Raw genomic sequence first — 134,620 nt, forward strand, 5'->3', positions numbered from 1 at the left:
ACTTTAACTCTACTATAACTTTTTGTTTTTTTCTCTGAACAGAACTCTGCATTCCAATGAAACAGAGGACAAGTCCTCCATAATTACATCAGAAAGCCATTGAGGCCAAATCTGCCATTGCAGATCATTACACTTTTGACTTGAAGCATTTTTACTCACTCTATGAGCAACCTTATTACAGGATATTGGAGCCTAACGAAAAACCAATGTCAGGTTCGCTTTTAACATCTTTTGAATATCCTCCAACACAGTCATGGAAAGAGAGTTGACAGGAGAAAAATTAACAAAAGTGAGACAATCAGTTTCCACATCCATCATAAAATAACCCCACTGACTTTATAGAACCAAGCCCTCCCTTCGGCACTACCAACATTCTGGATAAAAATGGAGGCCACTTTAACAGGGAAACCTTGTGATCACGAATAACAAAACCCCCACTGCAACTCCGAGTTGAGCTATTTCAACTTGGGTGAGTTAGTATTGACTTTCACAATTTAATACAGAGTATCATTTTGCTAAGAACTCTACAATTTCAATTGAGTGACTTAGTATCGGTTTTCACGATGAATTCACATAGGAGAAAGTTTTAATATCATTTTGTTAAGAGCTGTGTTATTTAAACATGAGTGATTCAGTAGTTCCGGCATTCACAAAAAATTTACATTGGAAAAAGTTCGTCCCATTTGACTACTTACCATCAAACAAATTCTTTTGTCATTCGGTTAGGTAATTTGATTTATATTGAAATAAAAAAAATATTAACATTGTTAGTATTTTCAAAATATTTTGAAATCGTTATTAAAAAAATATTTAGAACTCTTAACTTAATTTTTCCATGACTGAAGCACAACTTGCTAAAGCCATCAAAATTTGACGTAATTAACTCAAATATAATCAAAGCTTATAAAATGACATATATTGTAACATAGGAGATCATTTTGGTGCAAAAAAATAAAAAATAAAAAATAAATAAAAATGGAGATCATTTGGACTCAGATTTAAATTAAGCATTTTTATACTTTCAGGTGTGAGCTTTGTAGACAAGTTCAGATGGACCCTATTCTTGTGTTATATATATATATTTTTAATGATATGATCAGCATTATTCAAAAATTTCAAAGGAAAATTGTGCAATAAGATAGATTTTTGAAGGGCATTTAAAAAGCAATTTTTTTTTTTTGTTTGAAAGGTGCATTTCAAAAAACACATTGTTGTAAAAAATTTACACAAAATCAAAGTTGCATTTGGCATTTTGTGCAAAATTACCAATCTATCCAAATTAATTCCTACAAAATCAAAATGGTTGGTGAAAAAAGAATTCCCCAATCTAACAAACAGTCTCGCAACTAATTGAATTTGCAATATTAGTGTGACACGTCATCAGTTGCAGGAGACTGTTGTACACTAGATAACAGAGTACCATTTCCCATATAAAAAATGAACCGAGCGCTTGAGAAGAAAAATAGATGGACAGAACTACCTCACCCTTTTCCTCCAAGAATCCATTAATTGCAGAAAAATTGCACTGTTCTTTTATAGAAATGGGAAATGGTATCTCACTTCTTATAGGGGTCTCTTTATTACTCACTCTCTGACCCAAATCTATCTCTAAAAATCAAATCTTGTGTTGTTATATGTAAGTCCTCGAGCCTTCTTCAACTTTTCGATTTGGAAATTTCTTTTATTTTTTATTAATCACTTGGTAGTTTTTAGTTTCTCGAGCCAAGTTTGGGACTTTGAGATTACAGATCTAAGCATAAATCCAATTTCTTGACCAGATATTTTCAGATACCTTTATTTGATCGGTTTGTACTTTGTATCTGTTGTTGTTGTGGTTGTTTTTTTGTTGCTTGAAGAGTTTGACTCTGTGCTTCCATTTTTCCTTGCAGAGTTTCGAAGTTCAAACTACTAAATTATATATTAGATGTTCTAATGGTCCACCCATATCTTAAATTTTTGAAAATTTGTAGTTTCAACTGTGATCTAAGTTTGTGGGTTCTGTTTGTATGAACTACTAATTTCTTTAATTTATAAATTAGGGTTTTGTTTTCTCTATTTTAGTTTCTCCACCTCTTTGTTTCCCTTCTTCCTTCAAAATCTGTAAACTTTGCTGGTGGGTTTTGTGGGTTTTCTTGGTATGAGCTACTGCTAATATAATTCAATCAAATTTAGGGTTTTGTCTTCAGATTTTTTTTTTTTTTTTGGGGTTAATTTAAGCTTCTTGTGTCTTCCTTTGTTTGAAAATAAAATATTGTCTGGTGGGTGCTTGTCATAATGGATTATGGTCGAGAAGCCGGGTTTTCCAGTGGAAATGTTGTTCAGGTGATCACTGGGAACCATGGAAATGATGTTGCTGAGAATTGGATGTCTGGGTCTATGGACCAGGGGGTTTGGGCAACTGAGGATGATTATGGGGTTTGGAATAGAGAGACATCTGTTGACACCACTTCGAATTCGAATTACGACGGAAGGCAATCTCAAACTCGGTCAGGGAGTGAGCCGCCTAATAAGAAATCGAGAAACTCCCAATCAGGCGATTTTCCATCTTCTAATCGATCAAAGGCAATCGGAAAGATGTTCTTTAAAACCAAACTATGCTGTAAATTCCGAGCTGGGACTTGCCCGTATGTAACTAACTGCAATTTTGCACATAGTGTTGAAGAACTTCGAAGACCGCCACCAAATTGGCAAGAAATTGTGGCTGCTCACGAGGAAGATCGGGGAGTGACATCAGAGCCAAGGGAGGAATTTCAGATTCCAGCACTCAGCTCTGCTGGTTTTTCTGGGGATAGTCAGAGGTCTTACAAAGGGCGACATTGCAAGAAGTTTTATACTGAGGAGGGCTGCCCTTATGGAGATAATTGCACTTTTCTTCATGATGAGCAGTCAAAGGCTCGAGAAAGTGTCGCAATAAGTTTGGGTCCTGGGACGGGTGGTGGATATGGGGGTGGAAGTGGGAGTGGGGGTGGGAGTGGGGGTGGTGGGAGTGGGGGCGGGGGTGGATCGACCCTTAAGCCTTCAAATTGGAAAACAAGGATCTGTAATAAGTGGGAGCTAACAGGGTATTGCCCGTTTGGAAACAAGTGTCACTTTGCTCATGGGGTTGGAGGTATGGTTTAATCCAACATTCACATGCCATATTTCATTGAAAAATGATTTGAAATCAAGAAAGAAAAAGTTTATGTTCCATTTATAGTGAATTTATTCTGTTCATAATGACATTGGTTTCCTTAACTGAGATGTATCTAGTTTTGTAACTTGGCCGTCCATAAGTTCCATCATAATGGTTTAGGTCAGGCTTCTATCATGTTGAATGTTACAGTATGCTGATTACAATGACATGGACACATGACGTTAATTTTATCTTGAAAACTGTTCAATATAGACACTTATACCTATCAATTGATAATGACCTAGGCAAGCCTGGCCTGTTTATGTTTTTCCACAATTATTATTATTATTATTTTGATAGCTGATGACCGGAAGTTTCTCATCTTTAATTGCTCTGAATGTGCTGAAGTTTTGTGTAAAGTCCATTACTTTAATTTGAGGAAATGTACAAGACAATATTTTTTTATACTTGATTAATGACAATGATGTATTGGTTTTAACTAGTAGCATCCACACACACACACACACATGTGAATACAACTTATACTGTTGTCCGTCTTTAATTTCCATATATAATTTTGCTTCTCGTTAATCGTGATTCTTTTATATGTGGCTGATGCGACATAAAAACACACACAAAAGTTTACAATACATATCATATACTCAGATACTGACGTGCTTTGCATTTAGAATTAGGAGAATGGCCTAATCTACCTTCTATATTTCTGTTGAAGTTTTGAATTCATGTCCAAGCTCACTAATCGTGTAAGATAAAATTTAGGGTAAATTACTTTGACACCTCATGAGGTTTGACAAAATCACCGTCAGATATATTTTTATATATATATATTTAAAAATCACTGTGTGAGAAAATGTTTGGTTACTGTGAAAGTACGAATAAAAACACTCTTATTATACCTTATTGCTGATGCTAGCGACAAAACAAAGAATGACAATTGACCATCTATGATTTGATGGTCCTCTTCCTAGAGCTGCTGCAACAAGCACCACCAGTTCCACCATAGTCACAGTCATAACCACCACCGCCGCCCCTCATGAGGTTTGATGAAATCACCATCAGATATATGTGTGTGTGTGTGTGTGTATTTTAAAAATCACTGTGAGAAAATGTTTGGTTACTGGGAAAGTACGAAAAAAACACTCTTATTATACCTTATTGCTGATGTTAGCGACAAAACAAGGAATGAAAATTTACAATCTATGATTTGATGGTACTCTTCCTAGAGCTGCTGCAACAAGCCCCACCAGTTCCACCATAGTCACAGTCATAACCACCACCACCACATCACCACCCTCCACTTTCCCACCACCACCGGTTCGTCCTCTGACACCTCACATCTCTGCTCCCTCTCCTCCGCCACTGTCTCCCTCACCTCTCCCTCATCGGTGGCGCCAACTCCCTCACCCGCCACCCCTCCTCCCTCTGCTTCACCTCCTCTAACCTCTGCTTCATACTTTAGTACAAAGCATCTCAAATGGACCGCACTATCAGCATCATCAAAATCTCCATCTGTAAGTGAAAGATCACAAAATATAGGATGCCTCAGCTGCATACATCACTGCACTTCCACTTGACACCTATATCGTAATGATAAACGGCTCGTCTCGCCGTGACCTTCTCTTGAATTCTCAAAACTTCTGTCGCTCCATCCCCGCAGGGGCAGAGAACCTGTCACTGTCCCGGCTGTGCTACCGGAGGCTCTGGGGAAGTCGGAATAGGAGAGCACTCATCTTGGGGTGGGCTTACTACTACTCTCTCTCTCCACCTGTTCACCAAAACTTTGTCCATTGTCGAGAGAAATAGTGCCCACAGCATTTAGTACAAATGATCTTCCTCAATCCCTTAATTCCTTTCATTCACTAAAAACTCTTTAATTTTATCTCAAAATGGGTTACTCTCTCTAAATAGGTCAATCTAAATTTGAGTTGCAATGGTTAATTTAGTCTCACTGATATTGCCACTTAAAGTATCGAGGAAGAGAGAGAGAGAGACCCGGGTAATCAAAAACCGATTTCTTCTCTCGCACTTTCTCTCTTTAAAACTGAATACAGTAAATTCATAAAAACCCATTTGAAGACCCAGTCACCACTGACTGTTCTCATCTTCACCCTTGATTTTTCAAATGAATTTGGTAGAAGTATTTGTTGCAAAATATATATAAATATGTAAATCGAATAAAGACACAACTATATAAGTTGTATACTTTATGTATATATACTGGGATCTATATATAGTGTACAATACATAAGTATACAATTAACAGTTCAGTTTGCATGAATCAATTGGCATGAAGGTAAGGTTGCTTGCGTGCGCACATACACACACAGAGATAGAGAGAAGTAATTATTTATATTGATATTTTATTGGAGAGAATGAATTATTTTTCTATATTTTATTCTAATTCATATATTTATATCACACTGTTACATATTTTTGTCAATGCATTTCGGTTTAAATGGTCATTTTAATGAATTGTAAGGTCACTTTTGCCATTTTGTTTCACATAGGGCATTCTCAGTTACTCCTTTGACTGACTTAACAGTTTGACAGACGGCAGGAATGGGCAGGATAATTTCATACAAACCTCAAGGGAGGTTGACCATAATTTTTTCAAAACTTTAATGTGAGGGTGATTTTGGAAAACCTCAGGGGCTCTCAGAGTAATTTACCCTAAAATTTAACAATTATCGGTACATATGAACGATATGAATGGTCAGAATAATTTCATACAAACCTCAAGGGAGGTTGACCATAATTTTTTCAAAACTTTAATGTGATGGTGATTTTGGAAAACCTCAGGGGCTCTCAGAGTAATTTACCATAAAATTTAACAATTATCAATACCTTTGAACGATATGAGGGATCTACTGCTTCATCTTGTGTGAGAAATTTTGCTAGGTAGGCAACTCTACTTGGACTACCAACCCCTTAGGTTACAGGAAAAAATATAAAAAATGAAAGTATAGTAGGTTTTTCTGCGAGTGTGTCTGTATGTGTGTGTGGGTATTTTTGTGTGTGTGTGTGTGTTTTTTTTGGTAAGTATAGGTATTTGTGTATGTTATGGAGGCATGTGGTTCATAATTTTAATTTTGTACCTTGAAGCAAGATGCTACTGAAAACTTCCAGGCTTTAGCATGCTCATGAAGTATTTGAATTCTGTCTCAAGGAGTAAAAACAACTATACCCAATATAAGGCATGTACCATACTAAAGTAAACGGGGACGGTTGATTTTATATAGGTTAGTAATTTGTTACGTATTAGCTAAATAAAAATTTGAACATGAGTAAGTATTTTACTTTTTTTTGTTAGTATATGTAAAATATGCTATTTGTTTATTTTTTTATAAGACACTTGGGTGCATATCGTGTCAGGTTTTACACAAGTAAAACATTAGCATTAAATTATAAGACTTCCATTCTATTTTTTAATGGGATTTCAGGCTGTTGCACCAGCGAAAAGGTATTTGCCTGATGGATGGTTTGAGTTATGTTATTTCTATGACACTAACGAGATGAATCGTTCGAGTAATGTTGTTTGTATGCTAACGAGTTAGTTGTGTGTTCAAACTTGTTCGCACATTTGATTAGACCAATAGTTATTTATTTATTTGTTGTGATAGCATCGTCTTGATTTTACTAGTCAACAATATTGAAATTTAACACTTATGTCACAGAACTGCACCGTTATGGTGGAGGGCTTATGGAGACTGAAGCTAAAGATTCTTCTTCTGCTCCTCCAGACACGAAGCAGGGGGTAGCGCCATCGAAAACTCCAGCTGATATTGTAGTTGCGTCTGTCACTTCAGTTCCTCATTCCGATGGTTATCATATTGGAGTTCCATCACAGAGGTTGTCCAACGTAATCCAGAGGACAGGACAGAGACCCCATCAAAAGTGGAAGGGTCCAGACAAAATTAGTAGAATATATGGTGACTGGATTGATGACATTGAGTAGGATCTGCAATCTCTTGCCTGTATGTTGAAAAAGATTAGCTAGGACTTAACTATCTTCCTGTGAAAGAGTTTTGACCGCAAGTCGGCAAACAGAATGGTTTGACTTTTTGGGAGATTGTGCAAATCTAGCTTCATCTTTTCAATCAAGAGTAGTTTTTGTTCTTCTTTTCTTTGGAAGTTTTGGACGATGCTAGCTTTGTAGAGTCTCTAGAACAAGTACGAATTTTCAAGCTCCTCATTTTCAGGTTTGGAAATTTTTGTAGCTTCAGTTACTTCTGTGATATTTTTCTTATCAATTTTATAAATTAGATTACCTTTTTTAATCAAATGGATGCGCATTATGAGATATATCATCACTTTTGCCTCTCGTCTGGCCTCCTATTTTTTTTTTTTTTTTTTTTTTTAAGTATCATGTATTTATTAAATTATTTGTCAACCTTATTATTGCTTTAATTCATTCTGGCGCGGTCTCTTTTTCTCTCTCATTGAACAATCTCTCATTTGTCAAGCCACTGAATTGCATATGTAACTTGTAGGTATGGAATGTTCACACATCTCATGCGGAAAATTTTGCACTCCGTGAGATACAGGGGTTCGTCTCTGTTGTGTGGAATGAATGGAACTTCATTAGTAGAATCAAGTCTTCATTAGGTTGATAGATAAAGCTTGGTTGACGATCTTATGGAAATAATTTGTATTTGCAACTTCTGGATGATGAAATGGGGCGTTTTTTCGAACCATTCCGCTTTGGTTAGCCGAGTGATATTCTTCCTCTCCATTTTAGCATTGCCAATCCCTTTGAGAAATATAGCATTTATTCTCTAAATGTCCTGTATTTAGAGCTGTTTTTGGGTCATACCACCAGTCCTCGTTCAGGGTTGCTCTGGACCTTGAGCAGAAATTCCTATACATGGGCAGCAATGAGTCAATGACCCCTCTGTCTCTTCTCTTCCAATTGCTGGAAAGCTTTCATTCTGGCATCTTTCCTTTCCCTTCCTCTTTCCTTCCTTCAGCCTTCCCTCCTTCCAATAGGGTCATTGGTATATCATGTGTGGTAGGAGGGAAGAGAGATCAATGGGACAGAATGTGCTTAACTAATGACATAATGCAGTATTTTTCAAATAAAAAGCTTGGTGATTTATCCTTGAAATACTGCCAAATGTTGCCATTGATCACCTTCTTTTTAGGTTCTATGTGGACAAGCTCACAGCTTGCCAATCTAATTTGGAGTTTGGGCCCTAAAAATGGCAAATTAGTTAAAATATAATTGATTTTTTTTTTTAATAATAATAATAGCATTCCTTTTAGTTCTTATGATACATTAATCTGACATGTGGAGTCACATTATCTTTTGAAGTGTTTTATCTTTGTAAGAAAGTCCCCCTTCCTTCTCACAATGACTCGCTCAATGACTCTGATTCTGACCATAAAAATGAAACAAACTGCAAATAACCATACCATACCAAAACACCCCATCTTTTCTGCTCACAAACACAAATCATAGCTAACCAAAACACCATTTTTTTAGCTCACAAACACACATGCTTGCCCTCCTTGTTTCTGTCATCCAAATGCCAAATACCCAATAACCCAAAACCAAAAATTTCTTTGATTCATCGGTGTTTCTTCATCCATAAAAAGTATGGCCAAGGCTCGACACGACCATCTCCGGCTAACCGACTAATCTCCGGCCTTTTTTTCCGAGCGATGTCGGACTCACCACAGGACGGGTACTCCCTATTCCCAGTGATCATATTCCTCACAGTCATTCTGGTTGCATTCTTCTTTGTGGGATTCTTCTCTATATACTTCTGCAGGTACATAATAGACCATTTACTCCGCGCGTGGCACCTCCATCATGACCCCACCGGCACTCAGGTGGGTCCCGCGTGCGCCGGTGGCCGCCACGGCCTCGACCCTTCAATCATAAAGACTTTTCCAACATTCACATATTCAAGTGTCAAAGATTTCAGGAAGGAAAAATATGGACTAGAATGTGCCATATGCTTGTTGGAGTTTGAAGATGACAGCATCCTTCGCCTTTTAACACTTTGTTGCCATGTATTCCATCAAGAGTGCATTGATCTTTGGCTCGAGTCCCACGACACTTGTCCGGTGTGTCGGAGGAGCCTTGACACGCCGGTGAAATCGCCAGATAAGTCCCCGGCAAGGCCTTCTCATTATGCATCACCTGAAATGGATCATAAAAATGAGTCAGGAGAACATAGTTTTAGCATTACCATTAAGGATGACAATGCAGGTGAGACAGAAGGGAGCAGACAGGGACATGATCAAGCGGCTCAGGCCACGGATGAACAAATCGAAGAACACGATAAGGTAGGAAAGTTTTCGAGGTCACACTCAACCGGGCATTCGATTATTAGGCCTAGGACAGAGGAGGATAGATATACATTGAGATTGCCAGAACATGTGATGACAAAACTTGTAAGGGGACACAACTGGACCAAGAGTTGCACCACATTTGGAGAATACAAAAGCAGAACATCCTCCGGCCACGGCGGCTTTGGCGAGCTAGGGTTTTCCGGCCAAGACATGGACAAAGTATAAGCCATTCTGTGTTTTCCATTGTTTTTGATTGTTTTTGCTTCACAAGGGTGGCTAGCATAATAGATATTGCTCTCATTTTCCAATCTTGTATCTCATGCTGTCATGGACAATACAATTTCTAAGAGATTTTAATCTGTAGTTAGAGTAGTTTTTGTTTTGTTTTTGGAAATGGATATTATTTATTATTTAGTCTGTGTAATTTATGTACATCCAATTATAATTATTAGGGTGAATTGCAAAAAATTTCCCTTGATTATTACCTAAAAAATCCCCTTATGAATATTTTTGGTAAAAAATCCCCCTCATTTATCTCAAGGGGGTGTTTTTAACTATATCCGTTTAAGGAATTTTTTGAAGCAAATTTTTGGACGAAATAAATGTTTAAAAATAAATAAGGAAAATTTTAATTTTTATAAAATTAAATAAGGAATAAGAAAATGTTTAATTTTTATGTCATTTTCTCATTTTCTCGATCATCTTGCACTTTTGAGATTTTAAATTTATTTTATTCTAAATTTGTTTTTCCTTTTCTTTATGTATTTGTAAAGAGAGGCAAAACAATTTTAAGCAACCACCAAAAATCAAGATTTGAATTGATAAGCTATATAGCAAAAAGCAATACTCAATCAATCCCAGAGAAAGTAACTGATGTCCTCACAACCTCACCACATATATATTGACATAAACAACCACCAAAATTAAAACATTAACATAAGATCCATAACAGTTATAATCACCTAAAGAGAGGCATGCACCCCATTTAAATATACATGATCATTTGAATATTAAATTTGGAAGATGCCATATATGTCACACTCTCTGTAACATCCATTTACTTTCTTTGGATCCATAAATGCAATGATAAAGATTTGAATTGATAATCATGTGTGAATATGATAATAATAAATTATTTAAAGAATAATTTGTTAAGGGGTAATTTTGTTAGAAAAATTGCTTCGGAAAATCACTTAAATGGACCTAAGTTAAAAACACCACATTGGGATAATTGAGAGAGGTTTTTTGCCAAAAATATTGAGTTTTTTTGCAACTAGGTGCCAATGGGTTTTTTTTGGCAATTCGCCCTAATTATTATTATTATTTTAATGAGATTTTTGTATTTATGTAGCATTTAAAACAATTGGTGCTCAAATGGGTGATGTAATAACTGCGTTTGGTGTGCAAGAATGGAATGTCCATTCCAATCATTCATTTGTTTGGTGTGCAAGAATGGAATGAAAATCCATTCCATTACTAAACCTATGGATTAGCCATTCTATTCCATTCCATAGTAAAATTAAATATTCCCAACAAGTCCTTTATCACAGACAAAAAAAATCTTTCACATTCCATTTTTCACGTTTATCAGAGTTTCTTTATTAGACGTGGTAAAGGTCTTTCACCATCCCTCTCTTCTGAATATATCCAGGACTGCGACAAAGTTGCAGAACCTTTTTTATATATATTATTGAGATTAATATATCATTAAATATATATATATATATATAAATTTTTTTAGCCTTTACATCACCTTTTTAGGTTAAGTATTCAACCCGTTTTTAGATAAAATTATACTGACAAATTTATTTGTGTGTCTTCAATCATGGTGGATTGGTTTAGTTGTAAAATTTGAATCTGTCTAAGATTTAAAGCCAATTCTAGAACAATATTGTGACCAAGGGGTGGGAAGTGGCTATGGTTTTGTGCTTGCGTCTTTTGGGAATTTAAATGTTTTTCCTTTTGCAGTCATTTATTAAGATTAATATCTTATTAAAAATAATATTTTATTTTATTTTAAGGTTTTTTATTATTATTTTATTTTTTTCTATGGCTGAGAATATTAATTAAATTGGTTTTATTAAAAAGTAATGCAAGCCAATGAAAAAGGTATTTTTGAAAAAAATCATTCTAGTATCATTCAATTTCACAACGATTCATCGTGTCACACCAAACAATGGAATGAGAGTACTCATTTCATTCCATTCTATTCCTGCACACGAAATTATTCCTTGAAATTAAACATGAAAAATAAATGGAGCAATCAATTATATACGAATCTAATTATGAATGGGAAAATATCTGGGTCCTCTCTTAGAAGATTGAAGTTCATCCTCCCAGCTCACGTGTCCCAATACAATTTAGGCACATGTCCAAAATTTTAAATTAATAATGGTCCATATCTAATTTTTTACTGGTTAAATAGAAACCCATTTTTTTTTTCCTTTCCCAATTTAATTTTTTTTAGAATCCCTCTATTAGGGCGACTTTCTTCTCTCTCCCTCTCTCCCTCCAAATCTCCGTATCCAACCTCCATCTAAATACAAACCAACCAAAGCTCATAAGTGACACAAAATTGTACCAATCAAAATTTGTAGTATTCACAAAATTCTAATATTTATTTTCATATTTTCCACCCATGAGAATTGAGAGAAGGAAAAAAAAAAAAATTACCAAATATGGAAAACATAGATCTAACGTTGACAAAAAATAGACCTACTAGAAAAACTCTATTCATACTGGTTAACATCAAATTTCCATATAATATTTTAATATCCTATTCCGTTTTACTAATATGGTAACCTATATGACAGACAATGCTCAAAGTAAGAGAGCAATTGTTGTCGCGGGTTATTTTTGAGTCTGATACTAAACAGGTGGTGGACATAGTTAATGGGACTCAGGTATGTCCAATAGCTTTGATGCAGTTGCTTGAGGATGTCCAGATGTGGTTAAAACATTCAAATGGGTTTGCTATTAAGTTTGTTCCCAGGGACGCCAATACTGCCGCCCGTAATCTAGCAAAGTATGTGATGTCTAGGAAGGTTGATGCTGAATTTTCTAATTTTTTTCCTCCTGTTTTGATGGATGCTGTAGAGCAGCAGTATATTTGACTTGCCTTAAAAAAAAAAAAAAAAAAAAAAAAAACTATATGAATACGAGGTTTTCATACATATACGAATATATGTTTTTTTATTAGGTACATTCTCAATGAATTTATTAATTTTCTAATTTCATATGAAGGTTGGGTATAAAAATAATGGTGATTGTTTTGGAAAGAAAAATATATATATTTATATATTGGGTTTCAATTTAACTATAAGAAAATGGATAATGACTATTTTAAAAAAAATTAAAATATTTGTTCAAATTATATTGGACGACATCATCTGAAAGGATGAACTTGATTCTCTCCTAATAGAGTAACCCAAAATTGTCCCCATGAATAATTCACTTAAATTATAAGAATAATAGATATATTAGATCATCAATTGTTCTTATATTATATTACATATTATTGATCGCTACAATTGCATTAAGTGTTTGGTTTTTATTTTTTATAAGACAAAAACCATAAAGTATATATATATATATATTATTTTTTTTTAAACACGGAAACAGAGACCAAAGCCCCAAAACAAGCATCAGAAAAGAGAGCCTTCCCAACATTTTAGAGGAATAGACACCCACACAGTAACCAAACCTACAGAAAAAGGAGCAACTTTGCTCGCCTCGTGAGCTGCCTTGTTACATGAACGAGGAACCCACTGTAACTGGATCGAAGGCGTCTGGTTGATGAAGACATCAATGTCATCAAGGATTGTGACCAGAGCTTCTTCAGATTTGCAAGACCTTAGAACAGGTTGGCAGTCTCCTTCAATCAACACATGAGAAAGATTCCTGAGAGGCCACCGGAGCCGATCGAAGCACCAAACCCTCAGCCACCAAAGCTGATGATACACCCATAAAAGACACAGAAGCAATTCTCTGAAGCTTGCCTTCATGATCCCTCAGAATCCAAGCTCCTTTGCACGCTCCATATGTCTGGTGGAAAGATGCATCAAAATTTAATTTTACGAAGCCCTCCGCCGGAGGCTGCCAATGATGCCGAGGACACGGATTCGAGATATGAGTCAGCTTTAGGAGACTTTGTTGATGCCGGACTTTAGAAAATTCAAAATAATCTTGGATTTGCTTCGTCCACAATAATGTGGGGAGGCAATCTCTTGGCATTGAATTCCACATCATTTTGGTTCTTCCATAAGTGCCAACAGATAATTGAAGCCAGCCCCGCACACTCCATTTAACAATCATTTTCCTTCCAAAGTTCAACAAGTTGAATCCACCGTTGGGGCCAACTCATATCATCTGACTATGAGAATTCAATCTGAGAGGACAAAGCTTCCACACCATTTGAGAAAAATGAACAAGTGCACAGCAAATGAGAAACTGATTAAGCTGCTAGCCCACAACCTTTACTCAAACCTTGCTCCTTCACCTTCCTCCTCTTTAAATTCACATTTACAGCAATCTACTCATGTAAGCTTTGCCAAAGGAAAAATTGAACTTTCCTCGGGAAATGAATCTTCCACATGTCTTTCCACCGTTGGTGCAATAAATGGGAATAACTGCACTCCGCACTAAGGGAAGAAACAAGCGGAGGTTTGAGCGAGGACAGAACAAGAAAATAAGCACTTTTTTCGCTAAATTTCCCCGAAATAGTCGTACCCCAAAAATTGGAATCCTCCCTTCCAGATAAACTAAGAGGGATTTGCAAAATCCGTTTTTGATCTTGGGCATCAAAAACGCAATTGATTACATCTGCCATCCATAATTTGCTATCCGAATCAATTAAATCACTCACCGGTAAAATGTCATCGGTGCGAGGACGAGTGGAAACTCTAAAATTTGAATTGCTCAAGAGGCACGGATCATCCCAACAAAAAACTCTTTTCCCATTGCCGATTCTCCATTTAAGCCCTTTATCAATAACACTTTTAACATGAGAGAGACTCTTCCATATGAACGAGGACCCCTTCTTATTTATTGAACTGAGGAACGTGTTATGGCCGAAATACCTTTGTTTCAAAATTCTACGTAACATAGAATTTTCTCAGATTTTAAAACGCTAAGCTATCTTAAAAAGAAGGGTCAAATTAAAAGCTTCAAAGATCCCGAAAGCCTAATCCACCATCATGCTTGTGTCCACACATTTGGAAATGGTTAACATAAAGAATGTGTTATGCTCCCAAATTAGACATCGAAATTGATCTTTCCAAACTTAACTATGATGCGTCCATATGATATCCATCACCACACTGTTTTAACACAGGATAAATATATTTATTATATAATATTAATTATAATAAAACATCATAATTATAATTTCCAATTCGCGCCCTCTCTTTAATCTGAACCACTGCTGCCGTCGACGTTACCCATAGCAGACACCGGGAAAGCAAAGCTTGGTCACCGAACAACCATAGTTACTACGCGTGCAGATTAATCATCTCAAACTTCGGCAAGTGGATTAAATCTCAAATCAAGGTTAGTATTAGAAAACTTCTCATTATTAAGCTTGCGATTTTTTTGCTTTTGGGGTTATTTTTACGATATTTGTGTGTTTTATAACTCCAGAATCATTGTTCATTTGTTTTTATATGGTTGATTTCCATTCAACAATCATCTATACATTGTGTGTATATATATTTTCCTATATATGGGTATAGGTCGTCTTCCGGTTTCGAATTTTGGGGCTTCGTTTTACCTAATCTCTGGTTTAATTTTGGTTGCATTAATCACTGTTTGATGGCCAAGCATGATTGTAATTGATTAGAAACAAGTTTGATTCGGATTGATCAGATTGACACACGATTATTACATGAACACAATGGAAGTTAAATTAAACCCACTAACTTTGTCTTGGATACCAATAGAGTGGGTCGTATCCAATTTTGCCAATAGACAATAGACAAAATCAGTCTATTTTCTTGCTCATCTATGCTTCATCGCTGAGTTTCACCTCTCTTTCTCAGGGTAGTTCACATTTAATCTTTCTTACTTTTTCGTCTTTCTAGTTCGATCTTGCAATTTCCTACAAATAATCCAGTTGCTTTTTGATTTTCATTCTACAAGGAAGTAGGAACCATGTTCATGCACCGTTTGGTTGCTGAGAAAATGGACGAATATAATAGAAAATGAAACTCTATTATCTTATTCAAGATATCCATGGGTATGAATTATTTTTACCCAGAATTGTTCGGACACAAATATTCACTTGATGTCATATTTTGCAGTCTCTTCCATCGCTCTGACATTTTGTCAATTGGCGAAGAATTGCGGGCTTAGGCTTTTTTTTCTTTTCTATTCAGCAATGGACTCTACTGGGAATTCATTCAATCCTAACAAGCTTTTGAAAGAACAGTTAAGATTTCTTCGATTTCCCTTCCTCACTTTACATACGTTTTGTCACATATATAATCACTATATCTATCTATCTCATTTTCTTTTTTGATATATCTCGTAGATTTGTGAGCAACTTAACAGGATCTTCCATGCTTGAAATATGTGCGCTTTTGACTGTATTACCTGTGAGTTAGTGCCTTAGTTTTATTTCTTCTTTTTGGAATCTACTGTCTACCAATTGTTTCTTGAAACTCTCACCATTTTGTGCTTCTGAATTTTGGTATTTTTTTAATAGGTTCTGATACTTCTGGGACAATCGTTCAGCTTCAACTGCAGAATTGGTATGACACCTTTATGAACTAATATTTGTTTGGTTCCATGTTAAGGAAGCAAGGGGTGGGTGGTTGTGGGGTGGGCTTGGTTCCATATTTGTTTCTGTTTGATGTGGTGTTTGAGTGAAAATGATGTCGCGTGTAGCTGAAAACCAGTCACTTGGACACTAAATTTCTTGAATTTAGAGTATTATTGCAAGTTAGATGATTCTTTCAAGATCTTTTTGGAGAAATGAATATTTATAACTAGCATGTACATAGGTTGTGCCCCTGTGTTTTAAAGTCTTAAGTGGGTATATATATCCTTACAAAAAAGTTACTCATTATATTAGCTTAAACTTTTAGAGGTGTTGTTTGTTTACAATTGTAAGAAGAAAAAGAAGAAGGGGTTGGTCTATCTATTTGTTGTGGAAATAACTATTCTCAATGATTTTAATTGGCACGAGGTTCAAATGAAACCAATATTCTATTTCTTTGATCTACTTGTTGTCATAGGAATGATATGATTGATTAAAGCTTGCTTGAACTACAAGTTGGAGTCATAAATAGACAAATAGCTACTTTTGCCTTTTGTCATGAAGAGGTGAATCATATTATTTGAGGACGAGCCCTTGTTCAGAGTAGGATAAGAAATTTTGTGTTGATATTGGGATTATGTTTCTTAGAATATAGAGGCTGTTACTACTTTTTACTTCTTCTACACATACTTTGACTAGGTGTCCATTTCAGTCATATAATTTTGTAGATCCATGTTAGAGTTTATTTATTTATTTTTCTGTTGTATTTTCATTACTTACAGATGAATTAGTTTAAATAGTTGAATACCTGAAATTTGACTTCTATTTATCCTACATCAATTGGGGATTTGAAGAGTCAAAGCTAGTAGGGAAGTATTCTCCACGGTCCACACTTATCCTATATAAAATCTCCACAATACTTACAACCAAACTAAGGTACCATTGATAAGTGTGGAGAATACTTTCCTTCTAGCTTTGACTGAATTTATGGTCGGCTTTGCCGCTCTGGTGAAGTAGAATTTGTAGGTGTAGGGCTTCAATGTGTGGTGAGAACTTGTAGTCCTTATGGTTGGAAAGGTGGTGAAGTTTTATAGGTTTTACCGGTATTGCTTTTGAAAAACTAAAAAAAGCACCATCAATTTTCAGAAAGCCCATGGTAGTGAACTTAGAATATAATATGGAGGGTTTAGAATAGAACAGAGTCACAAAGTGTTATATTTACTTGATAAAAGACATGTATGATGGAAGTGTGACCTATAAACGACTGTAGGGTTTAAATGAATATCCAATTACTATAGTTTTGCATCAAGCCCATTTTCTTTTTTGTCTTTGTTTTGGGTGAACTGACTAGACACATTAATGACGAGATTTTATGATGATACTGTATTTTTAATGAAACTAGAGAAGGGTTAAGTGTTTAAGATAGGTAAGAATAAAATTGAAAAAATAAAATTCAACTTTAGTAGATCTAGACATATAAGTAGGGCTGTAGTGAAGATTGAGGGTTAAGAGATACCAAGAAGTGAACATTTCTGGTTTTTATGCTCAATTATTCACAACGAAGGAAACTCCATTTTATGGCTGGTCCAAGCCTAGAAAAAGGAGGATTGCATTAGATAGCTTGATGGTTAGCGTAAAACTTTTGCCAGGACTAATGTGAATATGAATTGTAAGAATATATAAATAAATGATAGGGCATTTTTCTTAAGCAATGCGTTGCATTAGCTTTGGAACGCCAAGGGGTGCCCGGTGCCGCATTGGTCTTGGATGCAGTGTAAAGCAGGTAAGAGTTCCTGTATTTTTTTAGAATGAGTTGCGGGTAAAAAAGTGAGCCCAGGAACCTAGATTTAAGACTTGAAATATAGGAACATTTATGGGTTGGGAAATGAAATTGGTGAACGTTATGGTTAGGAGGGTAATTTAGTTTAATCTTATGAAATATTTGATGAAATTCATAAATTTATGGTTCACTACATACATTATCTGCAAGTAATGCTTGATTCTGATTATATATGTTTAAATATGTAATATTATTACACATACGCCTTACTTTGATCAGGCTCGCTCCTTTTATTGCGCCTTGCGCTTGGGCTCCAGAAGGCCTTTTGTGCTTTGAGCCTTTAACAACTGTGGCCTGGACAGATTAAGCTAGTACAAGTATCATTATATTAATTGTTAGATTCTTGCTTGTACGAGTAAAATTATATGCCAAAATCTAATTCCTTGGTTCTTGGTCAGTCTCAATATTTTTTGTTGAGCTGGTTCTATTTTTTTGTTTTTCTTAAAGTAAGATTTCATTGAAGAGCGCTAAAAATGAGAGCGCAACCCAAATACAACTGCTCAAGCTAAGAATCTGTAACCTCAAGCTATCCATAAAAGACAAAAGACCTTCATGGATTTTCAATTCCTCATAAAGAACTAAGTACAGAGAATTTAAACACCCTGACAGGAGATTCCTCCCCATTACAGGATCTCCTATTTCTATCCCTCCACAAGGCCCACCAAAAGCAAAGGGGAACAACCCTCTAAGAATCCCTAGCTTGGGACCCTGCCAAACATCCTCTCCAAGCTTTGGTCAAGCTCTTTGTGGACTTCGGCATGACTCAATGAACCCCAAAAATAGCACAAGACATGGCCCATTTGTCCCTAGCCATAGAACAATGTAAGAGAAGATGATTCATCTACTTCTCATCCTTCTTACACATATAACACAAATTGATGAGGATCTGGCACCTCTTCCTCGGGTTTTCAGTCGTCAAGAGCCTCGGGTTTTCAGACGGACCCTCTTCCTCTGGAGAGGGTCCGTCTCTGGTGGGAGGGGTATGGTGTGGTTGGCACCCTTAGTCATGTGCTAGCAGGCAGATTGCGTCTCTTAAAGGAAAATCTTAAGACTTGGAATAAAGAGGTTTTTGGGAATCTTGAATGGAGGAAAAATCGGGTTCTTGCTGAAATAACGTCTATTGACCGGATGGAGGGTCAAGGGGATTTGGTGGAATCTTTGAAGGCTAGGAGGGCGGAGTGCAAGGCGGAGTTTATGGAGATTGCTATCATGGAGGAGATCTCGTGGAGGCAAAAACCCCGAGCCTTGTGGCTTAAGGAGGGGGATAGAAACACAAAATTTTTCCATAGATTGGCCAATGCTCATAGAAGAGGCAATCATATAGGGAGGATTCCAGTTGAGGGGGTTATTTTTTGTAAGGAGGAGGAGATTTACAAAGGATTTTCAGAGTTTTTTGAGAATTTGTTCACGGAGTCTGTTGAGTGGAGACCTTTGCTCGAAGGGTTGCAGTTTGACTCCATTTCTGAGAAGGAGTGCTTGGGCTTGGAGTTGCCTTTTTCTGAGGAGGAAGTTCTGATTGCTTTGAAGAGCTACAATGGGGATAAGGCCCCAGGTCCAGATGGTTTTACCATGACATTTCTTCTTGAGTGTTGGGAGGTGGTTAAAGGGGCGGTGATGGGCACTTTCCATGCTTTCCATTCTCGGGGATCTTTTGAGAAAAGCTTGAATGCCACGTTCATTGCTCTCATTCCGAAAAAAGGAGGGGCGTTGGATGTTAGGGATTTTCGCCCTATTAGTTTGGTGGGTTGCATCTACAAGTTGATTGCCAAGGTGCTTGCTTCAAGATCGAGGAAAGTTTTGGATGGCATCATTTCGGACTCTCAAAACGCTTTTATAGCAGGCCGTCAGATTTTGGATTCAGTCCTTATTGCGAGTGAGTGTGTGGACTCCAGATTGTGTAGTGGGGTCCCGGGGACATTGAGAAGGCGTATGACCATGTGAGTTGGAGCTTTCTTCTGTACCTGATGAAGTAGATGGAGGAGATGGATTCATTTTTGTATTTCCAGTGCTTGCTTTTCGATCCTTGTTAATGGTGCTCCTACTGGTTTTTTCTCTAGTTCAAGGGATTTGAGACAGGGAGATCCTCTCTCCCCCTTCTTGTTCTTGTTTGTGATGGAGGCCCTTAGTAGATTGATGAGAAGGGCCACCGAGTTGGGTCTTTTGAGAGGCTTCCGGGTGGGTAGGGATGCTGTTTCTCAGTTGGAAATCTCTCATTTGATGTTTGCTGATGACACCTTAGTTCTTTGTGATGCGAATGTGTCCCAGATTAGATATTTGAGATGTGTTTTGATTTGGTTCCAAGTTGTCTCCGGCCTTAAGGTGAATGTGGGCAAAAGTGTTTTGGTGCCGGTTGGGGAGGTCCCTGAGATTGAGACTTTTGCTGACATTCTTGGTTGTCGTACTGGTTCTTTTCCCATTTCTTACTTAGGCTTGCCTTTGGGTGCTCCTTCGAGGTGTGTGGGGATTTGGGATCCAGTTGTGGGTAGATTTGAGAGAAGGTTGGCGGGTTGGAAGAAGCAGTATCTCTCCAAAGGCGGCAGGGTCACTCTGATTAAGAGCACCCTCTCTTGTCTTCCCACTTATTTTATCTCTCTTTTTCAGATTCCCTCCTCAGTTGCGGAGGGGATTGAGAGGTTGTAGCGTAATTTTCTGTGGGGGGGTAGAGGTGAAGAGTTTAAGTTTCATTTGGTGAGATGGGATCAAGTTTGCAGACCAATTCGGAATGGTAGGTTGGGTCTCAGTAAATTGGTGCCTTTTAATAAGGCCCTCCTTGGGAAATGGTTGTGGAGGTTTGGGGTGGAGAGACATTGGCTGTGGAGGAGGGTTGTGGCATGTCACTTTGGGGAAATGAGAGGAGGGTGGAGTTCATTGGAAGTTAGAGATCCTCGGGGGGTAGGGGCCTGGAAATTTATTCGGAAGGGTTGGGATGACTTTTCCAAGCACATTCGGTTTCGTCTTAGAGATGGGAGGAGGATTTGCTTTTGGGAGGATGTGTGGTGTGGAGATGTTCCTCTTGCTCTCGCCTTTCCTTACAGGATTGCTTCGGATAGGCAGGCCATGGTGGTTAATTGTTATCATCTTGATAATGGGAGACTGGTTTGGGATGTTCGATTCAGGCGTTCCTTTTAGGATTGAGAGATCGAGGAGGCCATCCGTTTCTTGGAGTTGTTGTATCGCTAGAGGATTGTGGAGGAGGATTCGGATTGTGGGTGGTTGCAAATTCTCAAGGGCGTTTCGAGGTGAGGTCTTTCTTCAGGTGCCTCTCTTTAGTTCCTGGAGTTCGTTTTCCTTGGAAGTCTGTTTGGCGTTCCAAGGCTCCTCTCAAGGTGGCTTTCTTTGTGTGGACTTCGGTTCTGGGTAGGATTTTAACCCAAGATAATTTGAGAAGGAGAAGCCAGGTGGTGGTCAATCGTTGTTTTATGTGTCTTAGTGATGAGGAATCGGTGGATCACCTTCTCATTCATTGCTCTTTGGCTAGAGAGTGTTGGGATTTGATGCGTGGCTTATTTGGTTTTTCTTGGGTTATGCCAGGATCTGCTAGAGGGTTGATTGAGGCGTGGAGAGGTTGCCCTATGGGGGCTCTCAGTCAGGATGCGTGGAGGGCTACGCCGCTTTGTGTGTGGTGGTGTATTTGGCTTGAAAGGAATATGAGATTTTTTGAAGGAAAGGCATTGTCGATTTCGGTGCTTAAATTCTCGATTATTTCCACTCTTTTTTGTTGGGTTTCAGGGAGAGATCATAGATCGTTGGAGGAAATTGTTGACTTTTTGGCCTCTTTGAAGGCTTGTGGCCTTTGTGGTCTTTTGTATTTTCTTGGGTTCCGCTCCCCTTCTGAGCATTTTTTATAAAATGTTTTATTTATCAAAAAAAGAAAAGAAAAAAGAGCCCCTGCAAGGTTGTCGGCCAAACAAAAAAAGCCACCTTTAAGGGGGTGAGGTATTGTCCTTCTCAGATTTTGGAGGTTCAGTGGTCATCCTTCCATGGCTAGAACCCGTTCAATACCACTCCTCCATGCACTCCCCAGTCACATTCTAATGATATAGTAGAGCTAGAAACTCGAGTATACCCTCCAACTCCCAATCTTGCAGAAACCTCTCGAACTTTAAGTCTCCCTATTCTTCTTCCTGATGCTTGGAGTATTCATCCCAACCTTTCCGGATGAACTTTCTTGAGCCCACCCCTGTCGGAAGTCTCACCTCTAAAGAGCACCATCCACCTCTAGATTCCCTGAACTTGCAACTGAGAACCCTCCTTCTCAAACTGTGCCCCACCCCCCCACCAAAAAAAAAAAAAAAAAAAAAAAAATCAAAATCTCCACAACCACTTGCTTAACAAAACTACCCTACCCGAAGAGGTCTGTTCCCAGCCCACAAGAAGGTACTTGAACTCATCCCCGATGCCACCCACAAGAAATTCCTTTGCAGCTTTCAAATCCTCTTCGCCACAGAGGAAGGAATCAGGAATAGAGACATAATATAAGTAGGAAGACTTGAGAGGGTGATCTTCAACAGAGTTAGTCATTCTCCTTTTGATAGATATTGTTTCTTCCAACCTGCAAGTCTCTTCTCAAACCATTCCGCCACTGGACACCATGAAGATACTCTCCTCAACGGCTCGCCCAAGGGGAGTCCCAAATAAACCACTGTAAATGCCCCAACAACATAACCAAAATGCCGCGGAAGGATACCATCTTACCGATCTCCCCTACCAGCACAATCTCACTCTTCCCAAGGTTAATTATCAACCATGAGACAACTTGGAAACACGCCAAAACACACCTCAGGTATCTCATCTGGGGCCTCGTCCATATCACAGGAGACAATTGTATCATTGAAGCAAATCTATCGTGTCTTTTTTACCATTTTATTTCACCTAAGCTTGCATTGTAGTTGGTCACAACTAGCATGCAGTGACTTGGCTGTTCTACTTTCTGAATTGGGCAAGCAATTATGGGTGATGTGTTTTTTTTTTTAATGCAGATCCTACTACCACTGAGACCTCGTTGAAGAAAAATGATAATGCAGTTGTTGGTTTAAAGAATTGGAGGCTTTATGCTGCGACAATCACTGTGGATTTTCTCTCCCTTTTGCTTCCTTTCCTTTTATGTATCACTGTAAGTGTTCTCACTTTGCTTTTCTGAACTTTAGCTAAAGGACTGAGGATCTCAGCATACATTGTTTAATTGAAGTTAGTTTTTGATCAAAGATTTGTATATATTGTTATTCACATCCTCCATCATGCTTGTAAGCTTCTTTTAGTTGTTACAGTCAATGCGTTTGATCATATATGGGGAAAGTGTTGACATGAAGCTTCCTTTGAGATGTATCTGGTGCATAATTGGAAAACTTTGGGCGATATTATCATTCTAAGCATTCATATAATTATATAATAATGGCTGAGAGAAGATAGATAATTTATGTCTCTAGTTTTTGGCAGTATAGCTTAACTGGATTCGATATTCTATTTAAATTATCTTCACGGGCAAATGCCTCAAGTTTTCTCTATTTTTTTATTTTGTAATAATAACACTTGCTATTATTGATGAGAATACTTGTTCAATGACAGGTTCTGGCAGAATGGATTTATGCATGTGCAATTTTGTTGATGTTGCTGCTTGGTTTCTTTATTGCATCTAGAAGGTAAGAGTCACTAGTCATGACTCTGCTTTTTTCATACTTAATTCTTTCTATCATTCTATTGCTTAATGCTTTTCTTTTTTGTACGATTTACCGAAAAGGCTATAGGGTATTGCACAAGTAGCTGAACATATGACTGAGTACCTTTTTGTATATTGTCTCAAATTTGTTCATCTATTGTGCAGATATGGATATTCTTCTAATGCGGATGATGGGGTCTGCTCTCTTAGGACAATTATTTCATCGTACAGGGTTGCTGTAGTATGCATCCACGTTACAGATTCAAAGTCCATTTTGGTTGATACTTATTGTTGCTAAACTCTATTTTCATCTATTTGTATCTTTTATCTTACAAGGATGATTGCTGCAGATGACTATCACATGCTTGTGTATATTGGCTGTTGACTTCAAAATATTTCCTAGAAGATATGCTAAAACTGAGACTTATGGTACAAGTTTGGTAAGTTCCCTTAAGCTGAATCAGTCCTTATCCATGTAGCTTATTTTATTTATGCATTTGTTTATCTTGTGCATCTTACATTGCTTCCATAACTGTTTAATTTTTTTTTTTTACCCTAGTTTAATTCAGGGTGCTAATCTAAAATTTAGCACTACAATGGAATGGAAATAATAAGAAATACGTTCAACATTAGCTTTGGATCCTACATTTTGCAGTAGAGGATGGGTGCCAGTGGTTTATGAATTACAAGTCATCTTCCATTTCATTTTACTATTATTTATTATGAGAAATCATCAAGGATCGTATTTAAAATTAAACTCTTTTCATCATCCATTTGTTTGGTAAGTAGGTGGTTCCTAACCAAAGGATTTAGTCTATAAGGAGGAAGCGTTTGTTGCCACTGGCTATTGATGACTTTTTTTTATTGGTGCATTGTTATATTATGTTAGTACAATACAATCTTCTATAATCAGGATTTGGGGACCTATATTGGTAATGGGGATGAGGAACTGGCTTTCTAAACAGCTCATCTATTATTTTCCCAATTTTATTTGGATTTTGATGTTTGGATGGAATAATTTTACTTGTAGAGGTACAGAGTTACCTTCTTAATTCTTATTTGATACTACAAATCAGTGATTTTTCTACGTTTTCTTTGTGCACTCCAAGTGAGATCTTCTTTCACTTGCCAGGAAATTTTCTTCCTCTGTTCTGATCATGGAGTAGATAAAATAAATCATAAAATGGATTTGTTCAAGAATGAAATATTATTGGAACTGTCCATATCACTCCAGATGAGACCTTAATCCCGAATCTAATTTATTTGTGTCTTCGGTGATTTGGAGATACTCCTAAGGGCATCTTTTTTTATGCTTCTGGAGAATTTGTTGGATTCTTTCTCAGAACATGTTGATGATATATACAAAATCATTTCAGTTTAAAGGGTCAATCCTTAGTGTGATTCCTGCTAATCGAGGATGTTAGGAGGGGTGGGCTGGATAGAGACCTAATCTTTGGCATTATTGGGCATAAGTGGCTGCTCTCAGGCTTTTAACTTGCGTTCTCATGCTTGACAGCCCAGAGACTTTACCAGTGCACTAAACAATGACCCCTATCTAATGAAAATAAGCATAGATCCATTTTAATGGACGGGTACTGGATGTTACATGGATATGCGTGTGGGGAACATGTGCGATTCTAGTTATCAAAAAATTTTGATCTAAAATCTAAGGACACAGAATATGGCCAATTTACGATAGTGTATTTCATTTCATTAATAACTTAAAAAAGTTAGAATGGATTTTGAATGTATTTGATGAAAATGTGTTAAATAATATTTGTTCCTTTATTCCTTTGTTGGGTCATCTGGTTGTAGAAGGTATTTTAGGACAGTAGTGAAGAGTTTTTTGAGAACTGATTATATTCAATTAATTATGGGTAAAGGGTGGTAAAATTATTCAGGGTATGTAAAGGTGCTGCAGATGGTTAGGGTTTTGGATTATAATAAAATAATAGTAGGCCGAATGATCTTGGGGCTGTTCAGGACTGTGACAATACTTGGTGGATGCTTGTGTTTTCTTTCTTTTGTGGGCTAGATTGGTTGCTTGGTGAAGAGTAGGGTAAGGGCTTGGTTGATGAGAATTTTAAGTTAGTAACAGGTAAGAAAAAGTGAAGTAGGAAAAGAATATAGGAATCACTTTAAGGTTCCCTTGGGCATCATACGTAGGGTTTGTAGTATGTATTGCAATACACAAAAAGAATAATTGTTGAAAATTCTCAAACGTTACCAACAGGTTAGTGGCCTTGCAGTATCAGGCCCTTACTTCCCAAAGGGAGGGCAGGGGTTCGAGCCTCAGTGGAGGCATGTGTGTGTGAGTGCCAACGAAGAAAAAAAAAAAAAAAAATCTCAAACGTTTGATCTTTTTTTTTTTTTTTTTTTTTTGATAAGTAAAAATATATTAGAAAAACGTTGAAAAGGAGAACAAGTCCGTAATACAAGAAGAAAAAAGACCTAAGGACTAATAGCATCCAAAAGATCAAAGAAATCATCAATCGAGGAGCATGCGCTTCCTCTTACATAATAGAACAGAGAATGCAGAATATGAATTTTCAGATTAGCTAAAGATGATTCTTTTCCTTCAAAGGTTCTGTTATTCCTCTCACGCCATAGACACCACCAAACACAATGTAGAACAATCCTCCAATAATCAGGAGCATGTTCTTTAACAAGACATCTTCTCCAAGCGTTGATCAACGTGCTTAGGCATTACCCAAAAAACGCCAAGCATGCAAAAAATAAAACTCCAACAATCATACGCCACAGGATAATGCAAAAGAATATGATCCACAGATTCACTATATGCTTTACATAAACAACACCAATAGACAATGATGTTGCCTCTCTTTCTCAAGTTGTCCAATGTCAACATCTTTCCCAATGTGGCAGTCTAAACGAAGAATGCGATTCTAAGAGGAGCTTTAGAACACCAAACAGACTTCCATGGGAAATCGTGACCATCGAAGTTGGACAAACACAAGAACATGGATCGGACACCATACCTACCATGAGCTAAAGGAACCCACAAAATATCATCACACCCTCTGCCAACATCCTTCTGCCTATACAACGTATCCAAAAAAAACACAAGCTTCCTCCATTTCCTAGTCCTGAAATGGGCGCCTATAACACACTTCTCACGTAACTTCATTGTTATCAAGTTGATAACAATCAATTACGTAGGCATGCTTATTGTCTGCAATACTGTAAAGTCTAGGAAAGGAGTGAGACAACAGTTGATCTCCGCACCAAAGGTCCTCCCAAAAATGAACATGTCTACCATCACAAACTTTGAATCTAATGTGTGAGGAGAAAACATCCCAGCCTTTCCGAATGAATTTCCACACACCAACTCCTCCCGTAATAGTGACTGGGAGAGAGGTCCAGCCCCCACTTTCCTCACCAAAGCGACACGAGACAACTCTTCTCCTTTGGCGATGGCATTCCTTTCCAATTCTCCATAATCACTTTCCCAAGAGAGCACGATTAAAAGGGACCAGTTTTCGAATGCCTAACCCGCCTAATCTCAGCGGTTGACAGACTTGTTCCCAAGTAACGAGATGATACTTAAACTCCTCTCCCCTTCCACCCCATAGAAAATCCCTCTGAATTTTTTCAATCCTTTCAGCAACAGACCATGGAATTTGAAACAAAGATAAAAAGTAGGTAGGAAGGGACGAGAGAGTACTCTTAATGAGTGTGACTTTCTCCCTCTTAGATAGATACTGTTTTTTTCCATCCTGCTAATCTATTCTCTTATCTATTAATCACTGGTCCCAATTCTCTACTCGCGTAGAAGAAACTCCCAAAGGCAATCCTAAGTAAGGAAGAGGAAAAACACCCACTCCATACCCCAGGACAGCAGTTAAGGAGGAAATATCTGGAACACCCCCCATTGGAACAAGCACACTCTTTCCAACATTAATCTTTAGCCTAGAAACCGCTTGGAAGCAAGCAAGAATGCACCCTAGATATCTGAGTTGAGAGACTTCGGCATCACAAAAAACCAAAGTATCATCCGTGAACAACAAATGAGAGATCTGCATTTGATGTTCAACATCTCTTCCAACTCTGAACCCCCTGATGTAACCCAAATCCTCCGCTTTTCTCATTAATCTGCTCAGCCCTTCCATGACAATAAGGAAAAGAAAAGACAATAATGGGTCTCCTTGTCTCAGACCACGCGAGCTTGAAAAAAAACCCGCAGGGGAACCATTCACGAGCACAAAGAACATAACTGACGAGATACAAGTTTCAATCCATTTTATCCACCTGTCTCCAAACCCCATCCTCCGAAGAAGATATAGAACAAACTTCCAATTAACGTGATCATAGGCTTTCTCAATATCAAGCTTGCATAAAACGCCAGGAACCCCACTTTTAAATCTAGAGTCAACACATTCCCCTGCGATAAGAATAGAATCCAAAATCTGGCATCCACCAACAAAAGCATTCTAAGATTCTGAAATAAGACCATCCAAAACATTACTCATCTTGGAGACAAGAACCTTGGCAATAAGCTTATACAAACTTTTATTAAGCTAATTGGCCGAAAGTCTTTAATATTAGAGGCATCGCACTTCTTGGGAATGAGAGCAATAACCAGTGATTTCTCAAATGTGCCATGAGAATAAAAATCCTGAAAGGTGCCCATCACCTTAGTTCGCTCCACCTCCCAACTCTCCTTAAGAAATTGCATAGTAAACCCATTTGGTCCTGGAGTTTTGTCCCCATTACAACTAGAAAGTGCCTTAAGCACTTCCTCCTCTGTGAATGGAACCTCAATCCTATCACTATCCAACGCAGAAATAAAGTTAAAAGGAAGACCATCAAGAGTAGGTCACCAACCCAAAGTCTCAGTGTAGAGCTGCTGATAAAAATAAACAATTCCCCCGCGCACCTCATCCTCTCTCTACAGCTCAGAACCATTGACCCGGATACGTCCAATGTGATTACATCTTCTGTGAGCATTGGCAAGTCTATGAAAGAATTTTGTATTATGATCCCCTTCTTTTAACCACAATGCCCAACACTTTTGGCGCCACAAAATCTCCTCCATAAGAGCAATCTCAGCAAAATTTGCCTGGCAAAAGGCTCTTTTAGAGCATAATGGCTCCCCATTTTGCCCCACCTCATCAAGACGATCGAGCTCAACAATATCAGCTAGAACTCTATTCTTTTTCCATTCAAGATTCCCAAACATTTCTTTATTACACCTCTTTAACTCAGTTTTAAAAAACTGAAACTTTCTAGCTAACACATAACTAACAGAGCCTGTAAAACTCGCTCCCTCCCACCAAGACTGAACTTTTCCTTGGAAATCCTTGGATTTTAGCCACATATTTTCAAAACGGAAAGGTGTGCGTCTAGAACTCATACCACCACAATCAAGAACTAAAGGCACATGATCAGATGTCACTCTAACCAGAACAAACCTGAGAGACATCCGGGAAATGCTCTTCCTATGCCCCAGAAATCAGAAATCTATCCAATCGGGAAAAAATAACCGGTTCTTTACCATTAGACCAAGTAAAGGCTGCTCTTTCCAATGGTAGGTCAATGAGAAAATGACTATCAATAAATTCTGAAAACATGGTCATTTCAGAGGACTACCTGCCCCCTGTGGACCTCTCAAACGGGGACCTAATAGAATTAAAATCCCTGCCTAAACACCAAGGCAATGACCACAATCCTTTAACATAGCAAAGCTCTTCCCATAGGACTGGTCTGTCACTATCAGTAAGAGGCCCATATACACCTGAAAACACCCATCTGAAATTGTCTTCCTCCATCTGAAACAGACATGACACAGAGAAAATACCCTTCCAACTATTCAAACTTGATAACCACCTTCGATCCCACATGAGAAGAATACCACCTGAAGTACCAGATGCGTTCAGCATTTCCCATTCCACAAACCTTCCTCCCCAAAGACTCTTGACAATCTTAACAGTGATAGAAGCCATCTTAGTTTCCTGTAAACAAACGACATGAGCATTCCACTTCCTCAAAGCTACCTTGACAACCCTTCTTTTGTCCGGATCATTTAGACCACGGACATTTCACGTTATAAGTCGTAGCTTCATGAAGAACTAAAAACGATCAACTCCCCTCCTCCTCCCTATTTACCACTTCTGGTTCTTCCCCTTTCTTTGGTCGTCCCATTCTTCCCGTTATAATTAACACAAGAAATCAAATTCTTCACTTCCTGTTCTCCTTTCCAATGCGAAAAATGTTTTCTGGCTTTGCCTTCTTTTGTGCCAATATTAGGTTCAGTACTATCATTACCTGCAACTATTTCGTGAAGAATAGACAAGGTTCGATCATCATAACCTTCTGAAGAGACACCCAAGGCTTCACTTACTGCTCCAATGTTCTCGATAACCCATTCCATAACTAGATCACTAGTAGTCTCCAAACAATTTGGCCGCACAACTACCAAAGGTTCCATTAAATCCACTTCTGATTGATCCAAATCCGTCCGGGAAAAGGAGTCATTAGAACAGTGCTGCTGAGAAGGAAAATCAACCACTCCTAACTGCATATCCCCCTCTGTTTCCGAATCATCCTGTTCAGTTTACAAATTCACCTCAATCGCAAATGGTTGACAGTTCAGACCTTTAAACGCAGCAAAGAGCTGAAACTCTTTAAGCAGAGCTACAACTGAGTCATTAGTCAGTTTGAAGTGCAGGTCTTTCCCGACAAACACTCTCACTCCATTGAAACAACCTACATTCCGAGTTGTGGCTTTTGAGACATCCAACACTGACCCATCACACCGTGAACCTGAAGATCCAAGATGACCCCTTTGTTGATTCGATACATCCTCCATAACATCCCCAGTTCTCACCACTCCACCCGAAGAAGAAGAAGTAGAAGTAGAAAGAGCACTTTGAGAATGATCAGAACTCAAACCTGAATGTGAAGCGTGAGGTCATGCAAACCATTTCTGCTTTTCAGTCTGAGTTCACCGAGAACCATGGCGACCGACGTTCATCATCCTCCGCTCAGGTTTATCCAATGAAGAAATAAACTTAGGCAAATGAGTCGAAGGCTTAGCATGGGCTTGAACTTCATTATATGGCCTCAAAGGATTAGGGCCTGGTTTGGTGTTTGAGAAAGAGATAGATAAAGAGTTTGGCCCTTTCCGCACCCTTCTATTAGGCCCAGATCCAATAGGCCCAATCTGAATCCGTCTATTTGGCTCGAATCTAAGCGGCCTTGTCTGTACCCGTCGAATAGGCCCAGAACCAAAGATCGCTCTTTTAGGCTGAGTGAGCCCAAAATTAAGACCAGGCCCAATCTGACTCCTGGCCTGCCTTGACATCTTCTGGGCCATCTCACCGCCATCCTCAGCCTAAATAGAATTTTCCTCCCCTACCTTATCATCAAGAGATAAGGATAAGGGGGAATCCGGATGAGCATCCCGTTGACCTCCATGTGCAATCCTTCTCTGTTCATCATCAACGCGTTTGGCCGGCGCGTGAAGATCACTTTGTCTTCTATCTCCAATATACTTCACTGCTCGTTGGATTTCTCGATCCTTCAACCACTGTTGAATCTTGAGAACCCCTTCTTTTCTTTTACTGAGAATCTCATTCCATTTCTTTTCCGTCATAAGGTGTGATCTGTCACTACCTTTGAGACTCTCCGTTAAAGGAACAAGCTCCGGCGAGGTTTCTTCCCAGATCATGACCTTGTAACAGAAGGAGTTGTCGTTAATAAACACAAACTTTGGACAATCAAGGCCGGATCTCACTGTTATCCGAACGCTTTCGGCGTCCCTAGTCTCATTTGCATCATATCTCACGTACCCACCACAAAGCTCTCCCACTTTGCCAAACAGAGCATGACACCAGAGATGCAAAGGGAGGCCAAACAACCTAATCTGTTTGAGACCTTTATCTCTAAGAACGCCACAACACCCAACTTTGAAGGACTACACGTCGATCCTTAGAGTTGCAGAACCCCACTGTCGTCGCCCTTCCTTCAACACACGTTTGGCCTCTGCTTGAGAAGGAAACCAGAAAAGGAGCAGTGAGTCGGATAAGGGTGTTACCCCCACTCCACAAGTCGTATTCTAAGCCCGCGCTACCCATTCTTTCACACGATCACGACCCCCCACTTCCTTATCAAACCTTTTGACCAAACAGGATGAGAGAACTGACTTCCTTCCTCCGACAGACTCCCCGTCGATGTACAACGACGGTCCTCGGCGAGGAACTGCCGTCTTCAATTCCCCTCCAAGCGAGATTCTTGGTAATCTTGCAATTTCCAGAAAGGATTTCATCCCTAACCTAACAAAACCACAGTCACACAAATCGCCCCTAGTGTGGTGAAATCGTAAACGTTTGATCTTATCGAATAGAAAGTGTTCCTTGATTGTATCAAACTGAAAGTGTTCCTTGATTGTATGCATACCTCTACATATTGTAAAGAATCCTAATTTTATTATGACATGAATTACAAACTTAGAAATTAATATACATATGCTTATTAGTTCTCCTTCTGAAGCATAAATTGAGAGCACTGTTTTTGGCATGCAGCCTAGTAAATGCCCTGGCCTGGACTGTATGATTACCTTGTTTTATCAACACTTTTGGCCAATTATCAAAAAAGATGTCATAGATGCAGTGAATAGCTTTTTGCACTCTGGGTATTTATTGAATAGGATGAATCATACTAATCTTGTCCTCATTCCCAAAATTGATGCTCCCATACAGGTATCTCATTTTTGACCAATTGCTCTATATAATATGTCTTGTAAAATTCTGGCCAAAGTCTTGGCAAATCGTTTGAAACCAATTATGAATCAAATTGTCAATGACTTCCAGAGTGCATTTGTTGCAGGGAGACATATCACTGACAATATTTTGGCCACCCATGAAATCTTACACTACCTCAAAAACAACAGAAAAGGCAAAAAGGCTTATCTAGTTTTAAAACTTGACATGAGTAAAGCTTATGATAGAATTGAATGGCCTTTCTTGAAGGCAATACTGCACGAGTTTGGGTTTCATTAGCATTGGATCAATTTAATTATGAGTTGTGTCTCAACTGTATCTTTCTCTTTATTGTTCAATGGTAACTTTGTTGGTTTAAATGGTGGTTTATTTAAACCAACGTGGGGTCTGTGGCAGGGCGACCCACTATCTCCTTACCTTTTTATTTTATGCGCTGAAGCATTGTCTATGGCAATTTGGGTGGCCTGTCAAAACCAAATAATTTCTGGTGATAAGATTTGTCGTCAGTCTCGCGTTATATCTCATTTACTTTTTGCTGATGATTTCATCATCTTTTGTCAAGCGACTCGGACGGAAGTACAATTCATAAAAAATGTTCTTCAAAGGTATGAGTTTGCTTCTGGACAGTGGGTTAATTTTTCTAAATCATCTATCTTTTTTTCAAAAAATATCTCTGCTGATAACAAGAGGATTTTGTGTCAAATATTGGGAATCCGAGAGGAGGGTTTGAGAGAGAGGTATATGGGCATGCCAGCAGTAATAGGGCGCTCAAAATGGGATGTTTTTAATATTGGTTCACAAAGAATTTATGACAGGTTAGCTGGATGGAAATCTCGGCTTTTATCCCCAGCGGGTAAGGCATTCCTTATTAAAGCAGTGCTTAGCGCTCTTCCTTCTTATATTATGACTTGTTTCAAGCTCCCTTGTAAATTATGTGTTAATATTACCTCTGTCATCAGAACGTTTTGGTGGGGTCACGATGTAAATTCTAGGAAAATCAATTGGATTAAGTGGGAGGAGTAGTGTGCGAGCAAATCGGAAGGAGGTTTGGGGTTTCGTGATTTTGAGGCTTTTAATATGGCCTTGCTTGCCAAGCATGGCCGGAATTTTCAGGCGACCAAACAGGGGTTCTAGCATATCAATTATTCAAGGCCAAATATTTTCGAAATTGTCAATTCCTTCAAGCGAATTTGGGTTCAAATCCGTCCTGGGCTTGGAGTAGTATTTGGGGCACTCAAGCGATTATTGCTTCTGGAGCTAAATGGCTTGTAGGTAATGGTCATTCAATATATATTTGGTCTGATTATTGGGTTCCAAATATTTCTTATCCAATTCCTAAACCTCCATCTTGGGAAGTCCCACTTCGTGTTGTAGAGCTTATAGATCAGACCACAAAATTTTGGAATCAAGAGGAGATTAATAAATGGGTTTCGCCAGCAGTTGCTAATTTCATCATGCAATGTCCAGTGAGCCTTTCCAATATGGATGATCAATTGATTTGGGATAAGGAGCCATCTGGAAAATTTTCGGTTAAATCAGCCTATTATCTTGCGTTACCTCAATGTTCTAATAGGCTTGGTTCGTGTTCAGTGCCTTCTTCAAATGCTAATGTTTCTGAAGTATTTTGGAGAGGTGTCTGGCATTGCAAAGCAATTGAAAAGGTGAAGTTTTTCATTTGGAATTGTAGTAAGGATGCTGTTCCTGTTAAAGTCGATCTCAAAAAATGAAGGATGGATGTGGACTTAATTTGTCAACGTTGTGGGCTTGCTGAGGAATCCATTCCTCACCTCTTGTTTTCTTGTCCATTTTCTATCCTTGTTTGGAAGCTGTCCCCCTTCAGATTTAATTTTACTTCATCTTCCCCTCTTTCATTTTTGGATTGGTGGTCGGATCTAATTTCCTTGTGGGGCTCCAATGGTGATGGTCTTAAAAGCTCGAGTCTGGCAGCATTCATGTGTCGGCACATATGGAAAGGGAGGAATGATCTTTGCTTTGATAGGACTTTAAGGAGCCCGACTTTTATTGTTTAAAATGCATGTGCTCAATACTGGGAATTTATGGACGCTATTGGGGTTCCTCCTCGTTTTGGAGAGGATAGTAAGTTGGGTAGGTCGAGTCCTGTTCTCTCTGCATCTCGATGGTTGCCGCCTAAACTAGGGGAAATCAAATGTAACTTTGATGCTTCCTTTCCCCCGTTGGCATCCGTTGGTGGAGGTGGTGTGGTATTTCGTGATTCAGATGGGAACATCCAACACATGATTGTTCTCTCTCCTTTTCACTCTCTAAATGCTACTACAGCTGAAGCTGAATGTTTCCGGAGAGCTATCCTTTGGGATAAGCACTTTCATATAGTTTCCTGTTGGTTTGAGAGTGATTCTATGGTGGTTTGTTAGGCTGTGGCGGTCCTGGAGTCGAGTCATGTAGATATGGAAGCCATCAAGTTTGATATTATTTAAGGGCTTCGAGACTTTTCCGCGGTTCGAGTTAGTCATGTAGATAGGCATGGCAACGAGGTCACTAATGCAGTAGCAAAATTGTCTCAAAGCCATATCATGCAGGACTCTCCATTGATTCATTTTCTGGTGGATATTCTCCTTCCTGCGGATAGAGATGTGTCTAATTATAGGAGTTTATCCTCTGTTTGATGTTGTTTCTTCATTGTTGTTTGTTTGCCAGGAAAAAAAAAACCCCAAACAAAAGGAAAATGGAAAGAGAACAAAAGGAACATTTATTTATTTTTGATTAGTAGTAATGTATTAGAAAGCATTCAAAAGGTTAACGCATCCCAAAGACTGATTACACAAAGACCACAAGGGACCCTAAGTACCCAAGGAGCCCAAAAGATAAACTCTCTTCTATAGATGTACAATGTCTTCCCATAACCCAACAAAAAAGAGAGCAAAAGGAACATTTATTAAAATACTCTAACAGGAGATGGACTAAAGGAAACCCAAAGCTAAGATATTGTACACATAATTAAATATAAAAGCTGTCAAATGGCCCCCAATTGTCTAGGATGTGCCAAATCGAAGTTTTGTTCTTAAGCATCTTTTCCACTCCTTTTAAACACTACATAGAGGTGCTACCACATGTCTCGAAGTCCGTAATAAATGTGTCAGACATATATCTCATACCAATGCCATATTTTTTATTTTTTTATTTTATTATTGTTATTTTTTTCCCGTAAATTTTTTTTCCTAATTAATACTCGACAACCCCCCCCCCCCCCCCCCCCCTCTTCCTCTGTCAAGGAATTGTTTGCACCCAAGAGGATTCATGCCAATGCCATATTCTCTTGTGTCCGGCTAAGCTTCTCCACACACATTGAATAGTGTATGAAACATATATACGTAATAATTTGGGGGAATGAGTCACTGATGGAGACTTTTACCCTACTTGGTCATTCTTAAGGGTTGGGATACAAGATTTTAGGCTGCGAAGTCTGGGAAACATTACATTGGTTGGTCCTAATGGTAAATTTATTCATTTAAAACTCAATTAGATAATTCTCCAAGCGTGTAGTTGATCGTGAAGTTAGAACGACCAATTACATATCATTGCTGTTAGAAATAAAATTATCTTTCACGATGATGGAGTTTCTTATGCATCAGTTGTTTGTGGCATTGTATGAAATATTTCTCATGTTGTAAGCCTAAAGGAATTGTTGTCATTTTATTTTTTGATAAGTAAGAGTGATTGAAATAGAAAGCATTCAAACGGGGAATGCATCCCGCAAAAGCTACACAAAGCCAAATAGGGCCTCTAAACTCTCAAAGAGTCCAAAAAATCAACTATCATTTAATATCTTCTAAAGGTTTTGGGGGTGTAGCAATTTTTGACTGCCAAGTATCATTTATGTTAGGTTCATGAATCATTCATGAGTTTGCTACATATTATAGACAACACGAGATATTAACCTTATGAAGTCTGTAAACTTGTTATTTAAGCTTTCTGTTGGGTAATTGGAGCTATCTGGTTGAGCAAGTCAATGCGAAGTATTATAGTGATAAAAATTGTCCATTAAGGTCCAGTCTTAGATCTACCGAAACATGATAATTGCGGCTTGATTTGTTTCTAACCAGCTTTGAGGTCATTTTATTTTGAAACTGAGAACAGCTTTGAAATTGAAGGTTTTTGCTGGGATACATCAGACTTAGGGTATAGAAAGTTTATACATTCAAAGTTGAATAGAATCATGAATGTTGAAGTGCCTTCTGTTTTACTCATGTTTTCTTTTGACTACTAGTTGCCCTTACTGTGCATTGCTCACCTTCTCTTCTTTTTGTTGGAATCTTTTCATCTTGTTTATTTTTCTTATCTACTTGATATAGGAAGCACATGTATGTTAATCCTGGCTCCATTCATAATCAAAGAAATTGCTGGAGGCTTTCTTTCTACTCATAGTTGATGTGTATGTTATATTTCGTGGTTCATATCATTGAGAAGGCTGGTAAATGTCTCTGAGGTTTATAAACTCTCTGCAGCCTTGTGTAGAACCTTGCCACTGAGTTTCCAAAATCTTGAATTAAACCCAGTGGAGTTGTTAATGTTCTGTAGTGGGGCTAACATTCTAACCGTTCTTTATGGCATTATCCATTACCACCAGGGTGTTTTATTATTATCATTATATTCTTCTATCCGAAGTTGGTTTGAAAATTTTCAAATCTTTCTAAAGTTTCCAGTCTAGATTCAGTCATAATACATAGTCGTGCACCCATGGTAGGTGGCATCACTGCTGTAGGGCTTCCAAAAAGCTGGATCAAGACAAGTATGAGATTGTTCGGGCACAGTGGCTAAGTTAAAGTGCTCCATATTTTGCTTGAGTTTACCTGAATTTTGGGATACCTTTGTTTAACCTTTGGTTGAACTCTACTTGATCGGCTCATGAGCAATGCTCCGCTTGGTTTGAATAGCACGTGTTCACCTTCTTGGGAACATTTAATAAAATTTTCATCGATGGAATGCTTTAAGCACTAAGGCTGCAGTTTGATTTTAGAGTTGTGTAGTGAAAGGAAAAAGATGATTTCACAGATGTGGATGGGGCCTAGGAGTGAAGAGGTTTCCTTTTTTGTTAATGCAAATTGGCAGGTTAATTTATCACCAATTATATTAGTTTCATCAATTCATTCATAACCAAGCATGCATAACCTTCTATCAAACAATCAGAAGTAACATGGAAAACCTCAATGGAGGAAACCACGGGACCTTGCCCAGGTACTAAACATTCCTCAATGAGAAGAAAAGGTATAAATTTAGGTTGCGAACTTTTACACAAAAATACCTCAGTTGATATACTTTGGATTCAGTTTTATGTCTCACAAGTCTAGGAGCTATCCTGTCAACGAATCCATCTCCACGTGATTTTCGTTCTCCAAGTGATCGTCAATATTTAACTCTAGCTTTTCTGTGTCTTCCGCAAGCATCAACAGATCCACTCCCTCTATTATGTCTCCCAGGTAGGCACGAAGTACTAGTTTTCATATCACGATGTGAAGATGAAAGTAAATAACTGCTTCTAGTCTTTCTTTGAAGCAACCACCAAGCAAGGCTACAAGAATAATATGGAATGCACAGCTGCTTGCACAAGTTTTATAAGAATTTCTGCAAAAATAGTCAAACTATGTGTGTTCAAGGCTCTTAAATATATACCATTTGGGTATATGTGTGTTTAAAATAGCTAAAGTATCATCAATAAGGGTGCTGTAGCCTTTCGTGGAGGGAGTCCTATATTTTATGGGGCTCTGTTCTGAACAATCTAGGCATATGGGGATCGACCTCAAGTGCGTTAGACCCTTAAGCTTCTTTTCAAGTGGGGTTCGATCCTTAGCTCTTAAGATCTCAAATTCATTATAATTGATCTCCTATGCTATGGGAATTGGTCGAAAGAATTTAAAAACAATAAAGCACAATTTTACAGTTTAAATAACAAAGTCTACTAAGGTCAACCATATTAATTTTATTTCAATTTAGTATTTACGGTCTGCTCAGTTAAACTTACTGTTACCTAAGTTTGTGTGATTCAAGTAAATGAAGACTGTCCACTCATATTATCTTTACGATCTTCATGATCTTGATGGAATCCTCAATCATCAGTTTTCAATCATGCCTTCTGAGACAAATTAATAGGTAAAAATCAACTTGACTTGGACAGACTGATCAAAACAACATATCACTAGACCAACTACAAGTCTACAACCATCATTTTGATCACTGAATCTGTCAAGCAATAAACACCAAGTCCTAACAAGATTGTTGAGTTTTAAAGGAGAACATTTCTATTTGGGATTGGATTGAGAGATGAGGGATAAGATTAGCTATTTGGGATTAATGAATTTAAAAGGAGGTATTTGATGGTGGTTATTTAATGGATTTGAAATTAACATTTCTGAGAGAATTTCATTTGTGAATTTGGAGCCTAAAAATGCTATTTGAAATCATCTAGAGTGAAATTTGAAAAATTACTTTTGGAAGTCCCTTAATGACCTGAAATCCTTTCCCAGATCCCTTTGCTGAAGTACAGCCAATACATTCACATCCAAGTCCATCATTCTTAAATCCATCAAACCAAACACAAACTAAGAGGCTTAACCCTTTTGCAACACATATTGAGGGCGAAGATTAGAAACGCCAACTAAAAGACTAATCCATTACGATGGGCCATTTGTTTCTCTCTCTCCTCCTTTTATCTGATTTTTCTCTTTGAAGAAGGATATCAGATCATTCATTTTTTTTATTTCTTCTCTTTTTTTTCCAGTAAATTATTTCTTCTCATTTTCCTTGTTAATAGAATTCTAGTTTCTAGAAAGAAACAAGGAATGGGTTGGTAGTTGGATACGAAGACATGTAAGAAGGATTCCTAAATTGATGTGTAGTTTTTCTGATATGGAGTCATAAATTTTTTGTAATCCTTTTTAATGATGTATATATATATATATATGTATGTATGTATATATTTGTATTTTAACCTTTTATTTTCCAGCTGTCTTTTAATATAAAACTATTTTAAAATGATATAAACTAAATTTTTCATTTAGTAATTTGGCGTGTGGTGAAGATGTCTTTTCTCTTTTAATAATCATAATATAAGATATACAAGCTCAAATGAGCCCTATAGCCAGCTTTGCTTGAGTTCTTCAAGAACAACTATGGTTCATTTCAGCTTATTAGCCATTGGATCAAACTGTGTTGTTACACAACCAATGATCATACTTTTTTCAATTAATATATATATATAAATATTTCGTTTTCACATTTTTTTTTTTGATCTGATGTTGTTTCTCTTTATATAAGACATTGAGCTCTTTCATTTGTCGATCATCTTTTGTTGCATTGTCCCATGGCCCGTGACAGTTGGGGTTTACTTTTGGGCTTGTTCGGGGTCACTGGGTCATGCCTCGGTCCTCGAGAGGCTTGATAGAAGCTTAGAGAGGTTGTGCAATGGGCTCCCAAGCTTGTGACTATTGGAGGGTGGCACCGTTATGTGTGTGGTGGTGCCTATGGAGGGAGCAGAATAGGTGATCCTTCGATGGAGAGGAAACTCCTATTGGGGTGCTGAAATTCTCTACTATCAGCTCTCTTTTTTTTTGGGTCCTTGGGAGAAATTGTACATCTTTAGGGGAGTTAGTTGATTTTTCTAGGTACATTGGGTTCTTCAGGCCCTATTTGGTTGTTGTGTAGCTTTCTTTGGGATATGTTCCCGTTTGAACGATTTCTAATACATTCTTACTTGTCAAAACAAAAAAAAAAAATTTCTTCGTTGAATTTCTCTCTTGCATTTTTATGTCATTTTGTTTCCCTTATTGAATGACTAAATATTTGGCAATGAGAATATTAGTAAAAGTTATTTGTTTTTGAGTTGTAGTGCTTGCATATATAGTGTTTGTTTTGTTTTTTTTTTTTTCTAAGAACTGTTTGATTTTGTATGCACCATTTTGATTGATTTGTTTCGAACTTCTTCCTTTTTCTCATGAATAATAAATCAATTGTTTTTTTATAATTATGGTAAACTTTGTTGTACATGCTTTATAAATTTTTTACTTCCTTTGTTTATATGAATTAAAGATTTACCTTTTCTTTTCTTTTTTTTTTTTTTTTTTTTTTTTTTTTTTCTCTTTCTTGGGACTATATAGATGGATATTGGGGTAGGCTTGTTTGTATTGGCAAATTCATTAGTTTCACGACAAGCACGAGGCATCTCAACAATGTGAGTTACTGTTCTTGTCTTTAAAATGTTCTTTTGATGTTATCTTATGAACCAAACAGGAGAAAGCTCTTCCTTTCGTGGGAGTTATGCCAGCTATTTTAGTGCATCCTTTGGTGGTATATATCTTATGAAATGAAGTTTTTCTTTCCCATGGCCATATATGTGAACTTGGTATGTAGATTTTAGATTTCTGCACCACTTGTTTTGCATTGCTTTTTTTTCTCTTCCTCCACACAACACATTGGAAATGAACTTCTTAGTTTCAAACACTATAGTTGCCTTTGAATCCTTGTTATGGGGAGCAATGAGTATAAGGATGTTTTGATGATGGATAACCTGAGAAGGAGGATGTAGGTTATACTGAATTGGTGCTATGTGCAAGAGGGATGAGGAGTCAGCGAATCATCTCCTTCTGTACTGTCCTGTGGCTCGGGATTGCTGGGGCTTGGGTTATGCCTTTTCCCACGTCGTCCATGCTAGAGAGATGCCGTGGTACAGTGTTTTTTTTTTTTTTTTTGGGCCTGGGGGGGGGGGGGGGTGTCAAGTTCGTGATGCTTGGACTGCAACCCCTCTTTGCCTATGTGAAGAGAGAAATAGGAGGTCTTTCGATGGCGAGTAGACTCCTTTTGGGGTGCTTAAGTTCTCTATTGTTAGTTAAGTTCTCTTGGAGAGTATATTGTTCTCGTGGATATGTTGAGAGATTGGGGGACCCATTTGGCCCTTGTGTAGTTGTTTTGGGCTGTGTTCCCTGTTTGAGCATTTTTCAATGTTACTTTACTTATAAAAAGAAGGATGTCCTTGAGGCCTTATAATGTCTACTTTAGAAATAACACCAACAAGGCCGAAAGAAGCTACTATCAGTGGTAACAGAACCTTAGACTTTATTGGTGTTAATCACTAGCTAGTGGGCCCAAAGGCTAAATCCAGTGGTTCGAATTGTACACGCCCGGTTAACAGAGGTCTATTAGGCGTTTCTTCATATATATATATATAGAGAGAGAGAGAAAGAGAGAGAGAGAGAGATTACATGATACAAATCCCTCCCTGAGAGGGACGTTGCATGAGAGACATCCTCATCTTCTTCAAAGTTCTACATTTAACAAAAAGTCCCTCTCAGTGAGACAAGGGCTTGATTATCTCCCCCTCATCTTTCCTAGTGTTGCAACTTGGACGGGCTAGCCCAAACCTAGATCAAACAGAATCCGATTTTTCAGACTTGAACAAGCTTTTTTACAACTAGGGTTAGGTTTGGGTTGAAAAATCAAAAGCTAATTTTAATTTGGGTTTCGGTTGAGGTGTCTCAGCAATCTGAACCCATGTGCTTACTGGACTTTTATATATTTAATTTTTAAATATACTATATGTATAGTCATGATCAACATTTTTCATTTCGGTTTCTTTTTCTTTAAATATTGCTCTATTGTACAATCCTTGTGAAATTAAGAAGAACCAAACCTGAACATAACCTGAGTTCAAACTGATTTTTGGTCTGCCTTTTCTAAACTGAGCTTAACTCGACTTCCAAATTTTTAACGTGCATTGGGCCTGAGTTGAGGAGCTTGGGTTGAAGGTTGGGTTGGGTTGAGCTCCAATTGAAGGTTTTATAACTTGAATTGAGCCTAGGTTGAGCCCTTAACTTGTCCATGAACTCTTTCAAGCATAGGATGTCACATATGTGGATTAGTACGTAGGAAAGGAATATAAGAGGGATTGAAATGAGAATGGTGTAGGATTGGAATTGTAATTGTCATTCTACTGTCAGTTCACAACGCCCATTTGGTTGTACATTCAAGGCATGTGTCGATCCTATGTCCCCCATTCCAATTGGTCTGTCCTTGTTTTTTGGATATCTATCTACTGGAGAAGGAAAAACTTTACCAATTCTTTGGCAAAAATGACACTTTCTGCATACGTTTGCCACATTTGGGAGGATCGAAATGCTTAAATCTTCAAAGGTCGATCAACTTCTCAGAACCATGTTATCAGCATCATAAGGAGTTTCATTAGGGAAAAGCTGTAATCGGGGAGGCTCAATGACCCGGTTAGAAGGAAAGTGGTGAAGTCGGTTATTCGTAAAGGTGGGGGTCATGTGGTGTGTCTCCAAGAGACCAAACTTGCTTCGATGTCTGATAGGATTGTGACGAGTCTTTGGGCTGGGAGATTTGTGGAGTGAATTGCTTTGGATGCTATTGGTTCTTCGGGAGGCATCTTGATCATATGGGATAATAGATGGGTGTCTAAAGTCTCAGGTTGGGTGTTTCTCTGTTTCATGCATTCTTGCTTTGGTAGAGGATGGCGTTCATTGGGTTTTTTCGGGTGTTTATGGCCCTTCGGAGGACGGTGAGCATCACTTGCTTTGGGAGGAGTTGGGGGGGATCAGAACTCGATGGTGTTTGCCTTGGTGTATTGGAGGGGACTTCAATGTTGTTTGCTCTCCGTTTGAGAGGTCAACGGGAGGTAGGTGGATGTCTGATATGGAGGCTTTCTCGGAGTTTATTGATGAGTTTGGGCTGGTCGATTTGCCTTTGGTTGGAGGACCGTTTACTTGGTCTAGTGGTCGCTCTCCCCCTACCGTTTCTCGGATTAACAGATTCCTTGTGTCGGGGGAGTGGGAGGAGAGGTTCTCTGATGTTGTTCAAGTTACTTTGGCTTGTCCTATCTCTGACCATGTTCCGTTGATGTTGGATTGTGGCGGGTTGTGTAGTAGACGTTCTCTTTTCAGATTCGAGAATATGTGGTTGCGGACTGAGGGTTTTCTGGAGAGGGTCCGCCTTTGGTGGGAGGGGTATGGTGTAGTTGGCACCTCTAGTCACGTGCTTGCAGGCAGATTACGTCTCTTAAAGGAGAATCTTAAGACTTGGAATAAAGAGGTCTTTGGGAATCTGGAATGGAGAAAAAATTGGGTTCTTGCTGAGATTGCGGCTATTGACCGGATGGAGGGTCAAGGGGATTTGGTGGAAGCTTTGAAGGTTAGAAGGGCGGAGTGCAAGGCGGAGTTTACTGAGATTGCAATCATGATGGAGATCTCGTGGAGGCAAAAATCTCGAGCCTTGTGGCTTAAGGAGGGGGATAGAAACACAAATTTTTTCCACAGATTGGCCAATGCTCATTGAAGAGGCAATCATATAGGGAGGATTCAGGTTGAGGGGGTTATTTTTTGTAAGGAGGAGGAGATCTGCAAAGGATTTTTAGAGTTTTTTGAGAAGTTGTTCATAGAGACTGTTGAGTGGAGACCTTTGCTTGAAGGGATGCAGTTTGACTCTATTTCTGAAGAGGATTGCTTGGGCTTGGAGTTGCCTTTTTCTGAGGAGGAAGTTCTGATTGCTTTGAAGAGTTGCAATGGGGATAAAGCCCCAGGTCCAGATGGATTTACCATGAGATTTCTTCTGGAATGCTAGGAGGTGGTTAAAGGGGAGGTGATGGGCACTTTTCATGCTTTCCATTCTCGGGGATCTTTTGAGAAAAGCTTGAATGCCACGTTCATTACTCTCATTCCGAAAAAGAGGGGGGGGGGGGGGGGGGTGCTGTTGGATGTTAGGGATTTTCGCCCTATTAGTTTGGTGGGTTGTATCTACAAGTTGATTGCCAAGGTGCTTGCTTCAAGATTGAGGAAAGTTTTGGATGGCATCATTTCGGACTCTTAAAACGCTTTTATTGGAGGCCGTCAGATTTTGGATTTAGTCATTATTGCAAGTGAGTGTGTGGACTCCAGATTGCGTAGTGGGGTCCCGGGTGTTCTTTGTAAGTTGGACATTGAGAAGGCGTATGACCATGTGAGTTGGAGCTTCCTTCTTTACCTGATGGAGAGGATGGGGTTCGGTGATAGGTGGAGGAGATGGATGCACTTTTGTATTTCCAATGCTCGCTTTTCGATCCTTGTTAATGGTGCTGCTACTGGTTTTTTCTCTAGCTTGAGGGGCTTGAGACAGGGGGATCCTCTCTCCCCCTTCTTGTTCTTGTTTGTGATGGAGGCCCTTAGTAGATTGATGAGAAGGGCTACCGAGTTGGGTCTTTTGAGGGGCTTTCGGGTGGGCAGGGATGCTGCTTCTCAGTTGGAGATCTCTCATTTGATGTTTGCCGATGACACTTTAGTTCTTTGTGATGCGAATGTGCCCCATATTAGATATTTGAGATGTGTTTTGATTTGGTTCCAAGTTGTCTCCGGCCTTAAGGTGAATGTGGGTAAGAGTGTTTTGGTGTTGGTTGGGGAGGTCCCTGAGATTGAGGCTTTTGCTGACATTCTTGGTTGTCGTACTGGTTCATTTCCCATTTCTTACTTAGGGTTGCCTCTGGGTGCTCTTTCGAGGTGTGTGGGGATTTGGGACCAGTGGTGGATAGATTTGAGAGAAGGTTAGCGGGTTGGAAGAAGCAGTATCTTTCCAAGGGCGGCAGTCACTCTGATTAAGAGCACCCTCTCTTACTTTCCCACTTATTTTATCTCTCTTTTGCAGATTCCCTCTTCAGTTGCGGAGAGGATTGAGAGGTTGCAGCGTAATTTTCTGTGGGGGGGGGGGGGGGGGGGGGGGGGGGGTAGAGGTGAAGAGTTTAAGTTTCATTTGGTGCAGTGGGAACAGGTTTGCAGGCTAATTCGGAATGGTGGTTTGGGTCTCCGTAGATTGGTGCCTTTTAATAAGGCCCTCCTTGGGAAATGGTTGTGGAGGTTTGGTGTGGAGAGACATTGGCTATAGAGGAGGGTTGTGGCTTGTCGTTTTGGGGAGATGAGAGGAGGGTGGAGTTCTTTGGAAGTGAGGGATCCTCTGGGGGTTGGGGTCTGGAAATTTATTTGGAAGGGTTGGGATGAATTTTCCAAACATATTCGGTTTCGACTTAGAGATGGGAGGAGGATTTGTTTTTGGGAGGCTGTGTGGTGTGGAGATATTCCTCTCGCTCTCGCTTTTCCTCAGCTTTACAGGATTGCTTCGGATAGGCAGGCCATGGTGGTTAACTGTTATCATCTTGATAATGGGAGACTGGTTTGGGATGTTCGATTCAGGCGTTTCTTTGAGGATTGGGAGATCGAGGAGGCCATTCATTTCTTGGAGTTGTTGTATCGCCAGTGAATTGTGGAGGAGGATTTGGATTGTTGGTCTTGGGTTGCAAACTCCCAGGGGCGTTTTGAGGTGAGGTCTTTCTTCAGGTGTCTCTCGTTTGATCCTAGAGTTCGTTTTCCTTGGAAGTCTGTTTGGCGTTTTAATGTGGACTTCGGTTTTGGGTAGGATCTTAACCTAGGATAATTTGAGGAGGAGAAGCCAGGGGGTGGTCAATCATTGTTATATGTGTTTTCGTGATGAGGAATCAGTGGATCACCTTCTCATTCACTGCTCTTTGGCTAGAGAGCGTTGGGATTTGATGATTGGCTTATTTCGGTTTTCTTGGGTTATGCCAGGATCCGCTAGAGGGTTGATTGAGGCGTGGAGAGGTTGCCCTGTGGGGGCTCACAGTCAGGATGATAGGAGGGCTACGCAGCTTTGTGTGTGGTGGTGTATTTGGCTTGAAAGGAATATGAGATATTTTGAAGGAAAGGCGATGTCGATTTCGGTGCTTAAATTCTCGATTCTTTCCACTATTTTTTGTTGGGTTTCAGGGAGCGATCATAGATCGTTGGAGGAGATTGTTGACTTTTTGGCCTCCTTGAAGGCTTGAGGCCTTTGTGGTCTTTTGTATTTTTCTTGGGATCCGCTCCCCTTTTGAGCGTTTTTTAATAATATTTTATTTATAAAAAAAAAAGGATTTATTATTTATTATATATGATTTATAATTATAGGGAAAGCTAACTTCCCCACCTTCAGGGGGGAGGTTAAGACTTGGCCCCACATTTAAAACATCACTTCTCTTCTTTTAACATAGGGGTTATTTGAGTCATTAATCTATATCTATGCATACACGTTCTATATCTATATATCTCCTCCGTTGCCACTGCAGATTGTTGTTGTTGCCACCGTCGCCGCATATTGTCACCGCCGCTGCAAATTGATGCATCTACACAACAGAACCCACCACCAGCCAAATCAGCGTCGCCACCACCATCCCTGCTCTATAACCACCAACAGCAATACTATATTCCAGTGAATTAACCACCACCACAGGTCCATAACTTGTGCAGTCACCACCGCTATCCTCACCCCACAGCCACCACCATCCTCATCCACAACCATCGCTGCAGACTGTCATTGACGCCGCTGCAGGGTGTTTACAGCGAATGAACACCACATCTACACAACAAAACCCCCCACCAGCCAAATTGGCGTCACCTCCACCATCCTCGCTCCACAACCACCAGCACCATACCATATCCCATCGAATTAAGCACCACCACAGCCTGTGCCGTCACCACTGCCATCCTCACCCCCACAACTACGGCCACCACCCCCACCCCCACAACCACTGCCACCAAAACCTCATAGCAGACAATGATTTGTTGGTATATTGGTGAATGAACCCCATAGCCGAAAGTTTGGATCTCATGAAAAAAAAGAAACGTCGGGAGAGATTAAAAGTTGAGAGAGACACGATCGAGTTCTCAGAGAGTAAATGGGGTTAAATTACATCAATACCCATGGTTTTTATGATGTGGCATGATCCAATGTGACTATTTTTGTCCATATATATATATATATACGGGGACAAGTCTTAAACTCCATATGCAGGTGGGGAAGTTACTTTCCCCTATAATTATATATTTGTTTTATTTTATTATAGGTGAAATAAATTTTTTATATATATATATATATATATATATCACATATTATTTTATATACAATGTTATACATAATGTGTGTGTGTGTGTGTGTGTGTGTATACATGTATGGGTTAGGGCATTTTTGTCCTAGTATGTCTGTTTTTTTTTTTCCCCCGATGGATAGTGTATCTTATTTTGACTATCTAATGGAATGGAATGCCCATTTCCTAACTCTTGAAGAGGCCCCGTTCCAATTTTTTGTGGAAATGTTCATTCGAAGGGAATGATTATTCCTACTTTGACGTGATCTACCAAAGAGTAAAACAGGAATGAAGACTAGAATTGGTATTCCATTCCATCGTGCCAAACGTATTCCAAATGCTTTCGTGAACCATTTGGAACAACTCGTTTATGTGATCGTAAGGTTGCCCCTAACATATATTTAATCTCAATCCTTTATTTAAATCCAATTTATGAGCTATTATTCTTTCTTGCCAAAGAAGCTAAGCTAAAGCAACTAAAAATCCATTAAATAGTCGCTTGACTCAATAAAAATCTATTTGATTTTTTAAAGTGGAGGTAGGATGACCTAAGTACCTTTGATCAGAACTTAAATAACCGTCAAATAAAGAAATTTTAAAACAGTATCTTAAAATCAGATTTAGGTTGCCCAGGGACCAAAAATAAAATAAAATCATATTTAGGTTTAAAATAAACAATTCAAAGACTAGGTGGGCAGACTCCTCAATACCTCTTATGTATGCTTGTCTGGTTGGGGAAACTACATCTTTATTATTGGGTTTACATTTTTCCCTGAATTGATTGGTTAAGTATTATAATTTTGAACACGTTGTTACACAATCATGCTTTTATGTGATGAAAAATGCTTGACTCTATCTTCTCGGTATTGAAATATCTCAAGAGATTGTACTACTTCCATTGTCATTTATAAATAATAATGTTGGGATTTCTTGTTTCTCCTTGCTGCTTCAGGAAATTGAAAAGTGCACTTCTATCTACTAGTCCGTTAATTTTTCTTGGGTTTGCACGGTTGGTTACCACGACAAGTGTGGACTATCAGGTAGAATTTTCCTAGTTTGCCTTGGTTCTTTTTTTACGTATGATATATATTGGGTGTGTGTGCGTGTGTATTCCTGCTTATGGAGTAGATAACACGCACAAAATTCGTGTGATCGTCTCTTTTTGTTGAAATTAATTGCATATGGATTATATATTAGTAGAAATTAATTGCTAAACTCTTCACTAGACTAGTACTTCACGTTACACTTACTTTCAGACACCTATATATGTTCTCTGCTCAGTAAGTTTAGCGTTAGTAAATGGTTTGGATTCAGGCTTGAACTTGCAAATCTGATTGCCTTTGGCAGTTTCCAGCCATGGTAAGTGACCACCTCTACTTCAGTTTTGTTTTGTGCTTATCATGGTCATCAATATCCATTATGAGGTAGTTGAACTTTAATAGAAATGCAACTACGGTGAAAAAGAGTTGCTCATTGAGTGAGAACTAGTTTGTTAAAAAAATTGAACTCTGAGAGAGAGAGAGAGAGATGTTCTGCGTCAAATTAGTGATTTTTGACATCTAACTATCAATTTCTCATCTCTGAATGATCTTTGCGATTATGCTATTGTAATAAAATTCAATGCACAGTTCTTTTAGAAAATATATATTCTAATTTTATTGGAAAAAAAAATTTTGTTAAAAAGAATTAGGCAGAAGATAAGTGTCACGACATACAAAAATATGAGGGGATTGTCACTAGTTGGTGTGATGGAGGTTCAACTGGAAGGGGAAAACAAGTCCATAACAAGTACATTCGTCAGTAGTTTAGTACTGGGCTATTTTGATAATTTACTCTATCTTGACCTACCAACATCTAGATGATGAGGCATGGAAATCTTTATTATACAAAAAACTTAACCCCAATTTTTATTATTTATATTTTATCTTCACTGTCCTCCTTCAAGTCCAAGAATAAAGGAAGTTCAGGTTTTCATTCTTAAGTGGTACCAAAGCAAAATAGATCCTACTTTTTTCTGCAAACTAGCTGCCTGGTTTAATTCTTTGGTGGTTATTTGTCTTATGTAGATTGTTTCTGTTCTAAATGGGTCACAACGCCAAATATGGGCCACAACATCACAGGGTCCAACAATGTTTTAAACTACACTGTTGATTAAAGAAGACTTCTATTTTGTTTTATTTTTGTAACTGAGTGTCTCCACCACCTTTGGGAGTGGAACTGATCCCTTTGATACCTCAATCATCCCAAAACCATGGGTATCGAGTAAGTCGGTTTAATGCCCGCTGGAGTAAAACATGAGACCTCTGGATTGTTATTTGATGACTCTCTAATGTTGTTATTTATTTGTTCTCATTTACCAAAGAACCACCTCCCACTACCTCCCTCCCTCCCTCCTCCTCCTGTTGTAGGTCAATAGCCTCTATCTAATGAAAATTTAAAGTTCTTGTCTAACTGCAAAATCCATATCAGTAGAGTTATTTGGTTCAACTCGATGGTTCTACCCAGTGGGGCAAAATGGGTGTGTAAGTTATTTATTATGGAACGAATGCAACTTCTTCAATGCTAAAAAGCTTCTATATAGGGACTCTTTTATTGCATTTGTTGCCAAAGGAACCACTAAAAGCAAAAAAGAGAATAGGGTTAGATCACAACAATGAAGAATGCATGAGCATACTTCTTCACTGTAGATGGGATACTTTTGCTTAATCTTGTCTTTACAGCAGTTTCATGGTTTGACTTTACAGTTTGTTATGTACTTTTATATGAGGCCAGTCTTCACTTTCTCTCCTCATAGGTTCATGTGGGGGAATACGGAGTGCATTGGAATTTCTTTTTTACACTTGCTGCTGTATCAATCCTTACAACAATAATTAACATTCAGACACAATATTGTGGGATTCTAGGTTCATTGATTCTAGTAGGTACACTTTCATTTGTTTTAGTTATTATTACTTCTTAGAAAGAGCTTGGTTCTCTTGGTACATTTTGTTGACTTTTCTTTTTTCTCAGGGTACCAAGTTTGCTTGATGCTTGGCTTAAATAAGTATATGCTTTCTAATGAAAGGGGAACAGACATTATTAGCCTAAACAAGGAGGGAATTTTTAGCATATTTGGTGAGGATGACTTATAATTTATGTCTTAAGTTGTTTCATAACCTTTTTCACTTGGTCTTTCAGTTGGATTTATACTTTTACCAGTGTTATTAACTGTTGAAGGATTTAAATATTAAAGTTACACCCTCTCTAACAGCTTAAGCTTTTGGAGTAGATGGTTGTCAACATGGTATCAAAGCCAAAGGTCTCTGGTTCAAACCTCACCGTCACCCTAATAATTAAAAATTGAAACATATGTTGGACCAAAGAAGGCCACATGTAAGGGGGGCGTGCTGAAGGATTTAAATATTAAAGTTACACCGTCTCTAATAGCTTAAGCTTTTAGAGTGGATGGTTGTCAACATGAACTATTATATGAGTGTTGTTTAACCTTTGGCTCATTTGGGAGCTTATGAGTATATTGATATGTTGTTATTATATTGCTATTTCACCTGCTGTTTTATATTAGATAGAAAAGGTTCATTTTGCATTTACCGGAAATACTCTGCCTAGATGTAATATTTTTGCTAGAACCTGGTTGTTTTCTATATGCTGGATCACGAATCTAAATGTATGCTCATTGGCATGAAATGGGCAGATCCATGTAAATCCATATTTAGAAACTTATTTTATTGTTAAAGTCCATGCCTTGGATCTTAGATTATGTTTGAAGATCAAACTGAGTTCAAATAGGATGGAAATTTGAATAGGTTTTTTATTATTTTAATTGTATGAAACTGAGAAAATGTGCATAGACCCAAATATGTAAGACACACACACACAATATCAGATCTAGTTATCTTTGGATCATATCCATGTGAAAGGGTTGAACTTTTTTCAGAAATTTAAGTGATAAGTTGCATTAATAAATATCCTATCGACAAAGGAAGAAGAAGAAAGGAAGGAAGGAAGGAAGAAAGAAAGAAAGAAAGTTGGATAGATATAAGGAGATGGAAGGACTTAGTAGTTATGATTTAATTAGGGACAAACAGAAGCTTACGTACTAGGAACAAAAAGGGTGATGATGGTTAGAAGGTATAGTACCGTGTTGTTCAGTGCCTTGTTGTTGAGCTTCCCTCTGAAGGTCAAAGAGGGGGGAGGTCGGAGAGGGAAAGTTGGTCAGAGGGCACTTAGATCTGGCTTGTTGGATGGCATCCCACCAATGGTTGCCAGAGGAGGCTTAGGGCTTCCTGGTGATGGGGATTGAGTTGAGCCGAGGTTGATTGTTGGAAGCTGCTGTCCAGGTGGTCACCGAGCAAAGGATGTTGCAGTTGATCTCCTGAAGGCATGCCTCCTCCATTTTTGGGTTTTGTTGTTGTGGAGCGAGAACTTGTATACTTTTGGAGACTATAATATGAAAGAACTAACTTTGAACTTTATAAAAGGGTTTTTACTAATTTTAGTTCATAATTAAATGGGTATTTGGATTCTAATGGGTATTTTTGGTTAACCTGAGTGCAATCCAGATCTAAGACAGATCAGTTGAAGGATGATCTCACTTGACCTACTTCATTATATGAATTTAAAACAGCAGGCCATATTCTATAAAATGGACCTCGGAATGGACCCAATCTTGGGTAAAACCTGATTGTTTTAATTCCCTAGAAGCACTAATACTTCTGTTGTGAGTATGCTCATGTCAGACAGTCGAGCGTGGCACTTCTCAGAAACTTTGGACGTGTATCCTACACACTTTGTATATGTCAAAATTAAAAAATGTTCCCAATTGCAGACATGTAATAGACAGTTTTCAGATACTCAATAACACGCGACTATTGAACCTTGAGTATGTTCCATAGGTGTAATCATGAAACAATCCGTTTCATGAATTTTAATATACATTAGTGATTTTAGGAATAGTACACCCACCGAAATAATAAAATAATTTGTTGAGATGTACGATATAAGAATGCATGACAGCTTCATCACCACCCTGTTTGAGTCTTTTTATGCTTGTTTAAACATTGCCTCAATTTTGTCAGCTCCTTTTTACAAGAGTATGGTCTCATCTCATGCTGGAAAGGGATTATTATGCCTTTCTCGCACTACCAATTAAATTGAATGGCCGATTCCTGTTTCTATACCATCTCTTAAGGTCTTTTTATTTATTAATGTTTCATAATTTTACTTTTCGACCGTAACACAGTTCTCATTACACCAACATTTACAACCCACCTAATCGCCTTTAACTATTCTTTTTCATTTTATTAAAGTTTGTTAGAAAAATAATCTATTGAGTGTGAATAGCGCGGTGCGGAAGCTGTTAGTTGATTAAGTTGTGATTAACACTCTAAATGACCTAGAGGGGGGTGAATAGGTCAACTTGCCCAATTTTTGTGATTGTTTAATTTACCAACAATAATGATCAATTAAACATGCACAACCACACAAATGAATACGTAGTACCATAAAGTAAAACAAGTAATTTGAGAGATGACTTCAGGTTTTTAGTGAGGAAACTCTGATTGGTCGTTTGGAAAAAACTCGAGAACTTTCGCAGTCCCGAGAAAAACGATCCACTATTGTTAAGCAAACTACAGTGGACTCTGATTCAGGCTTACACCCCTTCGCTCTACCAAAAACCAATCACTGACAGTCCCTGGCTTTGCAACTCCCCGTTCAACAGCTCTTAACCTGAGGCTTACTCTTGATCATTGTAGATCGCTCGTAGATCAACCAACACTCCACGAATGTTTTGACCCCTTCAAAGTGTGATCAAAACCTCGTCTTCCTTCAAATTTGAATTTTGTGAAGAGTTGTAGAAAATCTGTTGTTCCGATCAACTTGTAATACGAAGACTCGATGAAGAACATCATCTTAACCACTCTCGTGTTTAAGTGTGTGTGTTCTAAAAAATATACAATCAGATTTCTCTAAAAAATCTCTAAAAAAGAGCTTTTAAAATCGTGCAAGGACTGGCCTACAAGTTTGGGTAAAACCAGGAAACTAAAAAGTTACCAAAAACTAACTTTTTGCACATTGAGGCAAGTGCAACTGGTTGGACTTCATAGTGCAACCAGTTGGACTTTCACTGAGTCCTGTTTTCCGTTAGAAACTGAAACTGGTTGGATTTTCCCTGAGAGCTGTTTTTGATCAGGAAGTGCAACCGGTTCAACTAGAAAATTGGTTGGACTTTGCTGAATGCTATTTCCAACCTAAACTCTCGTACCCAACTTTAAAAAATACTCACAAATGTTCCTCACTCACTTACCTGTTCTAAATGATGTTCTCAACGGATTCAACGGTAAGAGGCACTTGTGCTTCAGCTCCAAAAGACCGAGACTCAAGATAAACAAAATTACAACTCGATCACCAAGTTTTGGCTCCGAAATTTGCCAATATACAAATTTATATCTCACATTGAGTCTGAAACTTGTGCGCGATCATAGCATTTTGGTTAGTTCTGACTAACTGATGTTTCAATCAAATAGGCTATCCAAGTACACACTATCATAATTTTTACCTCTTAGGTGCATTCTTGTTTTACCACCCATATCATCAATTCATCATCTATTACAATAGTCCCATGGGAGGTCATATTACTTTGACTCCATTTTTTCCTAGCAATTTTTTTGTAGTCATAAAAAATGAAAAAAATTCTATAGTACAAAACCTCTTTAATCACCAAAAAATTTGGCTTCAAAATATCCTCTTCGCTGGTATGAACATTTGAGGAAAAAGTTTTTGGTTTGAAGCTTTGTCGAAAGAAAGATATTCTCTTAAAGAGACTCTAGGAATCACCAATAACACGAGGGAAAAAAGAGGCAAATAATGATAAATAAAACATAAAACGATAAGAGATTTTTTATTTTTATTTTTATTTTTATGGTAATTTTTACAGGCTATCGAATTGCATGAACTGTTTTGGACTATCTAGTCATGTGATTTGCTGTTGGTTCTCATTTAATCATATCATAAGATTTTAACAACTATGCTTCATATTAAAAAAATAAAAAATAAAGAAGAAGTTGTTGAAGAAGAATAAGTTGTTTTGGCATTTCAAGCTACTTTATCATATTCAAATTTTTATATTTTTTTGCACCAAGATTTCTTTCTTTCCAGTAAGGTGTCAGATTCTGCAGGCTTGGGCTTTTCGTAACCATGCAACCTGCAGTAGAAAATGTGAACCTCTGCCTTTTCAGCTGACTCTTAAATTATCCAACTTTTATATTTTCCTACTAGAGTCTCCCAGTGTCTAGTGGCTGTCGATTTTCTGGCCATGATGGGCTGCATTAGTAATCCCTCTTATGCGGGCCTTTGCAGCCCCTTTTGGTATCACCTAAGAAGCACGGACACGGATACGGGACACGGATACGACACGACACGGACACAGCGACACGGCAAATCCAAAAAAATTAGGACACGGACACGGCAAATAGTATATATATATATATATATATATATCAGCATTAATAATTTAAAAAAAAAACACTGATATGTTTAGGTTGGAATATATATATATATCACTGATATGTTAGTATATATATATATCAGCATCTTTAGGGTAGTACAAAACAAAAAATAGAACATATCAGCATTAAAAATTAAAAAAAAAAAAAAAAATTAACATATCAGCATTAAAAATTTAAAAAAAAAATCCAGAAAAGTGTGTCCGAGCCGTGTCCGAGCTGTCCGAGCCGTGTCCGAGCTGTCTGAGCCGTGTCTGTGCCGTGTCCGAGCCGTGTCCAAGCCGTGTCCGAAAATAAAAAAAAATAAAAAAATTCCAGACACGTTTTTTGGCTTGTCCGACACGTGTCGGGGCGTGTCCGACGCGTGTCCGTGTCCGACACGTGTCGGACACGGATTCTTCGTCCATTTTGGAGTGTCCGTGCTTCTTAGGTACCGTATCACTCACTTGTTTTGTTTTAATTTCTATTTTTATTTAAACATTTTTTAATGCTTCAGATTTTAGCTTTGAGTGGATGGTCAAGGTCCACTGATTTTTTGGAAGGGTTTGTGTTAGTGTCGTGAAAGCCATCTGGAAGCTGTTGAGTTTTCACTGTCGAAAAAGATTTCTGCTGTTTTTAGAGCAGGTACTTGTCTATGGGTGTGTTGGCTGAGAGATTAAAATTATGAAAATTATTTTCAAATTATGGACAAGTTCAGCAAGTGCCACTTTTTCTTGGATTGTTCAAGAAGAGACTGCTCCATTCTAGGAGTATCTGTCATACCTTGTCTAGACACTTCCTATATTTGCTTCTGGCACTTCTAGAAACATCAGGAACACCCTGGAGCAGCTTACTTTTCTTTTCCTTTACCTAATAAATTTCTCACCTTACGGTTGGTTTTTACAAGCCAAGCATGCAACAAATAGCTTTTTAATATGAAAATTATATAATTTTTAAAAACAATAACTGAGAGTTGTAGTGGGTGTAATATTATTATTTGTCTGATATTTGTTGAACTCCATATTATACATTGTACAAGTGTTAATATGGCATTCAATTAATCAAAGTTAAAAGTTTTTCTTTTATAATATTTTATTCGTCTATACAAAGAAGGTAAACATTAATATATATTTCCATGTCCTTGTTGTATATATATGTATTTTGTTTTTTCAAATTTTCTGCATTCCCATGTCTGTATTAGGCGAGTGGGTTTGGCCTATCATAAGTAAAAAGAAAGTGCACCTTCTTTCTTTATTATGAGTCCTTTCATCTACATCTAACCTGAATTTTCTGGCTATGAGGTCCTTTAACATTTGCTTGTATTATATTCTTAATGTTGCACTGTTTAAGGTATCATCCATGAGATTTCAAGGTTCTAAATGTGATGACTGTGAGATGAAATTTATACTTGACGGTATATTTTTTTCAATAATTTTTCTCAGGATACTGGGGTATGTATCTTGTTGGTGTTCATTTGGGCAGCTATCTTTTCTTTGGAAGCCATTCAAATGCTATGTTGAGATCCTACAAATGGGCAATGATTAGAGTGTGGATTCTTACTCTTTCATTTTGGTATATCTTATTATTGCTTTAATTTTTTGTTATTACAATTTTTTCTGCCTGAATTTTTGATTGACTTCATTGTGAAGTGACTCCATTCCTGTGGCAATGCCGCAGGTTATTGACTATGTTTCTGGACAAGTATGTTGAAAGAGTTTCCCGTAGAATGGTAGGTTAATTATGTTTCGTTTATTAGAGAATGAAAATTTTATGGTAACAATGCTATTATGAAAAAAGAAATTAATTCTTTCTAATAACTATCAGTTGACCAGAACTAATTAAAATTCTTCTGCAGTGCAACCTGGCTTTTGTTACTCTTGTATTGGCTCTAAACCTTCAGGTCATTCTCATTTTCTTTTCTAATTCTATCAATATATGGATGTGATTGGGTATATCTATTTTTCATCCGTTTTAGAATTCATTATACTATTATTTGTGTACTTAATCATCAGTCAGATCTTGGTTTCTCATAACTTTTATTTACTATTATCAATAGTTTTTTAGTTTGTTCAAGTCTTTATAAGAGTTGGTGATTATCGACTGTTTATCGAGTTGTTGGACACTTCATTTATGTATACAGTTATTGCGAATTGTGATCATTTTACTGTTCTGCTGCCTTTTTCTTCTTTTTTTTTTTGTCAGATTCATATCTTTTTCCATTAACATAGCCACTTGACGTTGGGCAGAGTTCAAAAAGTTGTTTGTCTCGTTGTCTTGGTGTTATAAGGCGTGATTGTTTGGAGGTATCGGGGAAAGATGTTCCAAGCAAGTGCATTAATGTTAATAATGAAGTAGTCATTAACAGGGACAATCTAGCTAGTATTGGGATGATGTGTCTGAAGCTGGTACTGCATCACCAACAAAGGCAAGAAGGTGAGTAGTTTACTATTTAGAGAAGTGCAGGTCCATATTGAAGGGAAAGGGAGGTTGATAATTTGCCCTTATTAATTAGAAGAACTGCTCCTTATGGTCATTTTATAAACAAACTACTCCAAAAACTTGAGCTGTAGTGAGGGTGTAACTTAAGTATTTTTATGTCCTTTAACATGCCCCCTCAAGTGTGGCCCAACTCACAAAGCACTTGCATTAAATCTCATGAGGGTGAGTGCGATAATATACCATAATACCATATTTGGTACCAACCACTCAAAAGCTTAAGTTGTTAGAGAGGTCGTAACTCTAGTATTTTCCGAACTTCAGTGGGACTTTTCCTTATTGGGAAAGAGAGTGGGGTGGAACCTCTAGGATTTTATATTCTTTAGCATTCATAATTTGTGTAGCTTAAGTATTTTGAGTGTCGTTGCCTGCTTCAGTGGTTTAATTTAACACTTGAACATCAGCGCCATGGGTGTGAATTCGAGCCTCAGAGTAGTCACTTCGGGAAATATCAAATTTTAGGTTGTCTCGGGTCCTCCCTCCCCAAGACCATGCTGTATCGGGACCAGAATTACGTAAAGTCCCCGTTGTTTTAGCATTCATATCTCAAAGTAGTACTTTAAGAATGTGTTTCAGTTGTCAAGAATTGAGATGCAAAGAAAATGATCCAACCTTTGCAATAAGTTTCTAAGCACATGGAAATGCTCACTTGAGATATTTTATTCACTGCAAAAATTAGGTAACATGTGAGTTTTTAGTTGGATGGGCGAAGAAAGATGAAAAAAAGAAAAAGCAAAAGAAGATGAAAATAGGGTGGAAGGGTTAAAGCACCAAATTCGTAATTTGAAATTCTTTGTTTCAGTTCCTTCTAAATGCATGCCAACGGACGCTCCAATAAATCAATTTTGCTCAAATGTTGAAATTGGTTGGATGAGACAATGCTAGCAATCCAAAGGTTTTGACACAGCTATTAATTTAGTTACTACGAAACAGTCATTAGAGTGCAGATTGTGGGTTATGTGATGGCCTATAGTCTAAGAGTACATAAGATGTGGGTTGGACTCACTGTAGTAATTACTTGTTGGAGAGGTGAATAATCGAGCTAGATTGGAAAAAGGGCAGGGCATTGCATCTGGACTTAAGGCGTTCATGGTCTGGAGCCAACTTTTGCTTGGAGAAGATCTATTTTTGGTTGCTTCCAGATGTTTTCGGGGTGCTTGGAATGGAGAGGGCTGACAGAGGTTAGGGCCTGAATTGAAGAATTCAGAGAAGAGGCTACCTAGCTTGGCATTTCTCACTTCTGTTCTTCTACATATTCATGTATCTGCTGCTCATCATCCCTCTTACTTGGGTGAAAGAAGTAAAAACAGCAATAGAGAGGATAAGGAAAGAGCAGGGTGTCCATTTTGTTCAATGTTATTGTCTTCTTTTCTTTTTTCTTTCTTTCTTTGTTTTTTTTTCTTTTCTTTTCTTTTTCATGTTATTGTCACTGTTACTGCATTTGCTTATTGGAACTGTGTGGTCGTTTTTTCCTGTTTGTGCTCAATTGGAAATGGAGGTTTGTGTGCTAAGGCTAGCAAGCTTCTGTAGCACAAGTAAAAAAGAGCCTTGTTTGATATTGATACAACCCTTCCCATTGTGGATGCATCTAGAGTTTAAACATATATATTATAATTTGATACATAGCTAACACTTTACACTTGAAGATGTGTTCGACAAACTTTTAACTTCCCAATACATTCTTATACGATATATAAATGATTATAAAACAAAAATAGTAAGCATCGTATAAATATTAAAAAAAAAAAAAAAAACTAAAACCATTTATAGAAATTGAATTGGAATATAATGAGAATTTTAGTCAGGGCAGGAAGGTTTGAGGAAGGGGATAAAATGTAATTATATAACATGCCATGTGAATGAAGCAAAGCGATTTAAGAAAAGATTGTGAGACCTTTATCACTTTATTTTTCATCCGAACATAAAATCGAAAAAGATGAACTTGCCTTTAGATAATTTGGTTGTTCGATTGCTTTACGAGAACAGTCTCAAGGCTTTCTCTTCAATTGTGAAGGATACTTGAAGATCAAAGCATCTCTATGATGATCCTCCTTCTATTAGATTGTGGGTGTTGGAGAATGTGATGTTGGGATACTTGAAGATCAAAGTCCATCTCTATGATGATCCTCCTTCTATAAGTGACCTAGATTGTGGGTATTGGAGAATATGATGTTGTGGCCCGAATTAGGTGCCTGGTAGCGTTGCGACCCGACTGCTCGTTTGTTGAGCTTTAACCTATTTTTGCTTATGGGTCGTGGATCCAAATTAGTACTCTTTTGTAGCCTAATATATAAGGGCGTTTAGGGTTTGGAGTGGGTGTGAGAGAGACACTGAAATTCGTACTTGTTAGCATATATGATACCACGATTTATGGTATGACTTACCATAATAGCAGAGATTTGACTATGCATATAATAGCATATATGATACCACGATTTATGGTATGACTTACCATAATAGCAGAGATTTGACTATGCTATAGAATATGCCATAGAATATGCTTTAGAATAAGTTGTGATTTGATTTTGATTTGATTTAGTTTCCTTTCTTGTAATATGAGCATGTGCTCATTTTATCTATAAATACTAGAGCTGTGAATGAGTAATTCATATCATTCAAGCCTTTACGCAATTCTCTCCTTTCTCTTATTTTTATATTTCTACTTAGTATCAGAGCCAACACCTTTCCACACCTTTCAGCAGCCTTGCTACTTGTGCTACCTTAGGCTGTTTGTGACATCGTGTGATTTTGCCTACACATGTTTTTCTGTGTTGCTGTTTTGTGATCAAAAACAGGTATTTTTAAGTTTTACAATTTCTTTTTCACTCTTTTAGGGTTGGGTAAATTGGGATAGTTGGTTTCCAACACCTAGAAGGGCTTGTGTAAAAAAAAATTAGTCTACAAAGAGGTTCCGAATATTAAGAAGGAGGCTGTCTGGCTAAATGTAAGCGGACAGCGCTCCTTAAAAAAAGTATGTATTTGGATTTTTTGGGAATGGTCTGAGGAGACATTGTTTATGGTCCGAGAAGACGCTTTAATTTATTAATAGAATTTTTGGTGTTTTTTATTTTTTATTGTCGTGTGATAGATTATGGCAGATTCTGGGTCCTCGACTGTTAATTCTCTTGGCTCACGTTCTGTGGGTGGTGGTGCCATTTTTCCCACCAACTCATAAGAAAATTTAGGACTTCAAATCACCACAGTGAAGTTGGATGGTTCCAACTATTTGATTTGGACACAGTCTGCCAAGATGTTCATTGGTGGCAAAGGCAAGATTAGCTATATTACTGGTTCTGAGAACGAGCCAGCTGAGTCAGAGAAGGCATATCTACAGTGGTTTGCAGATAACGCTATGGTTATGTCTTGGCTAGTCAATTCGATGCAACCAAACATAGCGGTTGGCTATATGTTTATGAAGACTGCTAAGCAGATTTGTGATTTAGTTCAACACACTTATTCTCAGAGGCAGAATAATGCACGAATTTTCTAACTGGGGTGAGATATCACCAGGATTTCTCAGGTTGACTTGACAGTTTCAGGTTACATCGCCAAGCCTCGTGCTATTTGGGAGGAGATGTCATATTATGATTCCTTCCACTCTTGGAAGGATCCAGATGATGCAGTTTTATATGCAGGAATTGTGGAGAAGAATCGAGTGTTTCAGTTTCTTGCCGGGTTTAACGACGAGTTTGAGTATGCTCGTGTTCATTTATTGGGCTTATCTTCATTCCCTACTCTTGAGGATGCATACTCCTATGTGTTGTCAGATGAGAGCTGCCGGTCTCATCCATTAGGTGTTGCTTCTGTTGATCGTTCTGCTATGGCAGCTCGGGTTCCCAACCTTTCAGGAACTTCACCATCCCAGTGAGTTCAGAGCATTACCACCGGTCCTCCTCTAGGACGACAACGTGGACGGTGTGACCATTACGGAAAAATTGGTCACATCAAATCTCGTTGTTATGCTCTACATGGACGTCCACTGCAACAGAAACAACAACCTCGATCCTCTGCATATTCTGTTACACAACCAGTCTTGTTGTCAACTCCTGATAACCCTGCCTCTACATCTTCTGCCACAGTTACCTTGACTCAAGCTGATTTGGACAAGTTCAAGCAATTCTTCAACCAAATGGAGGCATCATCTCAACCAACCTCCACTTATGCCCACTCAGGTACTATTGTGTCTGCACATAGCGTATCTACATCTTCAACACCATGGATCATTGATTTTGGTGCTTCAGACAATATGACTGGTATGTCCTCACTCTTCCAATCTTATAGTATCTGCTCTGGTCAACGCAAGGTCCGCCTTGCGGATGGCTCTCCATCTTCCATTGCTGGGAAGGGTCACATATCAGTTACTCCTTCATTAACTTTGTCAAATACACTTCATGTTCCAAAGTTGACTATAAATCTTATTTCTGTTAGTAGCGTTACCAAACAATTAAATTGTAGTGTAACGTTCTTTCCCTCTCATTGTATTTTTCAGGATCTGGTGTCGAATCGGACGAGTGGTAATGGGCGTGAAGTGGACGGTTTATACCTGTTGGATGCTCCTTTGTCACCTTAAGCACATTCAGCTTCATTTTCTAATATTGTTTCATCTAATAAAGCCCAGCTTATGTGTTGGCATATACGTTTAGGACATATTTCTTTTGGTTATTTGAAACATTTATTTCCTTCCTTATTTTGTAACGTGGCAGTGTCAGATTTATCCTGTGAAACATGTCATATGGCTAAACATGTTTGTTCCAATTATCCTGCTAGTAGTAATAAATCTGCTTTAACACCTTTTGATCTTGTTCATTCAGATGTGTGGGGTCCTTGCTCGGTTACTTCTAGTCTTGGATATCGATATTTCGTGTTGTTCATTGATGATCACAGTCGTGTTAGTTGGGTTTATCTTATGAAAACCAAAAATGAGGTATACACCATTTTTAAAATTTTTATGACAATGGTTCAGACTCAATATGGTCGTACCATTAAAAAATTCCGATCTGACCAGGGTACTGAGTACACTTATGGGGAGGTACAACGGTTATGTACAAAATTTGGGATTGAGCATCAGATGGCTAATGTTAAAACTCCTCAACAGAATGATCGTTCTGAGAGAAAGAATTGCCACATCCTTGACTTAGCCAGAGCAATCTGCATTGGCATGAATGTTCCCCAGTCTTTTTGGGGAGATGCAGTTCTTACCGCTTTTTACATCATTAATAGGACTCTTTTTAGGATTCTTAACTTTGCAGCCCCACTCTCAATCTTACATCCCAATTCATCTCTTTTTTTTATTCCTCCGCAAGTTTTCGGGTGTATGTGCTTTGTTCAGCAGTTGGGGCAAACTCGTACAAAACTTGACCCCAAGGCTTTAAAGTGTGTGTTTTTAGGCTATTCTCACTCTCAAAAAGGTTATAGGTGTTACCATCCTCCCAGTCGTCGGCGATTTATATCCATGGATGTTTCTTTCTTTGAACATACACCATACTATAGTGGTTTAGTTGGTTCTCAGAGTGAATGGTTCCCATTGAATATAATGGATGATCACCTTCTTCCGTCTTCAACTCCTCTACCATTACCTGTTTCTTCTTCTATGATTCCTCCTCGTGATACCCTTCCAGCAGGGGGAATTGTTCCTTTTTCACAGGTTTATAGTTGGAGACCACAAGTACAAGCTTCTACTCCCATGATCGACTGCCCTGTTCCTTCGGCACCAACTCCGCCTTCTCAAGCTATTGTTTCGCTTGATGATTGTCCCATTGCTCTTCGAAAGGGTAAACGTTCTTTTACGTACCTTATTTCTAATTTTGTTTTTGATTATGCTCTCTCACCCTCCTATTGGAGTTTTCTTGTTTCTATTGCCTAGGTCCCTGTTCCTTCTAGTGTTGCAGATGCACTAGCACAACCTCAATGGCGTGATGCTATGACAGAAGAACTACAAGCACTTGAGAAAAATCAGACTTGGGACATGGAATTGCTTCCTATTGGACGAAAGGCTGTGGGTTGTCGTTGGGTGTTTACAGTTAAGCATAATCCAGATGGGTCAGTTGCTCGTTACAAGGCCCGATTGGTTGCCAAGGGTTATGCTCAGACTTATGGCATAGATTATCAGGAGACTTTTGCCCCTGTTGCCAAGATGAATACCATCTGTGTATTATTTTCCGTTGCTGCAATTCGATCTTGGCCTTTATTTCAGTTAGATGTCAAGAATGCCTTTCTTAATGGTGATTTGTAGGAGGAGGTATACATGGTTCCTCCTCCGGGCTTTCGTTTTCCTGCTCATTCTGGTATGGTATGTCGTCTTCGTCGTTCTCTGTATGGCCTCAAGCAGTCTCCTCAAGCTTGGTCTGATCGCTTTGGCACTGCTATGCTCAAGTTTGGTTTCCATTAAAGTGCAGCTGATCATACCTTGTTTTTACGTCATTCAGGCGGTAAAACAATTGCTCTCATTGTGTATGTCGATGATATTATTCTTATCGGCGATGATACTACCGGAATTCATGAGGTTAAGAGCTATCTTGGCCGTCAGTTTGAGATTAAGGATCTTGGTCCCCTACGGTACTTCTTGGGCATTGAGGTGGCTCGCTCTAAGACTAGCATTTTCATCTCTCAACGCAAGTATGTTCTTGACTTGCTTTCTGCTTTTAGTCAGCTTGGCGCTCGTCCTGCTGATACTTCGATTGAGCAGAATCATCGGTTGGCTGATTCTTAGGGGGAGTTATTCTCAGATATTAGTCAGTATCAACGACTTGTGGGGAAGCTCATCTATTTATCCATGACTCGACCTGACATTGCTTATGCCGTGAGTGTTGTGAGTCAATTCATGCACTCTCCTCGTGCCCCACACCTTGATGCAGCTATTCGGATCCTTCGCTACTTAAAAGGGTGTCTAGGCCGTGGTATTTTGTTTGTCAATCATAGTCACTTACGTGTTGAGGCTTGGACAGATGCTGATTATGCAGGATCAATTTCAGATAGGAGGTCTACTTCAGGTTATTGTACCATTATTGGTGGTAACTTGGTTACTTGGCGCAGTAAGAAGCAGGATGTTGTCTCTCGATCTAGTGCAGAGGCAGAGTATAGGGCTATGGCTCTTGGGGTAGGTGAGTTGCTTTGGTTGAAAACCTTGATGACAGACTTGTGCCTTCCAGTGTCGCTTCCATTCTCTCTCTACTGCGACAACAAGTCTGCCATTAGCATAGCAGCAAATCCCGTTCAGCATGACAGGACTAAGCATATAGAGGTGGACCGTCACTTCATTCGAGAGAAGATCATCTCTGGTCAAATTTGCACTCCATTTGTCACAAGCTCTCAGCAGCTTGCAGACATTCTTACAAAGGGCGTCAGCAAGATTGTGTTTGAGAATGCATTGTCCAAGTTGGGCGTTTCAGATATCCACGCACCAACTTGAGGGAGAGTATCAGTATATATGATACCATGATTTATGGTATGACTTACGGTATGACTTACTATAATAGCAGAGATTTGACTATGCATATAATAGCATATATGATACCACGATTTATGGTATGACTTACCATAATAGCAGAGATTTGACTATGCTATAGAATATGTCATAGAATATGCTTTAGAATAAGTTGTGATTTGATTTTGATTTGATTTAGTTTCCTTTCTTGTAATATGAGCATGTGCTCATTTTATCTATAAATATTAGAGCTGTGAATGAGTAATTCATATCATTCAAGACTTTACGCAATTCTCTCCTTTTTCTCCTTTTTATATTTCTACTGTACTGAATTGAGAGTGGGGGGTTGAAAACTTGGAATATCTGATTTTACATTATAGTGAAGACTTTCGCCGGATCTCCACTATGGACGTAGGCTTTGCCGAACCACGTATAAATCTTTGTGTTGTTTATGTGGTTTGTTTATTTTTCTGTCGTGTTTCGTAATTGTTGCTTGGTTCGCTGCGTTTGTTGTAACAGAGAAAATTATTATAGGAACCCTTAAATTACTCCTTGACAGAATATTGATATGAGAAGAATATCATAGGAGTGATTTTAGCCTATGATAGATTATTGATTGGAGTGATTTTGGGATTAATTTTAAGACTCTATCAATGTATTTTTCATATTTATCACTTGTATTCTTTCACCTATAAATAAAGGTGATCAATGTATACAAAAAAATTAGAGAGAATGTAATGAAACAGATGTAACCCTTTGGGCTTTGTGTGTCATAAATGTAAGCCTTAGTGATTGAACCACGTTATATCCTTTTGTTCTTCATTTTATATTCCTCTCTTCAATTTCTCCATATATCTCTATATATCATCTTATGTTCAAAAAACAAAAATGTTCACAATTATCAAAAAGGAAAAAAAAATGTTCACATTCAGTCTTTTCTTTTGTACCTAAAAATTTGACCTTTAGCAAGTTCTTGAGGATAGAGATAAGATATAGTAACAACAGTTAGGGTGGAGACGGGGATATTAGTGTTTCTTTGTGCTAGCTCCACTTGGATATGGATATTTTGGTTATCTCATAACCCTATTCCAGTCCAATTAATTGCCAACTTTACTGGGTCCCTTGGGATTCAAAAAGAGACTCAGCCAAGACACGGTCGGTTACCCAAGGACTCAAACAAGGATCCGCTGAGTCTCATGTGATTCCAGTTCTCACTGCTATATCATGAATGAGTAGGTATAGACCTTGTTAATTGGACGGTGTATTTCAGGCCAAAGTGTTTGAAGTTCGTGGATGCTCCATCTTTTTATTGATGAAGAGCACGAAGCTCTTTTCTTATGTTATTGATCAGTAAGCTATTTGTCCTTTTTCAGTGAAAACCCCAAAATGGAATTTGTTGGAAGGGATTGCCTTTTCAAGTGACTAATTGGGGGGACATGTTTTTATATGGGCAGAAGACCAGATTGTTATGGGAGAGTTCCTGCAGCTGATTGGTTATTAATTTGAGGAATGTATGAATTATGGTACCATAAAGGGGAAATTTCGTCCCATTTGAAGCTCTCTTATCATTTGTATCCCCTTGTTCGAGTATATTATTTGAGCTTATTGCTATGTGCTTAGGTTGTCCACGTTAATTGGAATAGTTTTGTAATTGTTGTGGATTTCGACAGTCTTGCGAAGATGCCTTCCCATCAAAAAGTTTGCTAATTTTGCAGATATTAGCTATACTAATGCTTTCTGCCTACATTGGTGGACCAAAAATTTCCACGCTGGAAGAAGCTTTTAACAAGAATTTACTAGGATCGTTTTTGCTGGTGAATTCAATATCCTATTAATTTCTTTACTTCGTAAATACGTTGTTCCTCTCATGAGCTCAGGATACTAATTTTATATGTTCCACCTTAAATCCATGCAGGCAAACATGCTCACAGGAATGGTAAACTTGTGTTTTGATACCCTGTCTGCATCCCCCATCTCATCCCTTGCTATCTTGCTTGGCTATGCATTTACTTTATCTGCTATTGTTGGATTAGCAGATTTTTACCGCATTAAGTTAAAATTTTGGTAGAATGGGCCTATAGTCTATTGTATTAAAATTAATGTTGAAGTACAATTTGTTGATGCAATCCAATGATTTTGTTACAATAATTGTTCATGGATCAGAAGTGTCCTTGTCAAATATGCTGTTGAAGGCAATATCTTTTCTTTTTGTTGAATATCTGGTTAACATACCATTGCCAAGATCATTTGCTTTATATTAGACAATATGCATATTGGTATTAGGCACACACATTGACATTCACATGCATTTGTTTGTATCTTGGCCTATGCCCCCATCTGCACATGGATTCATAAAACACTTGAACTGTGGTGTACATGTTTTCTGTACGTTGTGTTTGCCTTTTTAACTCAATAACATAGACAGTACCAGAGACTGAAGGAAGTTGAATCTATTGGCCAATTGGTACTGGGGTGACACCATGACAGAGAAAATGAAGATGAGATTTGTATGTATTGTGCATTTAGTAGATATATGATTGCTAATATGTACTTTCCAAGGGAAGGGAAAGGTAGGGAAAGGGTGGGGAAGCTGAAGATGGTTGTGCATCACATGGATTCCTCAGTTTGGACCACGGTCCAAGGTCGACCTCCCTCATGATCAGTCCTCATCACCAGACAAAGGCGACAGATCTCATTGTTTTAATTTGTTTTCCTCACTCATTGTGTGTAAATGATATATATATATATATATATATATATATATATATATATATATATTTTCTAGTTGGTACTCACACACACGTCTCTACCAAAACTCAAATCCTTGACCTCTCTTTGAGAAGTATGAACTTAATACTGTTAGGCCACTAGCCTGTTGGTAAATGATGATATGTTTACATATCATGGCCAAGTTAAGCTTTGCCCCCATACTTTTTAGACAAATATAACCTTATTAAACGATGCTACCTCATAAAAATGTTGTGTGCATTAATGTAATTTTAAAAAATAAAAAATAACCGTAACCCATATTATCTCTCCCCCTTTGTTGTATGGTGCCGCTGGTGTGGGTGGGAGACGGTGATCGTGGTGGCAGCCAGTGCGGAATTTTCTTTGGGAGTGATTGTTTCACTTGGAAGACCTGATCTAAAATTACAAATTGACTAGAATAACCTTTATGATAGGAGGATTAAAACTCTATTATATATTAAGGGCATATTTTGTCTGGGACAAAGCTTAACATCCGATGAAAGTGGGGATGTTAGTTTTTTCCCTGTAGAGTGAGGAAAACCCCTGTTTAAAATTTGGGCAATTAACACTCCCAACTTTTATTTTGAGTATACAAGTCTGTTAAATTTTAAAAAATGAAGAAATAAGGGATTAATTCATGTAATAGGTCAGAAGACCACATTTAAGTAGTCAAGTGCATTGCACATGCCTATATAAGGTAACAAAATTTCTAAATTGGTCTTTCTAAAATGTCCTTATATATAAATACCATTTTCCTCCCTCTTTTGATTAGGGTACTTTGGTCATTCTATATTTATTTTATTTTTCATCTTTTTCTTTTTAAATATATAAGGACACTTTAGTCTTTTAATCGCTCTACTAATAACATACCCTTGTTCACACCAAAAAAAAGGATTAGGGACTTAGGGGGTTAAATACTCTATTTGTATACCATATGAGTGTTTTAACTCGTGATTCTATATAAAAATGAAAGTAAGGTTATTTTATTTAGACTTATTTGTTGGAGTGTAAACAAGATTTTTATCAATTCGACGGAGTAAATAAGTCTAATTATAGGTTCCATCCCAGACATCAAATGGATGGAAACCTTGGGTTAGACAAATAAGTTTATATATTTATAGTGACCTTTTCTTGTGAAAGAGCTCTAGCTTCCTAAGCTGGTCTGTCCATTTTGGCAATGACAATGAGAGCACAAGCTTACTGAGAGCATTCTTGTAGTAAACTTTCTAGTTGTAAGCTTTGCTCTTGCTAAATTTGTGAGGTGGGTTATTGTCATGGTACTCATCTGATGTAGGCAAAATTGCCCTTATGGAACCATCTTATATGGACTAAAATGCCCTGATGTTCCCTTGCTGCTGTTGGCTCTAGTTAAAACAAAATTGTAATTTTGAAATTTCCAGTTACCTTTCTACTTCTTGACATTTCATATATATTAGATATTTGTGATTTTATGGGGTAGAAGCAAAGATGACCAATCCCTTTACTTGATGTACAAGGTAGGGTTTGCTTGCAGCATTATCAAGTGTATTAGAAAGGAAACTAATTTTTTGGCATTATCGTTCACGTTTATTATGGCCACACTTTCAACACTAATTTAATCCAAGCATCACAATTATTAGTAGGTGGCGATATGTAATCTCTCTTTCATAAGCAACCAAACAAATGAAATAAAGAAAATGGAGATTGTATGTTGACACGATAGTTTTTCCCTTTCATTTTCTTTCAGATCAGTCGTTGTCTTCCAAACTTTACCAATGGTGTGGGCGAATTCCTCGCTTCATCCAAATGTGTAAAAGATCCTAGCCGCACTTAAAAGCCGAGTACTCTACCGTTGAGTTAGCAACCCGAAATGGGTGTGTAGATACAATCAGACTAAAAAAAATAACATTAACCTATGGTGGACTAACAATTTTATGCTTAAACAAAAGTATCTTCATGCTGAAATGGGAATTAGTCGATGCAGGGGACAACCAATTACCCAACTCCAAAAGGCAAGTTATTTATGCATATGAAAACAAAACCCAAGTACCATCAAAAAAAAAAACCAAAACCTAAGTAATTTTTTTTTATTTTAAATAATAATAAATTATGGAATGTTGTAATGCATGAATCTAGCTCAAAGTATATATTGGCATGTTCTTTGTTTTCCTTCAATCCCTTTCCTCACTTTTTTGCTAAATAATATGTTAAAAATAATAAGATTGACGACTTTGTTTGCCGACTTAAAAATGACTTCGATGAAAAATTAACACATAACAATAAACGCTTACATGTGCCAAGGAAAATCTTGGAAGAATTGGTCTAGGTGAGGGATAATTAAACCTGATAATCTCCTCTTAGTGAGGTCCTTCAATTGCTTAGCCTTCAGAACTGAAAAGGCACATCAATGAATACACCAATTATCAATTGTACTTTTCCCTTTCTTTCTCATCTTTCCTTTCTTTCTTTCAATTAATTTCAACCTTTATCCGTTTCCATGAAATCTCATTGTCACCAACAGGTTGACAATTGACATAACATTGGCCTTGTTGTAGCTCATTCTGGTGGTGGCCATGAAAGTGCTACATTGATTAATTTGTGTTTTATTATCCTTATCAGTTATTTTAATCGATATATGAATAGATATTGATCAGTGATAGCCATATTCTGTGACTCATTCAATCTCATGCTTCAACAATCACCCTCTAGGCTTTAGAGCTTTGGCACTCTAGTAGTTTTCAACGCAATTGCATATGTTGTTAATGCATTAATTTTATTTTTTAACACACTTTTAATACAATTAAAACATAATAATATAAAGCCTCCAGGGATATAACGGCGTTAGTAGAAATTCGAGAGAAAAATTCTTGAAGTCTTACTTTTAAACGGTACTCCTAATCTAAATAGTACGTGTGTTTTGGAATCGATTTACGTACTCTAAAAAATAATAATATAAAATAAATATGTTGAAGGCAGATGCAAGTATCAACGTCCATAATACATGTGGGGCCCACGGATTGTAAAAAAGTTGAAACCATCTAGAAAATTAGATCCCTATCAGAATTACAATCCATAAAAATGTGTTGTATAGCACACATTATAGGCTACAGTTTTGAAACACATATAGAGATGAGAATCTCTAAGGTTACATGAAGAGAGAGGTAAGCCAGTAGTCATTTCATTGCAAATCCCAACTCAAAATTTGAACGTGAAGAGTAGCTTTTTTGCACAGCTTGTTCAGTTGTTTTTATGCATATATCTAACATAGCTTTGGGTCCCTCACCCTTCTCCATTTCAGAGGTCTGCCAGTGTTTTTGACTGCATCTATAAAAATTGGGAAGGAAAACAATGTGTGTGTGTGTGTGTGAGAGAGAGAGGAGCCTCTTTCTTTCTTATCTCACTTTTTGAAGCAGAAAGCAAACCTTTGCTGTCCTCTCACGTGCGCCATATATATCCTAATTCATTCTTACCCCTTAACTTCTCTTCATTTTAACCTCTCTCCACACACACACACACACACACAGATATACATATATCTAACTTTAATAAGAGGGTTTGCTGTATAATGATTGTACTCTGCATATTAAAGCAAGTCACACAAGCCCATACACTAGTAGCAAAGTTAGATTCATTAGATAACATAGTACACAAAAGCTAGAGATGACTTTAGAAGCACTTTCTTCAAATGAATTCCTCAATTTCATCATCTATGACACAATCTTTGCAACCCCATATACCTGCAATGACTCTAATTTCTTATTTGAAAGTGGCCAGCAGAAACCTCAAGAACTCAGCGGTGCTGCTTTGGAGGATGGCTGCTCCTCCATAACGCGGCGGAGCCGCTCAGCGGTGCCACCACCGGAAGCCGGCAAGAGGCCACATAATTTGAGTGTTCAAGGCCGGAAGAAGAGCAGGAGAAGAACGAGAACTTGCAAGAACAAGGAGGAAACTGAGACACAGAGAATGACACACATTACGGTGGAGCGAAATCGCCGGAAACAGATGAATGAGCATCTCGCCGTCTTACGCTCCCTCATGCCGGAATCTTACGTCAAAAGGGTTTGTTTTTAATTCTACAACTTATATGCATACATTCATGTATATATTTAAATATACCATTATATATCATCATCTTCTTAATTACTTTTATCCCATGTGAATAGAGTGGGCTATATACATATATGTGTATATATATTTATATATAAGAACATGCATATATTTTTATGCATATAGCCTTTATGTAGTTCTATGATATGGCACCTTACTTTTTTGTGGAATTGGGTTATTTGGGTGTCCCTCATTTTGCCCTTTTCTGAAGAAAACTGTGAAGAGTGTTCATTGCATTGAAGGGCAATTTAGGTTATAAAATTGTCTTTATGTAAAAGGGTGTTTAATTAATCAAAGATCAAGACAATCACTTTTTTTTTTTTTTTGAAAAATTAGTTTTATTAGTTGTGTATTACAATCAGAAATGGATTTAGAAATTCATATGGGAATAAATTTATATAGAGAGGTTTTTTTTTTTTTTTTTTTAAGGACAATTTCAAAATTATATAGGTATATATGCAAAAAAAAATATAAGTTTAAAAATATAAAATGCAATAACAAAAAATTATAGTGGGGGCGGATGCCCCCACTGAACCCACAGTAGATCCGATTACAATCATATGTATACTAGCATTAATCATTGGTTTTGGTTTTGAATATATATATATATATATATATATATATATATATAAAATTTATTTATTTTAATTTTTGCTTCCAAAAATTGGTTTGGTATGAGAGAGATTTAGTGAATTTCGGTGAAATTTATAAGAGTTTTTAATCCCCAAAATTTATCTAAAGTTATGGTTCTAATTGTAAAACCTTTGTTATTAATATGTTCCTTTTAGGCTATTTATATTTGTCTATTTTTTGGAAGTTATTTAATTTATAAAAAAACGAAATGAGTAGATGTTATTATGCTCACCTATCTTTAATTATAAAAGATAAATTTTGAGAATATTGTATGAAATAGTGCTACCTACCTTTTTAATAATTTTTTCTCGAAAATTTAAGCAATTTTCATTATTGAACAAAATGGGGGCTTAGCCCAAAATAAAAGCAAGCCTAAGGCTGCAAAACAGGCCCAATCATCCTTGGCTAGCTTCTTTAGTTTATCATTTTCCATCATTATATATACGAATTCTTATAATTATTAGCTTATTCATAATTTTTGAAGACTTTCACTTTCCTCATGCTAAATCAAATTACTTAAATTAAAAATGAATAAACTTTTGACCCATAGTTAAGTAATTAATACGAAAATTTGTTGTGTATAGGGTGACCAAGCCTCAATAGTTGGTGCTGCTATAGAATACGTGAAGGAGCTTGAGCACCTCCTGCAGACACTTGAAGCTCAAAAACTTGTACTACTACAAGGAGGAAAGACCTCCATTGACACCACCTCCACCACCACCGACACTGCCGCTGCTACCACCACCGCCACCGAAGTTGTGCCACACTCTTTTGCTCAATTTTTTGCACACCCTCAGTATACCTGGTCTCAAAACCCTAATAAGTACACATCAAAATCTAAGGCTGCAGTGGCAGATATTGAGGTCACTCTGATTGAAACCCATGCAAATCTTCGAATTCTCTCTAGAAGAAGCCCTAGGCAGCTCTCAAAGATGGTTGCCGGTTTTCAGACATTTCACCTCACCATCCTCCACCTCAATGTCACCACTTTGGACCCATTTGTCCTCTACTCAATCAGTGCCAAGGTATGTAATTAACTTATGCACTTATTTATTTGCTTCATTTATATTGGTATATGATTTCATGCTGCAACAACCAAATAAATTAAATTCATGCTCATCCCCAAGGGGACAGAATCGTCGGTCAGGGACCAACCTCATGAGATTTTTCTCGAATTAAAATATAATTGGCGCATGCCAATGCGCTGGCATATGTCCGGAGAGAATTAATCTCACCTAAAGGGCGAGAAAACCTACATAGTCAACAAAAAAAAATATTAACTATCATGAATGAATGAGGTTCGTAGTGGGGGTATTTTGGACATTGTATTAGATAGTCTCTTCAATTATTATTATCAGTACTACTAGGGAATGATGATAGATAAGAAAGGGGGTGTTTGTTTCCAATATTTGTGTTGTTTCTAAGTTCAGTTAAAAATGTGTCCTCACTAGTAATTTTTGGAGATATTCCGAATTTTGGGCTAATATTTGAAGGTTTTTGTTTTAGGTGGAAGAAGGATGCCAACTCACTTGTGCAGATGACATTGCAGGTGCAGTTCACCAAATGCTTAGAATAATTGAGGAGGAAGCAGCTACATTATGTTGATCATTTCTAGCTACCTATATGTAGCTGCATGCCCTAGCTAGATCGAATCACCAAAAATCACCCTTCTCTCCTCCTTTTTTTTTTTTTTTTTTCAACAATCAAGTAGGGTTTTCAGCTAGTGAACTAGTAGGATTCCATATGCATGTAATGTAGTACATGATCGAGCCTTTGGGGGCTGTTTGGTAGAGAACTTGTGTGAATAATTGTGGCAGTTATGTTATAAATTGTTTAATAAATCTGCAACGTACGTACCAATGAATCATTACAAAGATACGTGCACCAAGGATGTAACATTTCAAAGCTTCAAAGCTTGCTCATCCGATGCTAGTATATATATCCAATTTAAGAATAAAACTTTTCACTAAATATTGTAGTCTGCAAACTAGAATATATAGATGCACTACATGGTATGCGATTACATGACCAATCACAATTTGGTACGCAAGCAAATGTGTATCGAGTTATGATTGGTCAAAACATGTTATAATTTTTGATGCATTAAGAGGTTATTTGTATTATGATCATTGGAGAGGCGATTGCTATGTTATTAGGTTCCTAACACTAAGACCTAATTTGGTGCCTAGAAATGAAATGGAATAAGAATATAATAAAGGCAATGGACTGAGTTATAAATATAAAATGGAGTATGAATGAAATGACAATCACTATTCTAAGTCGCAGTGGTGAAAGGCGACGATAGAAATTAATGGTGGAAGGCAATGAGAGAAGGAGGTGAAAAGCAGTGGTGGCGTTGATGGCCGGAAGGCGGTGGCTGTGGTGGTGGAGGCATCAACGACCACCGTGGTGATGAAAGGCGGCAATGGCAACTGTGGTTATAATGATATGTTCAAGAATTTCATTCCTTCTGTTTAGATGTGTAATGATTCCTACCAAACAAAGGAATAGTCAGCAAACCAAAGAGCAGTACTAGAAAACATTCATTAACTACTGTTTTGTGGGCTTCATTAACATGTGATGAAACCAAACATGGCCTAAAAATCAGGTGAAAGGACAGGCATGAGTCAGATGACAAAACCCAACTGACCCCTTTTCACATCTAGAAAATGTGAAGGCAACAAAATTGTTACCAATTTTAAATAAGCTACAATGAGGTGCAGTTTATTGTTACTACTATGAGCTCTATTTTACCTTGATCATGCACAAATACCCTTTCGACAACGACATCTAACTGTTTAAAAGAATATCCATTCAAAATTTCATATAAAAATTCACTGTAAATACAAAATTTTATAATTTATGTATTATTTTTGGTGGTTAAAATGTGTTGATTTAAAGTAGATCTAATGATAACAATTACGATTATGGCTTTACTCAAAATAATACATTTCCCTTGTTAAATGGTTACCGATTAGATACATGTACCTTAAAGAATTGTAGCCTTTTGTTACTAAAGCAACAAACAAAATTTAGGTAACCATCTCTCTCTCTCTATATACATATATATATATGTAGGTGCATATATACATATTTTTGTTAAAAGATATAGTATAAAATGGAGGAGGGTAAGGTTGTGATATACATGAAATTCGCCGACAGAGGAGTGCCGTGGATTTAAGGGAAGACAACATGGAATTTTGGTAGTATTTAGAGAAAAGCTGCTAAGGGTTTTGTGGAATCGATGCATTTTCCATTTGCGATGATTCCCATCTTCCATTTTTGTTTCTTTGTGTGGGATTAATCTGTACCCTCATTAAGGTTTATGTCATTTTGCGGAACTAGACTGAGACATTGGAGGACCCCTAGATAGAGAAATTAAGTGTGTGTTGTGTGTGAGAGAGAACGAGAGAGAGATAGGTGATGCATGTGTTGCCAAGCTCAGCTCTCAAAAACTAAATAGAGAAATTGTGTCTGTGTGTTGTGTGTGTGAGAGAGAACGAGAGAGAGAGAGATAGGTACTGATGCATGTGTTGCAAAGTTCAGCTCTCAAAAACCAGATAAAGCTAACATGCATTCTGAAATGTCCAAGTTTCTCAGTTAGGATTGTTGGCCTCGGACATGTGGCTACACATTCATGCATGCATGACCAAGTTTTATTATATATATATTTTTTGTAATCTAACACTTAAAAAGGAGGAGCTTAATTTTGGATGTCTAGTGAAAACAAAGTGACTTCATTGTTTCCACACTATTCAAAAAATTGGGTCATCATGCTTGTTTTGGTAGCATTACAATGACTTCGATCTCTCCACTTCTCAAGACATTCAATTAGTTTGAATGTCACTGTTATGAACTAATTATTTGCATGTATGCTAGTCCATTCATGAATATAATAGTTATTTTGATGGAAATGTTGTCAAATTTACTTGTCTTTCTCCAATAACATCTGTGCGCGCAATATATATATATATATACAAACATAAATAAAAAAATACATAGGTATTATAACAAGGAAAAAAAATACCAAGGCATTATATCTAAATATATATATATATATATATATATATATTATGACACTACTGTACAAATATTAATTAATTTCTAGATTCAAATTGAAATTAATTCAAACTGCGTGGTCAATTAGGAATCCTAGCTAGGATACCAGTGGCTTCAGCATGAAGTTCTTAAAATATTAGTAGTAGGTTTAATTTTAGATTCTACTACTAGTTTCAATTCAGGTAGGGTTCTAATATTTATTTATTATTATTATTCAAGTTAAAAGAAATGCACACACTCATAACGCGTTCCTTGTAAGATTGGAACTCTTAATATCTCCAATGATCGAATTCTAGCATTATTGCGTGAACACAAAAAATAATAATAATAATAATAATAATAATAAAATAATAGAAGGAGAACTTACAAAAATGTCAACACAGGCCATGTATATAAAATAAATAAAAAATTTAAAAATATTATGTACATGTCATACCAATGGCCATTTAATCCAAATGGTATGATCTTTCTTTTTTAAATGGGAGATTGAGTTTTTGAATTTATTAGAAATTTAGGAACAATATTGTGAATGTATATACATTAATTTGGACAAATTAACTATTTTCCCCATAAAAAAAAGAAGAAGAAGAAGAAGACAGAAGTCCAATTCTCCTAAAGCTCACAATATATGTGTAATAGTTTTATATATCTAGTACTTTAGTTTGTTTTAAATTAAGTGCTTAAGTAGTTAAGTATATTATTAAACAACAATTTAGTCATAGGAGAATTCCACATATCCTAAATTATAAGATTTTAATGTTTTTATTTTTTTTGTAAGAGAAAACATAAACCATTTCAAATAATCATGGCCGATAGAATTGGTTGTGCGTGGAATAAGATGTCATATATTCCCTTAGGTAAGATGCACATCTCTTATAATCACAGGGAGTACTAGCTATTCTCCTTAATTGTGAGAGAAATTATTAAATGACTCGAACTATTAACCTCAAGATCGACGATAATTTATAATTTACTTGTCAAATTATGATGGATTGAGTCCCTCTTTGACCTGGTGGTTGCCTATGTCGGGTTTGAGTCCTCCTCTCTCAGTGGAGATTAATTAGGTGTCCACTGCGCACCAATTTTTATTGTTATGGAAGTGAGAGCTCTATACCACCCATTAGACTCAACAATTAGGATATGTAACTAGGTTCAGCATCAACACAGACCACCATCCATTATAAATCCCATACCCAACCACCTTTCACCCCTACTCAAATCCAAAGCCACCTTAGAGAAGCCACAAAAGTGAATGACAAAACAACCTTCACTATATAAACACATCCTACATACCTCTCCCTCCTCTAAACCATCAACCTCAACCCTGCTTACACTTGTTTACCCCCTTCCACTCCCACCATTCTTTAATGGACAATCATTTCCCTCACCCTCTATCAAGCCAGTAAGACTCTAAAATATCACTGACAATAGTACAAACAGTACAAACATCACAAAGAAGAAGCAAACAACACTACAACAAATGAAGCAGCCACCAAGCAAGAGACCAGTCCACAGCTCACCAGTCAAGAGGTAGTTACAATCCTCACCAGCCAAGAAACCATCCTCCACTCCATCAGCACCTGCACCACAATACCCAAAGAATTTCAATCCCCTCTTGTATGATTCTCCCGGCCATCAAATTGAATGTCTCATAGAACAACTTCAATGGAAAGATAAGAATCTATGAAAAGCTCTGGACATGTTCAAAGAAAAGAATATGATCATCTCAGAGCTAAGGAAAGAGCTCGCTCAGCTTAAGTTACTTCTCCCATCCAACAACATTCAAGGCCAACAGACAAGTCTCCCATTCAACTGCAGTCGAGGCCAACAGACACTGTTGGCCACCACAACCACTGCTACTACCACCATCAGTCCAGCTGCTCACACAGATCAGGCGGTATCAAGTTCAAGTTTAAATTTGAATTTAAATAATGTTTCGATGGTCAACCCTACTTTGCAGGTTCTCATTGACACATCAGACACATACAAAAACGAAAAGTCCTCAACCACCTATGACACAAACCAAACCACCACTTATGACACAACCCCTTTATTATCCACCAGTTTCAGCCTAATTCCCCAACCATAGCTAATCCAATGCCCCTATCAAACTTGGTACAACACATCACAAACACACTGCCAAATCCTGCACCACAAACAAGTACACATCAAACAATAAAATGGTCTGAGGTAGTCAACAAAAATAGCAAAACCAAGATAATTTTTAACTTTTTCCCCCCACCTCCAGGGTCTTCGAACCTCATTGACCCCCCAAAGGAAGTAATTGAAGAAGGTGTCCATTTCTGGTCTTTCACTCACCTTGTTGGGATTTCCACTCATAAGAGAATCCCATTTAAGGTTATTCAAACAACAGCAGCAATGCTTTTGAGGAACCTCGGTCTTACAGCTACCATATTGGGGGACAATAACACTTATTACTTCAGATTCAACTCAAGTACAGAAGCTGAAGATGTTCTTTCAAAGAGCCCTTGGTCAATTACATGTCACCTCTTTTCCCTCATAAAATGGAACCAACACAATTAACCTCACTCTAACCAAGCTCGATGCATCCCCATTTGGGTCAAATTCCATAATATTCCCATCATTTTCTGGACTGCTAATGGCCTTAGCCACATTGTAAGCTATGTGGGAGAACGTCTCTATGCTGACCAAGAACAGAAATTGTTACAATGCTGAAATATGCCAGAATATGTGTAAATTTGGATATCTCCAAACCACTACAAAAAGAGGTTATCATTAAAATGGAAGACAACAGCTTTGAATAGATAACAATTAAATATCAGTAGTTGTCAAAGTTCTGTACCAAGTGCAACCAGTTGACACACTGAAGCAACTTGCCCTCTGAAATACATCAACACTCCAAAGCTCAAGGACAAGGGTAAAGGTACCCTAATTCCTGAAAACAGTGATAAAGATGACAACAACCCTCCACCCTACCCAACCAGCACTGAATGGGTCACCATAAGGAAGAAGAAGAAGAAGAAACCTATTACCGCCAAACCAACCTCTTCACCACTACTACAAAACAAGCTGAATGATAACCAATTCTCCACATTATCACTTCTAAACCATGAGTCCACTACACCTAATGACCCTATCAACATTTCTCCAGTCTCCTCCACTCAACAGTGTAGCCACTCATCACCACGTACAAGACCACAAACTCCTATTCATTCCCCACTATGTATCAAAAATCTAAATTTCTCAATGGTTAGCCCTTTATCCCCCAAAATAATATCACTCCCTACAACTACTGTAACAGATGCAAACCTTATAACCAGTTTACCTTAATGCAAGAAACAAGCAAAAAAACCAAGATTGGGCACCCTTATAACTTCAAACCAATATAATGTCCAATCCTCCCTAAGTGATCCAGAAAGCAATGAATCTCCTATAACCAACAACCAAGAAATCATGGAACACAAAAAAAGGGGAAATTATACATCTATAAAGCACTGCAGCAACAACTCAGGCCTTATGAAGAAAGTCACAGAAGGAATGTCTTGCAGCAGCAGACCAGTTTTGGTTTCTGAAGGTCCATCCTCAGACATCTTGGAGGTTCTTCTAGCCTTTTTGTTACATGAAATATAAGAAGGTTAAACCAACCATCTAAACAGTCAGAGATTAAGAAGCTAATCTCTGGGAAAAAACTGAACCTAGTCTCTATTGTGGAGACCAAAGTGTCTCTTACCAATATAAGTTCCATACATAGGACATTGGCACCAAGTTGGTCTATTGTCCATAACTATGATTACTCACAGTTGGGAAGAATTTGGGTTATCTGGAACCCAATTCTCAATGATCTCACAGTAATTGCTACCACTAGGCAGGCAATTCACTGCAATATTTCCATTATTGGGCACAATATCAATTTTTTCACCTCTTTCATATATGGTGCAAATGACATAAATGAAAGAATGTCCCTTTGGAAAGACATTACTTACCATGCAGGTCTCTTCTCAAACTCTTCTGGTTACTTACCGGGGACTTTAATGTCATCCCCAATGCTAGAGAGACTCATGGGGGTTCAAGAAGATGGAACCCGCTATGACTAACTTCAAGGAGTGCTTACAGCAGGCTGAGCTTGAAGACCTCAAATTCAGTGGCATTCTCTACTCCTGGAATAACAAGAGTGAAGGTGCAGCTTGTATTGCCAAGAAGTTAGATAGAACACTGATTAATCACAAGTGGTCCCTATCCTTCCCTCAATTAAATTGTATCTTTCTAGCTCTTGGGATTTCAGATCACAACCCAATACTAGTCAATGTATACTTCAACATGCCAAATAGATGTATCCCCTTCAGATTTTTTAATGCCTGGAATACTCCTCCTCAGTTTCTACCCTCTGTGCATGAAGCTTGGTGCACTTACATCAAGGGTATTGCAATGTATCAAGTTGTTCAGAAGCTCAAACTCTTGAAAAAATCCTTAAAGGTTAACTACAAAAAAGAATTTTCTGATATTGACTCCAAATTGCAAACTGTGAAATTGGAACTGGATTCTATCCAAATGGATCTTGATCTCTCACCATTAGACACTAACCCAAGACAGGTGGGAAAAATAATCACCAAGGAGTATATCAGGTTGGGCAGCATTCAAGAAGATATACTCAAACAGAAATCAATAATGGCCTAGTTGAGATTGGGTGACTACAATTTAGCTTTTTTTCATAAATCATTTTCCTCCAGGAACAACAAGAAGAAGATTACTTCCCTCACCATAGAAGATGGTCAAGTAATTGAGGATATGGAGCTAATCAAACATGAAGTGGTATCCCATTTTCAAAGGTTGCTTGGAAGTCCACCACTTGTTACTCATTCATTAACTGATCTGCAACCCTTCTTCACCAAATAAGTCCCATCACACCTGCACAACTACCTAGATGAAATCCCTTCAAATGTGGAAATACAAAGATGTATGTTCAGACTCAACAGAGACAAAGCTCCAGGGCCAGATGGCTTTAATGCTTTTTTCTTTCAAAAAGCATGGGGGATAGTCGGTAGATCAGTCAGAAATGCCATCTCAGAGTTTTTCAAGAATGGGAAACTACTCTCAGAAGCTAACAACACCTACATTTCCCTTGTTCTTAAATGCCAAAACCCATTATCCATTCCTGATTGTAGGCCAATATCTTGCTGCAACTCAGTCTATAAATGCATTGCTAAGATTCTAGCATCAAAGCTGCAATCTTCCCTCCCTTACATCATCCACTCATCTCAATCATCCCCATTCCTCTAGCTCATTAGTTACTAAGGGGGTATCACAAAGACTCCACTACAGCAAAGTGTGCAATCAAAATTGACTTGAAGAAGGCCTTTGATTCTGTAAAATGGGACTTCATCACCTCATGCATTACTCTACTCAACTTCCCTCTAAAATTCATTTCATTGGTTCAGGCTTGTTTTTCATCACCTTCATTCACCATAGCACTGAATGGGGAATTTCAAGGATTTTTCAAGGGGAAAATGGGGCTGAGACAAGGTGATCCTATCTCTCCATTTCTTTTTGTTATTGTAATGGATGTTTTGTCATTAATTATTAGCAACTTTGTTGGTAGAGCTAAGGCTTTCAAGTACCATTGGAGGTGTGGGGAATGAAAATTACTCACCTCTCTTATGCTGATGATCTCTTACTCTTATGCCATGGAGACATCACATCTGTTTCAGTCTTAAAGTGTGCTCTGAATCACTTCTGCTCAATGTCTAGACTTGAAGTAAATTTATCTAAAAGCAATGTTTTCCTTTCTGGAATTGACCAACACATAGAGCACTGCATCACAAACCTACTTGGTATTAGTGTTGGGCCCTCCCCGTAAAGTATCTTGGAGTACCATTAATCCCCACCAATCTTAAGGCCTCTCATTGCAGCATCTTGATTGAGAAAATCACATAGAATAACCCATTGGTCTTCTAGATCTTTATCCTATGCAGGCAAGTTACAGCTCATCAAAGCAATCCTTATTTCAACCCAAATATACTGGTCCAACATCTTCATCCTTCCAAAAGCTGTTCTTAATGAGCTGAACAAAATCCTAAGGTCCTTTTCTTTGGTCAGGACCTGAGATGAAAACCACAAGAGCTAAGGTTAATTGGGGAAAGGTATGCAGGCCAAAGGAAGTGGGTGGTTTGGGTATTCCTAACTTCGAAATCTCAAACAAAGCTGGGGTTCTAAGGTTCATTTGGGATTTGCACAATAATGAGAACAACAGGCTTTGGATTAGGTGGTGCAAAGCTCATCTTATCAAATTAAGAAATTTTTGGACTCTCAAAATTCCACAACCATGCTCATGGAGCTGGAGGAAGATCCTTCAATTGAGATTCCATGCAAGACAACTAATGAAACACAAAATTGGTAATAGAAGTAGCACACTATTCTGGTGGGACAATTGGGCACCTAGAGGTCCTTTATGCACTAGGTTTCCAAGTCACATTCTCACAGATGGGGGTCTCAACATTGATATCAAAGTTGACAGCTTCATAATTAACTCAGCTTGGTCCTTCCCAGAGCTCCTCAATTTGTCTCCACCAAATCCAACAACAAATGACAAATTGGTATGGACAGCCTCTCCCTCAGGGACATACAGCCTCAAGTTCACATTAGCTTACTTAATGGAACAACAATCTCCAGTTTTTTGGCATAACTTGGTTTGGGAAACTCCAGTTATCCCTCGCATGAAGTTTAATCTTTGGCTTGCAGTTTAGTCTAAGCTCCCCACTTTGGATAGCAAATCAATGGCTCAACATGAGAACATTTGTGTGCTCTGCCATACTCATCTAGAATCTCATGAACATTTATTCTTCAATTGCTATTTTGTTTCCCCATTGTGGAGATTCATCAAACAAAAAGCTCGATTCTACACTCCAATTACAAATTGGGATAACCTAATCCAATGTATCAGTATCCAATGGAAGGTCAAATCTGCTATCAATTTTCTTCGCAAAGTATGTTTCTCCTCAATTGTGTACCACACGTGGGAAGAGCGCAATGATAGAATTTTTAGAGGGAAGAAAGCTTCACAAAGATCTGTACTCACCCTCATTTGCTCCTCCATCACTTCCATTCTAAAATTGGGTTGCTTGAAGGAAAGCCATGCCTCTACCAGGATTCTTTGTGACTAGGATCTCTCGTCCAATTCATGTCGTCCACCCTCGAGGCCACCAGATTGATTCTTGCCTGCAATGGTGCCAGATCACTGCGCTGAACTACCGGATTGGTTCCATTAACGGCTAATCTACCGTTAATGGCAGTTTTATTGTTTGGGTTTTTACCTTATTTGGTTTTTGGGCTGTCCCTCTTTGGGCTTGTTTGCTGCCCTTTTGGGCTTGTTTTTGGCGTAAGGCCCACCTTGTATATCTTTCTCATTTATATTAGTTGCTTAAATTTCTAAAAAAAAAAAAATTAGGATAGGTAACATCATTGTATTATTATTACTCCAAACTTTTTTTTTTACTACTGAACTAGCATAAACGGTACTAATTATGGATAGCCATTTAACATTTGGCATTAAAAAACATGTGGGGCCTATATCACCTCTCGTTTTAAAGTGAATGATAGAGAGGGTTTACTTCTCCGCTCCCCAAAAGGCCAGCTACTGTACTAGGCTCAGCAATTAGGATAGGGAATATCATTATATTTTTGCAACTCTAAACTATTTTTTTGTTAAATTTCAATTTCAAGGCAATGTATTATTATAACTCTAAATTAATTTTATTTTTAATTTTCAATTTAAAGCACTAATTCAATATAACTGAACGTAGCATAAGAGCTATATTATTATTCTATGAAGTTTCTAAGATTATATTGGATAACTAAAATTCGGCATTAAAAAAAAAAAAAAAACAAAAAAAACAAAAAGTTGTCGTGTGTGGACTGGGTTAGCGCCCTGGGTAATGGGCCCTGTCATCTCTGCCAACCAATGGTGAGTGATTTCGCCCCACGATTGCGGGGCCCTTCCGTTTAAGGACCCAAGAGCTGCACATGTTTTTGAGTAGTATTGGGCTACGCAGCCCATAGTGGGCTGGTTTTAAGTGCATCAACATTCTTCACGGAGTGCTGGATCCCAGTCTTAATGCCCCGCTCGGTCACGAGTCCATCAACTGGGCACGGTAATCATGAGCAGCTTGTATAATCTATTATTAATAATAATATTATAAACTATATTTTTCACCAATGTAGGATTTAAAAAGTATTAGAATTTAGAGAAACAATATAAAAAATAAAACAGTCATATTTGAATAGTAAAAGTTTCTTCTAACACCCACATATATAATTCTGTAGGTAATTGCTCTTCAATTCAGATTCTGGTTGTTACCCATTAACCAGAAAAGCTAGCATACTCCTCAGATTATGTCATTATGCGATTATTATACTCCTCATCCTTGGATCCCCCACTTACATGCACGAGAGTGTGAGGTCTTATTCAAATTTGTGATCGAGAAATTAATGATATGGCATAGTTTTGGATCGACTAAATATGTGAATTATGCAAGGACAAAATTTAAGACTACACATTAATCTTGTTTGTTTGGATTAAATTTTTTTTATTATTATTATTTTTTATTTTGATATTTTGTATAAAATATTTATCAAAAATAGGTGAATAAATCATTTTTTAAAAATTTTATTTTACTTTTCATAAGTATTTTGTGATAATTAAATACTAAAAAAATAAAATATATATTTTATATCCAAACCAACAGAACCTAAAAGCAAAACACAACCGACCCATTATTTAGTCTGTACAACAAAATTGTTGGGCTAGAATTGGAAAATGAGCCCTGCAGAGCCAAGCCCAGCTTCATCAATCAATTACTTTGTCCGCTCCACAATTTTCTTCTCTCAAACTCCGTTTTCGTATTACCATATATTTTTGGTGGGCCAAAGTCCAAAACACACCCCGATTGCGCGTTCATTCACGTTAAAATTGCTCTTCAACCATCTCTGCAACTCTCACTCTCTTTCTTCTCTCTTTCTTCCAAGAGAGAGAAAGTTAGAAACAGAGCTTCTCAAGCATGAGCCCACCCAAAAAACCAACATGACACCAATTACGACAATGGACACCAAAAACATTTACGCTAACACCTACCCATCAAAGTTTCATCACTTTCTATCTCTTCACCACCCCCAGAGGAGTAAGAAATCTCTCTTTGCTATTCTGTCTCTTCTTCTGCTTCTCCTCTTAGCTTACAATGGCGTCTCTTTATTCTGTTTAGATGTCACAAAGTTCTCTTCTTCTTTGATGTACGCACCGAAAGTTGAAAACCAACCTTCTATTCCCACAACCCGTTTGTCCCTTTTGAAGAATTCACGAACTTGGGTGCTTTTCAAGAACGGTTCTTCGATTCATAAGCCGAAACAGAGGCAAAAACAGAGACCAACCGTGTTCAAGTTTCTGGGCTCGAAAGCTAGGACAGAGCAGTTTTCGGCAAGAGTGAAGGAGTTTTTCGATGAAAAGTTATCGAATTCTTCGTGCAATGTTAAGTTTTTCATGACTTGGATTTCTTCGTTAGAGTCATTTGGTGAAAGAGAATTGTTTACAATAGAGAGTCTGTTCAAGTCACACCCAAATGGCTGTTTAATCATAGTATCAGATTCAATGGATTCCAGAGGCGGACTACAACTTCTAAGGCCATTTTCGGATAAAGGTTTTCGAGTGACATCAATTTCGCCAGATTTCGATTACTTGCTGAAAAACACGGTGGCTGAATCTTGGTTTGATCGGTTAAAGAAAGGGGATGTCAATCCCGGGTGGGTCTCATTGGGTCAAAACCTCTCCAATCTGCTCAGGCTTGCTCTGCTCTATAAATTTGGAGGTGTATACATAGACACCGATGTTATAATTTTGAAGAGCTTTGCCCCATTGAGAAATTCAATAGGAGCACAGACTGTGGATGTTGAAACCGGGAATTGGAGCAGATTGAACAATGCTGTGATGATATTTGACCAAGGTCATCCACTTGTTTACATGTTCATTGAAGAATTTGCACTCACTTTCAATGGCAACTTGTGGGGTCACAATGGGCCTTACTTGGTTTCAAGGGTTGTGTCCAGGGTGAAAACAAGGCCTGGATGTGACTTCAATGTGTTGCCTCCCACCGCGTTTTATCCGGTTGGTTGGACTGTAATTCGAACTCTGTTCGTTGGCGGGACGGCGAATGATGAGGCTCATTCCAAATGGTTGAATGCTAAGCTGACGCAAATCCGCGGCCAAAGCTTTGCGGTGCACCTTTGGAATAGACAGAGCAGGGAGCTTAAGGTTGAAGAAGGAAGCGTCATTGGTCATATAATGCAAGATTGCTGTGTCTTGTGCAATTCTTCGGCTTCGACTTTTTAAGTATAGAATGAGCTAGGATGAAGGATATGAATCCTCTCTTATACAATGTTAATTTAGTGTTGTTGTTTGGATGTGGTTAGGAAAATGATTAGTGGTCTGAAAATTAAGTCAAGATCAAGTAACTATAATTGATAACGTAACGATGATATTACCTATTATTCTACTATTATCTATTGTGTATGTAAATGCTATCAGATGTGTATCACTTTAGAATAATGTATCATCCTGTCATTCTACTATTCTACTATTTACTCATTAAAAATAATGTAACACACAATATTTTATTTTTACAAGTTTTCAATTATGCATGCTGAAAGAGGATGGTAGGTATAACGACCTGACTACGAGTGTAATAATATTTTATGAGAATATAATTAAATGTGCTAATTAAAAAATAATTAGATGATTCATATTGAGATTAATGCTAGAGAAACGAAGGAAAATACAAAAACCTAAGCATGAAGAGTGGCCACTCTTAAGTAGTTAGGAATTTTATTTTTTACTGAGTTGTGTATTGTTTTTCTTTGGCCTTGAACAATAAATGGAATATGACGTAATTATCAAACATGGCCTACATGGGAATTTGAAAAAGGACACATAAAATGCGTACAAGAGGAAGGGTCATGCAGCCATGCTTTTGGTTCATGGGATGTCCGAGTAACCTTATCAGATGCCAAGGTTCGAAATATTCTTTCAAATAATTCTACAAAAAAAGTGTTCCAAGTTGTACTTGAGAGCACCCAATCATCATAGATAGACAATTAATAACAATACATTACACTGGAGGAGTGGAGGGTGTGTTGGGGTGTGTTGTGTATGACGAGAGAATATGAGACATTTTTTTCTTTTTCCAAACCTAATCACTATCATATATATATATATATATATATTCTTAATCAACCAAACATAATTAGTGATTAATTTGAGACGGAAGGGTTGTTGCACCTGGGTATAAAGTATATACCACGCTAGGCCTGCAAATTTTGTATAATTATATCTTTCAATGGACTTGGATTGTGCTTGTTATCATTTTGTATAATTATATCTTTCAATGGACTTGGATTGTGCTTGTTATCTTCATGATGAATCAAGGGTAAAAAGAGGGGTTAGCAGGATTCATCCTTCTTCTCATAACCACCACTTTGTTATACCTCTGATCCGACTCAAGACTCAAAATGAACCTTAGAATAGGACTCGAAACGATTCATACTCAATCCGAACCTTTAACTTGGATTTAGTATATGGACTCAAGGATTTAGTAGACCATAGTATATAGAGAGAAGAAAGAAGAAAATTCAGATTCTGAAAGTACAGATTGCAAATAAAGCCGGCTGGTTGTTCGTTTGGGTTGAGCCAAACCGTCATTAGACACCCGTTCGCCCCAAAAAACTATTGGGTGCACTGGTACGGCCACATCCCATACGGATGTAACGACCCAACTGCCACCGATTTGAGTTTAAATGCACACAGGACGAGAACCTAAGCCTAAGTCCGACCCAACTAGGCGGGGTGGGCATGTGTGTTTTGATGGGTTTGGACCCAAACTTGGGGGTCCTCACCTCAACAAAAAAATTTTGCGTCCATTACACGGTGTAATGGGCACATCTGAACTATCTATGTAATATACGTGATAATAAATGATTGAATGTGTCCGTTGCACCGTAAAATAAAGTTTTTTTCGTTCCTTAAGGGTCCAAACCGAAAGCAGGCCCGGCTTGTTGGAGGTAACTTACATTACCACTTTTGTCCCCAGTGGATCCAAAGTGTGTCATTTGATCACGGTTTAAAGAGATGAAAAAATATTACTCTGTTATATTAATATTATACAATATTTTTCTTAATAATAAGCATTAACATTGCATTCTAACATTGCCAAGCATTAAAGTGATTGGATGTGTTGCTAAGTCCTCCCAGATCTTCTCTCACTTCCTTGGCAAAATGGTGCAAAAGTTTTTCTTTTTCGTTTTTAAGCATTACTGAAATTGATAATTTTATTTTATTTACCCTGGTTAGGCTAAGGGGCATGTCAAATATCCATGTTAGGTGATTTAAAGGCCATCTAATTACTTAAAATGGCATTTTAGTAGTAGATATGTTAAAGAACATAAAGAAGTTGCTAATTAGTTCCGAACAAATTGGCACTTCCTTTTAAAGCTAAGAAAGACAATAGAAAAAAAATATGATTACTGTAGATACCTGATTCTCGTCGGTTGAATAGTCAAAGAAAAGAGGTCTGGGAATATATCACTAAGCAATGTGAGAAATGCAGAAAGGTGGAAGAAGGGAGAGAAAACCAGTCCAGTCAGAGAATTGGAACAATGGTAGGGAAGAAGCTGCCGTCAGTTCCTACCTCCTTTTTTCGTCATCACCTTCTTTTTATAGCCCTAGGTCATCCAGGTGGTACGTTGTTGGGCCTCCATGTTGAGAATGGGTTAGGGTCATTCCCTTTTTGTGTCATATTGCCCTAATCCCTACATTTTTGGATCCACTGCCAAGTGTAGCTTTCCTGGTGAATAATCCAAAAATGGCAGGCTGTAAAGGCAATTGTACTATTCCAGCTGTCTTTTGCTCATATCCTTAGGCTGGGTCTTACCTTAGTGGGCAAGTGTTACAAGTGAAACTTGTCCCACATCGGATTTGGATGGGGGTTGAAGTGTGTATAAATGGGTGAGTATGCAGCACTACCCAATAGTTTGAGCTTTTGGGTAAATGGGCAAGCGCCCACCCGTTACAGTTGGTATCAGAGCCAGACCCAGTCCTTAATTCGGTGTCACGCCAAGCGCTCGGCCTGGAAGGCGTCCAGGTCTGCCTCCGGGTAGGCAGGGTGGTCCGACTGCAACGAGTGCGTTGCGTGGGTTTGGGTGGGGGAGAATGTTACAAGTGAAACTTGTCCCACATTGGATTTGGATGGGGGTTGAAGTGTGTATAAATGGGTGGGTATGCAGCACTACTCAATAGTTCAAACTTTTGGGTAAATGGGTAAGCGCCCACCCGTTACAGTTGGTATCAGAACCAGACCCAGTCCTTAATTCGGTGTCAGCGTGAGCATGGGCATTTCAAGGGAAGACATGGGCATTTCAAGGCCATGCCATGTCTTGGGAATACTTTGGCTTTGGTTAGACAGCCATGAGGATGCTCAGTGGGTTGTTAGCGTGCACAAGATGCTCAGCGTGCACACAGAATGCTTAAAAGGATGCTCGGCGTGCACTGGGGGTGCCCAGTGGCACTTTCGTAAATATGGTGAAAAATGAAACTTGGAGTTTTGACTCGGGATTTTTATGGGAGGTACCTTGAGTCCATAGAAGTTGGTTGGCGCAGACGGCACTCAATTTGGATGTCGGGAAAGGCCTGAAAGGCCATTATGACTCCTCAAACATGAGTGATGTTTACTCCTGTCAGAGTGCTGGATTTCTTTAGGACTATACTAGGGGGGTCTGTTGAGCACATCGGTTGGGCTATTGCATAGCTTGCTTAGAGGGCTTAGCCAACGTGCATGGGCACGTGTTACACCACTCCAAGATGGTTGCACAAGTAGGGAGCATCCAAGATATTGAAGGGCAAACAAATAGGCACCGACACGCGCGCTGGTGTGCAGCGGCGCGAGTGCGAGCGTGCAGGTGGGCGCGCGGGCAGGCGTCCAACCTAGTGTGAGCGAGCGTCTAGCTCGGCGTGCTCATGGGCGTCCAGGCGGACGTACAGCCACGGGCGCATGAGGGTTCAAACATGGCGCGCGTAGAAGGGCACTAGTGTGTGCGCCGGCGTGCACTTTGGCGTGCACCCAAGCATGCGCATGGGCGTGCATGGCTTGGCACGCCATGCACTCAGAGACATATATATGTGGGTGCAGATTGGTGGACTTGGCTTGGGCTAGGGTCACAAGGTTGACTCAGATGTGGCTAGAGCATAGACAACACAAAGTCATGGCTTGCGGTTACAAGAGGTAGTGGCTTAGTGGGCTCGGTCGGTTGGGGGAAGTTACTAGCACTTCCAACTCATCATGGGAAGTGGGGGAGTGCTAAGTAACCTCCCAAGCATGTGGCACAATTCTGAGAGGACCAACACACAGGCGGTTAAGGGTGGTTTCTTCCACTATGCAGAATGTAACTTCTTGTGGTTATGTGGCATGAGCAGAACATGCCACCAAGTCTAGCAGTTGGGCTTGTCAACTGCATTATAGTGCTGGCACATTTAGAGGGTGCCAGCACGACCCTAGGTGGATGGGGGTGTCATCCATCATCTTAGTGGGCAGTTATGGGCGGTTTTGAGAGTGGCCTATATAATGTTAAGGTGGGCTTTGTAGAGGGAACAGAGAGGAGGGTGTGAGCCTTGGTTGTTCCTTGTACGAACTCGTGTTCCTTTGTAATATGTTTAATATGAGCAAAGGTTGGGGCTTGTCCCTGTAAACTGTGTGTGCCTTCTTTACATTTCTATACTGTGTGTATTGTGTTGTTGTGTTGGCTGAGACTTGGTGGCCCTAAGTGCCATTACAGAGGCAAAAATTTGTGGTGTAATTTAGCCCTGTAACAATTGGTATCAGAGCCCCGTTCTACGATGGCTGGAGGTAATACTTGTGAGAGAGTTTCCCGTTTGGAAGAGTTCGTGGGTTTTCCTACAGAAACAGAGGTACAAGATGGTGCAGAGAGCCTTATTGTTCGAATTGAAAACTTGGCTTCTGAAGTGGAGATCTTGAAGACTGATCCTGATGGGTTTGGTAACTTCATGCAGGCCACCAAAGAGCAATTGACCCGTATCTCTGAAGATGTTGAGTCGCTGACTGACGTCTTCAAGAAGAACCTGAAAGACCTTGAAGATGAAGTGTACTTGGTGAAGAGCGCCATTCATGGGAGTTCCAGAGGCGGTGGTGATCCTCTTTCGCAGAAAATCAAGGTGCCGGATCCCAAGTCTTTCAGTGGTACCCGAAATGCCAAAGAGTTGGAGAATTTCCTATGGGACATGGAGCAGTACTTCAAGGCTGCTCGGATCCCCGATGGCGAGAAGGTGACCATTACAAGCATGTATCTATCTGGTGATGCAAAACTATGGTGGCACACACGGACAGAGGACGATGCTTCTGCGGGTAGGCCTCGGATTGAAGTTTGGGAGACCCTTAAAAAGGAATTGAAGAACCAGTTCTTACCTCAGAACACTGCATGGATTGCAAGGGAATCTCTGAAGAAATTGAAGCACACAGGTACCGTTCGTGACTATGTGAAGGACTTTAGTTCCTTGATGCTGAACATTCAAAATATGTTAGAAGAGGACAAGCTGTTCAATTTCATGTCCGGATTGCAAACATAGGCTCAGGCAGAACTCCGTAGGCAAGGTGTGAGGGACCTTCCTACTGCCATGACAGCGGCAGATTGTCTTGTAGATTTCAAGATGACTGGGTCTACTACACAAGACAAGAAGAAGTCCAAGGAGGGGAAGAAAGACAAAGGCCAGTCCTTCATGTTCAAGGACAAGAAGAAGGACAAGAATCAAAAGAAGGATAAAGGCGGTGGCTTTGTCAAGGCCAAGGCAGATTACAACAACAAAGGGAGTAGTAGTGGGACTAAGCCCAACTACAGTTGTTTCATCTGCAATGGTCCCCATCGTGTTAGGGACTGCCCCAAGAGGGAGAAGCTGAGTGCTATTGTCGCTGATTCAAAAGGAGACTCAGACTCGGAAAGTGGTCCAACCCGAGTCAATCCTGTGCAAATGCTGAATGCTCTTACTGAAGAACAGTCCATGGAGTTGAAAGGGCTCATGTTCATTCAGGTGACGCTGAACGGCAAGGAAGTTTTGGCAATGGTGGACACGGGAGCCACTCATAACTTCATTGCGCAGAGGGAAGTAAGTAACTTTAATTTAAAGTTAATTCCACATGCTAATAAGATGAAAGCTGTGAATTCTGAAGCCAAGCCTGTCTTAGGCATGGCCACCACTTCTATGAAAGTTGGTTGTTGGGAGGGCATAGTTAGTCTTATGGCTGTACCCTTAGATGATTTTGATCTAATTCTTGGAATTGAGTTCCTTATGAAAGCCAGAGTGGTAGTTGTGCCATATTTGGGAGGAGTTTTTATTTGGGACAGGAGTTGTCCATGTTTTATTCCATAAGTGACTCTTTATGGGCACCAAAAGAAGGAAGATCGTAAATATGGCTGCATCGAAATAATCTCTGCATTGCAAGTGAAAACAGGTTTGAAGAGGGGAGACTCTACCTTTCTTGTAGCTATGATAGAGATCAAATCGGACCAGTTTGTTGAAGTTCCTGATTCTGTTACTGAAATTCTAGAGGAATTTGCAGAAGTGATGCCACCAGAACTACCCAAGCAATTTCCCCCTCGATGTGCTGTTGATCACAAGATAGAGTTGGAGCCGGGTGCAAGGGTTCCTGCTCAGGCCCCATACCGGATGACGCCTTCAGAACTGGCTGAACTGCGTAGACAGTTGGATGAGTTGCTCGAGTCTGGCTATATTCAACCATCCAAGGCACCGTATGGCGCACCAGTGTTGTTCCAGAAGAAGCAGGATGGCTCAATGCGGATGTGTGTAGACTATAGGGCTCTGAATAAGGTGACTGTGAAGAACAAGTATCCAGTGCCCAATGCCGCTGATTTATTTGACAAGTTGTCAAGGGCATCCTACTTTACTAAGCTGGATTTACGTGCAGGCTACTAGCAGGTGCGTATAGCAAAATGAGATGAACCCAAAACTACATGTGTAACTCGTTATGGGTCTTATGAATTTCTTGTAATGCCGTTTGGGCTAACTAATGCCCCGGCAACCTTCTGCAACTTAATGAATAATGTGTTTTATGATTACATCGATCGCTTTGTTGTTGTTTATTTGGATGACATTGTAGTCTATAGTGAGTCATTGAAAGATCACTTAAAACACTTGAGATTGGTTTTCTCAAAACTGAAGGAGTTTCAGTTATTTGTCAAAAAGGAGAAGTGTGAGTTTTGTCACCAAGAAGTGATGTTTTTGGGGCATTGGATCAGTAAGGGCCATGTCAGAATGGATGAGAGAAAGGTGAAAGCCATCCTTGATTGGTCTGCACCTACCAAAGTGACAGAGTTGAGATCTTTTCTAGGGTTGGCAAACTACTACAGAAAGTTTATAAAGGGGTATTCCAAGAAGGTTAGTCCTTTAACGGACTTGCTGAAGAAGGACAAACAGTGGGTTTGGTCTGAGGAGTGCCAGAATGCTTTTGAGATGCTTAAGCAGACAGTGTCTACAGAACCGGTCTTGAGACTGCCTGACTTTGGTTTGCCATTTGAAGTGCATACTGATGCCTCTGATAGAGCAATTGGTGGGGTCCTAGTCCAAGAAGGACACCCATGTGCCTTTGAAAGTAGGAAGCTTAAGGATGCTGAATAGAGTTATACAACTCACGAGAAGGAGATGACTGCAGTGATACATTGTCTTGACGCATGGAAGCACTATCTGTTGGGTACCAAATTTGCAGTGGTAACTGATAATGTGGCCAATACCTACTTCAAGACACAGAAAAAGCTTACTCCAAAGCAAGCTCGTTGGCAAGAGTTTCTTGGGGAGTTCAATTTTGTATGGGTTCACAAACCTGGAAAGCAGAATCAAGTTGCTGATGCCTTGAGTAGGAAAGAAGTGCAGGAGTATGTGGCGTCGTTGACAATGGTGTATACTGATTTCCTTGACAGAATCAAAGAGCAATCTCAGTCCGACAATGCCTATCAGAAACTAAAGCAACAGGTTACTGATGGTGAAGTCAGAAAGTACTGGATTGAAGATAATCTACTCTACGCCAGAGGAGGTAGATTATATGTTCCTGTTGGAGGTTTGAGACGGGAACTAATGTGGGAAATGCATGATCCTCAGTGGGCTGGACATCCAGGGGTGGATAGAATGCTGACGTTGATATCCAGATCATATTACTGGCCCAAGATAGAGGATGACATAGAGTTATATGTCAAGACTTGCTTGGTTTGTCAGAAAGACAAACATGAGAGGAAGAAGGAGGTAGGGCTACTGCAACCCTTGCCTATACCAGAGCGTCCATGGCAGTCAGTTTCAATGGACTTCATTTCTGGTTTTCCTAAAGTGGAAGGTATGAGATCTATTTTTGTGGTTGTAGATAGATTCTCTAAGTATGCAATTTTTATTGCTGCACCACATGCATGCCTAGCGGAAGTTGCTGCTGGTTTATTTCATAAGTTTGTGGTGAAATATTTTGGCTTGCCCGAAGATATTGTTAGTGATCGTGACACCAGATTTACGGGAAGGTTCTGGATAGTGATATTTGGCTTGATGGGTTCTGAACTGAAGCTCTCCACAGCAAACCATCCTCAGACTGACGGACAGACTGAAAGGATGAACCAGTTATTGGAAGAATATCTGAGGCACTATGTCACTGCAAGTCAGAAAAATTGGCTGGAGTTGCTAGACACTGCACAATTCTCTTATAATTTACACAGGTCTTCAGCAACAGGAATGAGTCCCTTTGAGTTGGCAACAGGGCAACAACCTTGCACACCACAGGAGGTGGCAGTGCAGAGGACTGGTGGAAGATGCCCTGCAGCATACCGATATGCCCGTTCCATGCAAAAGATGGTGGAGGAGGCACAGGACAGCCTTGCCAAGGCTGCGAGAAGGATGAAAAAGTATGCAGATAAAGGGAGAAGGCCATTAGAGTTCCAAGTGGGAGACAAGGTTCTGTTGAAGTTGACTCCACAAATTTGGAAGAAGATAAGTAACAAGACTGTTCACAGAGGGCTGATTCAGAAGTATGATGGTCCATTTGAAGTTATGAAGAAAGTGGGGAATGTTGCTTACAGATTACAGTTATCTGAGAGACTGAAGGTCCATCCTACTTTTCATGTGAGTTTCCTCAAGCCTTTTCATGAGGACACTGCAGATACATCAAGACAGCAGGCTAAGAGAGCCCCACCTGCTATTCGGTTTCAGTTTAACAAGAAGGTGGAGAAAATTTTGTCTCACCGGACCCAGGGTCAGAGTAAGAAAAATCACAGAACTGATTACTTGGTGCAATGGAAAGGATGCAGTGAAGCAGAGGCGAGTTGGGAAAGGGATGTGACATTATGGCAGTTTGAGAAACAGGTAAAGGAGTACTTGGACAAGTCGACGAGGGCGTCGACTTCTTCTGGTGGGGGTGGTTTGTTAGCCCCTTGACGGTTGTCAAAGGGAAGACATGGGCATTTCAAGGCCATGCCATGTCTTGGGAATACTTTGGCTTTGGTTAGACAGCCATGAGGATGCTCAGTGGGTTGTCAGCGTGCACAAGATGCTCAGCGTGCACACATAATGCTTAAAAGGATGCTCGGCGTGCACTGAGGGTGCCTAGTGGCACTTTCGTAAATATGGTGAAAAATGAAACTTGGAGTTTTGACTCGGGATCTTTATGGGAGGTACCTTGAGTCCATAGAAGCTGGTTGGCGCAGACGGCACTCAATTTGGATGTCGGGAAAGGCCTGAAAAGCCATTATGACTCCTCAAGCATGGGTGATGTTTACTCCTGTCAGAGTGCTGGATTTCCTTAAGACTATACTAGGGGGTTCTGTTGAGCACATCGGTTGGGCTATGGCATGGCTTGCTTAGAGGGCTTAGCCAACGTGCATGGGCACATGTTGCACCATTCTAAGATGGTTGCACAAGTGGGGAGCATCCAAGATATTGAAGGGCAAACAGGCGGGCACGGACACGCGCGCTGGTGTGCAGCGGCGTGCGTGTGGGCGTGTAGGTGGGCGCGCGAGCAGGCATCCAACCTAGTGTGAGCGAACGTCTAGCTCAACGTGCGCATGGGCGTCCAGGCGGGCTTACAGCCACGGGCGCATGAAGGTTCAAACATGGCGCGCGTAGAAGGGCACTAGTGTGTGTGCCGGCGTGCACTTTGGCTTGCACCCGAGCATGCGCATGGGCATGCATGGCTTGGCATGCCATGCACTCAGAGACATATATATGTGGGTGCAGATTGGTAGACTTGGCTTGGGCTAGGTTCACAAGGTTGACTCAGATGTGGCTAGAGCATAGACAACACAAAGTCATGGCTTGCGGTTACAAGAGGTGGTGGCTTAGTGGGCTCGGTCAGTTGGGGGAAGTTACTAGCACTTCCAACTCATCATGGGAAGTGGGGGAGTGCTGAGTAACCTCCCAAGCATGTGGCACAATTCTGAGAGGACCAACACACAGGCGGTTAAGGGTGGTTTCTTCCACTATGCAGAAACTTCTTGTGGTTATGTGGCATGAGCAAAACATGCCAACAAGTCTAGCAGTTGGGCCTGTCAACTGCATTATAGTGCTGGCACATTTAGAGGGTGCCAGCACGACCCTAGGTGGATGGGGGTGTCATCCATCATCTTAGTGGGCAGTTATGGGCGGTTTTAAGAGTGGCCTATATAATGCTAAGGTGGGCTTTGTAGAGGGAACAGAGAGGAGGGTGTGAGCCTTAGTTGTTCCTTGTACGAACTCATGTTCCTTTGTAATATGTTTAATATGAGCAAAGGTTGGGGCTTGTCCCTGTAAACTGTGTGTGTCTTCTTTACATTTCTATACTGTGTGTATTGTGTTGTTGTGTTGGCTGAGACTTGGTGGCCCCAAGTGCCATTACAGAGGCAAAAATTCGTGGTGTAATTTAGCCCTGTAACAGCAAGACATTACTAATTTTCCATCCTCTATTCCAAAATCCCTTCTGCATCCCAATATCGCTTGAAGAGCCCTACCATAACTCTTCATTGCTTGGATCAAGGTTCGATGCCTATCGATCGATGGTTCATAGTAATGTCAAATCAAGGTTCAAGGCCTGTCGATCGACAGATTGTAAAAAAAGGTCAGATCGAGGTTCTAGGCAGGTCGATCGACAGATTGTGAAAGGGTCAGATCGAGGTTCGAGGCCCGTCAATCGACAATTTGTGATTCGAATCAAGGTTCAAGGCCCGTTGATCGATGGTTTGTGATTAACGGATCGAGGTTCAAGGCCCATCGACTGACAGATTGTCAAAAAGGTCATATCGAGGTTCAAGACCCGTCGATCAACGATTTGTGACTCAAATCAAGGTTCAAGGCTCGTTGATCAATGATTTGTGATTAACTGATCGAGGTTCAATGCCCATCGACCGACAGATTGTCAAAAGGTCAGATCGAGGTTCAAGGTCCCAAGATCGACAATTTATGACTCAGACCAAGGTTTTGATCGATGATTTGTGACTCAGATCGAGGTTCAAGGCCCATCGACCGAATGTAGGGCTAAGATTGAGGCCCAGTGATCAACTATCACATGCCTTACTGAGGTGGACTTTGTCAGAGTGTTGACTGTTTGACTTGGCCCTTGGTGACATGGCTGGACCACATCCACATTTAGTCCCCCTGCACGTGGCGTTTTTGATTTTTGAAATAAAAGGATAAAGCGGCGCGTGCATAGAAAACGTAATAATGTCTTGCTTTGGAAACTGATGTCTTTTCGACTGCTGACAGTTACTTATTTAATGGGGAGGTGATGAGACATAACTGTTCGGTGTCGTCGTCTTCTCCAAAGCTTTAATCGTGGTCTAAATATAGAACCAGGTCAGAGAAAAAAGGAAACCATTACAGAAAGAAAAGAAAAAAGGGAAACACAGTGCCAAGCCAAGAAGCAAAGTGGAGTTAGCGTATTGTGTTAAACAAACAAGTGTGTGAGGACAACAAAGCTATCACTATGTGTAAGAGCGGGTAAGATATTTGATAAAATGACAAAGAGAAAGCAGTTGAGCAAACCCGGTGAACCAGTGCCGAAAGTACCGCCGGAGGAGGAATGGAAGAGGACTCTGCTCTTTGGACCCATGGATAGGTTCTGGACAGCTACAAGAGACATAGCCAGTGACGAGATTGACAGTGATGTGGCCCAGTTAATGGAAGGAGAGGTCGCCTTGGAAGCAGGAGCTTAGCCGCCGGCGAACTCTGTACACCGATTCATCATTAAACAAGGGATGTATCCCTTTTGTTTTATAGAGTGCAAAACGTCAGTGGGCCCATGTGCAGGATGGGAGGAATGGTCTGAGCACATCTTCAGCCACGAAATGTATATGCTATGGCTGCGACAAGCACGAGTTGCGCAAGCCATGCGTCTGTCCCGTAAATTGAAAGTGCCTCGCGATACCCCAGGATTGGAATTGCTAGTGTCAAGATGGTGTAGTGCAACCCACATATTTGTGGCAAAGTGGGGAGAATTTACACCCACATTGGAAGACGTGGCGCAATTACTTGGCCTGCATGTCATGGATAGAGGATTTACAGTGCCCCTGACGATGGATGAAGCGGAGAAGGGTATCATGGCTGCATTAGAGGAAAGGTTGGAGAAGACCAAGAATTATGGATCCTTTTTTAATGCGAAGGGTACTAAACGCGAAGAGAGAGCGAAAGGAGCCAAAAAATGTACAACAGGAGCCTGGATATGCTACTGGTTCAAGGACCTGCAGCCTTCCTTCAAGGGGGACAAGTCAGAGAATCCTTTTGTTAATGGAGACAAGATTGGACATCCTGCAGAACTCGCAGCATATGTACTGTACTGGTTGTCCAAGTATATATTCCCAGGGACCCCAGACAATGCACCCTTGAGTCGATGGTGCCTGATAGCGGTGAAGATAGCAAGTGGGATTGTAATCCCACCGGGGCCGTTATTCTTGGGGACATTGTACCATCGATTGGACATGATTGCTGAAAATAGCATGCGCTCAACTGGTCGCTACCCCATGGTGTCTTATATAGGCAGTGGGTTTTTACAAATGTTTTTGTACAAAAGATTCCCCGCGTATAGCCATTTACCCTTGGAGTTGAGCGACCATGGGGCACGAGGAAGACGTTGGTCAGGGCGGATGTGCAAGCGGGCACTTGGGGAAGTGATAGACTCCGAGCGAGAGTTCGTGTTCAGGCCCTATCGAGAGGAGATAGCAGGGGTGGCGGGCATGGGGATCTATTGGGAATATGCGAGAGTGTTCACGCCAAGGCAAGAAACGAGGGATGCAAATAAGCAAACTCTTGCCTTAGTGGTGCTGCCAAGACATCTGCCTGGGCGATTTGAGCTGGGCGATGTAAGCAAAGTGTATAACCCTAGGCGGGTAACCAGGCAATTTGGCGATGATCAAGGGTTCCAAGCGACTGTGGCTTGGAAGAAATATATGATGAATTTGACAAAGTCTTATTCCAGTATAGTGTACTATATGACCTATCCGAGGAAGAAAATGGCAGTATCGTGATTCCTTCGCGAAATCGCCATGGGATATAATAGGAAAATATAGGCAATTTTAGGTAGATTACGTGAGGGCCTTCAGGAGGTTTGGCCTACAGACTCCTGATCCTTTTACTCTTATGCCTATATACAAGGATGATGTGTCCCTGCGCATGCCCAGGCTAGGAGTGCGAGGCCATAGATCGATAATGGCTCCCTTGGTTATAGAAATAGGCGATGTAGCGTATGATGCTGTGCCCGAGGCATATTTATCTATTGCACCTGTCAAGCCAAGAGGTAGAAGGGCATCGACGAAGGCTCAGTCCAAAAAAGTGGACAGTGAAGAGCCGATCGCTAACCGGAGACACAAAAGTGGAAAACCTCGGTAATCCAAGTATCAGAGGATAAAGAGTCGATGTGGGAGACAGAAGAAGTGGTGGAGATCAGTAGTGATGATGCCTCGCCGAGGGTAGAAAAGGTGGAGACGGCGGAGGTATCGAGCGCGGGCGAAAGTTTTAGTGGTGTCGGGGCAGTGTTAACTGCCGGGGACTCTAAAAGAGATATCATCAGACGACTGATGACAGTTGAGAGCTCCTTGCCTCTGATCCGAACAGCGATGGGTAAGTAGTGAAACAATGATGGTTCGATTTACCATGTGTTGAATTACAATTAATATCATTTGTGGGTTGCAGGACGTCGGCTGGAGATTGTAAAGAAGACGCCGATAACCATCTTGCATATGCCACGAGTGGAGAAGCCCTCAATACCAAGATCGCTGATGCCCATACTGCTATTAGAATACCCGGGTGAGGGGGCATCCAATGCGAAGGAGAAAGAGGAGGTAACAGTGGAAGAACAGGCCTCAGGAGACACTGTGAGGTTGGAAGATATGGAAGCGGAGATACAGATAGGCCCTCACGAGTGCTACAATCGCAATCTTCCTTGGAAGGCTCAAACAGTACCTTGAATAGGCGAGTGTCGGACGAGGAAGCTGAAAGTGGCAAAAATAGTGGGATAGGTGGGGTGCCCCCAGTCGAAGAAAGGCAACAGAATGGGGTGGATCGTGCAATGGTTGCGATGGAGGAGACAGTGATGATTGGGCACACTTCATCCCCTTGCTAGAGACGGCGAACCGAGCGCAGCCAACGACAATGGAGGCGATCGGAAGAAGGCATCCGATGTTCCATTGCTTTGGGTACGAAGCCTTGGGGTGAGTACTCGAAATATTTGCGACTGTGGCACGAAGGGAGAGGTCAGACGAAGTAGTGCAGGAGGCCCGCGAGCTAATTGAGCTGCTCAAGGACCGAGTGGAAATAAAATGGCTGAACAGGAGACTTAACGCTTACGAGCGAGTGGTGGGGCAAGCTCTCCTGGCAAAGGAGATGGCAGAGTTAGATGCCCGAATTGAGCGAGACAGACGTATGATGGAGGAGATTTAGGCTCGCCTGGCGATGGCAGAACAACAGCGGGCTCTAGTAGAAGAGACATATAACGAGCTTGGTGGCGATGTAAACATTCTGCTAAGTTATGAGTAGGCTAATGATTGTAGATTAATGACCAGCAGGTCCATTATATATTATCTTTTGTTATTGAATGAAAGTTGAGCAGTTATAGAAATAGTGTGATAACAAACTTTCATATATTATTTCTGATATAGGACTAACACAAAGTACAAAAGAACTAACTGTGGTAAAACTTTAACCAACTGGAATTTATGGGTTCAGCCTTGCGCCCATCACCTTGCAATTTGCAGTAATCACTGGGTTGAACCTCAATGACAATATAAGGCCTTTCCCATTTGGGGGTGAAATTTGGGGCAGAAGTGTTGTGCATAATGTGTTTAGCAGCTTTAAGAACAAAGTCACCTACCTGGAAAGTATGAGGTCATACATGCTTGTTATAAGACTTTGCCAAGGTGTGTTAGTAAACCTTAAGATGTTGGCGTGCTAACTCCCGTCATTCATCTAAGGCCTCAAGATGAGTGAAGTGGTCAACCTCGCTTCGAGCGGCCAAAGCAGCAGCAGGAATAGCAATCTCGACTAGGAGAATAGCTTCTGTGCAGTACAGGAGGGAAAAAGGAGTTTGGCCTGTAGCGCGCTTTTTGGAGGTGCGATGGGCCCAAAGAGCTAAAGGCAACTGATCGACCCAATTAGATTTGTGCTCGATGACCATGCGACTGATGATTTTAAAGAGAGATTTGTTGATTGTTTCAGCTTAGCCGTTGCCTTTGGGATAGTAAGCAGAAGATCGGCGTTGTGTGATATTATATTGCTGAAGAAGCTGAGCAACCCAATAATTAACAAAGGGGGTGCCATTGTCTGAGAGGATGATCGCTGGGATGCCGAACCGGCAAATGATACTTTCACGAAAAAAGGCTGTAACAGCGATGCCTGTGGCATGGCGCAAGGGGAGGGCTTTAAACCACTTGGAAAAGAAATCTGTAACTGTGAGGATCCAATGCATTTGAGTAACTGTAGGATTGATTGGGCCAATGAGGTCCATACCCTAAGTGTGGAAGGGCCAAGGTGTAGCAAGTGGATGAAGTACTGTTGAGGGAGTATGGATCCGATGGTGATGGTATTGACACGGTTGACATTGTTGAACAAGCATCTTAGCATCGTGCTCCATAGTTGGCCAGTAGAGCCCTTTGTGGATCAAGTGTTGAAACAATTTGTAGGCACCCTGATGCTCGAAAGAGTGAGCTTGATGAAGTGCTTCACGGATCTCAGCGCCAGCAAGGCATCGCAGGAGGTGCCCTTCACGAGAAAGGCGGAACAAATGACCATCGCAAACTTGGAAGCGTGACGCTTGGTGCTTGAGCTTGGCGGCTAAGGTTGGATTGTCTGGGCGATGACTATGTTGGAGGTAACGAATGAAGGGGGTTTGCCAATCAGCTAACTCAAGCTTGAGGACCTCAGTTTCATCAGGGCATTTCTGGCAAGCAACACATGCGCGTTGCAACGCAGTAGCCTGACTGGACATTTGAGGCCAGTAATAGCCTTGGCGCTAGAGCCGCCGGTAAAGAGCGATATTAGTAGTAGCACAATGTTGCTGATGAACACAGTGAAGAACTTTGCGAGCCTCGGCGTCCCCGAGACAGCGACTGAGGATGCCGGAGGGGGATCGATGATAAAGGACTCCTTGGATCAGATGAAAGAGTTTGAGCTAAGCAAGGGGTAATGAACCGGTGAAGGTCTGCATTTGATCGATAATTGGGCGACGCCAATCAGTGATATCTTCAAGAGGGAGCAAACTAGCGATGGCAGGCTACGTTTGTTTTTGAACAGTGATCTGTTGAGTGGGGCCAAAGATGTCAAGTTTGGATACGAGCGTAACAAGAGCATCGGGATATCGATTGACAGATCGAGAGACATGAGCCAAGCGAACGGTAGTGAATCGAGAAAGAAGCTTTTGAATGATTGTGCGATACGAGACTAAAGAAGGCTCTCGAATTGTAAACTCACCTGAAGTCTGCTTGACAATCAACTTTGAATCGTCATCGATGCATAACCGGGAGATTTGCTTATCAAGTGCTGTTAATAGCCCCAGGATGAGTGCTTCATATTCAGGTTCGTTGTTAGTGCACTTGAAGTCAAGTTTGACAACTGCGGTGGAGGTGAGGGTCGAGTAGGAGAGTACAATGCCCGCGCCTCCGCCCTTTGCGATGGAAGAACCGTCAAAAGACAAGTGCCATTCTTGAGCTTGCTTGAGAGAGGCGACCTGTAGGTCATCGAGAGGTAACTGTTCATCCACCGGCTCGTGAGTTGCGTTGGGGAATTGAGTGAGCAAATCCGCGAGAGCTTGACTTTTAATGGCCTTCAGCGGTTGGCAGATGATGTCAAATTCTGCTAAGGAGAAAAGCCATTGTGTGGCCTTGCCTGTAAGCATAGGTTTGGAGAGAAGGTGCCTGTAGGGATCGCATTTAGTGATGAGAATGATGCGATGAGCGAGGAAGTAGTGCCAGAATTTATGCGCGGCAAAGACCAAAACGAGACAATGTTTTCAATAAGGGAATACCATTCTTCAGCGTCACAGATCAGACGACTAATGTAATAGACCGGGCGTTCTTGATTATCAATCTTCTGTGCGAGCAGTGCCCCAATGGATCGAGGTGTAGAAGTAACATTCAGGAAGAGGGGTTGGTCTTTTTGGGGAGCATGCATGATCTGCGGGGACAATAGCACGTGTTTGATCCGCTCGAAGGCTGCCTGATGAATATCCGTCCATGAGAACTTCGTTTTTCCCTTAACAAGGGTACTAAAGGCGTGTGTTGCCTCCGCGAGGGCTGGCAGGAATCGACGAAGATAAGAAACTTTGCCCAGAAAGCTTTTTAGCTGCTTAGAAGTCGTTGGAGATGGCATGTCAAGAATTACTTTGGCTTTCGCTGGATCGACTTCAATACCCTGGCGAGTGACCATAAAACCTAAGAACTTGCCATGGTTGACGCCAAAAGCACATTTGAGGGGATTCATTTTGAGATTATACTGGCGGCAACGCTCGAACACTTGGCGTAAGTCATGGAAATGATTAGCTTTTTGTTTAGACTTGACCACCAAATCGTCCATATAATCTTCGAGATTGTGATGGAGTACATCATGGAAGATAGCAGTTATGGCTCGTTGGTATATGGCACCTGCATTTTTCAAACCGAAAGGTATGACAGTAAAGTGAAAATTACCAAGAGGCATTCGAAAGGCTGTCTTTTCTGCATCACCCTCGGCCATTCGGATCTAATTGTAACCACTAAAACCATTCATAAAAGAGAACATTTCATGGCTTACAGTGCCATCGACCAGAGTATCAATAATGGGCAAAGGGAAGTCATCCTTTGGGTAGGCCTTGTTAAGATCCCTGAAATCAACACACACCCTGAGTTGGCCATTCTTCTTCTGCACAGGAACGATGTTGGCTAACCACGTGGGATGAATGATAGGCTTGATGAAGCCGGCTACTAACAACTTTTGGACCTCATCTTTAATTTGCAACTCAAGCTCTGGCCGGAAGGTTCGCGAGCCTTGTTTAACTGGGTGAACGTTGGGCAAAACATTGAGATGATGGGAGACCAGTGAAGGGTGAAGTCCTGGCATCTCGCTATATATCCATGCAAATACATCGCGAAATTCCTGCAAGAGAGAGACAAGGTGAGATCTATCTTAAGAGCTGAGTGTACCCGAGAGGAACGTGATGTGAGGTGGCTCATTGGGATGGGCAAGATTAACTTCAACAAGATCTGGCAGTGGTGCTTTCTCGAGAATTCGAGGCTGATACACTGGGGAGTTAGTAAAGTGAACCTCTGCTGACCCCGGGCACCGTCATAAACGGTAGATGACACGACCGTTGGGGAGGCGAACGCGTTTGCATTCACATAGGGCATTGCCTATCTGAATGAAATAGGGTGGGTGAAAAATGCCCTTTTGGGCATCAACCCAGTTAAGTAGAGGAGTGCTGATAATGGTTGCATCACAGTCTTGCGCGTAGTCATCAAGGTCATTGAAGAATAATGCGTCCGTGTAATGAGCCTCAAAAGTGGCAAAGGGGCGATCTGAACAGGGGACGGTGACAACTTTGTTATTCCAAATGCCTTTGAAACATTGATGGTAAGTGGAAGGGACAATGCCAAAGCGGTGCATCCATGCGCGTCCCAGAAGGATGTGATAAGAAGTGTCGCTGTCAATAACATGGAACTTCGTGGAGGCTTGGAATTTGTTAACAGCTAGATCAACATTAACATAGCCCATCATGCGATGAAGATCATTGCCAAATCCTGTAACTTCAATTGGCTCTTTGATCAGACGATCCTCGGAGATGCCGGCTTTATGAAAGGTGGAGAGGGGCATGACATTGATGGAAGAACCATTGTCAAGAAAAGCGCGCTTGAATTCTACTCCCTTGATAGAAGCCAGCACATACAATGGTCGATTTTGGGCACTTGGGCTCTGTTTGTCAGCGTCTGAAAAGGATAAAGTTTTCTTTAGTGCAGGAGAGTTGGGTTTAACAGAGGCGACCAAAGGATATATATCCGCTTCTGAAAAAGGCTCTGCCTTATGGCCTGAATTTGTTTCTGCAAGTTCATCATAGCAGGTGATAACAGCCACACGTTGATCGGGGTACTGGAACCTACGAACATCCTTAGGAGGGGTGACATCAAGATCACCAGTTGCCATTCGCAGTTGAAAGAGGCGGCGCAAGCCCTAACAATTAATAGTGGGATGAGTAACACTTTGATGGTAAACACAGAAATTAGAATTAGCTCGATCTGCCGGGGTGGGCTCGCGACGTGTGGTAGGTAAAACAACATTGCCATTCTTAACCCATTGGGCGGGTGTATTCTTAACTTCCTCAATACGGATGGGGAAAGATGGTGGTTCCTCGCCTTGTGACTTGAATTGGGATTTGTCAAACCGCTTTCGGGGGCGTTCCTCAATGGTTGCTACAGGTGCAAGCTTGCGATTGGAAGGTTTTAGAGCTTCAAACTTAGGGGCATCATATTTTGGAGGCTCATACTTAGCAGTAATTGACTTGAGATCCTTGAGATTCCGAGCTGCAATCTTGAGCTCGCCAAAGCTAGTTATCCTTAGGTTGATAGGGTGGAGCTTGTAAATTTGCAGCATGCCCTGGATGCAAATATCAACCAAGTCCATTTCATTACTACTTTCAAAGCATTCACCTGCACGGTCTCTGAACCGATTGATAAAGGCGAAGATGTCCTCATTGTCTTCTTGAGCCTCCTTTGTGAGAGACAATGTGGTGACACGTTCTCCAGCTTGGAAAAACTTAGTAAGGAAGCGATCTTTCAGTTGCTCGCAGGTACTGATGGAGTCTGGTTCGAGATTGAAATACCAACGGTAAGTTCAATCAGTTAAAGATTTAGAGAACTCGCGTAGACGAACCACATTATTATCACCAAAATGACCCAAAGCCTCAACAAAGCGCATGACATGCTCCCTAGGATCACCGGTTTTGCCATTAAACTGGGGGAATTTGGGGACCAAGTATCCCTGCGGATATGGAGTCTGTGAAATAGCAAGAGGGTAAAGAGGCCCGCTGCCAAAGTCTAAGGCGCGAGAAGTTGGGGTGCCTTTCTTGAAAAGATCATGCACTTCAGAACATGTGAACACTTCTTTTGGGGCAGAGTAGGAATAGGAGGGGAGAGGACGGTGCGCCTTAGGGTTCGCCTAAGCATAACTGGGTGGGGAGCAAAACATGGGTTCTTTGCCTTAAGACAGGAATACTCGAGGAGCCATAGGGGTTACCTGTAATTCAAGGTTGTAAAGTTCTGGAATGGGCTGTGATAGGTCTGTACTACGATCTTAACCTTTTGGGGACTTCGTGAGTTGTTGCTCATGTAATGGAGGTAAAGTCACACCAGTTGGGGTACTGGTACTGAACACCATCTGAGTAGCTGAAGGGAGCTCCGTTGGAACTATGGTTGGCGTCGCTGAGACCCTCCTATCAAGAACACGGAAAGCTTCCTCAAACTTCTCCATTCGGGTCATCAGTTGGTGATTCATGTTCTGCATAGCCTCCAAAATAGCATCGGTACTAGATCTGTGCCTGGATTTTGAAGTGTGAGACCTGGTGCTAGTAGCCCTAGTGCTAGTGTCTCTGGCGCTGGTGGCTTTGGCACTTATGGCTTGGTGGCTAGCAGATTTAGTAGTGACAACCTTGACGCCGGTGGCTCCAACTGCGGACACCTCTGCCTGTGTCGGAAGAGAAACCTCATCTGGATTCATCGTTTTGCCCAGATAATCCCCAGTGAAGTTGCCAAATGTCGATACCTGATTCTCGTCGGTTAAATAGTCAAAGAAAAGAGGTTTGGGAATATATCACTAAGCAATGTGAGGAATGCAGAAAGGTGGAAGAAGGGAGAGAAAACCAGTCCAGTCAAAGAATTGGAGCAATGGTAGGGAAGAAGCTGCCGTCAGTTCCTACCTCCCTTTTTCGTCATCACCTTCTTTTTATAGCCCTGGGTCATCCAGGTGGTACATTGTTGGGCCTCCATGTTGAGAATGGGTCAGGGTCATTCCCTTTTTGGGTCATGTTGCTCTAATCCCTACATTTTTGGATCCACTGCCAAGTGTACCTTTCCTGGTGAATAATCCAAAAATGGTAAGCTGTAAAGGCAATTGTACTATTCCAGTTGTCTTTTGCTCTTATCCTTAGACTGGGTCTTGCCTTAGTGGGCAAGACATTACTAATTTTCCATTCTCCATTCCAAAATCCCTTCTGCATCCCAATGTCACTTAAAGAGCCCTACCATAACTCTTCGTTGCTTGGATCGAGGTTTGACGCCCACCGATCGATGGTTCATGGCAGTGTCAGATCAAGGTTCAAGGCCTGTCGATCAACAGATTGTAAAAAAGGGTCAGATCGAGGTTCTAGGCCCGTCGATCAACAGATTGTGAAAGGGTCGGATCGAGGTTCGAGGCCCATCAATCAACAATTTGTGATTCAGATCAAGGTTCAAGGCTCGTTGATCGATGGTTTGTGATAAACAGATCGAGGTTCAAGGCCTATCGACCGACAGATTGTCAAAAAGGTCAGATCGAGGTTCAAGGCCCGTCGATCGACGATTTGTGACTCGGATCAAGGTTCAAGGCCCGTTGATCAATGATTTGTGATTAACAGATCGAGGTTCAAGGCCCATCAACCGACAGATTGTCAAAAAGTCAAATCGAAGTTCAAGGCCCGATGATAGACAATTTGTGACTCGGACCAAGGTTTTGATCGATGATTTGTGACTCAGATCGAGGTTCAAGGCCCATCGACCGAATGTAGGGCTAAGATTGAGGCCTAGTGATCGACTATCACATGCCTTGCTGAGGTGGACTTTGTCATAGTGTTGACTGTTTGACTTGGCCCTTGGTGACGTGGCTGGACCACATCCACAATTACAAAATAGTGAGGGAGAAGAAATGACTGCAAAAGATAAAATAGCAAAGAGGATGAAAAGCAAAATTAGATAGCAGTCACCAAGAATTCCTTATAATTAGCCTAAATGTCTTGGGCATAAACATCTAATCTTTAAACAAGCCATCAAACTCTCATATGAGAAATCAAACTAGAACCAAAAATGAACTTTGCATTGCATTGAAAAGTCCCACATTCTTACCTATGACAAGTTCTCACACACAAATTACAAATAACCACGTAAGAATACCAATACCAACTAACCAATGCAAGTTTTTCATAAGCATGTCACATGGAAGGCATGACTACATTTCGGTAAGAGCCTTAGTGTCACGCCCCGCCTATGGAGGTTGTGCCACGCAGGCGACACGCAGACGCTGAGGAGGACGCTGCATGGCAACTGCATGGCAAGTGGAGTTTCTAGAGTCTTCCGGAATAGTCTAGAGTTATGTGGAAGATTCTAGATATGTGTAGAAATGTGTAGAAGTGTGTGGAAGGTTCTAGAGTTCTCCAGAGTTGTGTGGAGTAGTATGGAGAATTCTAGAATGTTGTAGATACTAGTAGATAAGTATGGAAGTGTGAAGAAGGTGGGAGAAGATTCTAGATAATCAATCTCCACCGTTGGTTAGAATGCATCCTAGCCGTCCATTAGGGATGGGGATGCCTATAAATAGAGGTAGGACTTCATTTTGCAGGCAACAAGTCCTAGAGTGAGTCTTGAGAGCCTTGTAGAGAGCTTGAGTGCTAGCCTTGTACAAAGCATTCTTTGAAGTAATAGAAGTGTTCTTTCCTTGCCAACTTAAGTGCCTTAGTGTGTGTGAGTGTGCAAGCCAGGTGAGGAGAGGGCGAGGGCAACTACAACACTAGTAAGCGCACGAAGGGAGTGTGTTGGCTAAGGTGTGTACGGGAGTTAGGCTGACCAAGTACTTGCGAGAGTGAAAGCAACGTCTTGGTGCCGCACGGGAGCAGCTAGAGTGGTACTGAAACTCTAAGCCCGTGACAGTTGGTATCAGAGCAGGACTTGGGGTAAAGCACGGTGGGGTGCCCCCTTGTCGGCCCGGGAGGGGTCAGAGAATGAAGACGGTGCATTGAAGTTGCGTCGATGTGGAGGAATCAATGCAGTTGGGGGGGAGAGCCTCCATCTCCCCAGGAAGAAGCGTCCGTTGAAGTTGCGCATTGAAGGGCCGGAGGGCCGCGCGCACCAAAGTTCGTGCTTAGTCCTTGGGTGATGCAAACCATGGTGAAGGGCGAGCATCAAGTCGGCAGAAGGCCATTGCTTGCTCGGGATGTCGCGGAGGCGGCATGACGGAGAAGAGTCACGTCCTTGAGGAGTGGACGTCCCCTTGGTCCGAGGCCTATCATTGGGCGAGTGCAGTGCAGGGAGCTGCACAAGGAAGCGATGGTGGGAAGGCGAGCATACCGCATGGAGGCAGACTTTGGAAGGGAGTGGACGCAGTAGTGAAGCGCCGCACTGCGACGAGGACGTCGCAGGATTTGGGTGGGGGAGAATGTCACGAAGTGATTCCTAAGACGCTTGGAGGATGGAAGACACGCATGCTGGTTGGCAAAGAGCAGAGTTTGACTGGGAATGGTTCCAGGGAAGGGGCGTGCAGGACCACAGGATGGTACCTTTTCAGAGTTCAGGCAGGTCGACTCGGTTCAGTTCGAGGTGCTTGTCGCTAGTCTTGGACTTGACTATGAAGAAGGGAGTTGGCCATCCCTGCACAAACTGGTCGGGAGCTGGAGCCGTTCCCCTGACGAGGCCATGGCAGGCCGAAACCAGTCAGCATGTATCCTTGGGAGGGCAGGTCGTGGTGGCTGACCAGGGCGCTTGCGCGAGCCGAAGCAACGCCTTGGTGCCGCACGGGCCGTGCCGCTGCGCCAAATCTCTAGGCCCGTGACAAATGGTATCAGAGCAGGACTTGGGGTAAAGCACGGTGGGGTGCCCCCTTGTCGGTCCGGGAGGGGTCAGAGAATGAAGACGGTGCATTGAAGTTGCGTTGATGTGGAGGAATCAATGCAGTTGGGGGGGAGAGCCTCCATCTCCCCAGGAAGAAGCGTCCGTTGAAGTTGCGCATTGAAGGGCCGGAGGGCCGCGCGCACCAAAGTTCGTGCTTAGTCCTTGGGTGATGCAAACCATGGTGAAGGGCGAGCATCAAGTCGGCAGAAGGCCATTGCTTGCTCGGGATGTCGCGGAGGCGGCATGACGGAGAAGAGTCACGTCCTTGAGGAGTGGACGTCCCCTTGGTCCGAGGCCTATCATTGGGCGAGTGCAGTGCAGGGAGCTGCACAAGGAAGCGATGGTGGGAAGGCGAGCATACCGCATGGAGGCAGACTTTGGAAGGGAGTGGACGCAGTAGTGAAGCGCCGCACTGCGACGAGGACGTCGCAGGATTTGGGTGGGGGAGAATGTCACGAAGTGATTCCTAAGACGCTTGGAGGATGGAAGACACGCATGCTGGTTGGCAAAGAGCAGAGTTTGACTGGGAATGGTTCCAGGGAAGGGGCGTGCAGGACCACAGGATGGTACCTTTTCAGAGTTCAGGCAGGTCGACTCGGTTCAGTTCGAGGTGCTTGTCGCTAGTCTTGGACTTGACTATGAAGAAGGGAGTTGGCCATCCCTGCACAAACTGGTCGGGAGCTGGAGCCGTTTCCCTGACGAGGCCATGGCAGGCCGAAACCAGTCAGCATGTATCCTTGGGAGGGCAGGTCGTGGTGGCTGACCAGGGCGCTTGCGCGAGCCGAAGCAACGCCTTGGTGCCGCACGGGCCGTGCCGCTGCGCCAAATCTCTAGGCCCGTGACATTAGGCTCTCATCTTTTTGAAACTCACTAAAGCAAACTGAGAAACCAGTCCCTCAATCAACCCATTTCCCTTATTGTACTTACAAACTGTAATCAACTTTATTAGATTCTCATCCAAACTAGTTGTGGGAATATGCCAGGGCTCATGGTTTGCAGAGGGAAGACAAGCTTCATGAGCTGAAATTGTCGAATTTCCTCCCTCTACGAACATGAACTTTATCAACTCTATAGCAATCGCAGCCCAATTAACAAGTGATCTATCGTATGGTTGATTTGACATCCAGTCAAAGCTCCTCGCGAGATTGATGCTAGTCCCGATGTTCTTTGTTGTAAATAATTGTAGCACCAAAGCTCCTCGCAGGATTGATGCTAGTTCCAGTGGCCAAATGAACAAAAAACACAAGGCTTTCATTGTCTGGAACACCATATTCAACATCCATAACTTCGTTGGTCACTTTCACAGCTCATTCGACTCCCTGAAAAGAAGCTGAGTACAATGTACTTGATCACTTGAGCAAACTCCCCAGTCAAATATCTTCTCCTCACTTCATTAACACATAGGCAAATAAGAAATCTCAAACAAAAAAGATTGAGCTAAATAACTACGGTGAAGTACTAAATTTACTAACTTTTCATGACAATTTTCACTATTGCAAAACAAAAACAAATGAAGGTGTAAATGGTGAAGAACGGATGCCAAAATCTTGCAATGGGCATGGATGCATATCATGCAATATTTTACAACTTAGTCTTTATTTTTTTTTTGGAATACTTCAATCAATGTCTAAAGATATATTCTTTAAACTCTCTACCAAAATATTTACATATTTTATAAACCTCTCTACTTTTGTAGAATTCTGTCTAATTTACAAAGCCTCCAACATTCAAGAGAAGGGTGGAGGAATCTATGACGAGTGAGCAACCTTCTTTTCTCTCTTTTTATTTTTTTTATTCTCTTATTCTTTAAATTTAGTATTGAAATTTTATACACTTGCTGCATCCATTTTATACTTTACTGAAATTCTATACACTTGGGGCCTAAATTTTATTCAATTGTTTATCACCGAAAAAAGTTATATATGACAAACAAAATAGAAAATGAATTCATAGAACAAGAGAGCACAAAAAATACACGGCACAGTCTAATTCAATGCATCAAATATATATGCGTCTACATATATATACATATGTACATATATAATTATATATAGAGACTTTTACAAAGAATAAAAGTACAAAACAATTCAAGGTTAAAACAATTTGGAACACGACCCCATAATTTTTAGAATATAAGAGTATATGTCTATCACGTAAATTTATAAAGGTTTTCTTTAAATGATAGTGAAATAAAACTATGTGACCCAAGGGATACGATATTTGGTTGCTAAGTTAGAGAAGGAGAACATTGTTCGTTTGATTTTTCTTTTCAGGTCTGTCTCACAACTTTACCATATACCAATATTGGTTCAAAGAAATGTGGGTCTTATTCTTCCAATATTCCAAAGGAGGCATGTCACATCAATATGATGATATATCAACAGTGAGAAAAAACAAATAAAAAAAAATTTATATATATATATATATATATTCTTTCTGACTTGGTATTAGACTTAACATTGACTTGATATCGTCGTATTATACGCATACATACGAGCTTTTAAAAAATACACTCATTCTTTCTGAGCTTGGTATTAGACTTAACAATGACAATGAAGGATCAAAGATGTCAACCTTATCCACTTGAGTTCGACATTAGGAATGCTATAGAAAGCCAAAAATACCAACTTTCCAACTCCAAATGAAATAAAAAATACAAAAACATCAAAAGAAAACCCTAATTTTTCATGTATAGAGTTTTATCACCAAGGAAAGATCAACTTACCTACTATTTCAAAAGGATGAGCCCCTCATCTCTTCGGACAAATGGTTACAGATGATCTTGAAGAAGAGGTACAGAGATTGAGATGAGAAAGGGAAAATGCTTGCTGCAGCAATGAAAAATAAGGAAGGAAATACCGAAATAAGGTTAGCTTTGGGTATTATCACATTGTGGATTGGGTCTTTGTTTGGGATGGACCATGCTATGTTTTAATGGGCCATATTATGTGGGCTAATCAATATATATATACGTACTTTTTCTTTTCTTTTCTTTTTTTATTTTATAGTTACTTTTCTTGACAATTAACTCACATTCCTAGTTTTGTTTCTACCTTGGTAGTTTATGAATGCATTATTAATTTTATGTCTAAAACAATGCCAGGTAGAAGATGGAGAGAAATCTAAAGCACCAATCATTTTATATGGAACTCAATAATTGAAAATAAACTGCCTTTTAATAATATTTCTTTAGGTTTCGATTGGATATACAGGAGAGAAAATAAATAAAAAGTCCCCAAAAGTGACACTTTTTATGGGACGGAAGAAGTATTAGTTACTAGGGAAAGGAAACAAAAGAATAATAATAATTTATCTTCATATTTGGATAAATAGGAGAGAAAAGAAAAGAAATATTAGTATTTTTTTTAAGATAAGATAAAGGAAAAAAATAAAAAAATAAAAAAATAAAATAAAAGATAGCAATCGAATTACTATCATACCCTCTATCTATAATTTTTGAGATGATTCAATGTTATAATTTTGGAAAGAAATTATCACTGTCCCACTTTCCTTTCCTTCCAAATCTTCACATATTTTTTAAGGGATGCAATATGAAGGATCCCTCCAAATCCTTCCCGATCATTTCATTCTCCTCAAATCCTCCCATCCAAACACAACATTTCATGTCCTTTCTTTCTTTTCTTTCCTTATCCCCAAATCCTCTCTATCCAATCGAGACCTTAGTTATCACAAAGCAAACACTTCGTAATGTATTTCATCAGAGTTACAATAAATTCATTTTAATTATTCGATTACATTGTGTCCTTTTCTTACTTAAAAATCACATTATTTATTATCATTTGCAGACGGCAACTGAAATATCATGCAATTGAAATTAACTGATTGAAAAGGCAATTAAATGTTTGATGTTGGTCAGCTTAGCTACCAAAACAATGAACTTAACATGTTTGGAATTTCATTTCGACAGCTTTTTTAAAGAATATTTAGTTATGGTAAGCTTTTTGAAAGTCTACCATGTGCATTGATCCTTGGAATGGAGGATTTTTTTTATTTTTATTTTATTTCATTTCATTTTATTTTATTTTATTTTGTTTGCTAATTCTTAACCCGTTAGCCCATTACTTCCAGAAGTTTAAATCAGGTAGTATTTCATTGTTCAAGTAAATCAGGTAGTACAGTTATTTTTTTTAGCATGTAAAATGTTTCACAAGATGGATTGTGATTTTTAAGGGGAACATTTTACCAGATGGCTTGAAATAAGGCTTTCTGAATGTTCTATAAGGAAACTACTCTATACATCAGCATAATATCTGAGTTAGCACGGTGTGTTGAGTCATGACCATACAAAATAGTAGTGTTTGAGGCTACTTTCATTAGATTACCCTGCATATTGTAAACATGTAAGTCAGAAATTAATTCGACTTACTTTATCTAAATTGAACTATGGATAAAAAAATAATACTAATCTAAAATTTAAGATTCAAATTGGTTGAAACATTTGATTTGGTATATATATATCAAACATAAATTAATAAATAATGTCTTTATTACATACGGAAGTTCTTTCAAAGTTTGATGTGAATCGTATCCTTATACTTTTTTTAAAGTATGATGTGAATCGTACCTACAACATAGTTTTGTTAAATATGTATGAGATAAACCAATCCCGCTATAATATTTTATTCTCATTTGAAACTCTAAATAATAAAATTTTATAGTTAGTTCAGAAGTATTTATAGACATCCCTTATTAACTATGTAACTAACAAGTAGCAATTTCGATTTTAATAGCCGGCCTCTTATGTCTAAATTTACGTAATGGATGACTATAAATAAAATCTCCAACTCTTATATAGATATTATCCAATAGAAGAAGATCTATTCTTTAGAACTTCCACAACAAAATATCTATTCATTTACAGACTATGGTTCTTTAGAATTCTTCTATTCTTCAAATTTCTTTTAAAACTTTCCAATATTTTAGAATCTTTCATTTACTCTATAATATTCCACAGTTTTTTACTCAAGACTGCATAATTCAGCTGCATAAAAATATCCTTTATAATATTAACATGTGTCAAATTAATACGATATCAACGGTAAGAAAAACATTATTACTTAGTATATAAAAAGACAAACATTATTCATCACGACAAAATAATAGAAATAAAAAGTGAGGCCAATACATATTGGAATTGACATCTTATTCTATGAATATGTGGGAGCTTTTTCACAAGTACACACATTTGCTGTCAGTCCGGAAAAATAAGGTAAAAAACATGTATCAAACTCTTCAATTCAGCCCGGATTGAGAAACAGAGTCCAATAAATGGCGCCTTCATTGTGGATCACCTTTACATAAACCTTGAGTGAGGAAGTGAGAGAAGGTGCACCCTGAAAAATTCCAGCAACAACTTACCGCTTTAATGTCCCGTTGGTCAGGGACGGATCTATGTTGTGGATCTATGTTGTGGCCAGTAGGGCGGGCGCGGGGCGCGCCCATTAAAGGAGGTACGTGAAAAATTATTTTCACCAATATTAAATATAATTCTTTATAAATTACTGACTTAATTGTCCGAGCATCCTCGGCTGGCACCACAACAGTGTTATACGAAGTGACGTTATCTATTTGTTTTGCAGGAAACGTCCCCGTTCCAAGTTGCGCTGATTTTTGCTTCAACAAAATTTATAATAGATGAAGCTAGATTTGTGGTAGCAACTTTAACATGAGTTGGAACACAGTCTTCATTCCTTGCATTGTAATTTGTTGCACATATCATCGGCAGGAGCTCATGAACTCAAGCCCCTCCAAGTTTTTTTTGTGATATATAAAGAAAATTATACAACAAAGGTACTGGGAAAAATAATGAAGAGGAAAAATAATAGTGAAATCCATGTTTACACCAGCAAGAAAAAGAAAGATGCTAAGAGAAAATTATTGAGGATATTTAACTCAAAATCAATAATGATTAATAAATGAAGCATCTAAAAACATATGGGCGGTCTGAAAAAAAGTGCACCATTGTAATACATATAAATAAAAAAACGTGCACATTTGTAATATAAAAGTTACAGAACTGCTAGCTCACCAGCAGCAGGGGAACCTGACCTCTCCCACAACCATTTTCGGTTCGTGTCTGGACACACTCTCTCTCTCTCTCTCTCTCTCTCTCATGCTAAATTAGACAGTAAGTCACCAAAAAAACATCCTTAAAATCAGCCTTACATGGTCATCGGCAAAAACATCTAAACTTTTACCAAACCAACAAACTCTCATATAAAATCAAACCAGAATCATTTTACTTTGCATTACATTGAAAAATCCCGCATTCTTATATAAGAGAAATTCTCACACACAAATAACCACATAACAATACTAACTAATCGATGCAAGTCATTCATATGGAAGAGCCTTCTCACTCTTGTTCATCATGGTAATTTTCATATAACATTCTAAAAGTTATTTTCACAATGGAATAATAATGTTTCTCCCTCTCCCTTGTTTGGGAAACAAGAATCTCCCGCTAGAAAATGATCTCTTCATTGCAACAGGACTTGTAACACAATGCAACACCCTGTTTCTATGGCCTGACTTGCTGATTTCCCCTACTGGTCTTTTTGATGAACCTGCATCTACCTGCAACTGGCACTCTTCCACTTCAAAATCGTCATCTTGATTGATTCTCAACATATCAGCAACCGAAACACGGCTTTGACACAAATAACCCATGGACACTGACCTTCTAATTTGTTGATCTTCTTCATTTCTAATCTCAATTATGGTGTCTCCTTCTGAATCCCCTAAATTGTTGAGATCTTGTAATGGGGTCCGGGGCACATCACTTCGCCAAATTTCTTCTCCTCTAACACTCATCTCTATATCTCCTGCAACAACTACATTATCATTATCATTCTCACAATGATTCTCCGATAAAGATTCATTGTTCAATGAAGTTTCTGTCAACGGAGGAGGCAATTGACCTGGTGAAGCGTTCGCCAAAACTATGTTGGCTCGACAAAGAGGGCAATTCGAGTGAGATTTAAGCCATGTATCAATGCATGTGACATGGAAAGCATGACTGCATTTCGGTAAGAGCCTTAGGCTCTCATCTTCTTGAAACTCACTGAGACAAACCGAGCAATCAGTCCCTTCAATCAACCCATCTCCCTTATTGTACTTACAAACAGTAATCAACTTGATTAGAGCCTCGTCCAAACCGGTTGTGGGAACATGCCAGGGCTCGTGGTTTGACGGATCATGAATTTCTTCCAATTCCTCATTAGGGTCATGAATCTCTCCTCTTCTTGCTGAATCCATGTTCCCACAATACTTGGAAATTATAGCATAGTAACTAACTAGAAGGAAACCACTTGCCAGAATGCCAATGATGGCGATGACAAGAGGGGAAAATTTTGGGCCAGAATCATTGTCGGGAAAGCTGTAGGGAGGTGGAGGGGGGAAGATCATGTAGCACCATTGTGGGCAGTACAAGCTACAAAAGCCTTGAGAACAGTCCTTAGTGTTCATATATGGTACCCATGTCTTTGGGTTGCCTATAGACCCCATGGACAAAATGGAAAACTTCTGGGATTTAATCTAATTTCTCTTCTAACATAATACAACTTCCTTTCTTCCTACTATGTAAATAATGATCAACATGAAAATTTAACAAGATTGAATATATCATTCAGATGCATTGGACTATCAAATAAGTAAACCAGAAACTCACAAAAATAAAATAAAATAAAATTAGAGAACAGCTTAGTTGCTGCCTCTGTGAATCTATAAAATAATGCAAGAAACTTTTATACAATAAAATTACCTGACTTAATTCTATATGGAATTGGAGACCTCTGTTTTGGGAGGTGGATTATAATAACAATGATTAGCAGTGGAATAAACACAAAACAAATTATGGGTTTTGAAAGATTTTGGAACTTGGGAAGGCTTGAGGATCAAGTACAGGGAAAAGAAGTGAGAGCTGCTATGGTGGGCATTTCTTGAAGAAAATAACTTAGGGTGGAACAGGAGCCAGAGAGGCTTTAGATGAAAAAGCAAACCAAAGACAGGAACTCATGATGTGCAAATGGGGTATTCCTCCTTTTTCTTTTCTTGTTCTTTTCTTTATCTTTCTTTCTTGAAGATAATGGTTTGTTGACTAAGGTTGCAATGTTGATTGGGGATTTATCAAAGTAATCAATGCTTTTATTGTTGTTGAAGCCAGCAGCAGGTGGAGTGAATATTTTGCTTGGGACAGTCTCTTCTTTTAATTAAGTGGGAGCATATATATATATATATATATATATATATATTGGTTGGCCTTTATATATGCTCCCACTTAATATATATATATAAAGAAAACTGATATGATTATTTTTGGGAGGGGAATAAGGAACACAATAATACAATTTGTAAGGCTTTCAGTATTTCATTCTCCAAAAGCATCAAAAGAGCTGTCAGTGGGCTTCTTGTAAAAGGTCAGTAGATGCTACATGAGATGGGGCACATATGCCCACACCATTCAAGATTCCAATTGCATGCTTTAAAGTTTTGGACTAACAAAATCTTGATAAAGTAAAGGTGTGGCTTAACAATATCCAGATGATCATAGGGCCAACTCCTAATTATCAAATAACAACATAATATATATATATATATACCCTTCTATATGAAAATAAATAAAAAATATAAAAAATCAACCATTCTCTAGAGTCTAGAGGAATCTAGGAGATTACTTTTTTGCAGGGTAAATGAGGTCAAAAGATGAAGATATCTTACAAAATAACTTCCTTTAGTCATCTTAGTGTATGATCCAAGAACAGTCAATAGAGATTCTTTTTTGAGTCACTGTGTAAGAATCTCTCTCTCAAAGTCACTCCAATCCTGTACCAGTTAGGGCTGTAACTTGGGCGAGTTAACCCAGCCCAACCCAAGCCTAACCCAGAAATTTGAAATTGGGGCTTATATTCACAAGTCGGGTTCATGTTCGGATTGGGTTTTGTCAAAATCTAGACAAAATCGGGTTGGGCTGGGCTCAACCCGAACCCAACCCAAAACCTTTTTTTTTTTTTTTTTTTTTTTTTTTTCATCCTTTCTCTCTTCTCTCTCTTTCTCTATCTGCCACCGTCCATGGGCGAAGCTTGAGAGTTGAGAAGGGGGTTTTTTTTCCTCTTCCTTCTTTTTCTTTCTCTTTCTCTTTCTCTGTCTTCTTTTTCTTTATCTTTCTCTCTCTGCCGTCATCCATGGGCGAAACTTGAACAATCTGGGTTTTGATTTTTGGAACAAATCTGAAATGATATGGCGAAGCTTGAACCAATCTGGCAAAGCTTGATCAAACTAGACAGCGGGCGATGGAAACTGAAAGATATGGGTTTTGATTTTTTAAACAATCTAAAATGATATGCCGATGTTTTGATTTTTTGAATAATCTGAAATGATATGCCGATATGGGTTTTGAACTTTTGATTCTAGCACACAGATAGATAAAATTGAAATATGTGGGTTTTGAACTTCTGATTCTTGTAGATTTTGTAACTTACAGTTGGAGAGAGAGAGAGAGAGAAAGAATGGAGCTGGAGGCCATAGGGGGGCTGAAATGATTTGCCCTAAAAATATTTTGTTTTTTTTATTTATAATAATATAATCAAATATATATAATATATAATATAATATAATATATATAAATTTTTAAAAAAAAATTAAAAAAAAAAAAAACCTTAACCCGTCAACCCAACCCAACTCGTCCGAAAATATTCGGTTCGGGTTATGATCATAACCAATGGTCAGTACAATTCGGGTTGGCCCAACCCAACCCGCTTCGGGTTGAGGTTGGGTTAGGACTGGGCTGAGTTGGGCCAACCCAAGTTGCAGCCCTAGTACCCGTTATTGCCTACAGTAATTTATTTTTTCAGAACAAGTTCCTTATAATATAATTTATTACCACTTTGCTAACAAATACTTAAACCTCCTTTAACAACTTTGTCGCAAATTTTAAATTCCTTAAATACCCTTACAGCATCTTCCATCAATACCTTCTGCATATCAGGGGCAATTATGGCAACTAGAAGAAAGAGGCTTGACCCTATTTTTCTTTTGCCCTTATCTCATGTCCAATGGCTATAAAGATGAAAATGAAAAGGCCATGTCTGCATCTCTTCCTAACCGTATTTAAGGTCAGGTACAAGTGACAGAATAAATATATGGAATATAATGTCTGCAGAGAAAGAAAGGAATGCTAATTGAATTGTGTCATGATTCTTATAGTGCACATAATTTCATGTAATCACCACCTATCTCATAAAGTTACCAAACAAAATATAAAATGTTGACTAAACAATGATCGATAATAGTGGGTTTAAAAGTTGAAGTAATGATTCTATACTTTTCACAATAACAGAAAAAGAATGATATGAAACAGATGCCAATACATTCTTGCTCCTGAATCCAACAATTTTACCAAACACACATAAAGAGACCCCAATTAACTCGATTTTACCACTCTAGAATCACAAGATTTTTAATAGCAACAATAAACAGTAACTTAATTCCGCGGGCCAGGGCTGGGGGAGGACCAATAAACAGTAACCGTTATTTACAGTTATTTCTGTTACAATTTTGTTCATAGGTTCTAGAGAAATTAATATTCTAAAATTTACTAGCCAACAGAATGGATGGGACTCACTGAGGAACAGAGGTACTGCTAAGATATAACTATATGTTAAACCTATTTATTGCTGTTCAGTAAGCACACAAATTGTAAAGTCCCCACCAAACAAACAGTGTCTCTATAAACTTCAGTTATGGTATAATGAGATGGGGAACTTCTGGTCACTGAGTCTCTCTCTCTCTCTCTTTCTCTCAAATCTTTTTTTGAATTCAAAAACTCCGAAAACCATTAATCTCAACTGGTCTTAGCTACATAAATCCTTGTTTTAAGCTTTAACAATAGCCAGTTAGCCACATCCAAGTCACATCCTTGGCAGTTCACACATATATTTTCTTTAACCACCTTGAGAACTTTATAAGAAGGTAGCAATAGAAATGAATTGTATAACATTATCGAATTTGTGATGATGCCAAAAGATCAAATTTTATGACCGCACAAAGAATTGAAGAAAATAATAACAATACAATATGCTGAAAAGGATCTCTCCTGAAGCAATCATACTATGTGGAATCAATTATATTTCTACAATTTCACATAAAACATTTTCAGGCAATTTAACAAGGTAAATGAGACATAATAGCTCTAGTTTTCAGTAAGTACAAATAAAGCATTATAAGTAAACGCAAATATGTGCAAACCACACTGCCTTTCATCACTGTTATGTGCAAGAGCGTTGAAAATGCCAGATTGGGACACATTTTGGAAGTTATCTGCAAACCACAGATCAAGAGGACTAAAGAATGTGTCGTTCTATGATTGTTCAGGTTGCCCCTAGGCTTTGTCTTCTTCAACCTTTTCATTTCCAGATTCATCAACATTCTTTTCACTGAATTTCAAACGAATTGGTCGGTCACACAATTCCTGCATTAGGAACAATCAAGCATCTCATGAACCTGACAGAATAGTACATACATGTACAGAAAGAAATGCACGCAGGATATTCATGTATTTTGATAAAATCATATCCTATTCAGAACCTGTAGCATTTCAATATGCAATATGCACCATACATATTATAATACAACTACATACGTCTATGAGTCCTACTAATGCAATTCCAGAAAGCATCATCATTCATCAAGTAAAACAGAAATAGCTTAGGAGAAAAAGATATCTTAGATTGATTTAACATTGAATACCTTCCCATCCAAAGCAGAAATTGCAGTCTCTGCTTCCTCTTTCGTGGCAAATGAGACAAAGCCATACCCAGCAGATCTTCCTGACGGACTATCAAAAACAACCCTAGCTGAAATTGGATTAAAATCGGCACCGAAAAATTCTTTGAGATGGCTAGACCTCACTTTCCATGCAAGATTGGACACATATAGCTTATGGCGTGTCTCTCCAGGTGGGGGACCTACAGGAGGAGGACGTGAAGGTTTCTTGAATTTCTTTGCAAACTCAACCCTGATAATCCTACCCAACAATTCCTGCAACAAGACAAGCATAAATTTGTGTTGCCGTAAAAATGGGAAAAAGAAATAAAGAAAAAAAAAAAAAACTACTAGATGCAGCATAAAATATTTTAAGTGAAGCAGCTATAAGAGTTGAAATGAAAATGAAGAAAGAATCTACAGATTTGATAAAAAGTGACTACCTCTTCCTTCCATCCAACATCAGCTATTCAGCAGATACAATTTTTCCAGAGCCAAAAATAACGAAAATAGAAGGATATGTTTTGAGAAAGGAAGGAAATCAATACTACAAAGATATTCAAAAGTCTTCCACTCAACGGTTGGGGGAGTGCTCTATTTGTACCCAAGTCTTCTGTTCAGTCATGGGGGTTGGGGAACAAAAACAATTGAGAGAATTGATTCAAGTATCAGCCTTTTCCTATTCCACTAAAGATCCTACCAGAGTTTGTGGCATTCTTGAATAGAGAGATCAAGAGGTGTGGTCTAATCAGATCCAAATTTAGAAAACACTCCTCAGGAAAACTCAGAACCTTCCTCATACAAGTCCATGAAAAATTGATATCAATTTGATTATCTTACTCATTTGAGGGACCAAGATCGATACAAAGCCCCTAATCAACTCCAAACTATTCAAAATATTTTAGTTTATAATATTTATCATAACATTTGCAAGAACAACTATTAGCTTCAATGGTTAAAATTAACAAGACATCCTCGACCCAACAGAAGAAAAGCTATTTTCACAATTATTTGTGGTCAAACACAAGATCCAGAATATTGATCTTCATGGACTTATATTCTGTTAATTATGCCCCCAAAACACTTCTCTTATATCTTAAAGCCCTGTCCCAAAATTTCATGTTTCATTTCATGGCAGAGCCTTTGTTCAATCCCTCTTAAGTTTTATACATGTGTGTGTCTGTGCTTCTGTTTGTGTGTGTGTGTGTGTGTGTGTAATTATGAATTTGGAAAGAGTAATTCGTGCAACATTCTGTATCTTCTTTGTTCTTATCCATGAGAAGTATGATACACAGTTGTTACTTATCTACCATGTTTTCAATGCTAAACATCATATTGAACTGCTTTATCAATCTGGATATGCCTATCACCCATGTATCTCCATGCCTCGATTTAAATACCATCTAATCCAAAAAAATTTGCAGTCTTTGTCTTTCTCAAAATATGTCCAACCTCGTTTACAGAGTTTCTCCTTTAACTATTAGAATTACTAAGGGTTGAGTGCAGAAAACACCTCTCTATTATGCTTACAGTGCATATCAACCCCCTTGTGCACAAAACACTCTTAAAGTATCAAAATGTGTAAATAAGTCCTACCCGACACATTAAAGTTAGAGTTTTACAAAACTACCCTTACACGTTTTACACATTAATTTTAAAAAGGTGATTTTGTGATATGACAAGAGGACCTCGAATTGATTGTATCACAAAGTGCAAATTCAATCTCTAATTGATTTATTCAATCTGTCATCCAAAGGTTGGGTAGCAATATACATATATGTATGTTAGTCATACTCCCTCCGTCCCAAAAAAAGAAACTTGTGGGCATCAAGAAACTACAGTAATCGGTTAAGGGAAGCTGTTAATCAGATTAAACTGAAGATTCCACTGGTGAAAGAAGAGGAACAAATGTTTGAAATCTCTCTTCAAGAACAAATGTTTGAAGTCTCTCTTCAAGAACAAATGTTTGAAAGCTCTCTTCAAGAACAAATCTTATTTTGGGACGGAGGCAGTAGTACTTTATGTAAAAAACCCACAAAAAGTAATCTGAGGGGTGTTTTAGCACATTTTTAAAAGAATAAGGGAGATAACAGCACACTTTTTAAAATAGGGTGTGAAAGTGCTATGCGGAGTATACTTTAGGTTTAGGGGTATTTTCCGCACTTAACCCAATTATTAAACCATTTTACAGCTAAGCTCACATATATTTCATCAAAGAATCAGTAATAATGGCTATGGCACATCTAGTCTCGTGATGTCAATAATTGTATCTCATACTTCAATGATTCTTTGTTTTCTCTCCTACCCCAATTAATTCAAAGAAGATTACTGACTGGCTGATTGCAACATGTCAAAAAGGAGCCACTCAATACAAATCGAAGGCACTACAAAAGAAGAGGAAAGCAGAAAATAATTGCTCGATGTAGCAAGAAAAAAGACCCAATAGCCTATTGATTAACACTGAAAGGCCTGCAAAATGAGTTCTAGCATCTAAAATAATATTTAATTAGATACTGCAAACTCAACTCAACAAAGCCTTTCCCAAAAATTAGTACCACATACTGTTGAAAAATTAAGGTTCTTTTTGTATGGAAAATTTTAAATGAATGGATTTATGTTTAATTGTTTAAGGAGGATAGTCTAAATTTAGGTTTCATAATTTAGCAATAACAAGGTACAGAAACTTATTTGAAATCCATGCAAATTCTAGTTGCACAAGATTGTAATAGAACATTTCTTGCAGGCATACATCTAATAACATTGCCTTGGACTTCCAATCTAACTTCAATAGCCAATCTTTTATTTAAAGCCAAATCCATTGATTTGAAATCTATCATTTCTTCAAAACTTCAAATGAACCACAACATTTCACATTTAAGATATACATGGGCGAACTCAAATGCAAGTGAAAATTTTCATCATTTTTTCATTTTCAAAACACAAACCTATTCCAATCAATAAACCAAAGAAAGAAGTTAAACAACCAAAAAAATAAATTCCAAAAACAACTTACATGAGAGTCAAATTTATCAATAACAGCCTGCGCTTCTTCCCCAGAAGCCATCGTGACAAATGCAAAGCCTCTGTTCTTCCCATCTTTTTGTTTTATAATCTAAATGTTCCACACATCCAAATAAAAACCCAATACCCAAAATCAATAAATGAATACAATCCTACAAAACCATATACATATATAGATATAGATATGTAGAAAGAGATAAAAAAAAACCTCAACATCTGTGACAGTTCCACATTCGCCAAAAAGGTTCTTGATATCAGCAACAGTGTAAGACCATGGCAAATTGAGCACGAAAAGCTTCTTCCTTTGATTTGATTGTTGGGTTTCCTCTGTTTTTTCTTCTACTGCTACATCCTGAACTGCTGAGCTTATTTCGAAGCTCAATTTTCTGGTTTTGTTGATAGAGAGAAGTGGGTGGGGACAAAGATGAAAATTGAGAGAGAGGGTTGGGGTAGAAGTGGAACTGTGGTGCTTTACAGAGAATGAACGTCTAGGGCATAAAAGCAATTTCGGAGAAGTTGAAGGGTAGGAACGTAGGGTGGAGAATGCTGCTTCGAGTGCCGCCATTGATATCCACTGAAAAGGAGAAGTTGAAGAAGACGAATGAAGTTTTAGAAGAGGTTTCAGGGGTATAATAGTCATTTTACGACCTTTGTGGATAATGTACGTGATGGAAATTATACTTGAATGATGTGAAATTGTGGATCAGTGGGCTGTATGGGCTTTCACTTGAGCCCTTATCTATAAATTATTCATTTGTTATCTAAAGATTCTAGCCTCTTATTTGGTTGGAGAGCAGGCCCAATGAATTCTAGGGCCTGAAGTGTAAGACCTTTGGCCCTTTGACCAGTCGATTGTCTTTAATGAAAAATACCTCTCTCTATCTCGGCCCGGTTATGGGCTTCCAAAACTTTTTAATTTGTTTTAAAAGAGTCTAGTGCAATTATTTAGTTGGGAACTTTTAGGCAATGAATTTGAAGCCCAAGCCTAGCAGGCCTTTGACCAGTTGATGGTCTCTCTCCATTAACCCCTCCAATCCCATGTCCACATTAGACTAAGAAATTTTTATATAATTAGGATTATTATCAATCAAAACTCAACAAGCAAGTAAATGCATTAATTTTATTTCGCCATTTATTTGCATGTTGGGTTGTAATTGATCAGATCACGTAGTCCCGATCACTCACAACTTGACATACAAATAAAACACTGTATAATACTGACACATTTACTTGCTTGTCGAATTTTTATTGACAAGAATCATATAATTCCAGATCATTATAGTAGTTCCAAATCATTATATTTGTCTTAATTGATAACCAAGTTAACCCTAACCTTAACCAAAAACCAAGCTCCACACGTCATTTCTTTTACTACAAAGTGCCAATGGGTCGAGGTGACTAAAATTATAGTGAAAAAATTGCTTTTATTGTAATTGGTATGTGTAATTGCCCCAAATTTTAAAACATTTAACTAGTCCATTGAGCTACACTTCTTTTCTTTTCTTTTTTTTTTCTTTGATTCTCCAAGGCAGAGGCAAGGAAGAGACAAAGTAATGAAGGCAATTCATTCAATGAAACAACGGTGGACTTTTAGACATGGTCCAACTTCTTCCAGCAAGGTAACGTCAGTCTGGAAGTGGCCAAAAATCTCAATCAGGGAGGAATTGGACAATTTAACTTTCTCATTCCATTGTCAACTTCAATTCCACAAATGAATTAAAACTCCCAAATGTTCTAGAATTGAGATATTTTTCTTATAATGTGGCCGTACCTTGTAGGGTCTTGACTTGAAAAGATACGGAGATGAAAGATCTAACAAAAACCTGAAATGTTGAATGACTCAAAATTGAAAATTTCTTAGTATCAAAATTACCAATTCAAGCCTTCATTGTAACACTTTTAAGGCTATGTTTGGTAGGCATAGAATTAGAAAAAAGCAACTGAAAAAATTGAATTAAAATTTTCATTAATTCCATCAATTCCAAAACTTCAATTCCAATTCTAAAACTTCAATTCTATGTCACCAAACACAACCTAAGTAAATTTCTTTTATTTATTTTCTAGAAAATATACTAATTTTTTAGGATGTATTTATTTTTATGAGTAAGTCATACAAACGATAAACCCTTGCAACTCCAAGTCATCCCATTGAATTCCAACTTGTGTGTTTCTTCCATGCTGAAAAGCAGTATGGTTCCATGCAGGAGTGCCATGATTGGAGATGGGTCTGCTAAAAGTGGCATATGAAGGGACGGACCCAGCAGGGGACTAGGGGGCGCAGATGCCCCCCTGAATTTTTAATATTTTTATTTTATACCCTAATGTTTTTAAAATTTATGAAAATGCCCCCCCTAAAATTATAATTCGCCCTCACTGGATTCTTTTGTTTTTAGCATTTTATACTTCAAATTTTGATAATTTATGAAGATGCCCCCACTATAATTATAATTTGTCCCACTGATTTTTTTTTTTTTTTCATTTTATACTTAAATTTTTTTTAAAATTTATGAAAAAAACCCTATTAAAATTACAAAAATGAACTCATCATATAATTTTGTACCCACAAATTAAAATTTTGCCCCCCCTCACCAAATTTTCTGGGTCCGTATGATCAACCATTCTTCTACTTATCCCCAAGCTCCTCTTCATGGTCCCACCTAGAAAGCTGATTAGCCCATGATTATAAAAAATTTAGACTTCAAGTAACATACACGACTAAAAATATAATATGGAGTATTTTTGTTTCTAAAATCCTAGAAATCGGTTTTCATAATTAGAGAGAGAGAACATGGTCTTGTGACGTAAGGGCTTAGGCACATCGAGTTGGATATTTTAGGGTAGGGTCAACCTATCCTAATTGAGGATGATTCAAAAATACTCTGTCATTTGTTTAACTTTATTAAGTATGGAGAAGTGAGTGAAAGAGATAGGACAGAGACATTTCTAAGAAAGAAATATAACGAGTCTTCTTCTCTTTTTATTTCATTGAGTGAAAGAAATAGTAAAAAGTATGGACGGAAAAGAAGAGCAATTTAGTGGGCTAGGGAAATTTTCATTTCCTCACAATTTAGTGGGCTGTATGGGCTTTCACATGAGACCTTATCTATAAATTATTCATTTGTTATCTAAGGAGTCTAGCCTCTTATTTGGTTGGAGAGCAGGCCCAAAGAATTCTAGGGCCTGAAGTCTAAGACCTTTGGGACCAGTTGATTGTCTTTAATGAAAAGTACCTCTCTCTATCTAGGCCCGGTTATGGGTTTCCAATACTTTTTAATTTGTTTCCTAAAAGAGTCTAGTGCAATTATTTAGTTGGGAACTTTTAGGCAATGAATTTGAAGCCCAAGCCTAGCAGGCCTTTGACCAGTTGATGGTCTCTCTCCATTAACCCCTCCAATCCCATGTCCACATTAGACTAAGAAATTTTTGTACAATTAGGATTATTATCAATCAAAACTCAACAAGTAAGGAAATGCATCAATTTTCTTCAGTCATTTATTTGCGTGTTGGGTTGTAATTGATCAGACCACATAGTCTCGATCACTCACAACTTGACACACAAATAAAACACTGAATAATGCTGACACATTTACTTGCGTGTCGAATCTTAATTGACAGGAATCATATAATCCCAAATCATCATGGTAGTCTCAAATCATTATATTTGTCTTAATTGATAACCAAATTAACCCTAACCTTAACCAAAAACCTTTCTTTAACTACTAAGTGCCAATGGGTCGAGTTGACTAGAATTATAGTGAAAAAGATTGCTTTTATTGTAATTGGCATATGTGTATTTGCCACAAATTTTAAAACATTTAACAAGTCGATTGAGCTACACTTCTTTTCTTTTCTTTTTTTTTTTTTCTTTGATTCTTCAAGGCAGAGGCAAGGAAGAGACAAAGTAATGAAGACGGTGGACTTTTAGACATGGTCCAACTTCTTCCAGCGAGGTAATGACAGTTAGGAAGTGGCCAAAAATCTCCATCGTGGAGGAATTGGACAATTTAACTTTCTCATTCCATTGTCAACTTCAATTCCACAAAGGAATTAAAACTCCCAAATGTTCTAGAATTGAGATATTTTTCTTATAATTTTCTTATAATGTGGCCGTACCTTGTAGGGTCTTCACTTGAAAAGATTTGGAGATTAAAGATCTAACAAAAATCTTAAATGTTGAATGACTCAAAATTGAAAATTTCTTAGCACCAAAATTACCAATTCATGCCTCCATTATAAGACTTTTAAGGCTATGTTTGGTAGCTATGGAATTAGAGAAAAGCAAATCAAAAAATTGAATTAAAATTTTTTTCAATTTTATTAATTTTAATTCCAATACTTCTATTTCATGTCACCTAACACAACCTAAGTAATTTTTTTTATTTATTTTCTGAAAAATATACTAATTTTTTAGGATGTATTTATTTTTATGAGTAAGTCATACAAACGATAAACCCTTGCAAATCCAAGTCATGCCATTGAATTCCAACTTGTGTGTTTCTTCCATGCTGAAAAGCAGTACGGTTTCATGCAGGAGTGCCATGATTAGAGATGGCTCTGCTAAAAGTGGCATATGATCAACCATTCTTCTACTTATCCCCAAGCTCCTCTTCATGGTCCCACCTAGAAAGCTGATTAGCCCATGATTATAAAAAATTTAGACATCAAGTAACATACACGACCAAAAATATAATACGGAGTATTTTTGTTTCTAAAATCTAGAAATCCGTTTTCATAATTAGAGGCAGAGAACATGGTCTTGTGACGTAAGGGCTTAGGCACATCGAGTTGGATATTTTAGGATGGGGTCAACCTATCCTAATTAAGGATGATTCAAAAATACTTTGTCATTTGTTTAACTTTATCAAGTATGGAGGGGGTGAGTGAAAGAGATAAGACAGAGACATTTCTAAAAAAGGGATATACGAGTCTTCTTCTCTTTTTATTTCATGAGGGAAAGAAATAGTAAAAAGTATGGACGGGAAAGAAGAGCAATGAGAGAGATTTTATATTTTTTTAGTACCATATACCTCGTCGAATAATTTGACCAAAATTTTTTGGAGGACAATAATATCATTTCTACTAAATTGTGAGGAATGAAAATTTTCCTACCGCGAAAGATGACTCTTCGTAATCTGTCATTTCCTTCCTTTCCACCAAACAATAGAAATTTCTTCCCTCCCTACTAACAAACAGAGCTTAAACATATGGTACCATCTGAATTAGGTTTGAGGAGACAGGTATGTATAATGTAAACCAATAAATGCCTTTTGGGGTATCCAGTCCAAGTGTTACCAAATTCAAAAATACGCATTAAATTGTACCACTTCATGTTAGTAAATGCATTTTGATGAATTCACTAGAAGATGTCAATTTTCAAAATATCATTATCATTATCTTAATGATTATGTCATTAAGTCCAATGAGTTATTGATTTTTAAAATAAAAAGGTATGTGTGAGTGTATTTATTATCGAAGTTAAAATAAATAAAAAGATTTATTGATTTAAAAAAATATGTTTCTTCTTTTTTGACTTTTTGTTTCATATCCCATTGTATAAAAATGTAATCCAGTGAATTTATACTATGTATAACTTCCATTGCAATGAAAAAAATATAGATTTTCATCAGTTCAAAGAGGTCTAAAACTACCCTTTTTGTTCATATGCCTTTTTTGACTGTCCATTTATCATTTGACATGTTAAAAATTTTCCAGGAAGCTAATTTAATTAGATTCCATACAAACTGAAAAGTTGGTAAAAAAAATTTAAAAATCAAGAACATCAAATATAGGTAATAGTGATTTTTCTCAAATCTCCATGTGGACCAGAGATGCAATGTTTTGATATATAAGAATGTGCAATAATTTATGAAAGAGAAGTGTAGGTCTGGAAAACAATATGGGAAAGAACTCTAGAAGAAGTGAAGCGCATTACCATTAGAAACACCAAAGTAGGTAATGTTGGTGACCTGACCATTAGACTAAACAATGGGTATTCGGGTGTGTGTGTTTGTGTGTGTGAGAGAGAGAGAAGGAAACATCAGCATAGTGGGGCCATGAAAGTGGCTTCTTTTATCATCATAAGATAAGAATTAGTTAACTAGTGACATAATCGCTTAGGCAACTTGATTAAAGTGGGACCCAAACTCTCTTCTTTTCTTTTTTTTTGCCCTTTCTGGCAAGCCAAACACATTTAGCTGCACCTATACAATGATTAATAAGTTATTTTTTATTTTCTCCATTTTCTTCTACGGAACAAGTGAACACTACATTATAAAAAGAAAAAGCATGGAATATATCATGGACAACTTATTTCATTATGCATAATAAACACTTTGTACGCATAATTTTTTAGTAAAAAAAAAAAAAGTTAAAATGGACATTACATCAAAACAGAATAGTTACTAACAGAGTAGCTATCGTTTGCAATAACTACTCTGTTGTTATATGAATTATTGCACAAACAATTTGAAGATACAAGAGCGAGCATAAAATTAACATGAGAGAACATTCAAATTCATATAGAAGATAAAAGTGAGAGACACATTTATAAATTATAATTCCCCTCTCTCTCAGGTTCACTTAATACTTTTAAATAGTTACTATCATTGTCAAGAAAATCTTTATTTTTATTGGTTATAATGCACTATTTTTCTAGTATTTTTGTGTACATATAATAGAAGAGAATTCTAATAAATACAATCGCGTACAAATATTTTTTTTGTTGGTGACATTTGACATGACGAAATGTAGATTTATTAGTGGTCAAAAGCAACTTTGCGTGCCGATGTTGCCCATTTTCAAGGTTTTCGTGTCCCTCCCTCTTTAATAATAATATTTATAATTGTGTACGCAATTGTTGACCTCTTGTATGATGGCTTTGCCATTTTGTGTTAGAATTGACCTACTTAATTAAATGTCTGCCAACTCCTAAACATTTCTTATCATCCTTTCTCAAACTTAATCAATATAATTGTGATGTACCCTTCAATAGTTCCACAACTTTTTGTATCTGTCAATTTTTTTTTTTTCAATCCTACGAAAAGACTCCATTATTTTAATATTCGTGTTAAAATTTTGCTGTTTTTTAAGACCAATCTCAAGTTATCATGTAAAAATATAGTAGTGAAACAATGTTAAAAAAAAAAAAAAAAAAAAAAAAAAAAATCAATGTTAAATCACCTAACTTTTATATATATATATATATATATATATATATATATATATATATATATTTTAAACTTTTTTAAGTGAAAGGTAAAAATAAAATTAGGTATATTAGTTATTTGTCAAGGTAAAAAATAAATAAATAAAAATAAACGCAATGTCGCGCTTCTATCTATATCATAAAATAATCGTTATGAAACACAAAGTTTGAAGTCAATCTAATCAATTTCTTCTTTAATGCACAAAGACAACTAAAAGCATCTTAAACCTAAACTGTTGAGTTCAAGTGTAGTTGAGCAATTGCCTAATCAATCACCAAAGAGGAGGGTTTGTATATAGTTGTAAGCACCCAAAATTGCTGTATTTATGAAATGAAATGACTCCTACCACAACAAATAAGAACAGAGATAGTTAGGTTGATGTCAATGCAAAGACTTGTTAGATTCTCTCAATAATGAAAAACTCTCACGTCAATAATAATTTCTCCAAATGGTGGGTTAATGATAGAGACTCAGCGCAAATGATGAGTTACACAATGTGGATTGGATATTTAAGCTTTAAATTTGGCTGAATGTGATTCAATTTGGTAATATCACATTTAAACTATTTTTTATTAATGATTGATTGGCTTTTTTTTTTTCCAAGTTCTTATAGACTTAATTTACTTAATACAAAACGTAATCCTAAATTTATTGTAGGAAACGATTGGACTTTAAAAAGATATAAACATGTACTTTATTAATTAATGTTATTCGAGATGCGTATATGAGTTGGATAGTCCAGTTGACAGAAATACTCTTATCAGTTGGTAAAGAACAAAAATAGTTAAAAGAATATATCAAAAGCTATAGGCAAATAGTATTTTCTTACTTTTTATACACACTTTTATACAATAATTAACAAGTCGAGAGTATAAGTCAACGTAGAGATATGGTGTACAGTGTTTTTTTGGGCAAGGTAATGATAAAAAAATAGATCATTGAAGTATTGAACTCACTTTTAAGACTCACACCATGGCATTATCTGTCATAACTATCATGACATAGTCCACTTGTCAAGTGGATGATAATCACCACTCTTAAATTTTTTATTTATTTATTTATTTATTTATTTAAGATAAAGATCACCACTCTTAAGTGTTTTTTTGGTAAAAGGGATCACCACTCTTAAGTTCTTAACACAATTTTTACAAAAACAAGCATTTTATCTATCTATGCATTATATATATATATAGTATTATTTTCACTCATTAAATCTGTATATCATTTTATTAGAAAGTAAAGGAAAAAGATAACTGCCTTTTGTATGTTTTTTTGGTTGTGTTGAACTAATATTAAAAAAAAAAAGAACTAACATTAAATCAACTTTGATGTCAGTAAAGCAATTAAAATTTGGAATGCCACTTTAAAAAGTACACTTAAATAGAGGTTTGTTGAACATGTAGTATTGGAATTTGGAAATTGATTATGTTGTCTCTCTAAGCCCAATCCCTCAATCGACACGAATTTTTACCCAAGTTTACCTATCATTCTTCAATCAATGAGACTAATTTATCTTTATTTGTCATATGAAACTCATCTCCATATGTTTTTAATCCATTGTCATCATAATATTATTATTATCATTATTATTATTATTATTATTATTTTGGGGAATTAAGTGCCATATAATCAATTGGCATTGAGTGGGACTCATTATACGATAATATCTGATTGATTGAGTGGGGACTCCTGGTGTAGTGGCCACGTGGAGTGTTCGATTGAGTACCACGAATGGTGCTATGATGCCGTGGCACATTACTAACAGAAGTTATACAAATTCGTCGTGAATCTGCAACACGTGGCAGTACAAGGTCCACTCAATTTACACTTAAGTTAAAATAATTAAAAAATAATTATGCAACGTGTCGACTAGTCAGTTTCTCTAGGATGACTCACCCGCAAAAAACAACATTTCCACGTGTTACCTCCTATTTCACACGCC

The 134,620-nt window shown here is 38.7% G+C and overlaps 8 protein-coding genes across 13 annotated transcripts; 6 read left to right on the top strand and 2 right to left on the bottom strand.

The window, feature by feature from the left end:
• Positions 1-1,457: 1,457 nt before the first annotated feature.
• On the top strand, positions 1,458-7,415 carry LOC132282613 (zinc finger CCCH domain-containing protein 12). Its single transcript, XM_059784347.1, has 2 exons — positions 1,458-3,109; positions 6,808-7,415. The coding sequence occupies exons 1-2, from the start codon at positions 2,275-2,277 to the stop codon at positions 7,086-7,088; spliced, it is 1,116 nt and encodes a 371-aa protein (XP_059640330.1). The 5' UTR covers positions 1,458-2,274; the 3' UTR covers positions 7,089-7,415.
• Positions 7,416-7,547: 132 nt separating this feature from the next.
• LOC132282614 (RING-H2 finger protein ATL29-like) lies at positions 7,548-9,822 on the top strand. The gene has a single exon (XM_059784348.1). The coding sequence runs from the start codon at positions 8,795-8,797 to the stop codon at positions 9,653-9,655; it is 861 nt and encodes a 286-aa protein (XP_059640331.1). The 5' UTR covers positions 7,548-8,794; the 3' UTR covers positions 9,656-9,822.
• Positions 9,823-14,657: 4,835 nt separating this feature from the next.
• On the top strand, positions 14,658-66,960 carry LOC132283848 (uncharacterized protein At4g17910). Of its 6 annotated transcripts, none has more exons than XM_059785877.1 (17): positions 14,658-14,977; positions 15,727-15,853; positions 15,957-16,020; positions 16,131-16,176; positions 23,004-23,137; positions 23,590-23,663; positions 23,846-23,957; positions 24,031-24,120; positions 40,551-40,624; positions 48,297-48,384; positions 50,139-50,265; positions 50,354-50,458; positions 56,268-56,397; positions 56,503-56,554; positions 56,681-56,725; positions 66,460-66,558; positions 66,660-66,960. In XM_059785877.1, the coding sequence occupies exons 2-17, from the start codon at positions 15,804-15,806 to the stop codon at positions 66,810-66,812; spliced, it is 1,443 nt and encodes a 480-aa protein (XP_059641860.1). In that variant the 5' UTR covers positions 14,658-14,977; positions 15,727-15,803; the 3' UTR covers positions 66,813-66,960. The 6 variants fall into 6 exon arrangements, with proteins under 6 accessions (XP_059641860.1, XP_059641862.1, XP_059641861.1 ...); XM_059785879.1 differs by having other exon boundaries at positions 15,802-15,853; XM_059785878.1 differs by lacking the exon at positions 14,658-14,977 and adding an exon at positions 15,260-15,466.
• Positions 66,961-70,896: 3,936 nt separating this feature from the next.
• On the top strand, positions 70,897-74,052 carry LOC132286126 (transcription factor bHLH71). Its single transcript, XM_059788393.1, has 3 exons — positions 70,897-71,530; positions 72,796-73,236; positions 73,718-74,052. Exons 1-3 carry the CDS (start codon positions 71,132-71,134, stop codon positions 73,814-73,816), a joined length of 939 nt encoding a protein of 312 aa, XP_059644376.1. The 5' UTR covers positions 70,897-71,131; the 3' UTR covers positions 73,817-74,052.
• An 11,291-nt stretch (positions 74,053-85,343) lies between these two features.
• On the top strand, positions 85,344-86,724 carry LOC132281473 (uncharacterized). The gene has a single exon (XM_059783171.1). The coding sequence runs from the start codon at positions 85,344-85,346 to the stop codon at positions 86,622-86,624; it is 1,281 nt and encodes a 426-aa protein (XP_059639154.1). The 3' UTR covers positions 86,625-86,724.
• An 11,929-nt stretch (positions 86,725-98,653) lies between these two features.
• LOC132281474 (uncharacterized) lies at positions 98,654-99,829 on the top strand. Its single transcript, XM_059783172.1, has one exon. It carries the CDS (start codon positions 98,654-98,656, stop codon positions 99,827-99,829), a length of 1,176 nt encoding a protein of 391 aa, XP_059639155.1.
• Positions 99,830-116,636: 16,807 nt separating this feature from the next.
• On the bottom strand, positions 116,637-118,806 carry LOC132285271 (E3 ubiquitin-protein ligase Os04g0590900-like). Its single transcript, XM_059787439.1, has one exon. The coding sequence runs from the start codon at positions 118,196-118,198 to the stop codon at positions 117,098-117,100; it is 1,101 nt and encodes a 366-aa protein (XP_059643422.1). The 5' UTR covers positions 118,199-118,806; the 3' UTR covers positions 116,637-117,097.
• Positions 118,807-121,740: 2,934 nt separating this feature from the next.
• Positions 121,741-126,072, bottom strand: LOC132284124 (29 kDa ribonucleoprotein A, chloroplastic). Its single transcript, XM_059786194.1, has 4 exons — positions 125,682-126,072; positions 125,466-125,564; positions 122,438-122,728; positions 121,741-122,159 (listed from the first exon to the last, which is right to left on the bottom strand). Exons 1-4 carry the CDS (start codon positions 126,036-126,038, stop codon positions 122,070-122,072), a joined length of 837 nt encoding a protein of 278 aa, XP_059642177.1. The 5' UTR covers positions 126,039-126,072; the 3' UTR covers positions 121,741-122,069.
• Between the last annotated feature and the right edge of the window lie 8,548 nt (positions 126,073-134,620).

This window comes from Cornus florida, unplaced genomic scaffold, assembly GCF_030987335.1.
Source record: "Cornus florida cultivar Cherokee Brave unplaced genomic scaffold, ASM3098733v1 CherokeeBrave_3.0.0_Hap2_Chr11, whole genome shotgun sequence".
NCBI classification, from domain to species: domain Eukaryota; kingdom Viridiplantae; phylum Streptophyta; class Magnoliopsida; order Cornales; family Cornaceae; genus Cornus; species Cornus florida.

Excerpts from the sequence above, each read along its gene's own strand:
- LOC132283848 (XM_059785876.1), top strand. Across the intron at positions 23,138-23,589 it reads CTTTCCTTTTATGTATCACT|GTTCTGGCAGAATGGATTTA; the intron begins GTAAGTGTTCTC and ends GTTCAATGACAG. Across the intron at positions 40,625-48,296 it reads GCACGAGGCATCTCAACAAT|GAAATTGAAAAGTGCACTTC; the intron begins GTGAGTTACTGT and ends TTGCTGCTTCAG.
- LOC132281473 (XM_059783171.1), top strand. The coding sequence starts at position 85,344 with ATGGACACCAAAAACATTTACGCTAACACCTACCCATCAAAGTTTCAT.
- LOC132285271 (XM_059787439.1), bottom strand. The coding sequence starts at position 118,198 with ATGGGGTCTATAGGCAACCCAAAGACATGGGTACCATATATGAACACT.
- LOC132284124 (XM_059786194.1), bottom strand. The coding sequence starts at position 126,038 with ATGGCGGCACTCGAAGCAGCATTCTCCACCCTACGTTCCTACCCTTCA. Across the intron at positions 125,565-125,681 it reads GAACTGTCACAGATGTTGAG|ATTATAAAACAAAAAGATGG; the intron begins GTTTTTTTTTAT and ends TGGAACATTTAG. Across the intron at positions 122,729-125,465 it reads TTGATAAATTTGACTCTCAT|GAATTGTTGGGTAGGATTAT; the intron begins GTAAGTTGTTTT and ends GTCTTGTTGCAG.
- LOC132286126 (XM_059788393.1), top strand. The coding sequence starts at position 71,132 with ATGACTTTAGAAGCACTTTCTTCAAATGAATTCCTCAATTTCATCATC. Across the intron at positions 71,531-72,795 it reads CGGAATCTTACGTCAAAAGG|GGTGACCAAGCCTCAATAGT; the intron begins GTTTGTTTTTAA and ends TGTTGTGTATAG. Across the intron at positions 73,237-73,717 it reads TCTACTCAATCAGTGCCAAG|GTGGAAGAAGGATGCCAACT; the intron begins GTATGTAATTAA and ends TTTTTGTTTTAG.
- LOC132281474 (XM_059783172.1), top strand. The coding sequence starts at position 98,654 with ATGTATATGCTATGGCTGCGACAAGCACGAGTTGCGCAAGCCATGCGT.
- LOC132282614 (XM_059784348.1), top strand. The coding sequence starts at position 8,795 with ATGTCGGACTCACCACAGGACGGGTACTCCCTATTCCCAGTGATCATA.
- LOC132282613 (XM_059784347.1), top strand. The coding sequence starts at position 2,275 with ATGGATTATGGTCGAGAAGCCGGGTTTTCCAGTGGAAATGTTGTTCAG. Across the intron at positions 3,110-6,807 it reads CTTTGCTCATGGGGTTGGAG|AACTGCACCGTTATGGTGGA; the intron begins GTATGGTTTAAT and ends CTTATGTCACAG.